The 140,477-nt window shown below is 53.0% G+C and overlaps 1 protein-coding gene and 4 long non-coding RNA genes across 5 annotated transcripts; 3 read left to right on the top strand and 2 right to left on the bottom strand.

Annotated features, from left to right (window-relative positions):
- Positions 1–42,613: 42,613 nt before the first annotated feature.
- On the top strand, positions 42,614–79,190 carry AJAP1 (adherens junctions associated protein 1). Its single transcript, XM_064678347.1, has 6 exons — positions 42,614–42,701; positions 58,599–59,260; positions 66,557–66,644; positions 68,194–68,436; positions 69,620–69,750; positions 74,530–79,190. Exons 1-5 carry the CDS (start codon positions 42,673–42,675, stop codon positions 69,690–69,692), a joined length of 1,095 nt encoding a protein of 364 aa, XP_064534417.1. The 5' UTR covers positions 42,614–42,672; the 3' UTR covers positions 69,693–69,750; positions 74,530–79,190.
- Positions 79,191–85,797: 6,607 nt separating this feature from the next.
- On the top strand, positions 85,798–117,415 carry LOC135425740 (uncharacterized). The gene is made up of 3 exons (XR_010435732.1): positions 85,798–97,868; positions 106,384–106,519; positions 116,813–117,415. It is a non-coding gene; the product is annotated as an uncharacterized LOC135425740 (long non-coding RNA).
- On the bottom strand, positions 109,288–115,099 carry LOC135425741 (uncharacterized). The gene is made up of 2 exons (XR_010435733.1): positions 114,898–115,099; positions 109,288–109,529 (listed from the first exon to the last, which is right to left on the bottom strand). It is a non-coding gene; the product is annotated as an uncharacterized LOC135425741 (long non-coding RNA).
- An 8,987-nt stretch (positions 117,416–126,402) lies between the features above and the next one.
- On the top strand, positions 126,403–131,712 carry LOC135425742 (uncharacterized). Its single transcript, XR_010435734.1, has 3 exons — positions 126,403–126,653; positions 130,137–130,196; positions 131,236–131,712. It is a non-coding gene; the product is annotated as an uncharacterized LOC135425742 (long non-coding RNA).
- Positions 131,713–134,419: 2,707 nt separating this feature from the next.
- On the bottom strand, positions 134,420–138,424 carry LOC135425743 (uncharacterized). The gene is made up of 2 exons (XR_010435735.1): positions 137,958–138,424; positions 134,420–135,550 (listed from the first exon to the last, which is right to left on the bottom strand). It is a non-coding gene; the product is annotated as an uncharacterized LOC135425743 (long non-coding RNA).
- Between the last annotated feature and the right edge of the window lie 2,053 nt (positions 138,425–140,477).

Raw genomic sequence — 140,477 nt, 5'->3', positions numbered from 1 at the left:
ACTGAACTTGCCTGAGGGACACTTTGTGAGCCCTTGTGCCTCTACACTGTGCCAAAAACTACTGATTTGAGGGCTGGGGATCGAGGTTGAGACCTCAGAGGGACACGAAATTTCAGATCCTGTCAAAATGAGTGGGTTCAGTTCCAATGAGCCATCAGTGTGGATCAGGGGCAGGGATGAGTTCCCAGTGGGGCTCAGTGGGCAGGAGCAGTCCTGGCTCTGGTGACACTGGTGTGCAGATTGCTGTGTGCTGGCTGAACTCACAGCAGGCAGCTCTGAGTGCTGCCAAAATGCTGAAAGCAGGGAAGGATCTCCTGAAGAACCCTCCTTGGCTGCTGTGGGAAGAGGCTCAGCTTTGGGGAGGAGCAGAGGATTCTCACATCCTGAGCTCCAGCCCTGTTTGGTCATGACAGGCAAAGCAAAGGCTCTTCCCAGAACCGAACTCACAACTGCAGTGGCTGGTTTGAAGAAAACGGGAATTTCTTTGCCCAGAGGAGGGAGGAAAGACAATAGATACAGTTGGGTTAAACAGTAATCACAGGTTGAGGGAAAGAGCTGAGAAATTTAAAGCTAATTAAAAGTATCTGAGGTTTTTTTAAACCACTTCTAAAGCAGATAAATGGAAATAACCCACCGGGTGCTGATGAGCTTTGAATTTTGTTAGGAATCACAGAAGAATAAATTTAGCAAATCACCAGGAAAGGCTAATGCAGCCCTGGCGTTCCAGCACACAGCCTGCACTGGTAATTCTCCAAATTCCTGACAATTATCCATTTCAGGAGACACTTGTACTTATCTTACCTCACCTCAGAACCTTCCTATTGAACTCTGCCTGTGATTAATCCTCGGTCGTGCTCACCTTTCTCTGTTCTCCATTATCACTTTCCTGTGCAGTGACTTCCATCCTCACCTGCCTGCCCCTCTTCCTGCAGCTGCTCCATTTCAGAGGGATTAAGCTTTTAATTGCAGGGAGTTTTTTGCCTCATCACTGCATCATCACAGAGCTTCCTGGCAGCCATGTGAGGCTGCTGGGGCAGCTCAGAGTCCTTCCAGAAAGATGGATGGGATGCTCCTGATGGCAGCTCCCTTCTGGGAGAGCAGGATTTGGTCCAGACCCCAACCAGACACTGGTGAGGGTGGCAGCTTTGGGCTCTGGGAGCAGGCACATGATTGCTGCAACCTTTTTCTTAAGGAAGATAGAAGTGGGAATTTTCTAGAACTGAGTTGTTTTTTTTAAAGAAGGACAAATGCAAGATGGAAAATATCGAGGGAAGGAGGATGGCAGCCTTGAGACATCCCCAGCTATGGCACACAGGGAGGAGAACAATGTTGGATGGCAGAGTAAGGAAGAGGAGATGATAATAAAAGGAGAAATTAAATAAACACAAGAAAAATCCAAGCTGCATCTCAATAAACTGTAGAGTTCAATGAGCAGTTGGGACAAAAAAACCTGCAAACACAGTGGTTCCTGAATAATAGAGGTGGGAGAGCAGGTGATGATAAGGCAACTGAAGGAAGGAAGGAGGGAAAAAATAGAAAGGAGAAATTACTGGAGGGAGAAACCTGCAGGTGATGTGCTATTTTGCTATGCTAATAAAGAGATGAAAGCAACTGGAACAGGAGCAGAGACTGGCAAAAGTCTTACTTTTGTTGGAAAGAATAAGAGGATAAACGTTTTTAACATTTATGAAGTAGCAAAATAAAGCAAAGAAAGGCTCAGAACATCAGCTCGTAGATGAGGAAATTAAAGCACATAAAATATTTATTCATTTGTGCTTAGTGGCTGTCAGCCATGCATGCATTGGAGAAATGGGATGTTTCTAGGCACAGTTTTATCCTTGCTCCTATTTTTTCCTCCTCTCCCAGAGATGAACAGGAACAATTTGGTAAATAGTAGCTGAACGCTCAGCTCATTTTCTACATTCCATTAATGTTTCATTTCTTAATACCCTCGGAACAAAAATGGGAAGTTGGTGTAAAACATCATTCTCCTTTCAAATCACGGTGGAGAGGAGTGTGGTTCCAGGCCAGGCAGCAAGACTACAAACTGGCATCTGTGTTAAAATGGGAATGCAGCACTGGTGTCGGTGCCAGGCTGGAAGAGGCCCTTTAATGAGCCACAGAAAGAGGGATGTAACACAGGTTTTTCCATGTCACCAGCTGTCTCCAGCCTGGCCCAAGAGGACCACTTCTGAAGGATGCTCTTGGCTCCTCGTCTCTGAATATTTCACCTGCCATCCTCACCAACACAGGGAGCAGATTCATCGCTCCAGGCGACTTCTCGGTTACTGTGCTGGCAAGGACAGTGACTCCCTAATTACAGATGTGGGTCTCGGTGGCACTGGAGCTCTGTGTGATCCCCAGTTCTTCAGGAGATGCTTCACACAGTGATGCTGCAGGGATGGTGCCACCAGCACTTGGCATATGCTCCCACACGTGGGCACCAGGGAGAGGGGCTGTGAGGAAGCTTTGGAGAAGCCCTGTCCCTCCTTTCTTCTGCCTTTCTGGAAGAAATCCAGCTGTGCCTGGTGGGCAGGAGCAAGGCACAGATCACTGTTGGAGCTTTGTGCCCGGGCAGGGAGGGCTGGGCAGGGGCTGCCCCTGCCTGGGACCCCCCTGGAGCCCCCAGCTCTGGGCAGTGCCGTGGAGTGAGCGGTGCCAGGGGCTCAGCAGCTCTGCACCGGGGATGGCTCTGGGTCCTCATCGCCCGCGGGGCAGTGCTGGCCCCAGGCAGTGCCATGTCAGCCTCTGGCCTAGTGCTCACTTTAATTGGCTGGGCTGGGAATCCCAGGTGCTCCAGAGCCTTGGCTGGCACCGCCTGCTGCCTGTCAGATGCATTTACTGTCCAACAGCAGCACCAGAATTGACCAGCCCTGAGCTGAGTGGCTGCTCCTCTCCTTCAGGAAGCAGTTCCTTCCCATTCCAGGCTGTCCTGATTCCCCTGGGCAGGTGTGGGCACTGTTTGGTCAGTGAAAGCTTCCTGGGATGGGTGGGCAGAGGTGCCTGGAGGATGCAGAGGGATGAGCCCAGGGGTGGACCTGGGGCTCTGTCTCCCTGCTGGGCCTGGCTGGGTGCCAGGGGTGGCCGGAGCACCAGGACCTCTGGCTGCAGGAGGAGGAGGCAGGTCTGGAGCTGCACCTTCCCAGGCATTGCTGTGTGTGGGAGCTGCCTTGTCCTTCCAGCCAAGGTCAGGTCAGCACTTGTTTTTGCAGAATTACAAGTGCTAATGTTACATTACATGTTTTCCTGGGTCTCTTGGGATTAATGGCAAAGCTGCTGGTTAGCCCAAGGGATTTTCTAAATCCTCCCTTTCCAGGAGTGCAATGGCAGGAGAGCTGTGTGTGAGCCTTGGGCAGGGTGGGAAGTGCAGGAGAGCCTGTGCTGCTGCCTTTGCAGCCTTCTGTAAGGCACAGAGGTGTCAATATTAATTTTATTAAATGAGCTCAAAACCTCCCTTTTGGCTTTATCAGAAATGATAAATTCTTAGAGAATTTCTTAGGCTGGATACTCCTGTTTCCAGTGAGATACTTGGATAATGGAAGCTAAAATAAATCCATTGATTTCAATTGGAATCTGCCAACTTGTATCAGCTGAAAAGATGCTCTTTTTTTTGTCTTTTGGTGACAATTTTATCGAAGCAGAGCTGACCTCACCTGAGTAAAGGAGAAGCTGATAACCACGACAAGCAGTTCACTGCTCACCCAGATGATGCAACTTCCATCTCTGATGCCAGATCAGAATTTTCTCAAGGAGAGAGAAAAACAGAGGCAGCAATTTCTCAGGGTCATGGTTGAGAAAGCACTTTAACAGTTTCTAATGACACTTGTGGAAGGTGCACAGGAGCTCCCACACCACAGTGATTACAGTGTTTGTGAGCTGCAGGTGCTGCATGTCCCAGTCGTGCCCAGCTGGAAGTCAAGTGCCACAGAGAGCTGTTGAGCATCCTCTGCAGAAACATGCACTGGATCCTTGCCAGCCATGGCACTCTAGGAAAACCTACAGGGTTCCTCTTCCTAGGGGGATGGAGCTTGTAAATGCAAGGGCAGGGTGATTGAACTGCATAGGGATGTGGCTGTAGGGAGGAAACCAGCAGCAGGGTGAGGGATGTGTCCTCTGCCTGGGCTGTGCCATTCCTGCTGGTCCTGCTCTCCTCTGAAGAGCATCCTGGGCTCCTCTGTGTGCACCTCTCCTCTGCACTGGGCTCCCAAACCCTTCCTATTCCCTCAGGCCTTCAGCATTCTGCATATAGACTCTCTTGCAAGCCCTGGTGCTTGATTCAATCCCTGCTTAATCTAACCCTCTAATTTAATCAATACTTCATGGACTGGGTCTTTGTTTAAAAACCCAAACAAACACAAAACCTTCCAGTCGCCTCTGTGATTGCTTTGTGCAGGTGTTATTAGGTTAATGCAATCAGCAGTGATAAACCTGCTCTCCATGTAATGAGGGATCAGCCCTGTTGTGGGTGCTGGGGAAGGGAGGGAAGCCGGGAGAGGGAAACCACCACGTGCTGCCCAGGTTGAGATGTTACTGCTGACATCACCAGACTGAGGGGTGACCCTTTCTGTTGCAGAAATAACGGGAGACACGGGCAAGGACTCCACCTCCTCTCCGGGTGCTCCAGTAAGAAGCGGGATGTGCTGCGGTCTCAGGAGGCCGGGAAGGATGGACACAGGTAGGAGGATGGAGGGAGTGGTGTGCTGAGGGATGCAGTGGGGACGGGTTGAGTGGTTGGCCGAGGCCCTGCAGCTCTCATGGTGGTTGGGAGCACCGTCTCCAGTTGCTGCTTTTCCTCTCTGGAGCTCCAGCTGTGCCGAGGCGCTGGAGCACAGCTCTGGTCACAGACTGTGCCAGGAGCACTGGGGGAGCACGTGCTCAGCACTGGCTCTTGGCTTAATGAGACGATGCCCCGGCTCTTGATAAGCAGGAATCCTTCAGCAGTTGTTCGTCTTTAATCAAATTTGTAGAGCCTCGGGCCATTCATGGGGAAAAAGTGTTTTGCGTCTGTAATAAGAGGAAAGTTGGGCTGTCAAGGGGTGTGAATCCAGATAATGAAGTTATCCTTTCTCGTTGCATTCTGCTATGAATTTCTTGAGTATGCTCTCAACAAAGTAATGATGCACGGAGGAGAGGTTTTCAAGCTCTGTGAGAGGGATGGCAAACAGTGGCAGCAGCTTCCACCTGCAGGGCTTGGGAATGCCTTAGTGTGTCTCCAGCTCTGCAAATCATGCTGGAAGCACAAGGTGGATGGGCTTGGTTTAAAGGGATGAAGTGCAGAGGTGGCCTCTATTGGAGGTACAAACCAGTGAGGCATGGAGCAGAGATTGGGATCTCTGTGGAAGAAGACCCATGGTGTCTGCTTAGCGTTTTTCCATTCTAGATTGTGTGGATGGTGCTGGTAGATTGTTCTTTCCGTTTCTGTCTTCACCTGTTTGGGAAATTTCCCCTATTTTGCCTGAGAGCTTTGTGCTTGTATTGGGCTTTGTTTGCATTGCACCTATACTGAAGCAAATCAACCACAGGAAAGCCAGGAAAGGGAAAAAAAAAAAAGGCAAAACAAAGGAGCTACAATAAGTTTGTGGAGGGGGATAAAAAACCAACAGAAACATCTCTATGTTCTTGTTTTTTTGGGGAAGGTTAATTGACTCCCTGTCACCTTGCAGCCCCCAACAAAATCAATGATACTTCATCTTTAATTTGATTTTTCCCTTCAGTAAGGGTGTCGAGCATTAATGTCACAGTAATTTTGCAGAGTGCCATTAGATAACAGGGGAATATCAAACATGAAGATTATGTGTGGTATCAGTGGCAAAATATTATACTCAGCAGTGATTTAGAAGAACATTAATGTCTCAGGCATGCTGTGAGGGATGTCAAGAATTGGACAATAAAATGTCTCATTCCTCAAACAATCACTCGGGGCTGACGTCTGGCTGCTCGGGAGGCAGATGGGCGCCCCTGGAGCCGAGCAGCTCCTCCGCAGCCGCTGCCCTGCCCGTGTTCCTCCGAGGGCAGGCACCTCCCCCGTGCAGAGGAGTGATGGATGCTGCCCATTTCCAGCAGGTCGATAACAGGATTGGTGTAGACCACCGTTATTTTTGTGTTTAATTCACTGAATAAAATGAAACAGGTAAATCACTCCGAGGAGATGGGAGCGGATGTTAATGGGCACATTTGCAGCACTGTCTAAAAATGAGCTCTGCAATTACTGACTCATGGCACTGCTCGTGCTGGGAGCCAGTGCTCACCCTCCCCGCCAGGCCTGGGGAGCAGCCTCTGGGTTCCTCAGGAACCCAGGGACTGCACTTCACAGGGGCTTTGCAGGGGTGATGCCCAGACCTTGGCAGTGACCCACAGGGGTACAGAACTTGGGGTTTTTTGGCTTCACGAGCCTGAGGCTGAGCCAGAAGGAGCAGAGTGTGTAGCTCTTCATAGAGTCACAGAATGGCTTGGGTTGGAAGGGACCCTAAAGATCAGGTGCCAAGATCTTTGGCCAGTGTCACCCCAGAGGACACGGTGCATTTCTCTAGAAGTGCAGAAGCTGAGTGGTGGGGTGTGTTTTCACTCTCTCTGTGGCTGGGGTGGGAGTGGAACCTCCTGAGCATCCTCAGCTCTGCAGCTTCCCGACCCCCGTGCCAGGCTGGAGCAGGCGTTAGACAGGCACCGCACAGCACTGTGCCAGCTTCCCAAAATAGCATCCTGCGCGGGGCTGGATTAGTCCCTCTGGAGCCTCGCTGCCGGAGCAGCCCATGGACGGGCTCTGGGAAGCGCTCCCACCAGCTTGCAGCGTTCCCTCGTCTGCGGGAAAGGGAAAGGGTGGGGGACCTGGGTGCCACAGCCATCGACCCGTTTATTGTGGAGGAGCAGACTTAATCGCTCCGATCAGCAGAGTCATTGTGGTTTACAGAAAACAAAACAAAGGCAATTATTATTCCGAACTTGTCGGGGGGCCGTGGCTAATCCCATTAAGTTTGGAGCAGCAAAGCACCAGGGAAATCTCACGGTGCCGATAAAGCGCTCGGCAGCTGCACAAAGCAATTACAGAGAGACCTTGGGGCTGTGGAGGGGCTCGTCCCCTCCCTGGGGCCAGGCAGGGTTGTCACCAGCTGAGCGTCCCCTCCCTGCCCTGTGTGCCCTCACAGGGAGCAAGGCGGGTGCTTTTCCTCACCTCCAGGTGCCTTCTCCCATGCCAATGTCTCTGTCAGTGCACAGCTCTGCCAAAAACTCTCTCAGAAGCAAAGCAGCTTTTGGCCTGTGCGACTGACCCCCATTCCCACACACCCCCTGAGTGCGACCATCATCCTGGCAGTCCCATGCCAGAGGCACTGGCATGTCACCCTCTCAGCACTGCCTGACACAATTCTTGTCCCAGAAGGTGTCCCAGCTGCTCTGGGCGCTGTGCAGGCTGGGATCGAAGGGAATGGAGCAGTGCTTGGTGGTTTTTATAACTCTTAGATCATTCCCCAGCTCTCGCTGCTGCTTTAAATTGTAACTTGGCTTTTAAAAAGTTTATCGTGCACTAATTCATTCAGCCCGTTCATTTCCATTCTGCTGACAGGGGACAAAATTGCTTCTTTTTTCATCCCAGAGAATTCTAACTTTGTCAATTTATGGTGCCTTTTTGATTTAATCAGGGTATTTCCTAAACTTCCGTGGCAATAACAAGGCATTTTTCAAGCAGCACCTTATAGCTGGCCAGGCATTATTTATAGCCCCAGTGCATGCAGTATTTCAGAAGGACTTCCCAAGAATCCCTAGTGGTTGGAAGCTGCGGGTTGGCCCCAGCACCACTTGGCTGTGCTCCTGAGGAGGACCTGGAAAACCCCTTTTTTGCCTTTGTTTTGCCATTGTCTGAAAAGACCATGTGTCATCCTTCCCTCCCCCTTCCCAGCCTGAAGGAGCTCAGCCCCCTGGGGTGACCTGGGCACCTTGGCCACTGCCACCATCAGCACATCACTCGCATGCCGTGGATGGAGGCACCTTGGTGCTGCCCTGCAGAGCCAGTATCACACTGTTCTGTGCTGAAACACTGTTATTTCACTCTTCCAAACACTGTCAGAGCGAGTCACGGGAGGGATTATTTTTGGCTCTGCTCAGTGTAGTTACCTAGCAATTTGCAGGAGGCTTGGTGATACTGGGGAGCTGCTCGAGCTGCTCTGCGGCGAGCGGTTCAGTTGTTGCATTTGGTTCCTTCTGCTGCTCACAAATAGTCCAGGTGCCAGCTTGGAATCTTGCGGATTTGTTCTCGGTTGGACAGATTTTCAGCCCCGTTGCTTGTGTGTGAACTATTTCCTCTGATCGTCGCTTTTGAGCGCTCGCCGCCTGTGATTCCCCCGTCACGCCTGGGCTGGGGCGCCGGCGTGCTGCCGTGCCTTCCTCTGCCTCGTGAAAGGAAGGGAAAACCATGGCATGTGCTGATATGGATATCCTGCAGGACAGTGCTGGGAAATCTCTTCTGATGTTTTACTTTCGCGTTTCTCACGCTGAAAAGAAATAATGTGCGAACACCTTCCCCTTCTGCCGTGTGCTCCCCCGCCGCCGCTCTAACCAGCCGTAAATACTGTTTGCGTTTGGCTTATTATCTCCGAGGTAATTTATGCTTTTCTGCTCATCCAGGGCGTTTACAGGCCTTATGTTCCCTGCAGAACTCAAAGTGTTGTGATGAAGAACTGTTATTGTTCAGTTAAGAGGCAATATTGATTGCCGAAAACCAAACAGAGTCAGTGTCTTCCACCCTCCCAGTGTCAAGCTGGAGGGGGAAAAAAAACCCTGGGAAAAAGCCCAAGTGGGGCAAGACAGGGGCAATGGCATCCAGGTGGCAAAGAGCCATGGCACTATGGTAAATTTTCAAGAGTCTTAATTAGGAACAAATTAAAGATACTCTAATTCCACATGTAACATCACCCATATTATTGTATTATTGCTCAAACAGAAGAGCAAAATCCTGCTCTAACCTTCTTCCTCCCACAGGGATCTCTGACATCCCTCCCCTGCACCACTGCCTGGCTTTGTGCCCTTCCTGGTGGGCAGTTTCATATCCCAAGGAAACATTTGATGGGGGCAATAGCTTGGATCTCATTGATTGCCGTGGCTGAAGGACCCTTGTTGAATCTCATCAGGTTGTGGCTGTGCGTGTTCTGTGGTGGACGATGGTTCTGCAGAGATGGACGATGCTCTTCAGGGGAAACACATTCAGGAAACTTCTTCCCTGGCACATCCATGTTGGTTGGATCTATTATCCAACCATTTTGTTCTCCAAAGCATTGCAGGGAAGGCAAAATGAGAGCCATGGTCCTTCTGGAGCTCCAGCGGGTGCTGGATGTTTGCTTTAAATAGAATTAACCATGCAAATTGAATCATGTGAGTGTAAATTAGCACTCCTTCCACCAGTGCTCTCAGTGTCGCTTAACCTACCATTTACCCCAAGACATCTGCTAAGTGCCATTCTTTCGAGTACTTAAACAGCACCTCTCGCTAGCAGAGAGCCCCAGCCCCACGCACCAGCAGAGCTGCCGCAAGCCTGTAATTATCGTTAAAGGGCTATTGTGCTCCTAGCGCTGATGAAGGCGGCGGGTGAGTCTTTCCAGGCTGGCTCCCTGCTTGCCAAGAGGAGGATGAGTGGGGCTGGGGCTGAAGCTGCCTGCTCCCTTCCCGTGCCTGCTCTGGCAGCTGGGAAGGTCCTGGCACACCACTGCACCCATGTCACCCAAATATCGGCGTTGGTGGCTGGCACAAGGAATTAGAAATGGGCTGGGCTGGGGCTGAGCTCCCCAGCCAGGGTTTCTGCCCAGCGAGGAGATCTCGGTCTGAGGTGGGATTTCAGCCCCCGCTGTCTCTCGCTGGCATCGTTTATGGAGGCAGAGGGCCCAGAGCTGCAGCACCGTGTGGCTCCTCCAACCCTTCTGCAGCAGGATCTATTATTTGCACGGTGATTGAAGCCTTTGATGTCATAGCTGGGAGGATTAATGCGTTAACCTCGTGGAGTAGGTGGTGTGCAGGCAGGCTGGAGGCGCTGGCACTCCGCCCCGCGGTGCAGGTTTGATGCTGTGTCACATCACAGCTGGAGGCATGATGGGAGCATGGATGGGCAGAGGATGACGGCATTGCTGCTGCCCCAGCAGCTCGAAGAGGTCTCCTGGATCCTCAGTGCACTCTTTGGCTGGGCCCATCATGGGAAATGTGGCTGTGATGCTCGTTGGCTTCTTGTTTTTTTCCAGCCCCCTCTTGCAGTGTGAGAAAATCCATTGTGGCTGGTATGAATGGGGTTGGACACAATTCCTCCACAGTGGTTATGCAAATTCCCGACCATAATGACACATTGTCTCGTGTGATGCTGTGAACAGATGGCCTGAAGACAGGCTCAAGATCTGAATTAGTCCTGGGCTCCTGCAACGTTGCTGGGAGCATATGGACCTCATCGATTCCTGCTTTAGCCTTAATAGCAAAGGGAACAGTTACAGATGAATAAAAGCCAAAGGAGAGGAGAAAAAACAAGATGGTGATTCAGTGGTACTCAGGCTCTTCTGAAAAGCTGAAATGGTCCCTCCTCAAACTCGAGCATCCTTCCAGCGACAGACGGAGCTTTGCTGTGCAGGATCCCTGAAGAGTCGAGCAGCTCCTCTCTGCAGCAGCACAGAACCTTTTGCATGGACCCAGCTCGGAGCCCTTCATCCCTGTTATTTATGCTGTGGCTTCCCAGTGGCCTGAAAGCACCAGCGATGGTTTAGAATTCCATTTGGCACTTTGTTTTATTGCGAGGCTCCGGGAACTGCTGTGATAGATGGCTGCTCCCCTCCTGTTTGTCACATCCCTGCTCTATGAGTTATCAGTTGCTGCTTTCTGACTCGGAGCTGGTGAGAGGGGCTTTGGAAAATGGGGCATCACGTGTTCATTGCTTATAGCTTTGTAAATCCACAAAGGACTGGGGTTCTTCTGCCTTTTATTTCAACCTAATGATGTTTTAAGGCAGCTCGTTGATGCTGCTTGGGATTTCTCCAAGGACCAAATAGGAAACTGATACATACCGTGGAAGTGCTGAGCAGCAAAGATTGATTCTGTCAGTTAAACATCACACAAGTATCAGCAGTGTGTGCTGCTCTGCCTGCTCCCCTCTGACACCAGCAGAACCAAACCCTCCTGTCAGCAGACGAACTGTCACTTCAAGCCCTGAATGCCGCGTCTGGATGAAAAGGGACTTCTTTTTTAAGCTCTACTATTCCTAATCAGCTGGGTGTCTGGGTCCTAATTTTTTGCCTAGAGCGAGTTCTTTCAATAATCTGAGTAAGTGATCCCTGAGGATCATCACTGCAAAAGCACATGGAAGGGATCTCAGTGCTTGTGCTGCTGAAATTAATTGATCCTGATATTTTCTTGAGGAGGGATGAAAAGCAGAGAATAATGTGGTTTCAGATCAACACAGTTGAAATCTCAGTGAAGGTGGTATTTAAGGGGTGTTCTCAGCTCCTTTGTCAGACTTCAGGGCAGCTCCTCCTAATCCTGAGGAGACTCAGAACCAATGGCCATGAAAACACCCCAGGGTCTCTGTCCCATTTGCAAGTGCCTGGCAAACCCCCACTGGTCAGGTCTTTAAGCCCCCCTCAGCCTCGAGGGCAGTGTGCCCCCCCTGTGCCCACAGATCTCCCTTGGGGCAGGCCCCACGCTGCCCCCCAGCCTGGCGCTGCTGGCATCTCCAGTTGCCATGGAAACTGCAGGATGCCGGGCATGGAGCTGGGTACCGGTGCACACCACAGCATTACCAGCTTCGTCTGGTCCCTTCAGGAAGAGGGTGGGAGCCCCCAGGACCCCGGGTGCAGGACATGGTGCCCGGCCTGAGGCAGCTGGGGGGGGGTTATTTCATGGGGAAAGTGCAGAAACCCCGTGTGGGAAGGGAACGTTCCCACCCTGCAGAGAAGCACATGTGGATATTTTTAGCAGGGCAGCAAGACAAATGAGCCCAGCTCTTCCAACCATCCATCTGCCTCTTGTGCTCTGGGCCCCACAACCTTTCCAAGCAAATTGAGTCCTGTGCTGGGCACTGTTTGCCCTCCCAAGCTGCTGTGCTGTGAGGTTGGGTTAGGAAATGGCCCGTCTCTGGTTTCTCTTGCACAGGGCAGGTATGTGCTGTGATTCCTGGGAACTCAGCTTTCTCTGATGCTGTCCTTTAGGTGAGAACTTAGGATTTTATCCTTTGCCTTAACCAGAGGAATGCTCAGGGCAGACTGTGGCTCCGTGGTGTCTGTGGCTGCCCGCGGTCCCCGAGCAGTGCCAGCAGCATTGTGACTCCCACTCCTCATCCCAGGCCTGCCAGGATGCTGCAGGTGGAGTGAACACACGAGGGGATGCAACTGATAAAACACAGTCCCAGGGCTGTTCCAAGAGCTGTCTTCCAGTGTATGAGGCTCCTTTTTGTTTTACAATCACTCTTCAGTGACACTGAGAGAAAAACCTGAGCTGAGCAGCTGTTGCTCCAAAGGTGCTCCCTGCTCCCATGGCAGGTGATACCTGGCTGTGCCAATGGGATTTATTGATGCTTGAGCTGAAGGACAGGGAGAGGCAGGTTACACCTTTTCTGCCGGTCCTGGGGGTCTGCAAATGCCTGATGCTTGTCCATTATCTTAATTTTCATGGATTTTTCACCCAGGGGGGAAGGAGCATGAAGCACAGAGACCAGGGAGATTTGGGATGCACAAAGCACAGACCAGGGAGATTTGGGACCATCCTGGCCTCAGTGAAGTTGCTGGTGGAGCTGCCAGGCAGCGCAGAGCTCGGTCTCCCTGGCAATGGTTGCCATGCGATCGCTGCTGTGGCGCCGCGGCCGCCTGACTTCAGTCAAACACTGCTCTGCCCAGGGGAACGTGCTTGTGTTGGAGTCCCCAGGGAGGCACAGGCAGCAGGGAGCCCTGTGGACAGAATGGATGGGCTCATGTTGATGGGGAGAGGGGAAGAAGAGGGAGCAGCCCGGGTGTCTGCAGCCGGAGGTGGAGCTGCCCCAGACCTGCAGCAGGAGTGTGGAGCAGACGTTGTGCAGGAGTGAACCACAGAAGCAGATGTTGTGCAGGAGTGAACCACAGAAGCAGATGTTGTGCAGGAGTGAACCACACGCTGCCCAAACCCTGCCCGGACCCTGCTCTGCCAGAGTCCTTCCCAGAATCCCATCCCACCGAGGAGCAGGACCATCAGACACAGCCTGGCAGCAGGTGCAGTTTTCCAGACATAAAGTGGCCTGGAAGATATCTATAACCAATTTTTTGGTGGTTATTGAACCGTCCCAGGTCAATGCCCAGCCTGCAGTCTGTTGCTGTGGTCTCTGCTCTCCGAGTTGATGGAGTGACAATTTCACAGAAGTGCCTTCTGTCCCTCAGCAAACAAGCAGAGTTACTCTGTGAGATAACTCTGCTGCTTTGAACAACAAATCCCCTACAGGAATGCAAGTTCCTCATTTTAAATCCAAATGTGAGAGAAAAAGCCCATTATCACAAGAAGGTAGTGGGAAAGCAGTGGCTTGGTAGAGCATTTGATCGTGCACGGAAAATAATCAAGTCAACATTAGAAATGGATTGAGAAATATGTGCTGGTTGCTCAGAGTCAGCACCTGTCACTGCCAGGTCCTGCAGAGCCCACACTGAGTTATCCAGAGCTGTCCCGGTGTTCCACAGATTCCTTGCATGTGACTTCTATATCCGCTTTTCCACATGAACAATAACGCTGAAGAGAACGTCAGTCATCAGACAGGCATAATTGGATTTGGAAAATGTGATATTGTGAATTAAGTTGACTGATGGGGAAGTGTCAGTTTTATTAACAATCTTCCTTCAGATGATAATTTTATATCTATAAGGATGAATTACAAGAGTACTTGAAGGCATCAGTCCCAAACGATGAAGTCATTTTAATAAAGGCTGACTTTCATATACTTGTTTTTAAATATTTTATCTCCTTATGGGAAACTGTGTCCAATTCAGAGCCAAAAGCAATGTAAAAAATGCCATTTTCCCTTTCACACATGGAAACACCTTTGCCCTCAGGCGAGCTCCCAGCTGGGTGCAGCCTGGCCCATCACCTGTTCTTGGGGTTTCAATGCAAATCTGAACATTGAACAAATTTTCTTCCTTTCACGGTATTTTTCCAGAAGAAAGAGGTTGGAAATGCAGTAAGAGAAGGAGTAAGACAGAAAAACTGACACTTGGAAAAGTCCCCAACTCCCTTCAGCTGAAGGAAACTTGTCATCAGCTTTGTCCACATCTTTCACAGCAAGGGGCTGCTTTTCTGCTCATCATTCCAGTTGTGGTGCTGCTGGAATTGAAGGGTTTGGGGTTTGTACGTCAGCACTATGGGGTGGTTTAGGGCCCTCTTCCAAAGATGCAGGTCCTTTCCCTGCTTCATTTCCCTTTTCTGCTTCAGCTTACTCTAATTAAGAGCACCTTAATAAGCGTTTGCTGTGCCTGCAGCCGCAGGGGAGGCTGAGCCCGTGTCCCTCCCAGACACAGCCCCCTCTGACCGCGCCTTTGTCAGCGCGGCGGCGGCTTCATCACCTCCCTATTGATCACTTAAACACTTCGTGCCTTATTTATCCCGCTGCCAGGAAGGAGCAAAGAGCAATTGGCTTGGACTAAAAACCTAAGGAAGAAAAATGAGCTGATAAAAGCTGTGCCGCACCTGGCTTCCCCCTCGGAGGGGCTTTGAGGGATTTGGAGTGGTTTTTTTTCCATGAAAAACCTCTTTGGTGAAAGTTTCAGTGTTTGCATATGTGTGAACAGTGTCCCAGGTGAGGGAAGGAAGGCAGGCCTGTGCTTCGAGGGTAGCAGAGCCCAGGGCACAGCAGGGCTTTGGAGAGCTCTGGGCTTTTGTCCCCAGCCAGCCAGTGAACCACTCACACCCAGGACCTGGGGATCGACCAACAGCCAGATCCCAGCCCTGGGTTGAGGTGGCCACAGGCTGGGCTGGGGGGCAGCATGGGCAGCAAGTGTGGTGCCAGTGCTGCCCCAGTGAGCCCAGTCACTGGCACAGAACCCCACTGCCACCAGTCCCATGGGACCGGTGACCCATTAATTTGTACTTGAGAGATGAATGGAGGGAGGCAGCTGCTGAGTTGCCCAGTATTGAGATGAGGGACACCTGCACAACACCTGGGGAGCCCGTGCCGTGCAGGAGGGCTGGAACTGCTGCCACCTCTGGGGCTGCTGTGACTGTGGGGATACAAACCCCCGCCGAGGGGAGACCCCTCCTGACCCGCCGCTGGAAAGGGAAAGGTGCCTGGAAAGGGAAAGGTGCCGTGTCAGAGGATGGGCTTAGACACGCCCACCACTCCCCCCTCGCAAAAGGAATCCTCAGTTTTAAAATCAGATTAGAATTCTGGCTACTCTTTGGCAAAGATCTGAATCTGCCCCAGCAGTTTTGTGCTGTGATGGTTTGAAGTCAGATGCTTTAGCGGCACAGAGAGCGCGGGGCCGGATTTGCATGTGAAATGAATCATGCCCAATGTGATTAGAAATGCCATAAAGGATGAATTTAAGATTTTTTTTTTTTATTACTTACTATTAAAGTTTTTCAGTAATTTTCCACCCCCTCAGCTGAGCATCATTCAGATGAACTGGAGAGAAACTTTCTCTGCGATTCATTACTGAGGGGTCTGAGGGGAATTCTTTGCGTTTCAGTGAAAAAGCAAAGCTAAAAATGAAGGTTTTTCCATCAGAGAAGTATTTGTGTAGAAGCTGAGGTTGTGGGGAGCACAGGGGCAGTGTTCTGTCTTGTAAAGGATCGGTGGGGACTAACCAGGAAAGGGAGAAGGAGTGAGCAGGTCGTGGTGTGATGGGCGTGGGGAGGGCCCGGTGTCCCTCTGTGTGTAGGGAGGCACCGTGAGCCATGGCTGGGGGGCAGCTTTGCATCAGCAATGACACTGATACAGTGTGAGCTGGAAAACCCAGTGCAGAGTGGTGGAGAAAGGGCAGTATCCCAGCCCCAGGATGGTTCCCTGTGCAGCTCAGCACTGACCAGTGGCACTGCTGGGCTCTGCCACCAGCCAGAGCCTCACACGCTTTGTTTACCCGTTTGGCCCATGAAGGCAAAGTCCTGTTTCCGTGGGATTGTGGAGATTTTAGTGATCACTGTGGACTGTGGAGATGTGTTGTTGAGGGTAAGGTCCGGTAGGCTGGGACCTGCCTTCACAGTCTGCTGAATTTGGGGACCATGGGCGAGCAGAGGTCGTGGTGCTCTGCAGCACGGGGGCTGTGTGGGGTCTGGGCAGAGCAGCTGCAGGCACTGTGAGCAAACAGGAGGCTGTGCTGGATTTGTTTTGCTCCGTGTCACTATTCCAGCAGTTGAGCTTTGCCAGTGTGACCATGTGGAAAGCCACCACTGTGCTCAGCCTGGGGATGAGGAGCTGCCACGGACTCCCACCCAGCTCTGGCACCGGTAGCACGGGGCTGTTGCCAGCCCTGGAGCCGAATGCAAACACCCGAAGTTTGCACGGCACCAGTCCAGCCCTGCATAACTGGCTGGCACAGATGTGCCTGGAGGGCCAGGAGCAGCTGCTGCCTGTATCCCCATCCCACTTGCATCCCCATCCCACCCATATCCCCATTCCACCTGCATCTCCATCCCACCCACACCTCCATCCCACCCACATCCCGGTGCCCACGGATGCAGCTGTTAATCCCTGAGGAAAGATTATTTGCATGATTAGAAAAAAGGGGGAGGAACACTGCAGGCAGCAAACCACGCTCCTTATCCATGCTCTTATGAAACAGATGTGTGTCAGCAGATGTCTTAATGTGAGCATCTAAACCAGCGAGAGCAGAATCGGTGCATGGCTGGGGGAAGAAAGGAGATCCCTCTCCATCTCTAGATGTGGAGCTGGAATCATATTTGTATGTAAATGTGGTTTCTGTGAATGCACACTAACTCACCAGTAGCTCCAGGAGCCGTTGTGTATTCATGGCATGAGGGCTTTTAACCAGAACAGGAGTTTTTGAGGGTACTTTGCATGAATTTTTCCTTTTTCTCCGGGTGTCAGAGTTTGACTAACATGTCGAAAATTAAAAAATAATTGAAATGGATCATATGCAGCTCAGCAGGGGCATTATTTTCCGGTGAGTGGCAAGGGAATAGAGGAGCAGTAACGCACAGCTTTTGTAGCCTTGTCACTTTGATGAATTCTTTAGGAACATCAGCGGCAGCACAGGGAGGCTCGGGCTCAGCCAGAGCAGCAGCACAGGCTGGATCAGGGAGCTTCATCTCGGAGAAGAGTCTGTGTGTTTTCCCTTAATCTGCAATCTCCTGTCTCCTTGTTAACACAGACTGGAGATGGGAAACACGGATAGGAGTGCTGGCTCACAGCTGAGCTGCTCCCCAGGAGTGAGCCCTTTGGCCCTGGCATAGCAAAGGTCCCTCAGGTGTTCCCTTACCTGGTGCTGATGGTGCCCAGCCTGATGATGGTCTGTGGGGTGAGCACATCTCAGTAGTGTTGGTTCATTGCCGTGCATGGACAACTGCAGACCTCCCACGGCATCTGGCTGTGCCAGCTGCCAAACCAAACCCCAACCCTCCAAAGACACAGAGCAAACAAGCCGGGGGGTACAAGGGGTAGTCCTGGAGCCCCCATATGTGCTCCCAGCACTGCCAGGGAACGGCTTCCCAGGGAAAATCAAACCAAATCACGGCTTGGAGTCGTATCTGCCTGCAAACATTTCCATGCCACATCTGCTGCTTTGAATTAGGACCTGAATATTCATCTCCAAAATGTATAATTTATACTTACAGCAGACAATTCATAATTTAAGTGTTATTGCTCTAAATTAAGTATAACATTTAAGCTGGCTGCGGACCAGACAACTAAAACCAAGACACCGTGAAGAGGAACCCACACTCTGGTGGCTCACGCCGCGGGGTCCTGGCTGGATTTCGGCAGCCGAGTGTGCCCGGTGGGCAGATGCCCCATCCAGAGCAGGGCAGGGCCTGGCTGCTGCCATGCCCCCACCAGCCCCTCTCCCTCCTCCAGCAGCAGTTGTGAGAGAAAGAAATGAAAAAAGTCCGGAATGAAAAACGAAAATTAAACATGAAAATTTAATTAAATCACCCTTTGATCGCTCTCTGCGGAATGGACTTGGTTCGGAAGATTATTTGTTGGAGAGCAATAACAGCTTCTAATTAGGAGAGGATTCAATGTGAAACAAGGGGGTTATTTTATTTTTTAAATCAACCCGGTTTCCCCTACACCAATCAACAAGACTCCCTGCACATCACCAGCTAAATATTATTAAAGTTGTATTTTACAGCCTGGTTACTTGCCAGTGTTTATGAGTGTGAAATATCTAGTTTAAAGCTGACACAGAAACATCATCAAAGTGGTTGATGGAGAAACAGTTCGTGCCTTAATTGCAAAAAGTGGGTGCTGGGTGCAGCTGTCTCACGTGGAAGGCGAGGTGGAAGAAGGCTGGTTTTCCCCATGGAGTCACCCGTGCTCTCCGTGGGCTCTGCGGTGCCGGTGAGCGCAGTCCCAGCCCCACTGTCCCTGGGACAGCCTGCCCAGCTGGGATGAAGAGCTGGGGACAGCAGAGTGTGCAGGAAGAGGCCTGGTGAAGAGTGGGGACCTTGGGCATCAGTCATCCAGGCTGTGGCTCCCGTTCAGTAAATCCCCTGGAAGAGCGGCGTGGCTGCCTTGGCTTTGTGAATGAGGCCCTTAAAGATTTGCATATATCATAATCCATGTGAGTCATAACCAGCCAGTGCTTCAAATGCTCTCTGAAAGAAAGAACCAAATATCCCCATTAGAGCTTTTATCCCCTGCTATTTCATATCACAATAAAATGTCAAAAGGAAAAGAGAAGCAGATTTCTGATATTATTACTTTGAACTTTTCTTGGCTGTACTCCCCTGAAGCATGACATTTACTGAGGAGAGGGAGAAAAGAAGAGGCTGGAATATCTCCTTAATCATCTTTATTTCAGTGCTGTGGCATTGAGTGGCTGGACTGTGTTTCCTGCCTGGATGGGAGAGGTGATGGGTGGCACCAGGGCCCTGGACCCTGCCTGTCCCAGGCACCAAGGACCTGCCACCTCCGTGATGCTCTGCCTGGGCACAGCCAGAGGGAAGCAATGGGCAGCATTTGTATCATCATCACCACTATCAATACCCACATTAATATAAACATGGCAGCACATGTAGCAGAGCACAGTGCAGTTTGGTGATATCATAATAACAACATTTAGCACTTCTGAGGGCATCTGATGGCTGATCCCATGCACTCCAGGGAGGAGCAGCCCAAAGAGCAGTCCCTGGACACACTGGAGAGACCCAATGGGTCTGTCCCAGCCACGTCACTGAGGTCTGGCTTTGCCACCAGATTTACACTGTGACATAAAGGTGTCTCCAGGGAATTACAAATGAGTTGGTTTGTAAAAAGATTCCAACTCATTAAAAGTTCATAGTGAAAGGAAAAGTGGGAATAGATGTCATAAAAAAGTTAGAAGGATAAAGTGGTTCTTCCATCAAAAGCTTTTACAAGCCCATTTAGGAAATCCATTTTAACTGTATTTTAATTTCTTTTATGGACCTAATAAAGCCAAATAGTGTCAGGGAAATTCACAAAGGTGGGGCATTAGCACCATGCACAACTCACATTTCTGAAAAATCCCACTTTTTGCCGTGGACTGAGCTTCCAAGGGGAATTTTGATGCATGGAAGTGAATCCAATTTAGCAGCTTCATCTCTCATGTTTAATTTTCATGTGAACATGGCAGGGTTATATCCTACCCCAGCAAAGATCTAGGGACAGGACAGGGAATTTCCAACAGGCAGTAGCAGGCAGCACCTGGAGAAGGATGATCTTGGAGCAATGCTTTTCCTCTGGGAATGGGTCAGTTTTTGGGGTGATTATAAAAAGTAATCAAAGCTACCAGAACTGAAGAGTTTCCTCCCGTGGGGACTCTGTGATCAGGGTGGACCTGGCTGAAGCCTGTCGACCTGCTCCTCCTGAGAGCAGCCAAGGCCATGCTGGGGATCAGCTCGTGCCAGCCATGCCAGAGGCAGCTGGAATCCTCCAAAGCTCAGAGCCAGAGTGGAACACCAATGGCCACGTCAAACCCCAGCATTTGTGGAGCTGCAGCAGTGCCAGGGGTCCTGCCCACACCAGGGGTCCTGCCCACACTCAGGCAGATGCAGTTTGCTGGGAGGGGAGCGTTGCCACGCTCAGGATGGAGAGCTGTTGTTATGGGAACAAATGACTCGTATCCTCCGAAGGAAGCACAATTTTGGCTTAATAGGGGGAAAAACGCAGGGAAGAAGAAAAGGATAATATTTCAAAAAAAATTTAATGAGACATGAATTGTACACGCTCGTCCTCAGGAGTGTGTAATGGTTCAAGAGGGACGATGAATGGTGTTTACAACCAGTCTCATGTGCTGAGTGGGGCTGTGTCCGCACAGAAGCCAAAATTCGAGGTGCCCACTCGGCTCCTCCAGCACCAGCCAGAACACCCAGGGAGATTCTGCTGACTCTAAAGCCTCATCCCCTTCCAAAACATGCTGCTTGTCCAACAGCACCATGGGAAAGCCAGAGCCAAGGCACCCTACATAGGAAAGCCTGGCAAAGGGGAGACCCCAGCAAAGCTGTGGAACAGCTTCCCCGGGGAGGATGATGCCCATGGTGTGGAGGCAGAGCTGCCCTCACCCTGCCTGCCCACTCACTGCAGTCCCCTGGTCCGGGGGCATCCCTCCAGCCTGGCACAGCCATGCCAGTACCTGTGCCTGTGCAGCCAACACCATCCTGGGCTGCCATGTCTTCTCTCACAGAGCTCCACACCGGCTCCTCCTCTCCCCAGCAGCGCTGCTTTGCTGAGGAAAAGTGGTGCTTTGATAAGGAACACAATAATTAGGAATGTGCCAGAAACCAGGTATTAATAGAAGCACTATTAGAGGATTTATGGATGATTTAAGATGCAGCCCATTCCGCCCGTGAATGCCTCGTCTGTTTAAGAGCAGTAATTGCCTATTATCCAGCAGCTTCTAATGTGCTTGGCTCGTGCTGGCGTGACATGCGAAGATGCAGCACATCTTTAAAGAGCCAATGCCAATTCCAAGGACCTGCTTGTAATTTTAAACACAAGAATCCAATAAAATTCAGATGGTGGCTGAGAGGTGAAGGAGCCAACGGCACAGGGTGGGCAGGAAAGCAATAACTGTGCTGCTGGGCAGGGAAGCACCCGCAGCACCGAGGTGGGCACAGCTCTCGGCAGCAGCTGAGCTGCAGGGGACAGCTCTGCTTATCCCTCACACAGGTGTGTTCTACCCCTCCTCCCTCTGTGCAACTTGTTTTGGGCCATGCAGGCACGGACAGTTTCGTGGATCAAACAGAAACAGGTAATGGCCAAAGGAACGTGAGAAATGCCATGGCACCAAGTGCACCATGAGCCTCCTGCGTGCGTATCTGCCCGTGTGTCCCTTGCAATACACTGATTTAATTTTTTTCACATTATTTTAGAACATTTTTGTTCTCTGAAGTGCACTAATCCACCAGAGAAACCTTAATTTCCGAATCAGGGGCGGGATTCCTCTCTCCTCCACTCCTGCTGTGTGCAGAAGGCCCTGGGGATGTGATGCCTGGGGGAACATCAACCACCTGGGTCCTGCTCCAGAGCTCCCCAGCAGAGCTGACCTGTGCACGCTGTTTATTGCAAGGAGGATGGGCTGAAATCAGGAGAAGGAGAGCCATCCCCATGCTCACCCCCCACAGCCAGCCCTTGGCCTCCTGCTGCAGACAGGAACCCTCCTCCACCGCAGCCTGAGACCTCCACAGCAGAGGTTTTTCATATCTGCTGAAAGGAATCTTCTGGTGGCAAAAAGCCTTCTTGGCAGCAGAGACAAGATCCTGCTGTTCATCTCACAGGCTCTCGCTCGCTCCACGAGGAAGAAAAGCCTTTTGAACATCAGCCATGGCAGCCAGGCAGCGCCTTCCACTGTCTCCTTGGCGGCTTTTAATTTATAGTGCCTGCACTTTGACGTGTTGATCTTCCTGATTGCACAAGGAATTGAATTGGATTCAGATTTATTTGTTCTAATTTGTGCCTCCTGTTACTTATCACCGCAGCATCACCGGCTGAAGACGGGCTTTGCTCAGCCATCCCAATTAAAGCCTGCAAAGTGCAAATACACACAAGAGCAGCTGGAAATGTGATGAGCAAAGAGCAAACAGGCAAACAAGCCAGAGCCCGCGGTGACTGCAAACCGAGTCATTTTGGTGGGAGTTTCTCCAAGAGGAATTGCAGCTCCATTCATTTTCCAGGAGTCTCTCCTCCCGCCGCTCCACCAGTGAGGAATCACTGCCCTGCTGCCCTGGACACTGTCCTGCTTGGGTTGTGATACCCTGTCCCTGCCAGCCCAGTTATTTAGAGCCTCATTTTCAGAGGGCTGAGCGCTGGCTTCAACCTACTGGTCTGCAAAAAAGGGGACAATGAGAATGACCTGCTTCATCCAGTCCTTGGAGATCTGCTGATGCACAGCTGCATCCAGGAGGTCAGGATTAGGAATGAGGAGTCTGAGTACATATAAAAGAGCTCTGGGCTTTCCAGTGGCCGATCCTTTCTGGCTCTAAGCAGCACATAGAGCCTCTTGGTCCGACCTGTGCCTTCCCTGCCCCTTGAATGAGCCCTCCCTCCCTGCCTCAGTGCCGGGGGAGCTGAAAGGATCCTCCTTGGGCTGGGACTGTCCAGCATTTCTTTCAACATCATTAATAGCCCATGCTGCTATTGGAAGAAATGGCCTTCCAAATGAACCAGGGAGTCCCATCCTCTGGGTCTCTTCATGCCACACCATACCTGGCAGCCCTGCAGGGCTCTCCCTTCCATGCCAAGGGGCCAAACATCCCTCCCGACTCTTCTAATAAGCTCAACAGACTGAGCTCCTTAATTCCTTTGGGGGAGAGATTTTTCCAGCCCTCAGCTCAGCTTCACCTGCCTCCTTCCTGCAGAGCATTTGCTCTGTTTCCATTGCCATCAGGTGGGATTGTCCTCTCTCGTTTTTAACTCCCCCGTGTTCTCCTTGCAGGTGGCCATAGAGCAATCCATACACAAATAGCAGTAAATGACAAATGGCTCTGGCCAGGCACACTGTCATTCCTGGCTCTGCAGAGCTCAGAGTTGTTTGGGGTTCTCTCCCCGCGTGAGGCAGCTCCGTGGAGCGTCACAGCTCCGCCTGACCCGGGCACACCCGCCCGCCCGGGGACGCGGAGCTCCTGCCGACAATGTCATCTCACTCCTCCGGCCTCCCGTTGTGCCCAGGAGTGACAATGACACGGCAATCAATGGCAATGATCTCCCGAGTAGCCCGGCTGATAAACACGCTCTCGAGGCTGCTGCGAGCGTGTCTGAGCTGCTTGCTCTGAATAAATTGGGGTTGATGTACACACTGTGAGCTGTGTGTATTTCAAATTTATCCCTTCGGTTCCTGTTGCTCCCAAGCCCGGGCTGCTACGGGGATAATGGGAGTGCTGATGAGCTCCCTAGGGAGCTGCCAGGGCACGCTGGTGGGACGAGAGGGGCTCAGCCAACCAATCACCTCTGCAGTTGCCCATCACTGTGGCTTATGAGGTTGTGCCTCTGCTCCCTACAGATCAGGGCTGAAGGATTGGTACCAGATGTGCTCAGCACCTTCCCTGGGCTGCTTACCAAGCCAGCTGTGCAGATGGCAAAGCTCTGATCCCAGGGGATCCATGGGCTGGAACAGCAGCTGCTGCTGGTGCAAGGGGCTTTGGAACAGGAGCTGGAGTTGGTCTGTGACCCAGTGGTGATGGTCAGGGCTGGGCATTGCACCACAGCAGCCCTTCCAGGAGGGATGTTTTGCCACGTTGGCTTCATGTGTGTGTGCAGTTGGTGTGTGCCCTCCTTGTCCCCTCTGTCCATTTGGTGTGTGGCCCTCTGGCCCCTCTGTCCTCGTCCTGTGCGTGACCTGCTGCCAGCAGCTTTACATAAAAACGTGGTGTTTGCACAAGCAAACCCCAGACTCCCTGCCCCCCATCCCTCGGGCCCTTCTGTGCAGGTATCCATCATTGCCTTTGTTTGGTTGCCTTAATTGAGATTGCTATTTATAGCTGATTATTGGAACCAGGTCGAACTCATCTCAATGTGGTTTCCATAAGGAGACCGGCAGTGAGGAACTCCTGAGTTCCTTTGCCCGTCCCCAGCACTGTGCCTGTGCTCAGTGATGGAAAATGGGGGGATGCACACGGGGGGATGCACAGGGGGATGCACACAGGGGGATGCACACGGGGGGATGCACACTGGGGGGATGCACACACATGCTGGACCCTGCTGCTCCTCTGTTCAGCTCCGCCGCTGCCTTGCACCCGCCGACACCTCGTGAGCCCGAGGTCAGCCTCGCACGCACAGTTTCATTCTGCAGAAAATATACATTCAGCTTTTGATCCCCAGAGGGGCTGTTGAGAGGGATTGCTGTGAAGTCTTCAGGATGCGAATCCTGAGCTGCGTAATTGTGCTCCTGGTAACATAACAAATGGCCACAGCCAGCAGTTCTGGCTGGGTCTCCGTGTACTTCAGCTGCCGTTTAACACAATCATTTTCTTTACTGGCTATAAATATGTTGAAATTCTCTGACCTCGTGAGCCAGCATTATTCTTGGAGGCAGAATTATTTCTTGCTCGTGGCTCGTCGGTGAGCACTGGCCTTGAGGCTGCCCAGCCCTGACAAGTGTGTAAAGCCCGATTTACAAAGCAAACGAGACACTGGCAGCAGACCTTGGGAGAGGCAGGGCAGCAGAGCAGAGAGCCCTTCCCATGCCAGCCCTGGCTGGCCGTGCTCTCCAGCTGATGATCCCGGTGCCCACAGCCCCTGACACTACGTGGACACTGCACGTCCCTGTGTCCCCACAGGGGCCAGAGCATCTCTTCCCTCTCTGGGGCATCCAGGGCAGGTGATAACCCTGCCTGCTCCTGCCTGCTCCTGCCCACATCAGCACCGCGCTCTCCCTTCATCCGCAGCTATTTGCTTACATGAATAATTAAGGCTATAGTCTCCCATGACTTGCTCCTCATATTCACTGCTAATCCCAGCATTTTGTCAAAAACCTGTTTCTTATTAATGGCCTGTTTTACAGTCGCTCTCGGCTGTACGGTCACTGACTAGCAAACCTGTTCCTGTTCCACTGTTCTGCTGATAGTGACCTTGGCTCTTCACCCCTCTCTGCTGCTCTTCCCCATGAAATCCCTGTGCCAGAGCAGTGCTAGAGTGGAAAGAATTTACTGCTTAAATAATTTATCTAGATTCAGTACAGAAAGTCTTTTGAGGAGATTCATCAGCTAATAAAGAAAATTGATTCTGGAAGCCAAAGTCAATATGGGGTTAGAGAAATGCCACTGGTCGCCATGGGCTCCCTTCCAGAAGCCTCTGCTGCCACATCTGGCTCAGTCTGCCACGTCTGGCTCTTGCTCCACACGCCTCCCCAGCACCATCACCTCTCCCACTTCAGATCAGATCTGCCTCCCCACCCACCAACCCTCGGGAAGCCTTTTTTCAAAACCCTGCAAAACCTGGCAGACAAATACAACAAAATTTAAGAAATGGAAGCATCCAGAAAGTGACTCAGCCTGGCCCGTGGAAAGCGGGGTGGGAGGTGGTGCTGTGCCTGGGATGTGCAGGAAGGGGACCCGGCACCTTTGGAGCAGCCAATGGAAGATGAGGAAGAGGCAAAGGAAGGCGCGAGGGAAGCGCGTTTGGCAGCAGCGTGTGCCCAGATGGCAGCCCCGCTCCTCGGCTGTGTCTCCCCATATGCTGCACGTACGTGTGTTTGCTCGCCCCCGTGCACTTTGCACGCCAGCCTCAGCCACAGCAAAATCCTCTGGTAACAGACTGAGGAGCTTTAGGAACGCTCCCCTTCCCTCGGCTGCTTCTCAAAGCCGTTTATCCAAACCCCCGTGAACGCTGGAGAAAATTCCAGCTGTCTTTTCCCTGCCATGACTTGTGCCCTCCCTGAGCTCTCCCTAGGAGCCGTGAAGCCCGGGCTGTGCAGAGCAGCAGCACTGGGGGCACTTGGCCAGTGGATTTGCCGCAAGGCGAATTTGCAGGCGAGGTTTGCTGGAAAGGAGCTGCCCTCGCTGCCCTCGGTGCCTTGGCTGGAGCCATGTTCCAATCAATAATTCAGGTGCCCTCTCAGCGGCCACCAGCAGACCCCTCCCTGTCTGCTTAATGGGAAAGCACGTTCCAGTGCCGAGCCAGGAGCTGTAACCCAGGGAGATTCCTGGCATCCTCCTGCAGCCAAGCAAGCCCACACTGCTCTGCCCCTGCAGCCAGGGACCAGCCAGGGAGCTCGGGGTCTGCCATCCTCTGACACCAGCGAGATCAGACCTAAGGGTGAAGCTGACTGCAAAACAGGGAACGTAAAGGGGAAAACTCCCAAGGCATTGCAATCATTGCAGCCAAACAGGCCCCCCCAGGTTCCAAGCCCACCCTCTGAGCACGATTTAAGCTGAAAATTCAGACCCATTTCCTGGTACAAATCATTTGAGCAGGGCAGTACAGTCAATGGTATCATCTGCAACTTGCCTCTGTGGCCAAAAACATCTCATCTGTGAATATAAACTCATCAAGACCATGATTAATGGGGTCTGAAGGCAGGAGCCAGGACAGGGAAGCTCTCTGTGAGCACTCTAACCAGCACAAGGGGTGCCCAGCAGTGCAGTCCCCCCTCCCAAAGCCCAGCATCAAGCCTCATCAGCTGCCTCAACAGTGATGGGATGCCTTTGTTTCCCTACAGTGTTTTCTTCCCCTGATGGAGGGAAGAAATTCTGCAGTCGCTGGAGCCAAGGAGAACATTTAGACCCCTCCCTCAGCAAGAAAAGTGAACCCAGGCTGTTTAAGGCAGAGACAATGATTAAAGCCTGTCTAGAGGAGCAGGAGCAACTGTGGGAGGACACAAGGAGAGGAGAAATGTCCACAGTGACCAGGTGGCAGATACAGAGCTCTGCCCAGAGCCAACATCCCCACAGGGCCCGAGTGGGAGCCGGAGATTTCCCTCTATCAGGAAGTCTGTCCTCCACCTCCTGCCCAGGGAGGTGGACGTGGCAGTGCTGAGCCACAGGAGCAGCCAGCAGTGCAAGGATGGGCAAGGTCAGGCAGGATTAGGGAAGCAAAAAGCCATGAAGGTTTTAGGAATATGGTTCAAAGAGTGAAGGAATTAATCTGGTAGGTGCCATGAAAATGATGGCTCATAAAGTTAATGAGATATTGCTGAAGAAAGGGTAAACAATTAGGACTATTAGCTGCAGAGATAAACCAGGACCTATTGCCCTCAGAAACACTGAAACTAATTAAATTGAAAATTACAACATGGGAGTACAAAAACAAAAGCAAATAAATTGAGAGAAAGAATTAACTGGCTTAATATCATGATGATAATATTATTAGCAATAGGAAGTGGGGATTGTATGATTAAAGCTGTTTGTTCTCAGGCTCTTTCTCTGGAAGCAGGCAGTGAGGGATGGACACAGGCAGGAGGGACCCGTTGCTCTGAGGGTGCTCAGGGTCCCAGCCCAGCTGTGGCTCCTCGTGGAGGGGGTTTGCTCTTCCCAGTGCCATGCTGGTGTCATCCCGCTGTGCTGGGCAGGAGGTTGGGGTTATCTGCCCACAGACTTTCCCATGCCCTTGCAAGCCCGGCCAGGAGAGCCCTCCAGGAGAGTCGTTAGCACTCCAATTACTGGTTCGTTTAAAGAGATTAGAGCCAAATTAACGTTGCAGGTTACCACCCAGAAATAATCCTGATTTGAGTGGGCAGATTCTTCTGTAGTGTCCAAGGAGATGATGAATGGGATGAATGGGTGAGGTGCTCCTTGAGTGGATTCCCAGCAGCCAAGAGGTTCCTGGCCCCTCCTTGAGGCACCTCTGGCATGAGCAAAAATCTCCTGGGAGCTGGTGAGGTGGGGACTGATGTGGTTGCAATGGTTACAGCAGCATCCCAGCAGGGGTGACAGGTTGAGGAAGAAAAGCCAGGCTGGGAACAATAGAAGGATGCTTTGGGCAGGACTTGTGCACTGTGGAGGGAAAGGAGAAAAAGGCAGGCAGGTTTTGCAGAGTGCTGGCTCCCACAGCCAGCCTGGTCCCAGCTCATGTCGCTGCAAGGCTCCAGCTGATAAAACAGCCCTTGTCAGCCTTCTGTGCTTTTGCCTGTTCTGGTAAAGTGATGTCCTGCTGCACTGCAAACCTGAGGCTCAGGTATGTGTGGCTTCTCTACAAAAGGATGTTCCTCCCTTTCCAGGTTTGAGAGACTCAGCACAGAGTTTAGAGGCACGGACAGGGATGCTGAGCCCCTCACACACTTCCCAAGAGCGGAAGTAAAGCCAAGCAAAAGGCAGCCAAAACACTGGAGCCCTGGAGCCACCACGGTGTGGGCAGAGCTGTCACTGCCCTGCTGGGCTGGGTGTCCCAGGGGCCAAGTCTGCAATGTTTGGGATCCACGGAGGGAGAGCGAGGCCTCTTTTTATGGTCGTTTCATTATGATGCTTAATCTCTTCTGCTGAAGCAATTACCTTGTCTGGGTGGAGAGCAGGATGGCAGATGTGTGGCTGTCCCTGCCTTCCCCCAGCTGTGCCTGCCAGCACTCCTGCTGGAATTGCAGTCTCTGGAGCCAGCAGCTCGGGCTGTGCCTGCACAGATAAGGGACTTGCAGAGGGAAAGATAACCCCATCCACTGGCCAAATATTTACCTGAGTGGGGTTGCATATCGCACCCAAAGGAGGCCAAACAGTCCAGGAAAAAACAGAAGTGATAACATGTACTGTGCCTTCGTGGTCTGTGTTCATCACCACGCTACCTCATTATTCAGGCAAGAGCAGCATCCTATGTGGTTTGGGCTCTGTTCGTTATTTCTTACACCATCTTCACCTAATATGAGGAATTAACACCAATACATGTAGTTTTCTATTTTTATAAGCTAAAGGAAAGTTACTTCTTCATCCAGTTAAATGAATCTGGGAGGAAATACAATATTTTTTCCTAGCCAGGCCCAATCTGCATGGGTGTTGGAGGGGTCTTAATATGAATCATGGATCTGAACTGGCCTGGTGTTATACAGCCATCAAAAAGGGAGTTGTTGGCATTGTCTCCTGAGGGCTGAAGGGAATTAAGTGTGGCAATCAACAGTGGTAGCTCCATCAAGCACCACACAGGGCACAGGCTGGACAGGATGGGGACACTGCAAACAGCAGGATGGCCTCAAAGCTGGTGTGTCACAGCAGCTCTTTGGAGTGTCATGACATTGGCAGAGCCCAGCGCTGTCGGGAGCCCTGGAGGTCTCTGAGGACACAGGGTGTGATATATGCTGCCCATCAAGAGGCAGCCGGGGCTGAGCTCCCTTGCCATCCAGTTGTCTGCTTTTAATGGATATAAATGGTTACCTTTAGCACTGAAAAAGCTGAATAGATACAAATATTACTGATAGCGTGAGGGTGCGCTGGGCCTCATTATCCTTGGGTAATCGAGGTTATGTGGAGCTCTTCTCCTGTATCTGTCACTGTCTCTCTTGGCAGTGTGCTGAAGCAGAGAAACCTCGAGGACAGATTGTCCAGGGAGCTGGGGAAGGGCTGGGGCCCGGATCCTGGCAGGGCAGGGGGAGCACTGGCCTCCTGATGTGCTGCAGCACAGCACCAGGCTCAGGGGGGGCACAGAGGAGCCCCCCAGCCAGCCCCTGCACACGTGGCTTCCATCAAACCCCTGCAAGCAGTTACACATTTGGTGAATTTTGTTTCTCTTGGTCTTCATGAGTCGCCAGTGAAAAGCCAGTGGTGTTATCAGACGGACACACAGTTTTCCCTGAATTCTGTGGGAAGCATCATGATCCATGCTGCGTGCACAGGGTTGGTGGTGCCCAGGAGAGCAGCTTCTCCTCCCCCAGAACTGAGAGCTGCCCATCCTTGTGTGCAAATGCCCTTCTGCAGGACTGCAGGACCATCCCTTCAGCAAACAAACCCAGTCCTTCTGAGGCTGCCCCCAGCAGGGAGTTTCGGGGGGTTTCTCAGCTTGGCAAAACCAGCTGTGCTGGGGAATCCCACAAGCCACACGTGGCTCTTCCTGCTCTTGCTGGGAGTTATCTCACAGCACACGTTGTGTGTTTTACAACAGAATCTGTAATACAACATTTGCAAGTGCTGAACACCGAGCACTCACGCTGAGAGGTGCCTTTCTGCAGGTACTCTTGCTAATGAAGCTGAGGCCGTAAAATATTCCCAGAAAGTGCTTACAAAAGGCTTTCAGATATGTCAAATGATGTTTTTCATGTTATCTCAAATCTGCTTTCCTTTTCTAAGGCATACTCTTACTTTCAGCTCCTCCCCTCCTTTCCCCTAGTTGGGAGGAGGAGGAGGGGGGTGTGCTGTGTGCATAATCACAGAGCTCCTCACCCAAACCTCTTGGAAAATATTCAGCTGCGTTTTGGCACTGAAGCATTCAAACAGACTCACAAAGCTCTGACTCTATTTACTTCTTCATTAAAAGAAGGGGGGAAAGCTGAGTTTCAAATAGTTTGCCTGCCATTGGCACCTTGGCTGAGCAGAGGAACAGCCCACAGAGGCCAAACCCCATCCCCATGCAGCCTGTGCTATCCCAGGCAGGACCCAGCAATGCCATCCATGTGTGCCCAGGCCCATCACTGCCTCTTCTCCCATCACTCCTGCTCTGTGCCAATGATCACCAAAAACAGCTTCTCCATAGAAAAGCTGTGCCATTGCAGAGCTGATCCAAGCCTGTCTCCTCAGCTCCCTTTTTTATTATAGGCAGGAAACCCATTAATATGATGAAAATGACCTCAAATTGCTATTGCTGGTTTATTTAATCTGGCTGGGCTCCTTTCAACGTGCAGCCACCGTCAGCGAAGACAAATTGCCTGTCTGGTGTTTAAAGGTTTTGGGATATAGGACAGCATTGATTTTGTGTTCTGAAAAGGTGATGTTCCCCGGGCTGGCAGTGAGGGGGGTTTGGTGATGAAGCACCCGCCGACGCCGTGTGTCGCTGCCACAGGGAGCGCCGTGGACAACCCAGGGAACGGGCGGGGGAAGAGGTGGGAAGCAGGAAAGCATCAGGTCCCTGGGCTCTCTGGTTTTGCCCTCCTCACTGCCCACCCTGTGGCTCTGCCTGGGGCTGGTGGGACCCGGCGTGGCACCACGGGGCACCTCCGTGCCCACCGCTCCTCCAGGCAGCCGACGAGCTGCCTCTGGCTCCTTCCCCTGGCTCCTTCCCGACACACGGAGCAGATGGAGCGCTTTGCCTCTCGCTGGGAAGCGTTACTGCCAGCCCTTGACTCAACGGGGATAAGCATTCCAATTCCAGGCATTTATTGAGCCTGGAGGGCAGCCGGGCCCCGCGGTGCTGGGCTCGAACTGTGGCCACCTCCCACTCTCCCGGTGCCGGGGCACTTCTCACCTGGACCCCACCTCCACAGAAACAGGTGGGAAGGTCTCTGTCTCCCCCAGCGAGTCACTGGGGCTGCCAAGCCCAAGGACAGCTAAAACTGTCCCCCAGGACAGCCTGTTCTCTCCAAGAGCCCCCGGGCGGGGGGTGCAGGGCTGCACACCCCGGCTGTGTGCCTCTAAACCAGGGCAGGTACACACCTGATCTAGTTTACATGCAAAATAAAACTGATTCCCTGCTCCTGCTTCCTTCCACAAATTCCCAGGAACAGCCTGCAAAGGGGAAGCTGCAAGGGAAGGAGCGATTAATTCTCGGTGGCACATTTAAACACCGTTTTTATTACAATTCAGCCTTTCACGCACTTTGCCCTTTTCCGATTCATTCTTGCTCTTTTGAGGTGGAACAAGGCTGATGTTTTGCAGCTCCTGTTTTCAAGGGGAGTTTTTAACTCCTGTTTTGCTTTGTGGCTGTGTTGGGGAAGGAGAGTCTTTCCCACGGGATGCAACTGGGATGCTCCTGGGGAGCAGCCGGGTGCTCTGCTCTCCCAGCACGGCTGGGATGGGGGGCAGTGGGGCTCAGTGGGGAGCAGTGGGGCTCAGTGGGGTGCAGTGGGGCTCAGTGGGGTGCAGTGGGGCACAGCCCAGTCTCCAGCCCCCCCAGCTCTACCACGCAGTGCTCGTGCTGTGGTGTTTTACAACACACAGCAACAAAACCTGAAATGTACTGGAAATAATTCTACTATCAAATGCATTCAGCTCTGTTTGTTTGCTTTTAAATTAACATTGGGGATGAAATGATTCACTGAACTACAAAGAGATCCCTCGACTTGACAAGAATTGCAGGCAGGATTCCTTCCACTTTCAGTTATCACAGGAAAAAACATTTCAACATCTTGTCTGCTCAGTGCAAGAAAAATAGTTCTGTGCTCTGTGCCTGGGAAACAAGGAGCTTATCAAAACCATCTCCAGCTTCAGAGGGATGAGATGGCAGAGCTGCTGGTGAGGCACCTTTTGTCTCAGTGTGTGTAACCGGGAGCTGCTGCAGGGAAGGACAGGTCTCTGAGCAGGTCAGGGCCACTTTCATGGCCTGTGTCCGTGACGGAGGGGATGGATCCCGCAGGAGGCAAACCAGGAGGAGCGGCCACTCTAACAAGATGCTCAGGGCCAGCACTGCAGCCTGGACCCAAACAAATGGGGAAGAGGGAACGTTTCTCAGTGATTTTCCTGCAGAGAGAGCAGGGGAAGTGTCCTGGAGATGCAGGGAGAGGAGCAAGCAGCAGGTTCTGTGCCCCATCGCACCCTGCTCTGTGTGCAGATCCTTCGGAGGCCACTCACCCCTCTGCACTGTGCACCATCCCCTCAGCCTGAGCAAGAATGGATGGACTTGATGATCCTAGAGGTCTTTTCCAGCTTAAGTGACTCTCTGTTTCTAAGAAAAGCTGCTCCCTGCCTCCTTCCTGGATGAGGTTCCTGCCCTCAGCCCTCAGCAGGGCATCCCAGGCTGCTCCAGCCAGGCACAAGGCACAGGGACAGAGGGAACGATTAGGAGCCACTTTAGGTAAGGATTAGGAGTCATGGCAGAGCAAGCACGAGTGGATAAGCCAGACTAGTCAAAGAACACATAAGCCTGGAGTCATAATTAGATATGTCTAATGGGGACAGGGGCATGGGGGGACAGGAACCATGACTTTGGAGATATTAGGGAAGAGGAGCGATAATGAGGAGGCAGGAGGGCTGGGTGCTGTTTTACCTGTTCTGAAAAGTCATTAAACTGCCCTGTACAGCTTCACTGCCAAGGTTTGGAGGACATGCTGACAAGCTCTAGCCGAGCTGAGTGAGGAGAGCGGTGGGTTGGTATCAAGGCCATGCTCTCCACGGAACTAAACATTTCTCTCCATGGGTTGCCCTTTAGGAAGGAAACTCCAGTGTCCTGGACAGGGGCTGTGCAGGGGCTTTCAGGAGTGCCCTGGCTTGCCAAGGCATTTCTCACACAACACCAACATGTCCTCTGTGGGTGGGCTTTGGTGGAAAGCCAGTGTTTGGAGAGTTGCCAACATGGGCAAGATGCTGAAGGACGAGGAAGTGCTGGCTTAGGTTGGGGTTTATTTCTTTTTAATCAAGCTGGTTTGCTCATTCCAGTTTGAAATCTTCTGACTGTTCCACAGTCAACAAGGTCACCCGACGCTCAAGCTCCCCCGTTCCATCAGCTCTCTTCCACCCACTTAATGAAAACAAATGCCACCAGGACAGGGGCCATCCTTCTTCTCTGTCTTCTGGGGCCCCCAGATAGGGCTTGCTTTAGGCTTCTCTTTATAGATGTTATTTTAACAAATGAACTGAGTGATATCCTGGCTGCTCCCAGGTGTGTCCAATTCCCAAACCATAATGGAGCTGTTCCTGGTCCCCAGTCACTGATGCTGTTGGTGTCAGCCCCTGCTGGTCCCACACACGTGAAATCCACGTTACTCTGAGAGGGTGCAAAGGAAAAGCTCTCAGAAGCTGTTTCCCACAGCAGGTTTCCGAGGGGCAGGAGCAGGGCTCAGTGGCCAATTAACACTGTCTAATTGCCTCTCACCTGCCCCTTGCCCAGGTCTGTGCCCTTGGAAGGAGGGAGCTGATATTGCCTGCTAGTGGCAGAGTAGCTGGAGGGGAGGGTTAATCCCCTTTTATGAAGTTTGTGACCCCAGCTTTGCAATAAACCCAGCATTTGGGGTGGTGAAATGCCTCCACCTTTTAAAAGCAGGGTTAAAGCCTTCTAGACAGGCCATGGCAGGTCCTGACCCAGAGAAAAGCCCAGAGAAGCCAGAGAGCGGGAGGGGGAGATGTTTGTGCCCTAAGCCAGTCCTGAAGCCATGCAGGGAAGCAAACACAAGCTGATGGGGATCACTTGGTTTGCAGCAGCTCCTATTTCCAGCAGTATCAAGCTTCCCTCACTCCTATAGACCTCCAGCCTGTAGGACCATTTTTTCCCCTCAGTATTCAAGTGCTGGCACAGTCCAGCTGCCAGCCCTGCGGGTACTGGGGGATAAATGAGGGCAGTTGGAACAAAAGGGAAATAGCAGCTTACTTTTATTGCGAGATAAAGAAACAGAGACAAGGCAGGAGTGCAGGAGGGTTTAAATAAAATTCTGCTACCTTGGGCTGGAGGCAACAGAAAGCAGCAGAGCCAGGAGCTGCCATGGGCATCTCTAGGCTGGCACAGAGATCCTGCACCCGCTCGTCTGTATTTCTGTCTGTCTGCAGCCTCATGCACTAATGGCTTTAGTGGTACTTCACAAATCCAACCCTCCATACCTGGGGAACATCTGCCGTGCGCCGAGCAGGGGCTGCCAGAGTGTGGCCACAGTGGCTGGCACCTCATGGCCACTGGCACTGCCTCCAGGTCCAAGCACCCATCCCTTAGGAGGCAAGCACTGGGACACCCTTGCTGGCACAGTGAGCTGCTGGGGGGCTCTGGTGTGAGGGTTTTACCCTTGAGCTCTTGTTTTGCTGTTGTTCTCTGGAGCAAGACACCTGCTCTTCCCACAAACAAAGCCATAAATCCTGGTGCAAGCAGGCTTCGTGGGGAGAAAAAGTGGAGCTGGGATGACAGCGCCAGGGAGTTGTGTGAGGAGGTGAATTACTTGAAATATTGCTGAAAACTTCCCTGCCGTAAATATAGTTCTGATCCCGGCTAATCAATCATGGCAATTATTCTATAAATAAGGGAACGGTTGCCTGTGTGGTGCCTGACTTTTTTCCATAGGCCTCTGGAGCAAATTTGTTAGCATCTTAAAATAAGCTATTTGCTCTAGGTAGTTTGCTTGTCCTCTCAAGGCTGCATTGTCTTCTCCTTCATTTTTCACTGTCTTTGGTTTGGTCGTTGGGAATCCTTTAGTGCTTTTTTTCCAAAGGGATTCTGGGGGGAGCAGGTTTAAAAACCAACCATGCAAAACACATCCAGGTGGGTCCCAGCCCAGAGTTCTCCTCCCCGGCTCCTCAGAGCACTCCAAGCCTCTGTTTAATGTCTTTTCCACAGAGCTATAAAGTCACAACAGGCCATTTTTTCCCTTTTATAGATCAGCATTACTAATTTATTGGCAGTTTACTATTTGGAAATGTTCTCATATAAATTAATGGGAAGGTGATATTACACCTCAGTCCCTGGGGGAGGAGAAAGCCAAACAAACCCACAGTTGTGGTGCTCAAAGAATGGCAGCACGTTAAATCACCCCTTTGCTCTGCAGAGGCTGTTGCTTCAAGGGCAGAACTTGGGCTCCATCTCTGCTGGGATTCCCATGGATCCCATCCCAGGGAGCCAGGGCTCCCATGCTCAGGGCTCTCCACACAATTTGCTCCTCTCCAGCTCCCAGGACCACCCAATCTGCCTTCCCAACTGTACTTTCCATAGTGGTTTCCAGGTGTGCAGACATCTCCAGTCATTTCAGGAAGGATTTAATGGAGGAAGCACCTGGCTCAGGTATCTCCAGTCTGCTCTGTGAAGCACCAGTGCCCCGTGTGAATCTGTGTGTTTGGGTCAGTGAAATGGCACAAAACTGGCTGACCCCAGACAAATCTGTACTGGGGAGGGGATGAGGAGCCGTGGTATGCACAGGAAGGAGGGACTTTTTCAGAGGCACCAGCCATTATTAAAGCCTGATCCTTCATCTCGTGCACTTCAGGAGCCAAAATGGATTTTTTCTGCCCTATAAAGGCATCTCCCAGTCCCAAGTGCATCCCAGTGAAAGCTGGGAGCTGAGAGGGGCTGAGTCCCTCAGCTGCTGGGGGGTCCTGCAGTGCCCCCCACTCAGGGCAGGGCCTGAAGCCACCCAGCTGAAGGGGAATGTCGTGTTCATTCACACTCCTCCTTTATTTTATCAAACTATTGCTATTTATGAGGGAAGCTTATTGAGTTAAATCACTTCTCCCGCAGTAATATAAAAATGCTGTGGCTCAGGAATGCTGACAGGCAGGAGAGCCAGGCTCACTTTTCTTGCTGAGCAGACGAGGAACAGGAATGATTATTTCGTATCGCTTTACAAAAGAGACCTTCCTGTAATATACCTGCTGTGCATTGATAAATAGCACCAGCAGATAATAAGGGCCTTGGGCAAGGAGCAAGGAAGAAAAAAGGCTTTCCAGCATGTGAACACAAATGCTTTAAATGTGAACTAAATTGGCCTGATCATTCCTCAGATTTGCAGAATTAAACCGTGGCCAATTGTCAACATCACTGAGATTGATGAGACAAATACAGCCAAAGCAAAGGGAATCTATAACAGCCCTGCTAGAGATGCTCGCAGGGTTTAAGAGGCACACACTGTTCATGAAACCCAGCTCTGTAATTTCATTCCACTCTGAACCACCTTCCAGCAATGGAGAGCTGGGGAAGTTCATCAGCCAGGGATGCAGGATGAGGATCCCAGCACTGGAGCTGGAGGTGAGCTGGGTTCAGCATCAGTGCTTTGTTCTTACAAAAGCCTCTTCACATGGGACCAGCAGGGCTCGACCTGTGCATCCTGTGCACCCCCATCGAAGGTGAAACCCCAAAATTCCATGTGGATACAGGTCCTAGGAATCACGATGGCTTTGTTTACCTCCTGCTCCGTAGCACCCAGGACAGGATTAGCTTTTCTTTCCCATGAGGAACCTGTGATGGCCCCTCTCCTTGGCAGGGCAGAGGAGACCTTTGCTTTAGCTTCTCATCTCCAGGTTGTTAACGTCTCCCAGCCGACAGCCCCCACGAAGGAGAGCCACCTTGCTTCAGCCACCTTGCTTCAGCCACCTTGCTTCAGCCACCTTGCTCCACCTTGCAGCAGCTTGATGGAAACCCCAGGGAAACCATGGCAATGCTGAGGGCAGTGTCACCCCTCTAATGATGCCGAGGATTTCTCAGCAGAGGTAACAGAGGCAGGCACCTCTCCAGGTGGTGAAAGTTCCATTCCCAGGCCCTGCAAGTGCTGTTTCTGAGGCTGCTGCTTTTGACCCCAGCTGGTGCCCCTGGGCTCTCCAGTCCCAGCCTGACCCCCTGGCTCTGCAGCCCGTGTGCCAGAGATCAGTCCAAGAGCTGCCTGTGCCTCTATCGAAACAAAAGGTACCTGAGGATGATGAGCAGGTGAATTCTTGCTGCCTGTGCTGAAGGCAATTAAGCTGCTCAGAGACTCATCTGTCCTCGGGGTCCTGCTTCAGTCTGGGCTTTGCAGCCTGGCCAGGGAAGCCAGTGAGTGACAGATGATTGATCTGAGCTCATTCCTATCAGCCCTCATTCCTATCAGTCATACTGGAAGAGAGGCAAAGCCAGAGGAGCTTCATCAACGTGGTCCTGAATCTGCCTTCAGGATCCTTGTGCCTGGAGGAATCTTGCACAAGGAACTTGTCCCCATCCCACTCCACGGGAGAGGCAACCTACCCTAAACTCAGCCAGGGGCTCATAAATTTCTTAAGACAGCTTGAAATAAGAGTTGTAAGAGAACCTCAGGACTGTTGCTGAATACCAAGAAGAGGGAGCACTGAGCTTCCTGCTCAGCTCCAAGGACAGAGTGCTCCCCAGCTCCATCCCCACCCAGCACTCAGCCAAAGCACTGGTAGTCTGTGAGTGGCTCCAAAGGGACCTGCAGGCAAGAGGGAGGAGAAGTGGAGCCTGGGCAAGCTCTGGGGCTGTGGGGACTGAGGGTCCGGGGCTTTGGCATGCCGTGGGGCTGGATGAGGGGGATGGAGGGGACAGGCATGTTCCCTGCTTTCACTGAGCTTCGAGGCTTTAGCACAGTTCTGCTGCTGCACTGCTAAGTCAGGGCTTCACGCTTTCTAATTTTTTCTTTTGTCTTGCATACACACACAAGACAGATTTTGCTTCCACCAGGGATATTTATAGGACATATGTTGGAGCTTGAAGAAGCTGATTAGCGATGTTTAGCTTAAAAAAGGAAGAAACTGCATGAGAGCAGCCTGGCCAGACAAATACTACACAAGATGCGAGCTTTGGGGAGCAGCTCTGTGAGAGAGACTGAAATGTTAAAGGTTGTTGACTCCAACAACATGCCATTTGCAAAGCATTAGGGTGCTTTGCAGGTTTGCACCCCCCAAACGCGGGGGAGGACGAGCGTTTTAGGTGTGTGGTGGCAAAACCTCTGATTTGCATCAGAACAGCCCAGATGCAGAGGGGGTGATCACCAGAGGGTGGATCGACCAGATGAGCTTTGTTCAGCAACAAACTGGGTTTTGAGCCAGATAGGGGGAAAGAGGCAGATCCTGCAAGGTGGGATAATGCTTTATCTTTTCCCTGGGAAAGCAAGCTGTGGCTGGAAAGCTGGCTGACATCCCCAGGCACGCAGCCCCCACAGCAGGGAGGTGCCGGGGGCTTGCGTGACTCTTCTGGGCTTGCAGAATGGGCCCGTGAAATCCCATCCAGCTCTTCCCCGTCTTCTCAGCCCTCCCCTCCCCTTCCTCTGCCTCATGACTCCTTCCCGAGGTCCAGGGTGCCAGGCTGGAGCTGTGCCTTGCTAGACAATCCCGTCAAGACCATTAGAGGAGTTTGAGGCAGTGGGGGATGCTTTCTGAAGGGAATGAAGGTCTCAGAGTCCCCTAAGAGCTGCTGAGGGTATAAAATCCTCAGGGTGCTTTCCAGAATCCTATTCCCTGTCAGCATTGGTCTGAAAAACGAAAGGACAATGCTAAAGGAGGCAGAAATTGCATTATACTCCTCTCTGCTTCACAAGCTCTAAGTAACACTTCTGCTTTTCCCATATGAAAGGAAAATGGGTAATGACAACCTACTTCTACTGAAGAGACAATTTTCACTCCTCCTTGGCAAGTGTAGCCAGGGCAGCATCTTTCTTTTCAGTCAGAGGCAAATCAACCGATTTTGCCTCAGAACACAGTGGGTGAAGTGCAGCACAGCTGGCACTGTTCCCCGCCGCGGGTGGCAGCGTTCTGGGGGTGCCCACACCTGGTCCAGCTCGCAGTGGGTGGGTGATAACACAGGTGCTGTTATGGAGAACCTGGGAAGCACAGACCGGATGGATGGATGGGAAAACCCCTCTGTTCTCCCCGAACGCGGCTCTGAGTGAGCATCTGTGCAGCTTTGCACCAGTCAGGAACTTTACTCTCTTGGAGCGATGACTCTGAGAAGAACAAGTTAGACAAATGAATTCTCTAATGACTTCCTTCCCTCCTACTTCACTGGTGGGATAATTCGCGGTTCCTGCTCCCGCAGCCGCTGCTCCATCACCTGCCCGTGGCTGCTGAGGAGATGAGCCAGACAAAGGGGGCCAAGATTGCCAAGATTGCCAAGTGCCACCACCCGCCTTTCAAACAGCCCTGAAAAAAGCTGTGCTGTTCTGGGGAGGCGCAGAGCGAGGGCCACACGTGCCGCCTGGCCGGCGGTGGGCAGGGCTCTCTGGAGGGCAGGGAGGACACCCACACTCCGGCCAGGTATTTCCCTCCCCGGGAGGTTTCCACTCCAAGCATCCCAAACCAGCCCTGAACCCAAATAATGGGCTGTGTATAAAAGCTTTGCCTGCACACCTGCTTTGGTACTGTTGAAAACCTCAGCTGTCCTTTGATCTCTTTTTTGGTTTTCTGGAAGCTTCTGGATGGTGACATTGCAATGCAGAGCTGAGGCCAGAAGCTCGAGAAGAGGCTCAGGGCCAGAGGAAAGCTGATGGTGAGGGTGTGGGACCTTTCCATGCCTGTGGTCACTTGCCTGACCAATGTGTATAGACTATAACAGATGTTTATAGCCAAAAACCCAGAAGTTCAACCTTCACTGCCAGGCTCCAGATCCCCCAACAGTGTCCTCCCTGCAATTCCATGTGCTTGGCACAAATGGGGAAATAATATTTTTTTAAGTGGGGCTGAGTTAAGAGGATTTGTTTGAGATACAAGATAGCTCTCATTAACGTTTGCTCGTTTGGGTTTATTTAAGCCTTAATTGATTGTCTTCTACTTAACTCTCCAGTATCTCTCAGGCTCCAGAACAGCCTCTTAAGAGACTGACAATTGCACGCTCTTCCCTTCTTCTCTGTAAAGATCTTTCATGTTAGTGAGCTGGGTTTAATGGCTGATAAAGTCCGTGAGCCTGCAGTAAAGCTGAGCTTTCTCTTTCAAGTCCCTGCACATGCAGCCTCCAGGGAGGCTGCACCCAGGTGAGTGCTGGGCTTTGATACTGGTCTGTGCTGAACAGCTGTGAACACAGTGTGCACAATCATAGGATTGTATGTAATGAACACCCCAGGGCTCAGGGCTCCCTCCTCTCTCTCAGACTGGAGAGAGCCATGGCCACTTTGTCACTGGCCTCCCTCTGGAAGATGGGGAGGGGCCAGCATTGGCCTTATGGCACTGCCAAAGGTCTGCCAGGTGGGTCTGAGAGAACTGAACCCAAACCACCCCTACAGGCCAGGATCACGCTTAGGGAGAACCAAACACAGCCTGGCCATTTTACGGGTTTTCCCTGGGCTGGGACAGGAGACGTCTGTCTCCCCTGGCACCTGCCACCTCCAAGAGTAAGCTGATCCTTAGGCCAACCCCTTGCCAAAAAGAGGTTCCTTCCCATCAGGAATCCAGCTCCAAGGAAAGTGGGGATTTGGATTCTGAACTACAGCACTTCTAGTGGCAGATGGAGCCGATCCAGCAGGAGCACACGTGAGGAGCAGGGACTGGCAAGGCAGCCGAGGGACAATGCTGACCTTCCATCCAGCTGCCCTGTGAGCAGGAGGCTCCTTCTCTTTGGAGAATAAGTTTCTCTGGAGGCAGAAAAGAAATCCAGTGAGTCAGAAAGGCAGTGGAGAGACTCGTCTCTACACAAGCCTTGCTTTCTGCTGTGACTGATCAGAGCCAAGCGCTCCGTGGTCATTGATGTGCCCCTTCCTTGCGGGTGGTTTGTCCCTGTGAGGGGACACCCCGGCAGCACTGGCTCTGCACACCGCGGTCCTGCTCCTCTTTCATAGCCGGGAGCAGCTTCAAAGACTCTCTCCTCAGATTCATACAAAAACTTCTTTTATTGCAGCAGCTGAACAGAAACCACTCAAAGCAGCTTGGCTTTTGAGAGACACACTTTTCTTTCAGTACACCAGGAATAATGTTGCTCCTTACTGGCAGCACCCCCGGAAAGAGAGAAAACGCATCAGGCTCTGATGAAACACCTCCCAAAATAACCAGCGCCTCTCCCCGCACGCTCCCCTTTGTGCTCGGCTGTCTTTGGGCGAGCACAGAGCACGAAAGGCGCTTTCAGCCGGGGGGAATTCGGTGGCGGCTGCACATCCCTCGGTGCGGGGGCCGGAGGCGGCGGTGGCGGATCCGCGCTCCCGCTGGCCCGACATTGTCCCTGCGGGGCAGCTGTGCAGGATAAGGATGGAAACTCTCCCGGGGTTGGCTCGGGAGCAGGATGCCCGCTCGGCCGGCTGGTGGAGCCCGCTGCAGCGGCAGCCGGGCCCGCTCCGCGGGGCAGCGGGCCGGGGCTCCCCGGAGCTGCCGAACTGCAGGGGATCCCTCGCCCTGCCCGCAAAGCACGGATCGAACCCGCACCTCCCTGCCGCCCGCCCGTGCGGGCACCGGGGCTCCGCGCGGTGACACCGCGGTCCCGGGGCGCGGAGCTGCCGGGCCGGTGCCCGCCGGGCGGAGCGGAGGGTTCGCTCCCCGGGGTCGCCGGCGAGCGGCTGTTCGTGGGGTCCGGGGGAAGGAGCGCTTCACGGGGGGAAGCGGCGGCCGGAGGCGGCGTCCCGGGGAGGGACGGGCCGTTCTCGTCGGGATCCCGGCGCTGCCCGGCGACCCCCACGGAGACGGAGTCGGAGCCGGGTCCCGGTGCGGGTGCCGGTCCGGGTCCACCCCCGCTCGGCCGCGGCGCGGAGGGGCCGCGCTCCGCCCCCGCCTCCGCCCCGCGCAACTTCCCCGCGCCGCGGCCCCCCGCCCCCGCCCCGCGGGTGCGCGCACAGACGCGCGCGCGCCCAACCCCGCCGCGCCGAGCCGAGCCGAGCCGAGCTGAGCTGAGCTGAGCCCCGGTGAACTGCGCCGAGCCGAGCCGAGCCGAGCCGAGCCCCGGTGAACTGCACCGAGCCGCGAGCCACACCAAGCCGCGCATGGGGCGCGCATCCTCCGCGGGCGCGCAGCTGCCCCGCCGGCGCTGAGGGGCCGGGGCACCGGAGCAGCGACCCCCGTCCTCGCCGCCGCCGCCGGGCATGCCCGCCCCGCCGGCCGCCGCCTGCCCCGCCGCTGAGCGCCGCCGCGGGCGCGGGGCGGCGCGCCCGGATGGAGCGCTGAGGCGCTGAGCCCCGCCGGGCCGGGCCGGGCCGAGACGTGACGATGTGGATGCGACGGCTCCCGGGAAGCAGGTAGGGCCGGGGAGCGGCGGCCCCGCGGGGCAGCGCCGGGCGCATCCCGCCGCCGGGCGCGCTCGGGGAGCGGCGGAGTTAAATCGTGAACTTGGAGCGGGGAGAGGGATGGGGAGCGCGATGGGGAGCGGGATGGGGAGCCGTGTGCGGAGCGGAGCGGCGAGCACGCGGTGTAGCGGAGGCTGCCGGCGCGTCCGGGGAGCGCGGCCGGTTCTCGCTCCGCGCGGTGCCGGGGCTCCCCCCGCCTGGCTCCCCCGCCCCGTTCGCCCGCCCTGCCCGGGAGATGGATCCGCGCTCCCTGTCCCCTCGCCGGCTGCTCGCTCCCCTCTGGCCGCCCCGGCGGGGCCGCTCGGGGGAAGGGGCCGGGGGGGCGGCCGGGATGCGGGCGGATGGATGGATGGATGAATGGATGGACGGATGGATGGATGTGTTTGGGAGATTAATCGAGAATTGCAAAGCAGAGGAGACGGAGGCAAACTGTTACGTAACACATTTTCATTACCGCTGCGAAGTCATCTGAGCCGAAATCTTATTATTTCCATGGTGCTGTGGCTGGAGAGCCCCGGCCCCTGCCTGTGCGCGGCCCCGGAGCCACAGCAGTACCTGGGGTTTGGTGGTTTAAGCCCATCTCGGTGGAATCGAGTGAAAGCAGCAGCGGGTTAAACAAGTGAGACCCTAAGGAAAAGTGAGATCCACGATCCGTTCCGCTCCCCCCAACCCGGTTTTGTGTTTAGAAAGTCCGGGATTTGAGCGGTTGTGTGAGGCGGGGGCTAAACCCCAAACCTCCCTCTGCCGAACGGGACGGTGGTTCTGGCGCGTCACCTGCTCCTGCGAGAGGGGTCCCAAGGCGAGGGGTCCCGAGCAGCCACCCCACTACCGCAGGTCGTGCCAGGCCCTGCGGCTGCTCCCCAAAAAGAGCAGGACTGGGTGCCCAGGGGGGCTGCGGGGTGAGCAGATGGATGGATGGGTGGATGGAGCCCCGCCACCACCCCTACCCCACGCAGCACCTCGGGGAGCCCACGAGCCCGCGCTGCCCCCCACGCCCCTGCGCTCCAGCAGATCGTGGCTGTGGCTCGGGGGCACGGAGGGAGGCGGGCAGGGCCCCCCGAGCGCCGCGGGCAGCGAGCGGTGATGCGAGAGGCTTTTGTCCGTCACCCCTGGCGAGTCACTGGAGGCTTTGTCCGTCTGCCCGAGCTGTGGACGGAATCCTGGAGGGTGAAACCTGAACTGAGGTTTTGTCTGTGCCGAGGAGTTGGGGGAGGCCCTCGGCCTCTCTGTTACCCTCGCGTGTGCCGTGCCGTGTATTCCAGCGGCACGTGGCGAGCCGGCTCCCGTTCCCCGAGCTTTGTCCCGTGCCCTTGGCTGGTGCACCCTGATGGCCCGGGCACGTGAGCACCTTCACGCTGCCGCCAGAGATGTCTGTCTGTCTGTCCGCCAAGGATGTGTTACTGTGTGTGGGAAGGACAGAGTCCGTGGTGATGTAGTGACCTTAGGAATTCCTCCTGGGGAAAGCACCTGAACGTTTTCTTAGGGTGCCTCGTGGCTGGATTTATCCTTGGCAGGTGAAAAGCCCATTTCCCAGGGCTGGAGCGACAGAAGGCTGTAATGCTGGGAACAGAGGATGCCCTCTGCTTTGTTATTTTTGAGCAGAGTTTAGCAAATGGAAACGGGAGCCCTCTGCTTGCTTCCCTCCTCGATTCATTCGCCTTGTAAATTTCTGTGCTGTTCATCCTGGATCCCCAGCGCCAGGCTGTCCTCTCCACCACCTCATCAGCTTCCAGTCCCTCCCTGTTTTATTTTTAATAAGAGATAACTTTACTGCTAACCTTGCCTGCTGCTCTCCCTTCTCTATAACTCTAATTGCTTCTGGCTTTATTTCTGACATTTCCCATGTCATTTCTCCTCATTTTCTTGAAGAGTACTAGAAAAATAGCTCCAGGAGAAGCAGTGAAGCTTTGCAGTGCCTGTTTCACCCTGCACAGCCTCTGCCTGGAGCGGCTGCCTGCGGCAGGGAGATGGTACCCTGCTGCTCCTTTCAAGTCGGATCCCTTTCGCCCCGGGGCAGTAGCAGTGCCTGACCTCTCGTTGAGCTGCGGTCCTCTGCTGGGGAGGGCAAGACCTGTGCAACTGCATCGCTCAGAATTATTCGGTTCGTGTGAAGGGGAGCTGCTGCTCTCCATTTTGGAGCGGGGCTGGGTGAGCAGCGTTGCCCCGAAAGCCCCTGCGAGGTCCTAGGGATGCTCCAGCCCTGCACCGCCCTCGGCAGGTGTGGGTGCTGCGGGGCAAAGTCTGTTCTTTGTGGGGACGGCGGTGGCCCTGTCGCTCCCCGCGTGTGCGGGGACATACGTGTGCGTGCACACGCCTGCGTCAGTGCCTGCGCGCCTGCGAGGCCACGGCACCTTCTGCGGCGTGCCGGCTGCCAGCGCCGCCGAGGACTTCCCCTCCATAGCTGCGAATATAATGTTTCAAACAATATGCCACGGTTCTTACAGCACTGAGCTCCGGAGTGATTTGCAGTAGGAGTAAAACCACCGCTTGCAATTTCTCGGCGATTGTATAAAACAACTCGTTAAAAGGCATACATCCCTGCCCATTGGCTCCGAGGAAACTTTATGGGCCTTGTAGTTACTGCCAAAGCAAACATTTTCCATGAATTTCACTCATCAGGTTCATGCTGTCAAATGTAGATTCAGCCGCTTGTCAAAGATGCAAGCCTTGCAGTCTGGGAAGTAATGAGAGCAGTAAGCAGTGGGAGTTAATGGCCTCCACTGAGGAGTCCTTACTCATCCCGCATCCACACAGGGGCTGAGCTGGCTGCTCCCAGGTGGATTGATTGCCACAGAAATTCATCTGGTGTCACCGGCTATGATACTTAACAGCCACAATAATGCTTGAATAAACTGCGCTTTTATGCAGCCGTTCGTACCTCGCGCCGGCAGCAATTTCCCTCCTGAGCGAGGGGAGCGGCGCGGGGCTCCGGCAGCACTTCCCAGAGCATGAACAATTGTTGTAATAACGCTGGAGCCACCACGTTGCCTTTGTGGTGCCTCCGGTGGGGTGACGGGTGGGAGCTGTCGTGGTGCTGACGCTTGCCTGGGATGCTGGAGGCTGCCCCGTGTCACAGCCACCCTGCCAGCCCTTGGCGTGCGGGACACAGGACGGGCGAGCTGTTGGTCCGGCTGCTCCCGGCACTGGGGCACCGCGGCTTGGCTCTGCCTTATGTAATGGTCATCTGCTGGAAAGGAGGAGTTGCTGATGTTCCTTCAGAGCCCAGCCTGGAGCAGGGAATGGCAGCAAGGCACAGGCCAGCTCTCCAGCCTGGTTCCCATCTTCCCTCACCCAACCTGATCTGCGAGCTCTCTCAGTATCTGTAGGGTGCACACGTATACAGGGCAGTGGTGAGCACTGCCAGTGGCTCCCAAGGACAGCTTTTTAGGGGGTGAATAATCCATGGGACTTCCAACAGGTCTGAGGTTCATTATGGAAATGTATGCGTGCCTAAGTCTTTAAATATAGCTAATGGGAGAAGGACTGGGAGGAAAGATTACGGGAATCAGTGTGCTGAGCCAGAGGAGCAGGAGCTGCTCTGCTCTGGGTTGTGGTGCCTGTTGTTCTCCTTGACAGCTGGTGGTCACCAAGTAGGTGACAGCAGTTCAAGCCTAACAGAGTTTGGTTTTGACAGCAAAACTCTTCTAACAGGATAATTCCTGGAGGCTGAGTGTGTTGGGTGGGATCAGTGGATGGAGCTGCCTCATTGGTGCTTTCACCCCCTCCTTTAAAAGAAAAGGGTTTTCCTTCTGTCTTTCTTTCCATCTTTCCTTCCATCCTCCTTCCCTCACTGTGCTGGGTGGCACCGCTGGGAGGGGGTTTCTGGCCAAACCCCGTGTCCCAGCAGCCACTGCAGGTTTTCCAGGGGATGCTCCCAAAGCTGCTGCTTGGCCCTTCCTTGCCTTGGCTCACTGTTTTCATCAGAGTGACTTTTTTCACTGAAATAATGTTAAACTCTGGACCTGAACTACGTCCTTAAAAATGGAATTCAAGTTGATATGAATATTTCTTGTGGCTCTTCTTACCAGGACCTGCACCTACAGACTTTGATAGCTTATATAATTTCCTGTGATGGAGATGTACTTCATCTAATTTCACTTGGAAATGCATTGATTAAATCAGAACTGCTGAGAGATTTAAACTGAGTCTCAGTGGCCTGAACTTAACCGTGGGAGGTTTACCTGCCTTCATCCTTCAACATTAATTTGGTTTTATGAGGATTCCTTGTGAAATGAGGTTTTGTCTGCTGCTGAATCTCTCCTGCTCTCTGGGTTTCTCAGTTGCTTTCTCTGGCTCTGCGAGGCGACGCCACACTAAAGCCTCCTTTCAGCACCTTCTGTGGGGACACAGCAGGAACCGATGGGCATTTTGGCTCCATCTGCCCCCACTGTCTCACACGGCTGCCCAGGCTGGAGGCAAAGCGCCCGTGCTGCCCGTGGCATGGTGGCAGGGCTGGGTGCTGTGCAGAGGCACGTTCACCTGGGACCAGGGCTGCTAGACGGGGTGCTCTGGGAGCAGGGTGGGGACATACCTCAAGTGCAGCTGGATGTGTCTTCCAGCAGTGCTGAGGGATTTGGCATTTCTGGTCCCAAGCAGCAGTGAGAAAAGGAGGAGAGACACAGCTTGGCTGGAGGTGGATGAGCAGCTCCATGGAGACGGGCAGGGACAGGGTCTGCAGGCACTGTGTGTCCGGGGCTGGAGGCCAAAGCACCCACTGGGACTTGCCTGAGGACTTAAAAAAATAAATAAAGCCAGTCATTCACAAAGTGCTCATTTCCAACTCTGATCTGCAAAATGTCTCCTTGTGACTTGGAGATGATGCGTAGGCAGGAGATATGCTTTGACATGCGATGATTTTTGTTGAAGTTTGCTCTGAAGGTCTTTCTTGGCAGCTCTGCTTTCCTGGCAGTGTTGGAGCATCCCGGCGGCACTGTGTCCCTTCTGCCAGTGGCTGCTGTGTCCCCATGAGCCAAAACCTTTGGGAGCAGAAGCCGTTCCCTGGCGCAGCATCTCTGTGGGTATGGAAAGGACTCTTCATCTCCTACTGCAGAAGCTGGCAGGGAGGAAAAGCGGAGCTTTGGCTGCAGGGCTGCTCCGGACCCCGGCTGAAGCATCCATGGGATGAGGCTTAGCTGTGGCAGGGTGGGAGCAGTGAAGTTCCTTGGCCTGTCTGTGGTGCCAGAGCTGCCAACTCCACTGACTTCCAAATAAAGGCTGAGGAGAAGTTGCTTCAAAAACAACATGTCTGGGAGTGGCGAGGTGCTTCCTGCAAGAGAGAGACAAGTTTGGATCCTCGAGGTGGAAAAACAGGAGCTCACTGGAGGGCATGTGCCCTAGCACAAGAGAAGCGAGGGGATGGGGCTGTGCTGGCACAGAGACCCACAGTGAGGGGTGACTGTGTGCTGTGGGACTCCAGCAGCACAGCACACACCGTGTGAGGGACTGCATGTGCCAGGCGGGAGAGCGGATTTGTGGGGCTCAGTTAAGGCTTGTTGGGGATCGACGGCTCCTGTCCACGAGGGTATTGGCTGTGCCTCTTCTGCAGCATCCTGGGATGGTCAGGAGAAACTCCAACCTATAAGTTGGGAATGTGGCTGTGTATTGCTGGCTTAGGAGCTGTGCAGAGCTGCTGTGCTCGGTGTGGGAGGGCCGGGGACTCACTGCTCAGCGGCGTTCGAGGCGCCGGTGAGAGCAAACGGCACTAATTGATGTTGCCACTTGACTGCACGTCATTCAGGTTGAAGATGTGACAAGGTTGGGGGGAGCCCGGGTTATTCCCCCTGGGATTTGCCTGCCTGGTGAGCCGAGCTTCCTGCAAGCACAACTTCCTCAGGGACACGTTCCATAATTGCCGGAGTCCCGTGCGTGACCTCAGCCCTGCTCCCAGAGCCTGCGATAGCATCTCTGCTCCTCTGCAGCACTCGAGTAATGAAGCGTCAGTTAATTGACATGGATGAGGACATCCACTTAAGGACCCACCGGAACATGGGTGATTAATGCCGTGCATCCCGCTGGGAGCGTGGTCAGCTCTGCCTCTGCTCGGCCAGAGCCAAAGCACGGCTGAGTCTGCAGCGGTGGGATGTTATGTAGGGAAAGTCCGGATGTGTTATTTTAGGAAGAGCTCCCAGAGAGAATCAGCCCTTTTTCTACAAGTATCTGCCATTCATGGGTTTTCCAGTTTTCCGTGGGAAGGACAAGGATGAGTTACTCATCTTCTTGTTTCTGGGCTTTGTAAGAGGCTCTGCTCCTCCAACATAATGTACTCAGGACTTACTCTGGGTTCCTGTCAAAGTGTTATATTCTCTGGCAAAATCAATTTTGCTAATTTTGGTGGATGAGGAGTGGAAGTGAGGCTGCTGGCTCGGGGGCCTTTGAAGGAAGCTGAGATACTGAGGGATGCAGGAGGTCATCCTTTGCTGCTGACCCATCAGAGATGATGCTCTGAAAGTTTAATCTCTCCCACAAAGGGGATTATTGTTTTTTTAATGAGATGCAGAGCACAGTGATTCCTGACTTGTGGGACTTGCCCCCAGTGGCACAGTGTTCTTGAGGTGCTGGAGGCTTCTCCTCACCATCACCTTGATCCACCAGGATTTTGCCATGGGTGGAATGGGAGAGCCTGTGAGCTGGCTGGATGCTGTATATGCAGTGAGGTGGCCATGGCAGGGAGAAAGGCTCTTCTTTGTGGAAAAGAAATTGCTTGGTGCTAAAAGGGGATTTAAAACTCTCTGTGACAGGATCAAGAGTCTTTGCCCCAGAGTTCATTTCCGCTGCCTTTGCTTTCTATTTTGGCTTGGCTTTTTCAACATCTTTTTGGGCTGTTCACATTTCTCTGTGCTGTGTGTCACACTGAGCCTTCTCTGGCAGTGGGATGTCCCCAGGAGGGGCTGGGCAGAGCTGGTGCTGTCTCGGGAGCAGGGGACTGGGAGCTCCCCAGCACTGTGCTGCAGCTGGAGCCTCAGCCAGGCAACACAACCCTGTGCTGAGCTCCCAGCTCCCAGCTCAAGGCCTTGGCTTTCTCCTGGCTTCCCTGCTGACATTTCACACCTTCAAAGAGAGCTCTGCTGCTCCATTTTTTCCCATTGTATTTCTTGTTCCATAAAAGCCATCTGTGCCTCTCTCTGCTTTCAGAGGCTTCATTCCTCTCACCTCCATTTCTGTAAGAGTTTCAGGAGCTTTTGAAACTCTTGACATGTTTCCTGTGTTCATTCCTGGGGATGGCTGCCGAGGTTTCCCGGCAGCCTATGCATCCCTGGGCTGCCAGGGACTTCTTGGGAGAAAGACAGGTCTGGATCTCACTCACTCCACTGCAAATTGAGAGCAGCTCCACCAGGAGACCATGGTGCTGGAGTGAAGACCTGAGTTAGTCAGATTTCCCTATGCAGACATCCAACCTTTGCCATGGGAAGGGGTCAGCTGGGCCCTGTGCTGGTCTTCCAGACACTTCCAGCGGGTCAGTGTTTACCTTTGCTCCTGGGAAAGCAGGGCTCTTTGGGAGCTCATCATAAAAAATCCCATTAGGAGATATATTCTCCTGATTGTGTTCCATGGTTGGTGGTATTTCCCGTTGATACAGTGCTTTACAGTGGGCTCCAATGCACAGCTCCTGCAAAGACACATTGTGTTACAACAATGCCACAGACCTCTTTTAATTATTTTGTTTTAAAGCTCATTAAGCTGCTGCTTTAGATGTACTGAGCCAACTTACCTTATTTCTTTAGATCAGAGCATTTCCTGCATTCATTGTAATGATGCTCTTGGGCACATTCATTTAGAAAATAAGATTATTTACCCAGGAAGTGGCAGGGTTAAAGGGTGGTGTAACCTGTAGCTTGTGCCACGGTTTTCCTCTCTGTAGGTCCTTCAGAGCTGAGGGCTGGGTTGAATTAGTCGCTGTCTCTCAGAATCACTTTGTGGATATGCATTCAGAGGAGGGAAACCCCTCATAAGGCTCCAGCTCTAGTCTGAGATCGAGCAGGATTATTGCAATCCTGGTGGGGAGAGCCTCACTTCTTCCATCCGATCCCATCACATCCCACAGCATTTGGGCATTGCATCCTGCTTGGACACCCCAATGCGGTGGTCCCTTTGTCCAAGGAGGAGGCCTGATGATCCTGAAGGATGGCAGACATGTGGCAAAGGAAGAAAATTCACAAGCAAAGAAGGGAAAGCAGAAATTCCTTGGCTGGTGGCTGCAGGGAAATGCACCATCCTGCCCAGCCACTGGCCTTATTTATTGTGGGCAGCATTAGGGACGATCTCCAAGCCCTGGGTTTAACGTGCTCATTGCAGTTGCATTTCCTCAGCAGACCGGTTTTTCCATGGTTTTGGTACATGGAGGAGTGTTTTCTGCTCCCGTGATGGGGATGGGAGAGGGCAGCACCATCCTGTGTGCTGGGACCTCCCAGGTTGGTGTCAGCATGTAAAGCCTGGGCAGTGATTTTGTGGTGCCCGTGAGGAGGTGGAATACACGAGGAGGTTTAAGAGGAAGCTAAAATAAGAGGGGAAACCCTGATTTCCTTAGGTTTATGAATTGTTTTTAGTACCAGCAATAGCAGAGCTTGAAGCTGTGGCTTTTCAACAAGATTTTGGTGGGTGTGGAAATCTGAAACTTCCCAGCAAGTTGTGTCTGAGCTGGAGCTCTTATTGCTGCCTGGTCCCCAGCACTGGCACAGAGCTCAGGGGGGGACAAGTGGAGTAACTTGGCGACAGGTGCAGGTTTGGGCTGGAAAGCCAGTGCTCACAAACCCCCTTTATCCGGGCGGGACAAAAGCTGAGTGTTATTGCCGCCGGGTTGATGAAATGCCCCACTGTCCAGCCCTGCCACGCTAAATGCACCCAGTGTTTGCCGGCCGGGCGGCGGCGGGGGAAGCAGCGGCTGCGCCGCTGAGGGGGATGCTCCAGCAGCACCCACACCGTGCCCACTGAGGGGGATGCTCCAGCAGCACCCACACCATGCCCACTGAGGGGGATGCTCCAGCAGCACCCACACCGTGCTCACTGAGGGGGATGCTCCAGCAGCACCCACACCGTGCTCACTGAGGGGGATGCTCCAGCAGCACCCACACCGTGCCCACTGAGGGGGATGCTCCAGCAGCACCCACACCGTGCCCACTGAGGGGGATGCTCCAGCAGCACCCACACCGTGCCCACTGAGGGGGATGCTCCAGCAGCACCCACACCGTGCCCACTGAGGGGGATGCTCCAGCAGCACCCACACCGTGCCCACTGAGGGGGATGCTCCAGCAGCACCCACACCGTGCCCACTGAGGGGGATGCTCCAGCAGCACCCACACCGTGCCCACTGAGGGGGATGCTCCAGCAGCACCCACACCGTGCCCACTGAGGGGGATGCTCCAGCAGCACCCACACCGTGCCCACTGAGGGGGATGCTCCAGCAGCACCCACACTGTGCCCACCGTGGGCACATTCTACAGCAGATGTCATGCCCTTTCTAGAGCAAGGTGAGCTGGGCTGGCCATCATGGGTGGCGTTGGCCAGCTCACTGTGTAAGCTCAGCTCTCATACTCATCCCCAGGCTGGCCGCAGGCACTGGACCCTGTGTCCTGTCAGTGTCCTTTACAGTCTTTGAAATGGGAACTGGACTTGAAACCTAGGGTTAAAGGTTGGCTTGGCTTTGGCAGCAAGTGGGAATGTAGAGCCAACCAGCTCTTGCCTTCGCAGCAATGCCACGTGCATCCACTGCTGTCCACTCCATTTTTCTCTCCCCCACATTGCTCTGCCAGACGCTGAGTCTTCCCACGGTGCAGGGGTGGGATGTGCCAGAGGGGTCCCATGCCGGTGGGCTCCAGCACCAGCCCCAGGCACCTGCACTGGGGCTTTGCCCTTCCTGTGCCTCCAGCAAAGGACGGGCCCCGAGGCGAGAGCAGCCGAGGCCGCTGCAGCGCCAGAGCTGAGCGCTGACGGCGTTGGCAGGGCTGCACCTCCCGCATCAGCACATTGGCTGATGGTACCGCTGGGTATTAATTATGCCTTCCGCACTCGCGGCTATTCAAATGGTAAAATTGTTTATTTGCAGCTGGGTGAGCTCAAGGCAGAGGCAGAAGAGCGAGCAGCTCCCCTCCACCGCGGCTGCCCTCCTGCCCCCCTCTCACGGCTCCCCAGGCACAGCCAGGGATGGATCCAGCCACCTCCATCCTGGCATTTCCATCCTGGGGGCACCGCTGACTTCCCAGCCCCAGCTGACCCCTTTCCGCCCCCTTTTCCCAAGGCAGTGGGTGTTTGCTGTCTGCCAGGCTGTGGCAGCGTGGCAATGAGGATTCTACCTATTTCACCCTCTGCTGATTTCCCTCCGTGATAAATCCCATCCCCTCCGCTGCGGGAAGCAGCGTCAGTTTAATTACTTGTGGGGAGAAGGGGGCAGCGGAGGAACTTAGGACTTGTTTTAAATATCACTTTTATTAGCAGGTAATCCTGAAGCTCAGGTCTGTAATATAGATAGGTAGTGATGTGGCACATTTAATTTACTTAGGTGCTACTATGTGTCAGCCTTTGTGCCTTAAGTCCCAGTCCTGGCTTTAAAGAGCTTGGCAACCATATTTTCACAAATTTGTAATTATCTTGGAAGAAGTTGGGGCTACAGACGGCACAGTAAATAGTATGTTCCCAGTTCTCACTGGGTCTGGGATCAGAGAGACTCATCCCGGAGCAGAACATGGCTCAGAAAGGTCCCAGTGGTGCCACTGACACTGGTGGTGTGGTGTAGGACATGCTGGGTGCCCCACTGGGGTGGTCCACAAGGTCTCCTGCTGATCGCCTGGTGTAACTTGTCACGTGCCTTTTGGCACCCAGCCATGCTGCCCTTGGATGGGAACGTGCATCTTCCCCCCTCCCAGCCCTGGGGAGGGTCCCAGTCCAGCCTGGAATGCAGGATAGCAATGCTCTATTTCCCTGGCAGTGGTTGGTAGTGCGACAGCAAAGGACAGTTGCTGCACTGCAGGGATTGTTGCACAGGACAGCGGGATGGAGAGGAGAGCGGCTGCGGTTGGGGCTGCAGTCCCCACCTCAGCGAGGACAAACAATTGCAGGCCAAGTATCTGCCACTGAAGTTTTCCCCTCTTCCTCCTGCTCCAGCGTGAAAGTCACCCGTGGGATGCAGCGGCCTCATTCTATTCCGTATGCAGCGAGTTCCTGCACGTACTCTCATAACGTGCCGTGCTCCGAACGCCTTTGTAGGACACACAGCCACACTGCCAAGGATGCTTTTCCTAGAGCATGGCAGAGCGTGGCACCCAGTTCCCTGCCGTGTCATGCCTGGCTCGAGCAAACATCACCCCATCTCTTTGACCACAGCTCCTGCTCCTGCTCCAGGCATTCACAGGAATATTTCTGTCTCTGCCTCGCTCAGTGTTTGGAGATATGAAATGCTCAGAGTTCGTAAATCAGCCCAACAAGGACATAACCTTGATTCCCTGAGCAATACCGATAGATTAGCTAACGGGAGGCATGAAATGGAAGAATGGCTCCACTTGTATAATTCTGCATTAAAAATCAGCCTATTCTGCAGTTAATGCTCCTGTGAAGTGTCTCCACAGGCAGGGGAGAAAGGGGCTGGTGCTGGAGAGCAAACAAGGACCTTATGAAAGGGACTGCACTCGAGTGAGCCTTTGAGGCTTCGGGGAAGTGTGTTAGTGCTGACGGGTGGTGTTTCAGTGTTTGTCAAAGCCATGATCCCAGTTAATTCTCAGCCACGTTACCAGAGCTGGGGGTTTCTGGGAGCACAGTGGGTGCGCTGGATTAACCTGTGTCCTGTCTGCAGTATCAGGGCTCCCCAAGGTGCCACCATCCCCTGAAGGTCCCTGGCACTGGGGTGGGCACTCTTCTGTCCCACTTCATGCTGGATACTCCTGCTTTCCCTCCCTGCACGTGGAGGTTGGCACCACGTGTGCAGTGGCGGCAGCAGCTGAGTTCCACGGCAGCCTCTTCCCGACTGCCGAAGGCAGCGGCGAGCTTATGTCCTCCAGCATCCTTGAAATTAATCTCCCTCTCAAGTGCCAACTGTCCTCCTCTTCAAAGCACATGGCTGCAGCTGGAAGGATTCAGGAAGGGGTTTCATACAGAGGAGGGCTCTGAAAGGTGTCGTGTTGGGTGTGGAGGCTGCAGTGGCTCCAGCCTCTGCAGTGGCACCTTTGACACCCACTGCTCCGTCACCTTTGGAACAGATGGACTCAGCAGAGTCCCAGAGTGCCTGGTGTGCCCAATCCATGTCAGTGGTTTCCTTGAAATCTGCTCTTGTGCTTCTGGCAGGTAAATATCTGTAGAAGTTCCCCTTCCTGGGTGGGAGTGTGGCTGCCTCGCTATCCACGGAGCCACGGGAGTGAATTTGTAGTTGGTGGGAGCAAAGGCCTCGGATGAGGAGAGCAAGGAAGGGAGTTCATCTCAAATATCTCTGCTATGCATTTCTTTTTCCAACCCAGTTTCAGAGTTTTACTGAATTTTTCCTTGAGTTTGAGAAGTATTTTGGGATAACATTCCCATGTACCTCCAAGATGGGAAAAGAAGTAATGTGAAAATTGCCCACGCTCCCCAAATCTCTTTGCAAGAAAGCTTGTATGTGTTTATGGGGGTGTCAGGAATAACCAAATCCCTGATTCCTGAGTGAGCAGCATAACCAAGGCCTTTCCCAATGTATCTCTCTGGCCCACACGTGCTCCCAGCCGGGGCTGGCTCTGTGCCCCCAAACCAAGGCAGATGGGTGCTATGTGTGTGTCTGGACAATGCGCTCCCTTCCCTATGCCAGAGCCTCTCTTTGGGTGCAGTTAGGGAGTGATCCCTTGTGGTGGGAGCAGTGGAGGATCCTCTGGCTCTGCTCTGCCTCCAGTGAGGGGCAGCTTGTGCCACTGGAGAGGTGTTTGAGCTGTTTGATGTCTCGGAGAGGCTGGAACGCCCTCCCAGGCTCTGAGCAGTGGTGACTTAGTGCTCACGCTCCCAGGAGGCTCCCGATGCTCTCCTGCCTGTTTGGGCGGCAGGGAGGTGGAGAGGCGGGGGCTCCCCGGGCGCTGTGCTGTGCCGTGCTGTGCCGTGCCGAGCCGTGCCGTGCTGTGCCGTGCCGTGCCGTGCTGTGCCGTGCCGTGCCGTGCCGTGCCGAGCCGTGCCGAGCCGTGCCGTGCTGTGCCGTGCCGTGCCAGTTGCAGCAGGCTCTCGTGGAACAGCCCAGGTTTTCTGGGGCAAGGACACGGTGGCAGGAGCTCCAGGCGGGATATGTCCCCGCTCCCAGGGTACCTTTGGGACGTGTCTCTCTCACTGCCCTGCCTCGGCAGGGTGCTGGTTCAGGGTGGGGGTCTGAGGGTCGGCAGGGGAGGGCCGGGTGGTCCTGCCGCTGGCCGTGCCACGCGCTGCCGCATCCATCCCCGCCGCCGCGCCGGGCACATCACGCTGCGTTGCCAAGACAACAGCAACTCCTACACGCTGCTATTTATTCTGAAGGACACTTGCTCTTATCTGTTGTTGCAAAGCCCTCAGAAGATCGCATGCCACGCAAAATTCCTCCGAGGTAACCAGACTCACTGCTTCCGTCCCTGAATCCATCTCCTGGGGCTGTGGCAGCCAGCAGAGTGGCCAGGAGGGTGCTCCTGGGGTGACAGCCCCTTGTCTGGCATCCCTGGAAGGGACACAGGTGGGAGGGTGACCCACACTGCCCCAAGGGCAGGGTGGGGTCTGCCCCGTCTGGGTGTCCCCCACCATGTCCTTCCCGGTCACAGAGCCTCTGGCCAGGGGAGCAGTGGCAGGAGCGAGGGACACTTGCTGTTTGGGCATCGCTGACGCTGCCTGGCCACACTGGGACATGAGTTTCCAGCATGACCCAGGGGAAAACGAGGGTTGTACATTGCCTCTTCCCACACATCCTCCTGATGCTGCCATGAACAATGCAGTGATGCTGGGGCAGGTCCCGCAGGAGCAAACCCCTGCAAGCTGCAGACTGGAATGTCAGGAGGAGATGGAAACAGGGAATATCTGTTTTTCCTGTGAGCTGCCAATCCCAAGCACCAAGAACCCACATTTTGTCTTTCAGAAGCTTCCAGGCAGTTGCTGGGGTGCAGTAAGCACCAGGTTTGGCTGGGCACATCTTCCTTCGCCTCGTTCATTAGCTGTTCATAAAAGCTCTGAGTTTGGGCAACACAGAGAGCTGGGAAGGGGACAAGATCTGGAGGTGGTCACAGGTGGTTAGAGGTGGCACCTGGGTGTGAGTAACGTGCCAGAAGGTGCCCAGCACCTCTCCTTCCTTGCAAGGAAACATTTCAGGTGATGCTGGGGAGTTGGACAGAGGCTGAAATTGAGCCTGACGTGCTGCTGGAGCGAACACGAGTGTTGCAAAGGTGAGTCCGTGCTTGATGCTCTGGCTGGAGCCTGAGCTCCTGACTTCTTGCCGGTGGAGACACAGCATTCCCTAGAGCACATGGGGGACACTCTTCGTGCTGACACCGCTCTGCCAGCCTCTAAAAAAACCCACCCCCACCACGATTTGGGTGGTTTGTGGTTTTTGAAAGCCTTGAAATCCTTCCTCCCCCAGCCTGAACTATTTTGGTTTCTGTTGTCTGTTTCTGGCTCTTCCCTTTCTCCTTCTGCACTCTTTCCCTGCGTTGCCTTCTCCCTCCCCAAAATAAATGCTGTTACGCTTTGAAAAAATACCCAATTAGGAAAAAAGCAGAGATCCTCTGAGCAGAAAAAGCCTGTGCTTGGGAGTATCCAGGTCAGCTCCTTTAGCTTCGCTTGCTCACGCACGGAGGGAGTGTACAAATGCTTCTGTCAACCAGATGCACATTCTGTCGTGCTCCCAAGGACTGTGCGGGCACCGCTGCGGAGGATTAGCCCGTTTAGCCATGTAAAGCTCTCATTAACTCCTGCTGAGTTCAACAAAAGTCTTTCTCGTGTAAAAGCTGAGTAAAATGGAGTAAAGATTTTTTTGGGCTTTAGCCTAATGATTTTTTTTTTTCCAGGAAAAAAACCAAAACAAACAACAACAAAAATTTGCTTATCAGGCATTTTCTTGCTGCTGTACGTGGGGCAGCATCTTAGAGGAGAGGGGAGCAGAGCCTCGTGCGGTGCGGTGCTGTTGGGGAAGGGAGAGGGCTGTGACGTGATGTGACGTGTTGGTGACAGGTTACATCAAACCAAAATGGTAACTGCTGAGCCTGCTGGCAGCTCAGGGTGTTTCCAGCTGCTCTGTAACAGAGAGGGCAGTGAGAGGGGCTGCTCGTCCTGCCCTCCCTGTGCCACAGGGTTGTGTTCGGCACTGGGTGCCACGTGCCACAGCAGGGATGTGCCGTGCTCCGTGGGAGGATGCTCCTGCTGCGGTGTGGGCGACTGCCACAGTAGGAGAAGGGTTACATGTGCAAATGCAAGAGCCCACGGACTCGTCTGCTCCAGCTCTTTGAGGGATTTATAGTGCTGCCTGTGGGGTGGCTCCTTATGCCTGGCTTGGGAAGCAGGGGACAGGCTCCCCAATACCCTTGTGCTCTGCTCTGCCAACTGCTTTGGGTAATTCACCCAAAAGGGCTGTTTGGCTTCCTCTGTGCGTTTCCTGGTAAAACCCATCCTCAGGTGGTTCCCAGCTTTCCCAGACCAATTGAAAAGTCATGGTTGTGGATGGGGATCCTCAGTCTGCCATGCTTGTGGTGGTGGGTTTTGCAGTGGGAGGGGGCTCAGGGTGCCCTGAGATGTCATTCTGGGGGACTCTGGCTGGAGTGCCAGGGAGGGTGATGCCACCTGTGCGGGCTGGGGGCTGCTTTGGGTGACTGGGCTTGGAGAGCCAGGGTGTGATGTGCTGGGAGGGAGTGCGGGGTTGCTGCCCTTCCCTTCCCTTCTAACATGATCCCTGTCTGTCCACAGGTCAGGTTACCCGCTCGGAAGCCATGCTTGGATTTTAATAGCCATGTTCCACCTTGCCATGGACCTTGCCAGCTGCCAGCCCCCAGCCACCGGTGCCGGGGGGAGGCTCTCGCCGCGGCCGGCGCTCCGGCACAGACTGTCCCGCGGCTCGCTGTGGGGCGCGGGGAGTGGGGAGGAGCTGCGGCGCCCCGGGCCCCCCTGGACCTGCGCCCCCGCGCCCCCCCTGCAGAGACCCCGCTCCCGCCGGCCGCCCCTCACTGCCCCGCTGCCCGCCGGCCACCCCCTGCGCCGGCCGCGCTCCCGGAGGGGCCGGCGGCACCTGCGCGGCCGCGGCTTCGCCCCACGGGACGGGCGGCCCACGGTGCTGCCCGAGGTCATCGTCTGGGGCCCCACGGGCGAGGAGGACTCCCTGGAGAGCAGCACTCTGCCCGGCGCCTTCGCCACCGCCGCCGCCACCACCACCACCGCCGCCACGACCACCACCGCCGCCGCCGCCACCGCTGCCACGCCGCCCCGCGCGTCCCCCAGCACCCCGGCACCCGCGCCCGGCGGGGACGTGCCCCGCAGCAGCCCCGGCCGCACCAGCACCGCCGAACCGGCCGCCGGCCACAGCAGTGGAGGCAAAGACGCTCGGCCACCCCGCGGGCTGGGAGACAGCACAGGTAGGACCTGCCGGGGGCCGGGGCGATGGCGGCGTCATCGGGAGGGTTGGGGGGTCCTGGAGCGGAGGGGTCACCGTGAGACCAGTGTCCCAGTGCCAGCGCTGCCTGGGACAGGAGTTAGTGTGACATTAAAGAAACGCTTGGAGGTGAACAGCAGTGCTGATTATCGCCTTTACCCGAGGTGTTTTCCAGCCGCTCGCTGTGTTTCCCCATTACAGTCTCCATCCACAGCCGTCTCCCGTAATAGCGCTGAGGCGCAGCGATGCCTTCCCCCAGCGCTGGCTGCTGCGTGGACATGGATGGGAAAGCTGCTTCACATTTATTGCAAATTATATTTGTTATTGCTGATATTAAACCGTGGGATATCAGTGGATAGTTTACAGAATTTACTCACTGTGCATCGACTGCTCTGAGCCCACTGTGATTTTCTAGTCAAAATGAAAAGGAATTTTATGGCCTAATCTTAATCCCAATTAATTTATCCAGCATGCCCTGCTTGGCAGAAAGAAACGATGCAACCAGGATGTTTTTCCTGACTTAAAGGAGTTATTTATAGAGGCAAAATAACTCCCAACCTACACACCTTTTACAAACACTGGAATTGGCTGGATAGATTAGCGAGGGAGTATTGATAAGGGCTGCGACTTGAGTCGCTCGCTGTGTGGTGAGACTGTCAGTCAGGTCTCCCCAGACCTGCCATGGGCAGTGCCTTCAGCCTGGGTGGCATCATCTGATCCAGGAGTGTGGGGTCCCGTGGGCTCTTTTCCCTCAGCCAGCTGCGGCAGCCCCTCTGCCTGCCCCAGCTGTGGGAGGATAACTCCTGGCATGTGCTGGGGCTCTGGGACTTACTGGAGTGAGCTGCCTTGTTTAGGCGGGGACGAGCCGGTGGTGCTGCCACCCACCCGCTGGTGCCACCCGCCAGTGCCACCACTGCTGTCCCGCCTGGCCACAGAACAACGGGAGCTGCAGCCCTGACAGCTCCCAGGGGGCCCAGCTGCTTTAATCTGCTGGCTTTAGCTCTCATTAGGGGCTTTTTCCAGGATCGGAGTTTTTGCTAATTAACTTCTCTTTGAGCTGTGAATGTGATAAACTCCTTTACAGGGCTAAAGGCCCTGTTTGATCCCAGCCCGTCCACCCTCAGCTGAAAAGCTCCTGAGCTCTAGATCTGCTTTTTGTTCCAGTGCTGGGGTGAGAGCCCAGGAGGGCTCCCCACACTCTCCCTGCAGGAGCACCGTGCCCCTGCCGTGCCCCTGGACGGCGTTTCGGGAGCGAGCAGCCGACGCCGTCTCCAGACAGGGTCCGTGCTCTCGCTGGCTTTGCTGGCACGGTGCCTGAGCAAGGCTGTGCAGCTCCCCAGCCCTGCTCCGCTCTGTTATATAAGCTGTAGCGGCTGGAAGTGTTTGTTCTCTGCTGGGAAAAACATATGGCTACAAATGAGGATGAGGTAACTCGCCTGTACGGTTTATTTGCCTGAGCGAGCATTGCCAGTCCCTGTCCGGTGACGGGAGCCCGGGGCGGGTGTGACGCTGCTCTTGCTGCCTGTGGTCCCTCAGCTGTCCCTGGCAGCTGCCTGGGGGGTCAGGGTGGTCCCACCTGCGTGTGGCACCCGCAGGAGCTGGGATCACCCCAGGAGCTGGCAGAGCTGTCCCAGAGCTGTCCCACAGCCGTGCAGACCCACATTCCCTCAATCCCAGCAGAGCAGGCGCTGCCGTCATGCTGATGACGGTGCTGCTGCCCCTGAGTCCCTCCTGTGCCGTGTCCTTCTGTCCCTCCCTGTGTTGCTGGAGCGGGACTCACCTCTGGGCACCTGGTGATGCTGGGGGACTGTGGGGTCCTTGGGGTGCTCACAGCGGGGGGGACACTGGAGTGGAGGCAGCAGCAGTCACTGAGATGAACAACACAGCTCTGCTCTGTGACATCTTCCTCTCGCCCCCCTCCTCCTCACTGAGAAGGAAAGAAAAAAAAAGCCAGAAACAATGTCTCTGTGAGTTGCTGGCAGCAAAAACAAGCTTAAAAATATTCCTCTGGAATAGGAATTATTCAGCTCATAGGCAGGAGAGATGGCACAGGAGTGATGGCTGGTAAGGCCTGGGATAAGAGGAGCAGCTGGCTCATGCCCTGGCTCAGTGGGTGCTGCCACAGGGGTTCAGGTGACCTGCAGCTCAGGTGTGCCTGTCCTGATGCCACCCCTGTGGCACGGCACAGCACTGCTGGCATCAGCTGGGCACACAAGATGTTCACCCAGGCGTAGGTTATGCTTGTGCTTTTCAAAAATGTGCTTCCTTTTTCGGGGCTGTCATAATCATTTTACTCTGGAGCAGGGAAAGAGAGGAATAATTAAAATTCCAGCGTGCTGCAAGCGGGAAGGGCTGTGAGGAGCCCTCACCAGGCACTCTGTGCGTGGGCTGGGCTCCTCACCAAGGCAGAGCATCCCCCAGTCCCACAGCCTCAGCCAAGGCAGAGGAGAGCGGAATGAATTGAAGCTGTCAGAGTGATGCAGGAATTGCACTCACTGGCTTGTCCGAGGCTCCTTTCAGAAGCATTAGGATAAAGCTGTCTTTAATTAGACCTTTAAGTGCTTTATAAGGCAGAAAACTCCACGTGCCGTCTGCTGCTCTCAGTGGTGTTTGATGGCCGGTGGCAGCACGTTTGGCACCACGCTCTCCGAGCTCCTGATGGAGCTGGTGCTCAGGGACACCCCCTTCCCAGGGCTGGGGTGCTCCCAGGTGGAGGCAGGGGCTGCATGGGTGTGAGTGTGAGTGCCTGCTGTGCCAGCAGTCAGGTTTCAGCCCATTTTGTCCCCAGCCCACCTGCTGCCCCCTCCCTGCCACCGGCTGGGAGCATGTTGGGAATAAATAGTAATAAAGACATGTTGGCTTCCTGCTGGGGATGACCCTGCCTCCAGAAACAGGGTGCAGTAGGGGGGTGCTGGATGCAAGGAGATAGTGGATGCAAAAGGCTTCAAAGGAATTAATTAAAGATAAAATGTGTTTAAAAGAAGACCCTGGGCGGTCGGGATGGAGCCGCCTCTTTGATCCGCTGTGCCAAGGCATGGGGAGATGCCGCAGCCAGAGAGGATGGAGAGGAGGTGAGGGGGCTGGATGGTGTCTCCTGGGCCAGCACAGCCGGTCGCCCTTCCCATGAGGTTCCCAAAGGATGCCTTGTAAGGTCGTGCAGCAGCTGTAGTTCTCCTGAAGGGTGGAGGATGATGGTGGAAGCAAGGAAGGAGCGTGGCCATCAGCTGAGCTCTCCCTGCGAGGGAGACGGGACCCTCCCTCCCCGGGATGCACAGATGGTGAGTGTGCCTCTGTACATCCTCCCACGTGCGTCTCAATGAGCCAGAAACTCTCCTCTGCTGCTCGCTGAGTATTTATTTCTCGGTGATATTTGCTGTAACACCTGAGAAGATAAGTCCCAGTGTCTTTAGCATAAGCCTGTAGGATCTTCCTTCTTGACAGGAACACTAAGCAGCAGCAGCAGCATGATATTTTCCTTCTTTCATCAGTGCAGCCCAAAATATTAGGAGGTTACCAGGAACCTTGGTGGGTTTTTTGCTGAAAAGCTGCATTTTTACCTCAGGATGACTAACACTCCCTGGGCTGGGTTTTAGAATGATCACCCTGATTTACCAGGTGTAAAGAGAGGACCCAAGGCAGTTCATGGCACAGTGAGTCAGGCAGCGGAGGAACTGGCTGTGCACTGGACCAAGGCTTTCGAAGAAGGCTCCTGCCACGTCTCCTCCCATTTATCTAGGCCTCGTGGCTTTTGTAAATTATTTTCCTTACAAGCTATTAACCAGCAGTAGGTTCATGTTGTGGCCGAGTCTGGCTGATCCCCCCTGGGTGGCCACAACACCCTCCTGATTGAATTGTTCTGTCCAAAAGCAGCTTTATCAGGGGATGAGGCTCTTGGGGCTCAGATGTGAGTTCTGATGGCTGGGGAAGCTGTAAAGCCTCTCAAGTCCAGCCAGTTTGCTCCAGACTCTCCACGACGCTCAGGAGGAGGCATCGGCATCCCGCTGCCCAGGGCACTGAGAACAGAAGGAGACTCATGTCAGGGATGAGGATGAGGGCAGAGCTCTGCTTTGGAGAGGGAGATCCACATGGCACATCTGCAGGAAGGGGCTGGGATGCTCCAGTGCAGCCCTGGCCGGGTGCAGCCAGTATCTGGCACATAGTGGTAACTCCAGATCTCTCCCTGCCAAATGAAACGGAGCTGTTTTCTCTGGTTTTAATTTTATGCAGCTTCGAGGCCTTGACGAGGGTCTTCAAAGAGTTGTGGCTCATAGCTGTTTTTATTGGGAAAATGAAAAATACAGGCTCCCTAACCAGAGCTGTTGAAATAAAGGCCTTGGGGGATAGAGGTTCTCTTTGTTTTTAATTAAGAGCTTATATCTCCTGTTCGCTGCCACTGCGTGCTCCTGCAGTAGCAAGACATTAGTCTCGAATGGATTTTCTCATGGAATTAATTCCGTTGATGCAGAGCTGTCCGGGAGCCGTTTCAAAAGGTGGCCAGAAAGGCCAAACCTCAGCGCTTTCATCTCAGCAGCAAATATATGGTCTTTAAAATAACAGATAAAAAAAGCCCTGGCAGTGGCTTGCTCTGAGAAGATTGGGGTTTTGCCCAGGGTGTGGGGAACTGGGAGCTGGGTTGTGCTGCCTGCCAGGATGCTGTGGCCCCTCTCCCCCCGCGGGGGGGGATGAGAAGCCCTGGTGAGAGTGGAGTGCGCTCGGACGTCACGGGAGTGGAAAAACCCAGCAATAATTCAGCATTTCCGAGGGTTCAGAGAGCTCCTTTGAAGAGCTTTCCCTCCTGGCAGGCGGCACACGGAATTCTGCTGCACTAGCAGAAGCACAGGGGCTTGGACACACTTTCAGTTCCATTAAATACTTCTCCTGTAATTACCCTCCAGTTAAATGGTCACTGCGTCAAATCGCCTGGTAAAAGCCTTGGCGGGGGGAGCCCTCCCCGGCCCCTCACAGGGCTGAGGTGTTTGCAGGTGCCATGGCTGGTGCCAGGTGTCCCTCCCTGTCCTCCCGTGCCCGTGTCTGCCCTCCCTGCAGCTCCCTGCTTCTGCAGTTAAGAATGTGTAATTATGTGGCCGCCGGGTTCTGTGGCCCATTGGGATCGGAGCTTTTGCCATGGAGATGAGCAAACAAAACCCTGGCACCGTAATCCCTGCTCCCAGGGTCCCTCTCTGGGGGCACAGTCTCTCACTGGGAGTTATGCCTCTGCCAGGCAGCTTCCCATGCTGGAGGAGGAGGAGGATGATAATTTTGCTCTATGAGCTATTGATTTTATCTTCCAAGTCCCCTTCGTCCATCTGATTAGGCTCCAAGGGCCATGCCTAAAATACCACTCTGCCTTTGGCAGCATCTCTGTCCATCTCACCTGCCCCTCCAGGTCCTGTGTGTCCCTTGTGGGACGTTCCCATCTCCCAGGGTACCCCATCCATTAATCCCATCCCCTGCATATTGGCTATTTCTGTCTGATCTTGCTCTGTACAGCTCTACATTCTTTGAGGGCCCAGGGGAAAGGATTGGATATATTTGCAAAGTAAGAATAAAGACCCAGTAGCCTTTATTGCAGTGAGTGTCGCTATAGGGCTTCCCAGGGAACCATCCTGATCACCTGTCGAGTCCAATCCCTCTGTCTGTCACCACTGTTGGGAGAAATATGTCCTGTCCCCTTGAAATCCCCCTGGGCACTGGTGCAGAATTAATACACGATGCAAAGGAACTTTCCTCTGTGCTGGTACATATGGCAACTTATGTATGTGATGGAGTCTAAAATTATCCAGCCCTTCTTAAAATCCATGTGTCCTGCTCCGAGGAGCTGCCATCCTTCCCAGTGCTCAGCCACCTGCAATCTGTTCTGCCTGTGCCTTTCCCATTACGTAAGTGCAAGGATTAATTGCATCGTTAGGTTCTCCCGTGGCCCTGCCGCCGCTGCCTCAGCTCCCAGTGTTTCAGAAGGTCTCGTCCCCAACGCCGCTTCTGTTTTCAAAGGAATCGGGCACTGGGCTGGTTTGATTTTATTTTTAGAGTCTTTCCTTTTATCTTTTTCAGCAGCGTCCCACTGGGAGCTGCTCCAAGATTGCCGTGCGGGACGCGGCCGGGCTGGCTGCTGCCGGGGTGGGCGTCACTCTGACCCGGCGGCGCGGTGTGAGCTGCCAGCCCTGCTCCTCGGCCGGCGGGACACGCTCCCATCGTCACCATCCTCCGGGAACTCAAAGCGTGGGGCCAGAAGTCCTTCTCCACACCTCACCTTAAGGAGGTTGGGTGCCAGTGGGAGGTGGGGAGCCCTGTGGTGGTTTCCCTGTGAATTCCCCCCAAGAGATGAAAGCCAGAGGGGGAGCAGCCGAGGAGCGAGTACTGTGGCTCTGGCTCACAGGAGTTGGCTGCTGCCTACGGGGCTGTGGGTGAATCCTTCCCATGAGCAGTGGCTGCCTCAGTGCTGCCCAGCTCTGCAGTCTGATGGCCCCCAGGCACCCCCAGCTCCAGCCAAGCCGTGGCCTTGACACCAACACCATCCTTGCCCATGGACATGCAGCCAGGAGCCCGCGTGCTCTGGTGTGGGAAGGAGCAGTGATTCCCTTGCCACGTGCACCTGTGTGAGCTGGGGCTGCTATGCATATGGCACAGAGGCATGCATACATATGTATATATAAAACTGCTTATTTTCCTGTCATTCTAAGACTTATTTATTTATTAAAACTACCATCCATCAGGAGCTGCAACATCTGTTTGTGAAAAATAGCACATCCTTGGGCTGCAGCCAGGAAAAATCATTTCATTATGAAATTGCAACTGTAAGGCTGCACAGAATCACAAACATACTGTACAGCGAGCTGCTTTTGTTTCCAAACTGCTCATTAGGAATGATCCACGAGCCAAAATGATACCCCGTAGAAGGTGAAGAGGGGGAAATGAGCCCACCCGATGCACGAAGTGAGCAGCCATCAGCGCTGTGATTATTATCCCTGGTGAATCCTGCGCCCAGTGCAAGGCTGTGCTCGTCTCCCTTTCCGTCCCGGAGGGGAGACGTCTTCACTTCTCTTCCGTTCTTCGTGCCTAATTCGGGCTGACAAGGAACATACTTGAGAGGATAGGAAATGAGGAGCCTGGCTTACAGATCATTTTGTGTAAGGCAGGAGAGAGGATTGCAGCGCCGCTGCCAGGGGCTGCGCGTGGCTGCACACCGGGAAGGGCTGGTGGGGGGCTGTGCAGGGCAGGGGGCTCTTCTGGGGTCCCCTCAGCTCCCATCCCCACTCTCTCTCGTTTCTCCTCTCCACAGGTCTGGCAGTTCATCAGATAATCACTATTACTGTGTCCCTCATCATGGTCATAGCTGCGCTGATAACAACTCTTGTCTTAAAAAATTGGTAAGGTCCCTCCTGCTCTGCTTGGCTTGGGGGGGGGTGGGGATGGGAATGCCAGCTGTGTCCAGCTGTGAGTGCCAAATCCCCTGGCACCTGCTAGGATGCCTTTGGAAAGGCATTGCAGGGAGAAATGGGGGGTTTATACCAAAACCTCAGAAGGAGGTTGGTGTACCAGGGTTCAGCCGTGCCCCTGCGGCTCCCTGACCTCTCCCCGCCTGGCTGGTGGCTTTGAGTCCAGCACATGGCTGGGATTGTGTGGTCGAGTCCCACGTAGGACACATGTCCATCACCACTGTGGGGCTGAGCTGTGGTGTGATGGCTCCTGGACAGGTCAGAGCCCTGTGTTGGGCCACAGTGGGTGTTCCCGGGACCTGCCCGGTGCTGCCAGCAGCAACTCTGCTGCCTTCCCTAAGCAGCTTTGATGCTGCTCCTTAAATCCCCAGCCTGGCTCAGCAAGAAGCAGCTGCATCTCCTGCCCTTCCCTGGGATCCCAGGGATGAAAGGGCACCTTCGGAGCCCCTCGGGTGCCGTGGTTTGAAGCATGCCCCATCCCCCAGGGCGCTCCTGTGCTGTTCCAGCTTCATTTGCTCCTGTTTATTCTCTCAGCGTGGCTGGGCGTATGGCAAAATAGGTTAGCTTTCGCTCCAGGCGCTCCTCACTTTACCTATTTTCCCAGGGAAACTGGCCTACTTTGAGGTCAGCGTTGCTGGCGTAGCGACACGGCTGCAGCGCGGGGCTGGGGAGGGCGGCCGTGCGCTCCTGCCAGTGGCTCTCTCCTCTGGCCCAGCCCAGCTCTCTGTGGGTGCTGCAGCAAATTGATTCCTGCAGCCAGGAGGAAATTAGAACACCAGGTTGATGAGGAGCCCGCTGGCTCCCCAGATGAGAGGAAAAGCTCTTAGCAGGGCTATGGAAGCATCTCCATCTCGGCAGAGCCGTAACTCAGCGCAGCAACTGGCCCAAACTGCTGAGGTTCTGGCCCCACAGCTGAGCGTGCTTTGGGGCGAGCTGGTGATGCTCCCTCCTGTATCTCAGACAGGATTTACTCCACTAAAGCTCCCTGGTCGTCGCAGTGTTTCAGTGAAGGAGCAGGGAAAATAGTTTATAAAACACTTGTGGGATTTGTCTCCAGTCGCGGCGGTGAGCAGTACGAGTCATTGATCCGGCTGACCACGGCTTGGCAGAACAGCTCAGTAACTGCTGCTGAAGCCAAAAAGGGGAAAAAATTAATCCAGTGAGCAGTGTAGAATAGAAATGGTTTATAGAAAGTGAAATTGGGAAATCACCAGAAACAATGCCCAGCAGGGAAGCGCAGGCAGCACCCAGGTGTATCCCAGGTGGAGAAGCAGCACCTGGCAGTTTGCTCAGCTCTAACCAAACTGCCTCAGCCCCTCACTCCGTGTGTTGGGTGACTCTGGGCATTGCTGGTGCAGGGAGGGCCGGTGCTCCAGGGCAGGGCTGACCCACATCGCACACCCTGGCCCCAGACGGACGGTTTTTAAGGTCCCTTCCAACCCAAAGCATTCCTTGATTCTCTGATTGTCTCCCCATCCAGCTGCGCGCAGAGCGGGCGCCCGCGGCGCAACAGCCACCAGCGCAAGCTGGACCAGCAGGAGGAGAGCTGCCAGAACCTGACTGACTTCGCCCCCGCCCGCGTGCCCAGCGCCCTCGACATCTTCACCGCCTACAACGAGACGCTGCAGTGCTCTCACGAGTGCGTCCGGACCCCCGTGTCCGTCTACGCAGAGGACACGTTGCACTCGCCCGGGGATTACAAAACCACCTTCAATGGAAACAGGTGAGCTGGGCGCCGTGGTTTCCCGGTGGGTTGGGGAGCGTTGTCCCACTCTGGTGATGAGGCTTCGGTGCCCAAGGGCAATGCCCCAGGGGCATGTGGCAGAGCCATCTACCTCTGGCTCACAGTGCTCACCTGCCCCGTAGCTCGGTGTGGGACTGGCCCCCAGGCCCCTTGTCCTGCCAGTGGGGCTGGGTAGGAGCCTCAGCAGTCCCTGGCCCCACATGGCTCGGCGAGCTCTGGCAGTGCTCAGCACCACACGGTGTGTTCAGTTCCCAGCTGCTGCTGCCAGCATGTAAAATGCCGCTGGATCCATCTTCCAGCCTGTGCTATCTCCTCAGTGGCATCAGCAGAGCTGCCGGGCTGTGAACGAGCAGGTGATTAATGGAGGAGCGGGCAGTGGGAGCCAAATGAACCCTTTGGCTGCCGTGAAATAACAGCACGTTAACAAGGGGCGTCGCGGCAGCTCCGGCACGGTGCAAGGGACACGGCCATGCTCTGCCTGCCCCTCGCCTGCCCAGAGGGAGGGGATCAGGAGTGATGGGGTTGGGCTCCCCATGCCCCAGGCTGGCACCAGAGCCCTTTCACCAGGTGCTGGTGTGGTTTTATCACGTGGTAAATGTGTGTCCCCATCAAAGGTAGAGGGAAAGCCAGGAGGAGGGTTTTAGTGAAGAAAACAAGCAAGTAGTCCTCCAAGCAGCCTGGTGGAACCATGGAGTGCATGGCATCCACAGACGGTGTCTGCCTGCCCCAAGGACAGGTCTGGAGCCAACAGCTTCACAAACATCTTCTTAACCAGCATCTTTTGCATGTGCATGGGATTGTGCTGGTCCACATTTTCCAGGGTATCCTCAGATCTCGGAAGATGGAGAACTGGCAGGGATTGTCACACCATTTTGTTGGGTGTCCACCTGCATTAGTTTGATGTGAACCCCAGCCATGTAACAGAGGATGCCTGTGTTCTGGCTGGCAGGGATCACAGCTTTTCTGCCATCCAGGGACACTCTCTGGGACCCTCTGGCCCTGAGCACTTCCCAGCAGCCTGGCAGACCCAGGCCCATTCAAAGCATCACTCTAGAGAGATGTCATTTTTCCCCTAAAAAAGCTGATTTTGCAGCAGGCCACCCCGGCTTGCTCCGTGTGTTACGTACCAGCGTGTACAAGCCCCTCTTTCTGCTCATTGCAGACCCTCTTCTTCTGACCGGCATCTTATTCCCGTGGCCTTTGTGTCTGAGAAATGGTTTGAAATCTCCTGCTGACTGGCCGAAGCCTGTTTGACTTCTGGGGGCAGGGCAGACGCCAGCGGGCTGTTTCCTGGTACGTACCGCGCTCCTTGTGTCCATCCTGCACCCATCCCACACCCACCCTGTGCCCCCCACCGTGCCCATCGTACCTTGCCTGGTGCCATCCTGCCACTTGCGCTTTCCTTCAGGGTGTCAGACCCAAGCAGGGTGGCTCACCTGGCTGGGATGCCACCTGCCATGGGTGGGGCACTGAGTGCCAAATGGCTTTTCCAGGGAGATTAATTGCAGACAGGCCACACTAGCAGGTGGAGACTGGAATGAATGAGCAAAGGGTCCCTGGGGCAGCCTTGAACTTCAGCCTGATCCCATGGTTCCAGCCCACCTCTAAAACCTCAACAAGCTGCAGTAATTTCCGTGCTGTGAAATGGCCTGATCTGTAATTAACCTCTGGTGGCGTGATGGACAGCCCGCCTCACCGGAGCCACCCGTCCACATGCACACTCCATCAGTACCTGAAAGCTCATTTGGTGCTGTTTGCTGTCATAAACACTTCCATGCTCACTGCTGGGGTCCTCTGCCTCCTCACCCTCCTCCTCTTGTCCTGCTGCCGAGCCCCCCCTGCTCTGCAAAGCCGACCCTGCGTGTGCAGCCCCAGCAGCCGCTCACACCTGGGGAGCTGCTGCAAAGGAGTGCAGGGATGTTGTTCTGGCTGCAACAGTACAGACTTAGGGGATTTTCTTGTCTTTTGTTGAGTTGGCTCGAGCCATTTCCACCTCCTTGTGTCACTTCTGAAGGTGGCACAGCCGATAGTGGTGGCAGGAAAGCAGTTAAGGGTCTGCGTGTGCCAGCTCGCCGTGGGCAGTGGTGCCCGCTCAAGCCACCCGCTCAGGTGAATTAATTGCTCTGTCCCAAGTCCCTGCTGTAATGAATCATATATTCAGTGTAAATGAAATTTCCAACCTTCCCTGGCTGCAGCTCGCTCGGAATAGCCTGTTTAACATTATGCACAGCTATTGAACACAGAAATATAATTAGATTAGAATGGAAGGGAATAAAAAGTTAATGGTCTCGGCTGTGCTGGGGCTAGCAGTGTCTGGGCAGGGCGGGTGAGGTGTGTGCTGGCGCAGCGGGGTAGCGAGCAGGGGTTTGGCTGGCACTGCCCTGCTGCCCCCCTGGAACCTCTCAGACAAAGTGGCTTCACTAGGGAAGGTTAAAGGCTCTCACTCCCCACCTGTTGATGTGCTTGTTTTATTTCTCTGACTCTTTTGTCGTGGCTGCTGTCTCATGGGGCAGAGGGCGAAGGAACCCAGGTGGGAGCTGATGCCAGGAGCAAGGGCAGCAGGAGGATGAGCAGGGAGGTTCTGCAGGGAACACCAGTCTCAGAAAGAAAGGCAATAACTCCCTGTGCCTGCTCCTGGGCTGCAGCCCGGGGCTCTCACTCTGGCAGTGACTGGGGCTCTCCAAAGCAAGTGCAGATGGAGAGAGCAGGGAATTCTGACTGGGAAAGCTGGGAATGCTGGCTGGGAGAGCCAGTGCTGCTGCAGTGGGAGCGAGGGCAGGGTGCAGTTCATTCCTACAGATCCTGGCATTTACCACGTTCAGGTTCACCAAATTGGGGTGTGCCTTTTCCACCCTCAGCCTTGTAGTTTGGAATGTCTCTCCATCAGCTTAAAGTGTATTAAGAAAAAGAAATAACACACAAAACAAGCCAGCTGCACTCAGCGCATCCACAGCTCTCACGCCTCAAGTCCAGGGAAGGAGAAGGAGCAGCTCAGAGTGCTGCCGCTCCCACCCAAGGTCCTGTGAAACCTCAGGCCAAAGACCGTGCCCTGGCCATCTCCATATGTTTCTTTAAATAGCCTGAAGCCATTCCATTACGCCTTATTAAATCCTTGAAATTCTCATTGACGTGTTTTCATGGAATCCATAAAACGCGCATTGACGCGCTCTGGAAAAATCTATCCGTCTTTTACCTGGAGCATTAGCTCTGTAATAGCGTTTCAATTACACATACAGTTCTGGAAGCTGCTGCTTGGTTTCGTTAAGGATAACAAAACAAGATTAATCCAAAACCTGTTTTCTGCACGTGTATCTGTGTGTAGGTGTGTTTGCACTAGGGTGCTTCTGGAATACATTTGCATAAGTGGTACGTCCTGGTCCAAGCCAGGTGCCCGTGGGAAATCCCTCAGGTGAAATGAACGCTCCCAAGTTTCACATGTCACTGTGTAAAGTGCAGATGGCGTTCAGATGAGCTCCCTGCTAGGCTGTCCCTGCCACCGTGGTTGCCTTGTGCTCTCACCGGCTGCCAAGTGCCAGAGGAGCAGTGTGATGGAGGGAAGTGCTGGAGGAGTGGAGGGATGGAGGATGCCTTTCCAGCTCTTGAGGAGAGGCTGGTGGACAAGGAGATGCAGCTGCTTGGGCTGCGCTGCTGCCGGAGGAATGATTGTTTCCTGGCTGGTGTTCACAGCCACAGCAAGGTCGCCTGAAGGGGACAGTTGCCATTGACCCACTGCACCTCAGCAGAGATGGAGGATGCTCTGGAGCATGTGCAGCTTCCTGGCTGGAGGGGCTACATGCGGCTTCCTCCTGCCAGTCCCTTTCTTCTGGTGTTTTACAAGCTTTAATTGACAGCACTTCGCATCTCTGAGCTGTCTGATAGGCAGATTAGCGCTCCCAAAGGTGTGGACCTGGAGCTGGAAGCACAAGGCAGGCAGCATGGACAGGGACAGGGATGGATGGACAGAGGTGCTGCAGATGTTTCATCCAGATGAGCACTGGGAGCCCAGTTGGAGTTTAATGTGAACTTCCCTGACAGTCCCTCAGCCTGGCGTGAGGGCTGACCTCTGTGCTGTCTGACTGGCAGCCTGGCCTTGGAGGATGCTGATGGCCCTGTCAGGCTGGGCTGAGCAGTTGAGGCAGCAAATGTCAGGGATGGCACCGCGGAGCGTCTCCATCCCAGAGAGCTGCAGGCAGCATGGGGCTGTCAGGAAACGTGGTGAATCTCATATAATTACACAGTGAGCAGATGTTGAAGCTATTTCCAGGGTCAGATTCCTCCTGTGCCAGCAGGAGTGACTGGGAGGGTTCCTGTGCCACTGGCACAGGCCCTGCCGGGACGCCGGCACTCCCGCACGGGCACTGCCGCCCGCAGCAAGCAGCTGGTGGAGCTTCATGGCAGATTGCCTGTGCCAGCAGCCGGGCCCCAGCTCCTTGGTGGATGTCACACCTGGGTGGATGTCACACCTGGGCAGCTATTCCTGCAGGCACAGGGGCCGGCCCATCCGCAGCAGCCCGGGGGAGCTGCAGCTGTAGTGTCGTCCCAGGCTGCGTAGGTGAGGAGTGAAGCAGTCAGTGAAAGCACTGAGGAATTACCTGCAGGGAGGTATGAGAAGGAGAACTCCCTGTGCCCTGGTGCCAGCAGTACTGGAGGACACACAGCACCCAGGCAGAGGCAGGAGCAGACGATGTTCTGCAGAACGACAGGTGACGTTTGCTGAAGACTTGAGTGGCTTTGGCCAGGCACCACAGCGCAGGGTGGCTGGTTTGGCTTGATTTCATCCTGGCTTTGGGGCTTTCTGAAATGAAGTTTGAGATTCCGCATTATTCTTGTCCTTAATCCCACTCTCTTTGACTGAAAAACCCCATGGAATGAGATTATACAAAAATCTGTAAGGTTGATCAAGTGCTGACCTACTTTGCACAAAGAGGCTATTTGGGATACAATACCAATTGTACCTCCTGCCATCACACGTTAACCAGTGCTCACCCAGAGCCACAGGACGTTTGGCACTGATGGCAGGGAGGGGTTGATTTGGGACCTGGCAGCTGTGCTGATTTGGTGACATCGGCCTGACCCTGCCCTGGCACGAGGTGGTGAGAGCTGACAGCATTGTGTGGTAATGCCAGGCTTGAACACGGCAGCAGCTGCCGTGATGGCCCCGTTCTGCCTAACAACAGCAAATGGTTTGTGTTAACATTAACAGATAATGAGTCATCATAAAAAATCCCAGCTTGTCTTCGGAGGAATAACAGCAGTCCCAGCACAGCCCCGGCGCAGGAGATTAAGGACTCTGGAAAATCTGTCTCGCTAATTAAGACTCCGGGGTTGTTCTTGGAGATGGTGTATGTTGGGCATCTTGCTTAAAAATAGTGTTGGAGAAAGAGCCCTGGGACAAAAAGCACCCTGCATTCTGAGTGCTGATCCCAGCCAGGCAGAGGGCACAGTGTGGATTAGGGATGTGTGTACTGAGCACTGCTGTACGGGGTGTATGTACCTGCTGGCAGCTGTCTCAGGCACACCCAGCAGAGCTACAGCACATTTCACTGCATGGAACAGCATGACACAGAGAGCAAGTGGCTGCACACTAATGATGGGGGGTGATTGTCTTTGTACTGAGGGTCCGAGATTGCACACGGAGACATCTTCCAGTAGACAGTAAATAAATAGCTTAAGGACTTCAGCAGGATCTCTGATTTGGTGCTTAACCAATTCCCTATTGATTCTTTAGATTTAACTTTAGCAAATTTTGTTAGTGCTTGTCATCATCTTCTCGTCTGCCAGAGCACTCACTGCTCGTGGCCTGAGTATGAGAAGCTGCAGAACACAGGGATCACTGAGAGTAAATCTTTTCCTGGAGAAGGCCCCAAGGAGATAGAAGTAGTGCTCCCAGGTCCCCAGCACAGACTGGCAGCTGGTGAGGAGGAGGAGGAGGGTGTCACTGGTACCCCACTCCTTCTGTTCCCCACTCCCCCAGGATACCACCACCGCCAGGGCGAAAGAGGGAAAAGCCCCCAATTGCAGTGCAATGCCCTGTCATGACTTAATCTTTCTTTTTCTTCTCGTCCTCAACAGGATTCCATTGGTGAACCTGTAAAAAATATAAAAAAATAATGGGTTACCTGTACCTACCATTTCTGTTTACCAGTAGGAGACTCAAAGAGCAGCGTTCTATGGGCCAAATATATTTTTATAAAAATGAACATGCCTATAGGTAACTGCATTGTCAAGGAGCACGGTTTTGGGAGGAGAGAAAGGAAGGTGTGTGAGCAAAGAATCCCGTGGAGGAGGAACTGGCGAGGGACAAAGAGGGAAGGACTGAGCGCCTGGAGCCCGGCCGTGGACGGTGACTCTGAACCTGTGCCAATAATACCATTATGTGCCATGAACCGATGCAAAGACTTTGTGAGGAGCCGTGTCAGCAACGCCTGGAAGCGTCGTGGAGGATGAGTGGGGCGTCTCTTCTGGTGGGGTCATCCATTCCGGTCCATACGCGTACATACATATGGTATATGTAGAGAGAAAATATATATATACACACACAAACACTTTTTGTACTGTAGCAATTTTTGAAGATCTTAAATACTCATTTTTAAAGAAGATGTCATGGGCTAAAAGTCTCATTTCTTTAACACGCATCATGCAAACCGGGCAATCTGACGTTTTCTACTTTGGCAGCTTGTCTGTCAGCCTATATGTGTATATATAGGTAGACATATATACATATATATACGTGTGTGTGTATGTATAGACATATATATGTATGTATACATATATATATATCGTTTTGGTTCTTTTTGGAAATGCTTTTCCAGCGTGGTGACGTGACTGTGGTGGGGGACGGCCGGGGCTGCACTGCTGGCAGGGAGCAGGGGAGGAGCTCCCCAAAGACCATCTGGAACACAGCTCAAGGCAGTGGTGAAGGTATTTCCAGGCTTCTGTATCCAGATACATCATCAAGGCCAATAGGAAGAAGCTGGAGAGCCTGTGCCTGCCCCATGTCCAGAGCTGAGATCCCCACCATGAAAGGGGGCTGGGCAAGGTGGGTTTTAGGGGTGGACTTCCAAAAGATGGGCCTCTCTTGGCACAGGAGACAAATTTTGGCAGTGGGATGTGGGAGTCTTTTCGGAAAATGGCTTCTAAATAGGCCACAGCACCAAAGTTTGCTCAGCCCTGTTTGAGAAACAAGAGGAAGGAGCTTGTTGCCTCCTGCCCCAGCCCAGAGCTGTGGGATTAAGGGAGCTTCTTCCCTTGCTCTTCTGGTCTTGGCTGGCTCTGCTGTGGCAAGAGAAGACACAGTCTGCTGTCCACAGTCCTGGGTGGTGTTTAATGGGATTTTTTGCCAGGGAAGCACAGTTCTGCGGGTTCCGATTTGGTGTGTTGCTCTAGAAAGACACCCATGGCCCAGCCAGCTCCTGCTGGGGTGGGTGGTGGTGGTGGATGCTGACGAGGATGCCAGCTGACCCTAAGCCCTCTCTCCAAGTCTTTCCATGGAGTTGGGTGCTACCGTGTTGTGCTGCACATCAGACACCAGGATGGGGCTCGCTCGGGTCCCTTCGGTGTTAGGTGGGTGAGAACGACAGCAGAGATCAGACCAAAGTCCTCCAGTTCTTTTTGTAAACTGCCCTTGGTAAATACTAGTGTTTTTTTAGAATTGTCCAGATCCACATTTCTACTCCCCTACTAATTACTCAGCTCCTTTTCTTTATGATAATGAACGTGCATTTAAAAAAAAAAGTAGAACCCTGTGGTGTTGCGCAAAGCCACGCGTGCGGTCTCTTGTTCCCGTGTCCTTTTCTGTCCTTTTCCCATGGAATTGCACAGTCTGGATTATTTTTCCTGAATTTTTGGATGCTGCCTCGGACAGAAGTCTTCCTTGCCAGCCCTGACAATTACCTGCAGACTTGAGCCAACCATCCCCTGGGCAGAGTGGGGTCTCCTGGGTGGCTCGTATCCAGCTCTCCAAAGCCACTGGATGCCTCCAGGCAGGAGGGGAGACAGTGTCTTGCTAGAGCAGTGACCCCCCAAAGCTTTAGCTTGCCCTGGGAAAACATGAGGAGTGTCTGCCCTTGGAAAGTGTGGAGTCTGAGCGACTGCTCCAGGGTCATCTCAGTGTCCTGGGGCTTTCCTGTGGCACTGGTGTCAGTGGTGCAGGCCCTGCGAGCTGCCCTCACTGGCACAGGTGTTGGGTTCTCCTCCTTTTTGTGACTTCATGGTAATCCATCTGCTCCAGCTTGGAGCCACGTCCCTTGTGCTTCTCCCATTGATCTTCCTATTTATTTCATTCCCGTGGGTATTCGGTGTAATCATGATAGCAGTATGACATGAAATATATCTCAGCTCCCTCGTTCCAGGGCGTTCGAAGCAGTGCTCTGCTTCTGCATGGATGGAACCTGCTGCCTGCAGGGAAGTTGTCAGGCAGAGCCAGGGCATGGCAGGGTGTTGCGGGCAGCACCAGTGCCAGCGGTGGTGGGGATGGGGATGGAGAGGCACCCGGCTCATGGGGAATTCCCTATGGAGCTGGGGAAGAGGAGAGGAAGGAGTGTGTATGTGTGTGTGTGTGTGAGAGAGAGAGAAGGAAGGTGAATAATTGTGACCCCAAGGACAGGAGCAGGTTTCAGAGAGCAGGATTTTCCCGAGCTTCCCCCACAGTCTGCAGCAGGACACATCCTGGTCACCCAGAGCTGAGCGGTGAACCAGGGAACAAAAGTAGATGCACAATCTTCCCTTATTTATAAGGACCAACAGCACTTGCACTTTATCAGAGGAAGCCTCCCCCCATGCATGCCAGGCACACGGGGCCGCTGCTGGGAGGAGGGAGAGGAGGAGCAGAAAGGACAGGGCTGGAGCTGCTGATGTGGTGATGTACAAGGCAGGGCCCAGGCATCCCAAGGTCTTGCACAGTGAAGAGAAATGAACTGTGGTGGTTTCATTCCCTCCTATTGATGAAGGCCAAAAAACAAGAAAGAAATGAAAACAGAAAGTTGCATTTCCATGGCATAGTCTGTTGAGCAGATCTTCCCACCGTGGAAAAGCAGGGAAGCGTGATGTTCTCGGACATGCTCCCTCAGGAGCTGTGTCATATTTTGGGCACATCATCTCACCCTGGGGTCCTGGAAGCTTGCAAAAAGAAAAGTTTTGCTCCTTGCTTTGCTGTAAGCCCCCAGCCCACTGCTGCTTGTTTCTTTTTGGTTCATTTTCCAGATTCCTTTGCCCCTGAGTCGTCCCTGAGAAACACACCATGGCAACCAAGAGGCTGCCACGTCCCCCAGAGGTGTCATGGAGTGTCTGTGTGTCACATGTGGCTCTGTCTTAGAGAGGCAGTGGTGTGGGATGAGCCACCCACAGCAAGGAGAGCTTGGCTCTCCTTGTGCTCTGCAGCAAACCCAGGACTCTCCTCCCTCCAAATCCCTTGCAAACACTGAGCAGGAGCCTCAGGACATGGTGTGATGGCAGGGGCAAGGGCTGCGGGCAGAGCCGTGGGCACCACTGGCACCAGTGGGCTCTGTCCTGCACCAGCTGAGCTGGTTTGGGACTACAGGTCCGAGCTCCCATGTCATGGCACCTCCGGGCAGGGTGGGCAGGGTTTGATCCTCAGTCCCTTGATCTTTGTAAGCCGGGGTCTCCCCAGGGCAGCATCACCCCACGGCACCCCAGGCAGGGCCAGTCCTGGGCGGCCGCCTGTCTCTCCAGATCCGATCGTTTACCTTCACTCTGTCTTCCCAGCTGGAGAGAGGGCGGCCGGTGGCGGTGGCGTGGAGGGGCTGTGTGGGTGCTCCGTGGGGTCATCGGCACCGAGCCCACCGCGAGGTCACCACAGCGACACAGAGCCGGCGTGGGGGCGGATTTCAGGTTACCTCTTCTCCACTGGCAGCTTGTTGCAAAGGAAGGTTAGTTCAGCTCAAATGGTAGTTAAATAGTAGATATTCTACACATATTATATATTTTATAAAAAAAAAAAATTAAAAAATAAAATAGAACAAAAATATATCTATCCTATCTCAGCCCGCCCATTTCAGGATGAATGTGGTTGGAATTTTCGTTCAACCAGGTATAAAATCTGTAAGTGATTTTTTCAAAACCAGCAAGAAATCCCTCGCCATTTCCAAGTCCATGGGTTTGGTCTCCCGAGCTCATCTAACGCTTCTCACACATTTTTAAGGATTACTCTCAGCATTTGTAGGTACATTTTTAATAGTGTCAAGAGTGGAGAAAATATTTACTTTGAATAAAGTATATGTTGCACAAAAATGTACACTAAGGGCACAGATTTCTGACCCAGATTTCTTCTATTTTAGGTTCCGAGGGGTTTATTTTTTTGTTTGATAGGACATGTACAGCGAAGTTTACACTTTATTTTTATTTCGCCAAAAACCCGTTTTCTAACATGAGGACAGTTTTACTTTGTAACCGGTTTTACATCACCCAGTACTTCTTTTCTTTTCCTGGGAAAACCCCGCGCCGGGAGGGGCAGCCGGCACGTCCGGGTGCGGTGCCGGGCCAGCCCAGCGCCGGTGGAAGCGCTGCCGCCTTTCGGCATCGCGGCCGCTCCGCGTGCCCGCAGCATGAGCTGGGGCGATGCCAAAAGGACCTTTTTTCTTCCCGAGTGGTTTTTAATTTGTCTCTGTCCGTGGAAGCCGTGTATTTGGAAGCACTGTAAATGCCCCCCTGTCCCCTTGCCCTGTGTATATTTAGTACTCTGATGTTGCTATTAAAACTGATATGAGAACCGCGCAGCCGGTGGTGACTGGGTTCGTCCGCGCGCGGCTGCGGTTCCTGGGGAGGGGACGGAGTTGGTTTGGGGTCCAGGGGGACTGACCCATCAGCAAGGATGGGTGCTTCCCTGGGGAAATCCCCCTGTCCCCAGCTGTGCAACCCTTGGGTGAGAGGCTGAGAAATGGCCCTGCCTTCATCCTGGGAACAGGGTCTCGTACATCCCCTCGGGTCCCCTTGAAGGCCCCACCTCTGCACCCTGCAGCACTGGCAGGAGGGTGATGGGTCCCGAGGCTTACCCAGCACCCCTAGGGCTCGGGGGGAATTAATTAAGTGTCACTAATGGTGTTTTAAACAAACAGCTCTGCTATGGAATCACTTCACCCAGTTACCTCTTTTACCTGAGGAGTCCTGGCCATGAGCAGGTACCTGTTAAGTGATGTCTCTGGTTTGCACATTGGGTGTGACACAGGTGATGATGGTTCACAATTGAGCTGGCCCTGCAGCTGTGCAGCCAGAAGCTGCTCGATGGACAGATGGACAGACGTGGGCACTGGGCAGCATGAGGAGGGCTCATGCCAGGCAGTAGGGACAGCTCCCATAGCCCCTTGTGCTCTCACAGTGTCCCCCTTCCCCAGACCACCATGGGACAGCACAGCTGCCATTCCTCACAACGCCATCTGACCTGAAAAAGGGGGAAAAGCCTTTCTCAGTGTCCATGTTGGCTTTAAAGAGGGATGACCTGGGAAGACAGAGCTCAGCACAGCCACCTGCCACTCGCGTTCCCAGGCTGCGTCAGGAGCTTTCCCGCAGTGCTGGGATCCTCTGCAGCTCTCTCTGCCAGACCAGCACAAAACCAGGACCAGGGATGCTGCCCAGCCCCAGCCCAGCCAAATCTCAAAAAGCTCCCTTCTGCAGGAAAATATATAGGAAAATGGGGAGGGACAAAGTGAGATGCTCTTCATTTAGGGCCAAATTGCCAGCTTAAATCACCGTGACAATGTGTACAAGCGAACAGGATGCGAATGGCCTCAGAGCTGCATATATCAGCTGGAGAACTCTCTTCATTTCCAGATGCAAGTGGGATTTCAGGGCATGAAATACAGTGTTGGGATCTCATTCCTTTCCCTGATATTTATCACAGCCGGAAACGTATTCACCAGCCCGAGCTGTTCCAAGTGTCACTGCTGGGAGCACAGAGGAGAAATATTGTGCTGAGCCGTGGGAGAGAGACTGGGGGGGACGACAAGGCGAGCGGCCAAAGAGGAGAACCAGCATCCCTGCTCCCTCCAGCACCCAGCACCCCAGCGTGGAGCCAGGAGCATCCCCTCCTACTGCCCACCCCACCATGCACCGAGGGCCAGGGCATGGCCACCACACACTGTGCCCTGGGTTAAACGGTGCCACAAGTGGTTCCCGGGGCTGGAGGTGCCATGACAGGGTGACTGTCCCCTTGTCAGCTGGAGGCTGCCAGCTCGTGTCCCTTCAGCACTGCTCAACAGGGTGAGGCTGGAAAATGAGGCTGGAAACAAAACACCACACACTGGTGCCGCAGCGCACAGTTCTGATAAAAAGTAGGACTAAGCATTATCCAAGTTTAATTATTATAATTATACCGGGGCGAAGTAATTGCTGGGGATATTTTAAGCATCAATCAACACGCTATTTTGAAAACTGAAGCCCTGATTTACCCAGGGCGAGGTGCTAACCATCAACAGGCAAGAGTGCTGCCGGCAGCAGGAGGAGCCCACCGGGAGGGTTTGTGAGCTGGCTGGAGCTTCTTAGCTGCAAATAGGGATTTGGGGAGGGAGGGTGTAAGATAAGCAGCAGGAAGATGGAAAGGGATCCCCTACATCCTTACGAGGAGCCTGGATCCAGCACTGGGATGGGCTGCAGGAGCAGCATTGGCTTCAGGAAGAGGAGCCGTGCACAACGGGCGACCCCAGCTCGGCAGTGGCTCTGAGGAAGACTGGCTGGGACTGGATGATGTAGCGATGCTGAAATCATTTAAGCTTGTTATGGTGGTTTCTATGGCTCTCTGGCTGGATGTAACAAATTGTCTGCATCATTTTCCAGATGGATCATTCTTAAATCATCTAGGACAGGCTTCAGGGCTCTGCATTGAAGCGGTGGAAGGCACTTCAGTTCAATAAATGCTGGAACTGTGCTATATCAAATGCTATTTCTTATTAAAAGTGTAAGTACATCATCCAAGCTGATGGGTCTCACAGCCAAGATCTCCACACTCTGCACCTCTCTGAGTGCCCTTAGCTCCCTGAGGGGTTGGGGGACAGGGATGGGGCCACACTTGGGTGCCTGTGGTGGCAGGCAGGGTGACTCTGCAGCAGAGCAGAGGGAACATTGGTGGATAGGACTGGCCATCGGCTCATCCCTACCCCCTGCTTTCCTCTCCCCAGGTGGGTACCAGACCCTGGTGTGTGTCCAGCTCCTGGCAGATGGCATGGCCCAAGTGTGTCTGAACAAAACAATTTATTAGAATTGGAAATAATTGATTCATCAGTAAGTTCTGCTGGGAGGGTTTATCACTGTTGTCATTGCTGAAGCAGCCCGTGGGTCACCTGCCCCCCCAGCCCCGCAGTGTCCTGCAGCAGGACCAGCTCTGGGCTCCACCTCCACACTTGGCCATGGCCACACACGCCCCACGAACGGGGGCTGAGAGAGCAGTTTGTTACTGCCAGGCAATTTGTGCTAATGAGCAGTTCGAGGCAGCGAAGCCTCTCAGCAGAGATAACTTATGGCAGGAGGGGCTGGCAAGGAAAAGCCCCAAGGATGCTGCAGTGGAGGAGACCTGCCTGGCACACACTGGCACAGCCCATGGTGCGCTCAGTCCACGGTGGGATCAGCCCATGGATCTCCTCTGCCTCCCCCCTGGGATGGTGAGTGCAGCAGCTGCCTGTGGCTTGTACTGGGACCAACTTCCCAATGGGACTCAACATCTTCTGAGGACTCGGAAAGCACATGTGGATGCAATTCCCAGGCTTCAAATGCCAGGCTGGTGTTGGATCTGATCTCAGGCATTTCTGGTGCTGATGGGACCTGAGCCCCAGGACTGCGGGACCTGTTCAGCTCTGCCAGCAGTGACATGTCTGTATGTGTTTAATAAACATACCAGAAAGAAATCCTCGCTGTTCCTGCTTATCCTTCGAGCATGATATTAACTGAAAACTGACATTTATCTTAGTTCTCTGTCAGGCCAAAACAGGGACAGACTTTCTCGAGGGTATTATTATCTTTCTCTTGCAAATTTTCAAGCATGAATAAGTGCTGTGACTGGCACAGAGGACGGAGGCGGGAGCTGGTGGTGGGTGCCCTGGCAGCCCACTCCTTGTCTCTGTCGCAGCAGGACCAGCACAGGAGGGGGGGAGCAAAAGCCCTGATGGCACTCGGGGGCAAGGTGAAATCCTGGTGTGAAGCCCACCTGACACCGAGGTCAGCAGTGCCAGGGCACAGAGCTCAGGGCCCCTTCCCAAGCAGGGCATCACTCGAGCAGCGATGCCAGGGAAACACGTCCACCTCCGCGGGCGAGCGTGTCCTCTCAGGTGTTTTATTGACCTGTCAGAGGGCTTGGACGTGGCTGACGGTGCTTTTCCCCTGCAGCAATTGATTCCAGTCGGCTTACATCAGGGAACAGTTGATTTCTTTGCCTGATACTTGCTCTGGCCTTCGATAACACCGTGTTTAGGAATACATCACGGGATTCACTGGCGGGAGCACATTGGCTGATGTGTCTAATGGACAGCACTAACAGGTATGGCCATGTATGGTCTTGGGGCTTTAGTTTCCCAGAAAAAGCCACAGTTGAGCAAAGCAAATTCAGCCTCTGGCTGCCAGCGAGTGATTCCGAGTTCTCTGCTAACCCAGAGGAGTGCTCTGCTTGGGATGGTGACATGGGGCCAACCCTGACTGAAAAGTGGGATCCAGCTCAGTCCTTTCCTGTCAGTCTCCTCTCTGCAACCTCACCGGCTCCATGACCTGAGCGGATCAGAACCAGTCCCTGCCCAGGCTGCACTGCAAGGGACACAGCACCTTTGGTCTCAGGCAAGCCCAATCAGACAGTGGTCCTGAACGCCTGCTGGTACAGGAGCCAGGCTGCTGTTCTCCCCCAGGCACCTTTCCAGTTACCAGCACATCTTTCTCTACTTAAAGCCCGGCCAACACTCTGCCCTCATGCTATAAACAGCACAGGTTGACATTTGTTTTTCCCTGTCTATTTCTCATCCATGTTTTCCTTCTCTCTTCACCAACATCCCGACCACCAGCTCGGCACAGAGCAGTGGATTGCAGCCAGTGCCATTTGTGAAATGGGTCTGTGAAGCCATGGGAAGAGCCATATCCATGTAACAGTCCATAAACCTGTCCATTGGAGCAGTTAGCCATGCAGAGCCCCTGGGAGAGAAAAGCCCCACATTCACCAATTCGCTTTCAATCTGGGAACCATTCTGCATCCATGGATGCAGCTTTGGGCTGCTATATTTGCCCTGGCACTCTCCCGGGGATTTAGGGGGTAGGAGCCCTCAAAACCTGGCCCCCATGGGCAGACACAGGCATGCTGGGGCTTTGCTGCAGCCCTGTGTCCCAGGCAGGATCTGGCTCAGTGTCCCTTGTCCCACCAGTGCTTTTCCAAGTCTGGCAGAGAACGTAGCTGAAAACCAGGTGCCAGGGTTAATATTTAAAATGCCAATAAAACTTCTTCCCCGAGGGTTGGCAGGTTTTAGTGCTGTCTGGCTTCAAACAATTGTCTCCCAAAGGCGATGAGGCCGCCTCTTGCTGGGCAGAGAGGAGGGCAGAGCAGTGCCTGCTGTGCTGGGCTGTGTACACACCCCAGAGCCGGCTCTGCCCAAGGAACAACTCTGCAGGGTGGGAGAAGCAGCAGCCAAGAGCCCAAAAAAACCCTCTCCCAAGACTACAGCTCTGTTTGGTGCTGAGGGGACTGGGCGAGCGAGCCCCTGTCCGGGGAGACAGCATGCTGGCAGGGACAGAGCCTGGTGACAGCTGAGTGACACTGGGCAGCAGCTGCCAAAGCCCGGGAGCATCCTATCTCCAGGGGGCTGGGAAGAGACCGGACAGCGCAGCCTCGCTGGTGGCAGCCGGCCAAGAGCACCGGGCACATGGACTGAGCAGACAAAGCAGAGGGACGAGAGCCCCCGGAGCTGCTGGAGCCCACTGAGCATGGCTGGGACCCACTGAATGGATTTGGAGCGGGTTGGTGGCCAAGCACCTCCCTCAGTCCCACTGGATCCATACGGAGTGTCAGCTCCAGCTCAGTCTGTGAAGAGAGGAAAGAAAAGGGAAAGGGAAGGTTTACAAGCTCTGTGAAATTCCTTCCCGGGGTCCAGCAGCAGCCCCCTGTGGGGAAGCCGAGAGGGGGAGTGCAGCATCCCTGGCAGCAGCAGGGTCAGCACCGCGATTCCCAGGGGTGTGAGGACAGAGAGGCTCTTTTCAAGGAGAAAAGGATGAGAAAAGGGAAAGGAGTAGGAGAAAGAAAGGAGACAAGGCATCAGTAGGATGCAGCAGGAACGGTACCAAATGGGCACTTCTCAACTTAGGGGAAGTTTGAAAGAGCCATTAAAGCCGGAGATCAGTGAAGGGGGAAATTGAAATGTTAGGGGCTGGAACGAAAAATTAGGCACAGATAATGGCCCCAGGGTTTAAAGCACCCACTGATAATCTGTTGTGACGAGCTGTAACACGCTCCCATTTGGGATGTCTCTGTATCCAGAGCAAAATCCCCGGAGCGGCGGCTTGATGGGCACGGCTGCCCCGGGGTCCCAAGGTCCTGCTGCGCTCCCTGGCATCACTGATCAGCGCTGGGGATAGCAGGACAAAACCTGGAGAGGAAGGAGGAGCTGGAGAAGTTCGGGCAAAGCAGCAGCAGCGAGACCCAAAGGAGAGGATTTCCACTGCCCTTTCCAAAGAGCCACAGGAGCTGTCTGAGCCGCCCGGGGCTCTCTGGACTCAGCCCCTCTTGCCGTGGTTCTGCCAAGGGGCCGGAACTGGTGGCACCCTTGGGTGGGCATCACTCAGCACCCTGGTGGCAGCAGGATTAGGGCTCTGCGTGGGAAGCCGAGCCATTGGGCTGGGGAGGCAGGAAAGCTCTTTGAAATTAGGAGAGTCAAATGCCTTTGATTTAAAGTGGATTTGGGGTGGTGTTGGATGCGCTTGTCCCCTCGAGTGTTTGCAGCCAAGGAGTGCTAATCGTGGCTGGCCTCCCTCTCCCACCATGCTTACATCCCCACACCAGGGCTGTTCCAGCAGGAGCCTTGGAGAAAAAGGAGTAACCTGGACTAGCAGAAGGTGTCCCTGCCCATGGCAGGGGGCTGGAACAAGATAAGCTTTCAGGTCCTTCCCAACCCAAACCAATCTGTGATTTCGTGATTCTAAATCCCTCCTTGCAGCCTAATGGGGCTGACCCCGCTGTCAGCACTCCCACATCAAACACAGGCACACGTGGAGCATGGACACAAGCACAGAGAGCTGCTGCAGACCCTCCCCCTGCTCACAAGCTGTGGGAAGCCAAGGGAATTGTGAACATAGCACATGTGGCTGTGCCAGAGGCTGAGCATCACTGCCAGAGCTGGACAGAGCAACCGTGTGTGGTCGGGTGAAACCTGCAGCAGGATGGACAAGAACCTGTCTGTCACACCTGCTAGGAAAGGCTTTCCATGGCTGCTGGGACCTGACACACCACTTGGTCCATGGAGAAAGACAATCCTTGCCTGGAAAACTGGCAGCCAAACACAGCTACAGCCAGATGTGGCTCACCCAAAGCAGAGCTTTGAAAATCAGCCCCTTTCACAAGCAGGTGTGTAGGAAGGCAGCTGCCCATGGGGTGGGAGCCTCCCAGCCTTGATTGGCCTGGGGGAGAGGTTATTTAAGAGCCAGGCAAGAAAGCAGTGCTGCCTGTGGCTCAGCTCTTGTTCATCTCTCCTGGGACCCTGGTGGCAGCTCATCCCTGCCAGGTATGTGGCATCTGAGGGAAATTGCTTCTGTTTTCTGACTGGCATCACACACATTCCCCTCCAGCCCTCCCGCTCATGATGATAAGCCTGGCTTAGGGAGATGTGCTAATCTGGCAGTTGCTATGAGACCAACTTGATGTCTGATGCAGTGTGGAGGCAGGTGAGTCATTTAGAGGAATATGGGTTTTTCTGGTGTGGTTTGAGGAGCTGCAAAAGTTTCCTGACGGTCAGTGGGATGCAAACACTGTAGTCCCAGCACCCGGGGCAGCCCAGGGAAAACGGGAGCCTTGGCTTCTCCCTGCTGTGGTCTCTCTTCTCTTTGTGGTTTTCTAATCTGTCAATCTCCAGCTGCTGCTGGCTCCTTCTAGGAGAATGTTTCCCAGGGTGAATTCTGAGGAGGAGCGACCTGAAGATGTGCTTTGCTCTAATGGTGGCCCCGTCTCTGGCAGCTGAGCCTGCTCCTGGGCTGCAGCCCGGGGCTCCCACTCTGGCAGTGCTTGGGGCTCTCCAAAGCAAGTGCAGATGGAGAGAGCAGGGAATGCTGACTGGGAAAGCTGGGAATGCTGGCTGGGAGAGCCAGTGCTGCTGCCGTGGGGGCAAGGGCAGGGTGTGACTCGTTCCTCCAGGTCCTGGCATTACCACAGTCGGGATCACCAAACTGGGGTCTCAGCTGTGGGGCTGCTCCTGTGCAGTAACTTATGTAAGGAGGAAGGAACTAGCACAGCAGAAATTTTTAATTATCTATTTGACTCTAATAGTCTTGGTTTGGGTTCATGCAATGTTGGTTAGTTACCTCACATAATTAGAAATTTTACAGTTGGATAAAAAGTTTATAAAGCACTGAAAAGGGCGGGGTATTCAGGATGGAGACGTTCACTCCCTCTGCTTGTTCTGGAGAAAGGAAAGGCTTTGGGCTCCTCAAGGAGCCCCAGTTCCCACTGGCACCCAGAGATGGTCCTGCTGGCCCCACTCCCTCCATGCATGGGCTCAGAGCTCCAGGGACAGAGGGTTCAGTGTGAGCCAGTGGCCCAACCCAGGCATTCCCCCAGGGGAATGTTCAATTAAGCACAAACCAGTTATTGATGGGCCCCCAGGGTGAGGATGGGTGCTGCCCTGGCAGCAGGGATTTAGGGGTTGTCCAAGGCCAGAAGTTGGTTGGTTTGGTGGGCTCTTGGTACAGGTCCCCCAGTTCTTGTCCACAGACCCCAAAGTACTAATCCAGGTTTTGTTAACGAGGATTTTTCCTCCCTGGCATCCCTCTATTGAAGTCTGATAGAGCAGAGGTTTGGGGAGGATGTTAATGATCACCTTGATGTTATGAGTGTCTCAGAGAGGCAGGTGTTTGCTCCCTTGGTGAAAGCCCTGGAGATGCTGAGCCCACTGCACTGGTGGGGGGTTCCATGGCAGTAATGTGGCAGCCTGCAATGTTGTGGTCCTCAGGGAAAGAGGGATTCAAGGAGGGAAGCATTAAAATAACACCTGCTGTAAAGGAGTGGAACAGCACAGCCGTTATTCACCTTCACAGTAACAGCTCAGCCAGGCTGAGGGCTCAGGGTGGCACACGGGGGTAAAACTCAGGGATGCACATTTCCCTGACATGCAGGGCTCGTGATGGAGGGAGGGTGCTCCTGTGAGCAGGCACTGGGAGACTGCTGGGGCTGGAAACCTGGGGGGAAACAGCCCTGAGCCATCAGCTGAGGTCTTGGCCACATTTGACCCCGGCATCTCCTGGCACGTGGCCGGGCCACTGTCACTGCGGGTCCCCTCTGGCTCCTCGCACGTGCCCATCACTCCTGCTCCCAGCCTGCATGGGAAGCAGCTCTTTTTTCCGAGCAAACCTGCCAGGATCCCTCCCTAGAAAAAAAATCATACAGTTTAAATTCTTCTTTAAAGCCTGTGGGATGACCAGGTTTGGTGCCATTATACAGGAAGGGTTACTGCAGGTGAAGGGTTAAGTGGCTGGTGGCTCATGCAGGTGTGAAGTCTCCTTGCAAACATGCAGCCTTGCAAATGGAATAGAAGTGTTTTTTAAAGCCTTTGAAATCAGTTTTGTTTATGTAATCTGACAAGTTATTATGCAAAGTCCTTATCTGACTTCATGATTTATGGGAAAGATCCTCAAATCTATATTTAAAATTACTATTAAACACAGTTTTTTTGCCTCTTCAGCTGAGATAGAAGCACCATTAGCAGTTGTTGCCCTGGAGCTCAAGTACTTCATTAGTTTAGGAAAATTAATTTTTTTCCATTAAATCTTCCTAGGATCCTGATGCTATATTTGCTTGTAAAGGTTCAATAATAATAATTTTTTAAAAAACGTTCTGCTAGTTGTGATCTTTGGTTTCCTCCCCTCTAAGCTCTCAGGTGTGTGTAGCCATAGGTTGAGGCCAGGAGGTGCTGGCACAGGCAGTGCAGGTGTGTGGGGCAGACTCAGACCTGGTAGTGGATGGGGGAAGGAAAGGCCTGCCTGGTTTGGAGAAGCTCATCTCGTGCTGTTTCTTGTTCAGGTTCTTGTAATGATCTTTCAGAGTGTCAGTGGGAAAGCTGGGATAGTTCTGTCACTCGGCTCCTGCTTCAGCTCCTGCTCCTGCCCGGGGCACTGTGATGCTGGGGGGTGGGAGCTGCTCTGGAAGTCGTGGTGCTCCTGTTCTCCATCCATCTGCTGCTCCCATCCTGCAGAGAAGTGGCTTTTCAAGTGCAGATGAATCTGAATTCATTTGGCTTTCTCTTCGTGAGCCCAGAGAAATGCCAAAGCCTCTTCTCATGTCTCAGCTACTTCTGGCAGGTTTGAGCTTGGTTGGGAGATGTTTGTTTTCATGCTCCTCCAGCTTTTGAACAAAGGAGCTGATGGCAGTCGTGCATATGTACACGTGTATTGCTCCCAGCCTGCAATATCAACTTATACTGAATTCAATCACATTTCCTTGCATCTTTCTAGTTTAACTTTTTTCCCCTACTTGGACAGTATTCCTACAGTTAGGTTCTAAAGTTGCTAGAGTTGGTTGGTGGTTGCTTCCAGAGCTTTATCTTTCTGAGGATGTTGTCCTGTCCACAACCACATAGAGGCTGTGGAGGGAAGGATCCCGACTCTGAGCTAGGCAGGGAGGCAGTGGTTGTGTTCCAGACAGCCAACCTGTGCAGTGGGATTTATGGAGAGATTCAGTGTTTTATGGACAGCACAGTAAATTTCTCTTTAATAGAGCCTTAAATATTCCCTGGCAATATTTACATAAGCATTGTAACAGCTGTGAAAGAGTCATTAAGGACTACTCACAGAGATAATCTCGATTTTAAAATTCCTTTAATGTGCGTTTCCAGAGAGATTATAGGCACAGCTATCTGGTCAATAAAAAGCTCATCCTCCTCCACAAGGTTTGTAGGCAGATCAGGAGGACAATCAGAAATAACTGGGCAAAAGTATCTGGATTGAGCTAGGATTTTTTCTGGCTCCTGTTCCCTTTGTTGGCAGCTGAGTGCCATTCCAAAGGAATATCGTGTGTCAGTTTGACACCAAGCCTGGACAATCAACCACACCCAATCAAATAATCAATGCTCCTGATGAAAGTTTTCCTCATCCAGTGCAGTTGCTGGAGTTATCTGTGTTTCTGAAGAAATGGAATAGGGATTCCCCTCTTCCTCAGCTCCTGCAGAAGGCATTTCCAGGGACTGCTGCTGTGACCAGTTACTGATCTCTGAGGTGTTTGTGGGGCTGGTGTGTTACTGTAGGTTGGTTGGGTTGGTTGCTTTGCAGTTTTATAACCATCCTCAGCATCTCCTGCTGAAACCCTGCACTCAGAACCTTTGGCTCGCTGCAGTGGCTGCTGCTTCTTCTCTGTCTTGTGTTCAAAGTTTAATCTCCTCAGAGCCTTGCCTGAGACCCCTGTGCTAGAGGTTTGCTCCATGGCTTCTCCAGGAAGAGCTTGTTTCCCATCTAAGAGAAGATGGAGACACCCAATTTCCAGACTCTTTCTCACCTATTTGGGGTTCGCATGGTGTGTAACAGAAGTTGAACAAACTCTAAAGGCTGGAAGATCCTGACTCCTTCTCCTTCAGCAGCTCAGCTGGTCGAGTGTGGGAAGATGCTAATTTGAGCTGGCAGCAATTCATGTTCACTTTGGAGGACAACAAGGCATCGGAGAATAGGCAGGAGCGGAGCTCGGCTGGAGAGCGGCTGCGAGGTGCAGGGAGGGCTGGGGGAGCTGCTCAGTGTGTTCCCAGGGAGAAGGACAGATTAGGCTGCTGGGCTCTACCTAACAGCTCAAAAGGCTTTCTCCAAGGCTTTGTGAGGTGCTGGTTTGTGTTTTCCTGGAGGGGAAAGAGTGGGAGATGAGGGGCAGGAGCAGGAGGCAAATGTTGGCAAGGGCAGTGTCTCCTGCAGTCTCTTGCTTGCACAGGTGGCCGAGCAGGGTGGTGAGCAGGGCAGTCTGCAGACCCGTGTGCAATCTGCTGGCAGAGCTGGCAGCAGCAGCACGAGCCTCTTCTCCCTTCCCTTAATCTCACAAAATGGGGATATTTCACTTGGAATCATCCAGAGATAATAAATATGGATCGTGTTGTTTTACGAGTTTCCCGCACGGAACTGCACTTTAAATTAAGCACCGTAAAGCTCAGCTGAACGTGGCAGGAGAACAAGGTTTGAGCTGAATGCACAAACACCTTTTCCTTCCCCTTTGGTCCTTTCCTTCCCCCACAGTCCCATTAAAGCTGTCACACCAGGAGCTGCAGGTCACAGCTGGGAGCTTCCCCCCATCCCACACGATGCTCTGGGCTGAGCTCTGCCAGATCTTGGCCCCAGCTGCTCACCTGGAATGTCTGCTTGGGGTTGTTGTACAGGGCAGCTAAACCCCAAACCTGCCCAGTGAGAGTGGTTTCAGTAACTGCTCTGCATCTGTGAAGTTTACAGAATAAACCTGTTTGGTACTGGAGCTTGTTTGGAATGGCTCTGAGGGAATAGCCCTGCTTCCCTGAGCCAGGAACTTTGCTTTGAAATCTCTCCAGTCCCATGAACTTCTCCTGCTTCCCAGGCTGGGGTGTGGGCCTGGCAAGCAGCTCTGCACCCAGGGACTTGCTCTGGAACAAGCCCAGATGCAGGGAAAATGTGTTTCCTACCCAGGTAAGCCTGGGTTTCCTTCTGCTTCACTCCATGCCCTGGGCAAGCCCCAGTTCCAGCAGCAACGTCCCAGAGCTGCTCATTGGCAGCTCCCTGGCCTGTGGAGAGAAGGTTTTGATGTGGAAGTTGCTGTCTGGAGCTGCTTCTGGGGATGTAGAAGGAAACCAGATGGGTTTTTTACGGCCAGTGCCATGGGGATTCTGTGTGGTGCAGGAGATGCTGGGAATTCTGGTGTTGTGCACAGGGGCAGGCGTGCAGGTGGACATTCAGGACTTGGCTCCATTCACCAGCTCTGGGAGTGGTTTGGTTGCTGTATTCCTGCTCTGAGGCTCACTGCAAGCAGTGGGGACATCTTTTCCCACATCCCACTGCTGCAACTCTCTCATTTTTAAGACCCAGCTTTCCTGTGCCTGCTTTACTCCGAAACAGATCTTCATCCCTGGCTCCATAGAAACTGCAGTTTTCCTGGGCTGTCAAATATTGTTTTACCTGTACTCCCAGAGGAGAAAAATGAAAAATTTCAAAGTAAGCACTTGCCAATAGGTGTAGGGGAGAGCAGCCGGGACCCTCCGGATATTTTCCCTCTCTGCCAAGACTATACACGCTCCTTTTAATTTCCAGAGGTATTTATAGCTCCTTCCTTCCTTTCCAATTATCACCATGAGAAGGTGGTGGAGGGGGAAGAGAAAGCAAGAGGGAGGGAACCGGCTCTGTAGTCTCTTGATGGGGTGTTTCCTCCCTTCCTTGTCCACTGTGGACCCTCCCAAAAGGGAACCTCAGTCTGAGGCTGGAGCACGAGCCACAGCCCAGCCAGGGCTGGAGAGGCATCCCAGTGCTCAAGAGGCATCCCAGTGCTCAAGAGGCATCCCAGTGCTCGGGAAGACCCAAGAGGTGCTGACTCAGGTGCTGCCTTCTCCCCTGCAAGAGAAGGGAGCTGGGGAGGGGGAGCAAAGAGCAGAAAACAAGCTGCAATTTCAACTTGTGATCATATTGGATTTGTAACAGCCAAAGCAATAATTGTGTTTGTGGCGCTGGAAAGGGAAAGGAGACAAATGGTTTAATTTGGATCAATATTAATTTTATGCAATTTAACTTTTTATCACGGCAAATACAATTATCGTCCTTGGGATCAATCAAGAAAGAAAAAAGACCGTTTAGCTCAGAAAATGCTTGACTGACCAGGAAAGGTGTTTGTGGGCGAGGGAATCGTTTATTGCCTCAGGTTTGATCAGCCCTGAGTTTCTGTGTGGAAGGAGCCGGTGCCGGCAGGAGGAGCAGCGGCAGCTCAACCGGGACAGGAGGCAGGGATCACAGCCGGGATCACAGCCGGGATCACAGCCGGGATCACAGCTGGGATCGCTGCAGAGAGGGAGGCTCAGCAAGGCACCTGAACCTGCTCTCTGCTGCCTGCCTTCCCCTGGCACCTCAGGCTCCTGTAATCAGAGAAATGTCTGAAAATTTAGACTCCTGGCATTTGCTTAGAAAGAAGCAGCAAGAATCCATACCCCTTGTCCTCTTTCTGAGGAGACATCCAGGCAATGAGTAATTAAACTGCTGTGGGCTAATGAGAAGCCTTGTTGGCATCTCTCCTCCTCTGCTGGGGCATCGTGACCCGCCGGCTCAGAGCCAGCATCGATGGTCCTGTGCAGCCTCGGCTCCTGGTTTGAGCAGGCAGGGCTGTGGGCAGGGACAGGCAGGAGATGCTGAAGGAGTTTCTGGTTGTACCCATACGAACAATGTCTGTGAATTGAACAAACCACTGTGGTTCCACAGCGAGCTTCACATCCCCCACTGACCTTTGGCAAACTCTGAGAGGCTCCTGCAGACAAACCCGATCTTTCCCTCACAAACCTGAGTGATGTGCTGCCTGTTTTGCTGAGTATAAAGTCATGAGAAGGTTATCAAAACCGTAGGTGCTCGGTTTCAGCAATGCCCCAGCACTGTGCTGGTCCCAGTGCAGCTCCTTCAGTGGGATGGGTGGGCTGGACAGCACGTGCTTGGCACATCTTTGGGAATGTGCTGTCTTGATTTGGCAAGCCCAGTTCCCAGGCACCCCTCTGCGTCTGTCCTGGGGAGACATGGGTGACAAACCCAGAGTGTTGGCATCCTCTAAAGCCATCACTGTGAACCCCTGTGAAGTGAGTCCTCTCAGGTGCCTGGTTTAGGTCTTTCTCTCCCCAAACTGTGGGGCCACATCACCAGTGCAAAGGCATTAATTGGGAACCATTGGCACCACCTCACGCACACCGAGGACACGAAGTGTTAAACACAGCATTTACCTCTCTGAAAATTGGTACAGGCTTTGAACATTGATTTTTACCTTAGGGCCAACGTGTTACTTTGGGGAAAAGGCTGTAGAAAAAAGGACATTCTGATCTGTTTTGCTTTAACCTTTTTAAATCCGTCTCAAGCACAAATGCTGGCTGCTCGTTTGTTGCCCATTTTTGATCGCCTGCAACACTGAGGGGGAAGAGTGGAGGGAGATCAGAAGGACAGAGGGGTTATTGCTGCTGCCAGCAGCTCAGGCTGCAGGCTATGGCACAGCATGTGCCTGCTCGCCTCAGGCCTGTGCCACGGGGATGGCACTGGGCAGCTGCTCAGCCTGTGCCCGGAGGGAGCAGTTGTGGCACAGCGTGGCAGGCTGGGCACAGCTCCTTGTGCTGCCTCGGGGTTCATCTCCTCTGCCTTCAGGGGGCAGGAGCTCAGTGCATTGCTGGGGCTCTGCACACTCAGCACTCCCTGCCAGAAGAGAAGTGCCTGTAGGGACCCAGGGCTGTTTGCCATGGGTCTGTTGAGATCTGGTTATTAAAGTTACTAGAAATGCCTCTGCCATTTGCACCTCTGAATTAAGGTGCAAACGAGACCATATGTTGAAGTCAATAGTATGGATTTTATTTAACAGTAAATGTGAGGCAGAGAGAAAGAGACAGAAAGAAGTAGGAAAAAGGAGGGGTGGGGAAGAAAGAGAGTGAAAAAGATTAAATAGAAAATGTATAACCACTCCATGGAACCCATCAGTGTTCCATGGGTCTTCTTCTGGTCTTCTCGGTGCTGAGGGTCCTGCCAAGCACAGAATCCAATGGGTTAATATATGTTTGGAAGGTGTCAGGCACCTCCCCTGGAGGGGGAAGCTTTGCAGTCTCTTGCCACAGGCTCTGGATTTGTTGCCTCACATGGATCACGTGCAGTTCTCTGGTGGTGGAAGGCCTCAGGAATGAATTGAGGGGGGTGCTTTGGAGGTCTCTGATGGTTTAGGACCCTTCTCAGCTGCCTCTCACATCAATGTCCCCTGTGTATGTGGTCTTCCTGGAGGGGAGGTGTTTTATGTGGAGAGATTTCCCCATCACAGACCCAAAACCCTTCTCTTCCTCCACCCACAGAGACCAGCTGGGGCTGATTCTTAACACAGATACAGTCTTCTTCCCTGAACATTGTTTACTTCTCTTCAGACCTGAGATAATTGGACAACAGTCTTATCTCAGCTTCTGGTCACAGTCCAATTTCCAGTCAGGAGGCATATTTGGGAGGTGGGGTGCTTTGGTGCTCCCACACAGGCAGTTGCTTCTTTGCAGTTTGACAAAAAGTCTTTCTATGATTTTGACAATGTTTAAGACATGAACACTGTTTCAGTCTCTCACAAGGTCTCAGGTGAGCTGGGTGTGAGCACAGGGGCACCTGCTGCCATCGCTGGCCTCCCACCTGGTGCTGTGACCATGTCCCAGAGCCTCGTGCGGGGCAGAGCCCGGGGATGGGGCAAGTCCCGAGTCCACAAAGTCGTGAGAAAAACCTGCCAGGCCCTAGCAGAGGGCACCTCTCCCTGTGCTGACACAGAGATGCTCAGGCATCGCTGCAGCCAAAGATTTTTGGCAGGAGCAGCAGGACAGCCAGAATAGCTCCTGCTTTCTGCACAGGCCTGGGGGAGCTCTGTGTCTGTTACTTCTTTCTGAAAACCACAGAGAAACCCATCAGAGACAGATGTCCAAATTTTAAGGTCATTTGTTCCCCTTCTATATGGTAATGTGTTAGCTGAGCAGAGCAATCCTTGGTAAGTTCCTTAGGACAGCAGAGCTGTTTTGGGGAATTGGCTGTGAGATACTATCTCTCCTTTAAAGTGCAATAAATAAATGTACTTTCCTCTTCAAAATAAATAGGGAAGCTATGCCATGAATCTTCCAGAAAGTTAGAAGGCCTTTGAAGTGTTTGATTTGAGACGTAATCACTCATGTTACGCATTTAAAAACAAGCAAACTGGGAAACCAAACTGCAAACCTCTCCTTAATGTGCAAAAGTTTGGGAAGGTTTCATTTCTCAGGGTGAGTGATGGTGTAGCAGGCCCAGCCTGGTGCCCAGATCTGCATAAGGATCACGTTAGGGTGTGATCTTATGAGTTTGTAACATCTTTCACACGCTCTACTAAATTTCTTGTGTTTTATGTCACCTTCTCTCAGTGCTGGGTTGGTTGGGTTGTGTAACAGAGGCTCCAGAGTGCTCATGGATGGAGTGGATGAGCCCCTGGTGCTTTGGGAGTGACATTTGGCTCCTATGGCTCTGTCCTCACCCTATAGCCAGGGAGGCTCCAGCTGCTGCACTGGCGTGGGAATCCCCAGGGAGCCAAATCCCCGGCTGGAGGGGCAGGAGCAGGCACGGGGTGGAGACTCCAACACCACCAAATGCCACGACAGAGGCAGCATTGCTGGCTCTGAATGCTCAGGCTTCAGCTGGATCCGATTTTCACGGATGCCATTTCCCTAGCAGGAGGTCCCAGTGTTCTTGCTGTCAGCAGTGGCAGCGTCCAGCTCCCCAGCCAGCTTGGCCCCACTGTGTGCCAAGGTTGTGCCAGAGAGGCCTGGGGCTCGCCCTCCAGCACAGCCATGGCTCAATGACCCTATTCATCAGCAAACACAAAAGCAGGGAGTGGAACCAAGCAGGAGTTTTTCAGGACGAAGCAAGCGGGCATAAAAGACTATTTGGAAATAAAACATATTTGGGATTCGTTGTTCCCTTGCAGCAAATCTCACTTTTAAGGTGGAAAAGCCTTTTGCCTAAGTGCAAAAGCTTGTACTGCGTTCTCCTGGAAAGGAAAATGTGTGACTTGCATTGCTTTTAGTGCAGAGCCCTCCCAAACCTGCAGGGCAGGGCTGCAGATGGACTCTGTGGAGATGCTGCAGGCAGCTGTGCCTGGGGATGCAGCACAACGTGGTGGGTGCAGCACTGGACCAAAGAGTCCCAAAAATGCTGCTTGGGAGCCTGGGAAACCCTGCTTCAGGTCTCAGCAGCTGCCGAGACTGGGATCACACAGAGCACTTCCCTCCATCTCTCCTGCCCCTCCTTGGTCATTCCACGTGCCTGCCCACCCCACTTTCACTTCAAACACAGCGGAGGTCAGGAATTTCAGAGCAAACAGCCTAGCATCTCCTTCCCATGAAATCTCCCAAAAAGGAGGCAAAGCAGCCAAGTATTTTGGATATCTCAGTGAGGTTCCCACGATGCGTGTGGTCTGTCCTTGGCCACTGCTGTGCCTTTGTCCCTGCTCTGTCCTGTCGGGAGGTGCTGCTCCCCGTCGGTGCTCAGGGGGATGAGGGTGTTTGGAGCCTGAAACAGTGATGAACCACAACATGTTGTCTTAACAGCTCTCGATCTCTCTGGCATTTGCTGTCCCAAGGCAGCAAAGTGCACAAAAACTCTGTGGGTGAAATGGAACAAGGTGAAACAACCCCTTTTTGGGGCTTCACTTCCCAGCAAGTTTTGCTGATTTCAATAATGGAAAAACACTTCAGTGTATTCCTGACATTTTCACATCAAAACATAATTATGTTTCACTATTCAAATATTTAGAAGACAGTCCTTAACCGATCCTTGCTCCATTAATTATTCCTATTAATTATGTATAGATTTATAAATAGCAATATAATTAATATTTAACAGAATTTTTATGAAAGAATTTCAAAAGCTTATTGAAAATCTGCATATCTGAAGCCCTACCTTTTAAGTGGAAGGACAGTTTGCTGCTTCATCTTCTTCCTTGCTCTCTGTCTTATCAGCTGAAACACTGGCCACGCTTCTCCCAGGGGAGGTATTTTCAGTTTGGGTTTTTTGCTTTTTCATCCTCATTTGTAGCGGGATGTATAATTGGGTGCTGCTAATTCCAGCTGATCCGGTGCAGGCGTTATTCCCGGGTGGGAGGCCAGGTGAGGGCTGTGCCTCTGTCCTGGGGGAGCGCTGCACCTGTGACTGTTGCCAGGTAATTCACCACTGCAAAGCTGCTCCACTTCCTCCTGGGAGGGCTCGGAGCAGCCCAGCAGTGCCCTGCAGCTGGCTGGAGGCTGGGATGGCCACGAGGTTGAGATGCACCTTCGGTCCCTGCCGGCACAGGGGCTGCCCACGTGCTCCACTCATCCCATGCAGCAGAAGGGCCCCTCGCTCTGTAACCAGTGCTGAGCTGCCGTGGAAGCCCAGCAGCTCCACGGGGGGCTGTGCCCTTCAAAGCCCAGTGTGGAAAACAGGGGATGTCAAGAAGAGGCGACCCAATCCCAGCAAACCCAGGGAGCAAACGCTGGATGTTGGGATGCCAAGTGCACAGCTCAGCGCTCTGGATCCTCCTGCTGTGCCAGGTACGTGTATTTTCTCTGTTACCTTAACACAACCCACCTGCCTGCGGTGCCCACGTTGTGATTGAATTGTGATGCCTTTTTCTCTCCCAATGGCATCCTCCTCACCCGAGCGTGGTGTTCCTTTCCCCCGAACATCGGCAGGAATGTCTGTCTGCCCGGTCTTGCTTGACTCGCTGCTCCCTCACTGTTTTCTGAAGTGAAATTCTAGATTTTCTTGCTGATTTTATGCAGAGCATAAGGTTACCCCAGTGCTGCTACCCCCATGGCATCCCTGGCTGTTGTGTTCGAAGCCTGTGTCATCCCAGCAGGGTTATCCCAGTGCCGTTATCCCAGCGGTGGTCCCAGGGCCTGGGAATGATCCATAGCTGCGCTTATGCCTCACATCTTGAGTCGTTCCCAGTCTTCCCTCACTTTGCTGAAATCTGTGTATGGTGATGGCACTCGGGTCATCAAGATTAATAACTGTAGGGTTCTGCCGGCGTTTAGTCGGGGAAAAACACCTGGAGCTGCTCTTTTATGACTGATTAATGAGAGGGAGAAAAAAACGCTGTGGTTCTAATTGGCATTTGAGTTCTTTCTGAGTTTTAACATTCATGCTATGCAAATATATCAATTCTTAACAATGTCTAACAAGATCATTTGAAAATGAGCCTCCCTGGGGGATTGCAATCATGGCTTCGGGAAAGGCCTGAGCCCATTCGCCTTCCATGTGCTTACAGAAAAACTGGTACCTCCTGTTGGGTGGCCAACACACACTGTTGGTCATGGCCCCAGGGTGGGGGCCATGCCCAGCCCCACCTTGGCAGTTGCTCACCCTGGAGTGTTGGGAGAAGACGCTCTTCATCCAACACTGTGTTCAGTGCCTAACTCTCAGAGCAGCAATGGGCTCCTGGCCATTTCTGACCTTCATCTTTATGCCACCCCTTTGCTTCCTGGCTGTGTCCATTTGCTTCCCCACAGCCTGCCAATGGGAGCCAGTGATGCTGCCCCGGCAGCCTGAAAGAAAGACTCCAGCCCCCTCCTCTCTGTCCAACACCAGATGTGTTGGCAGAGGGAACAGAATTGCCCATGATTAATTTATCCTCATGAAAAATCCATGCCTGACTCCAACTAAGGGCTGGTGTTCAGGGTGTTGCATAACTTGGTTCTGGGAGGGAGAGGAGGGACCCACTGGTGCTGCCTCAGCAATGTCAGGTGTTTCTGGGGGTCTTGTTTACACTGGAGTGGTAAAATGAGTCCTTGACACACTTTAATGTGCTAATTGGGGGTTATTACGGCCCTTTTTATTTACGATTAGATTACGAATGTAATACTCCGTCTCATTTTGCTCTGCACTAAGAGCTGTGAAAGGATGGTAATTACCTCTCGTGTAAACCTATACTTAGATAGAAAAAATGACGTGTGGAATGAAAGGCCTGAAGAAATGGCATAATCTGTGTTTGCCTTGCGCAGACGTGCGGGAGCCGCGCCCGCTCCGCTCCTGGAAGTGTGTGCTGTGTCCACTGGAGCTGCCCAGGGACAGCACGAGGGGGCCCACGGCCCTGCCACCTCCCTCCTGTGTCCTTAATATTAAGGCGGCCCCTTTGCGTGGAAGTGTTGGCTGGGAGTAGAAAAATATTAATCCCAGGCACACAGAGCAGACGGATTTTGCCTCTTTTTCCTGCCTGGTTGAAATTCTGTGTGCCCAGGGCATCACCACCCACCCCAGAGCGTTCAGAGGAGAGCTGAGGTGTCTGGAGAGTGGTGCCTCCCTCCCCTGTTCCCCCAGGGTTAGGGCTCTGATGCTTTTGGCTCTGGAGGGTTTGCTGGCAAGGGCTTGTGCTGCCCCACGCTCCAGATCACCTTTGTGTTTGTCCATCTTGTTACACGGAGCAGATCGTGCCACAGCAGGAAAATGAGCCATGGATTTGTTTTTAAGAAAAAAAGTCCAAGCCAAAGGCTATAAAAGTCACAAGTTGGCAGGGAGTGAAGGAGGGGATCAAACACCCAGGTAGGCTGTGGCTCCTGTCCTTGGCTGTGCCTCGCTTCCTGTGCCTACAGGAATCCAGCATCAGGGCCCAGCGCTGGTGAGGGAATCACTGCTCCAGATCTTCCCTCTTGCTGCCTTTGCTGTTCCTTTTCCACTTTTTTTATCTCCAAGGCCTCAGGGCAATAATTATTTTTTGACTGGAACAATAAGCCGGAGCTCAGCCCTGGCAGGGATAGTTGGGGTTGTTGTTTATTTTAACTGACGGAGCTGATCTGTGGGATGCTCGTCTCTCAGCTGGCTGTGGAGGGCACAGCTCCACTAGTCCTCATGCTCTGCTGCTCTGTGGGAAAGGTCAGTGTTTCCTTGGGCAGAAAGTTTCTCTGAGCCTTGTGAGCTGTGGCAGATGCTGCTTCCAGCTGGGATGTGCAAAGGTAATTTAATAGGGACTCTGGCCCCACCACTGTCACCACACTCCGAGGTCCTTGTGAGGGTCTGTAAAGCCTTGAGGAACAGGGATGATCCTGGAGAGAAGCAACCCTGTGTTTGGGTCTTCTGATAGCAACTCTGTCTTCCTCTGGGAGTGATGAGGGCAATGCAGAGGGATGAGGCAGGCACTGCTGGGTCCCCTCCAGCCCCAGTGCCATGTGAGCATCCTGTGGGGAGAAAGGCCAGACCCCCAGCACCCAGAGACCTTCTCTGTTCAGCAATGCCAAGGCAAGGGCGTGTCTTCCCCGGGTTCCATCAAGAATGAAATTCCAGCTAAATCTGAAGATTTTTTTTCCTTCTGTTTTGAAGTTTGCAAGAGACTCACTGAGGCAGCTGATGTGGAGCTTTAAGCCTTTGCAGAGCAAAGCCAGCTGACCCAGTTAAGTCACCTGTCCCCAGTGTAAGGGGATATCCACTAAACCCCTCGGTGCCACCAGGAACTGCTGCAAATCCACCCCAACAGCACACCAGGGAAGGGACAACGGGGAGAGCATCCCACCCGCTCTGTGCACAGCCACATCCCACCCTGCCAGGTTCAGTTTGGTCCTGGGAAGGACAGGATCCCACCAGCACGTGTGTTCCAGTGCTTTGCATCCTGCTGGCAGGAGAGGAAGACTCTGCCAATCCAGGAGTGGACGTGTTGCACATGCAACCAGGCAGGGAAACATCTCCAGTAGGAGCTGCCACCATCCTCCCAAATATTTGCATTGCAACAGATGTTCATTTCTACATTCCCTTTCCCTTAAGCCTGTGGTTATTACGGAGAGGCGGAGGTGCCAGGTGGGACTGTAACTACCAAAATCAGGGCTCGTTCAGTGCTTTGATGACATCAATTAGCTCCAGGGTGCAAGTGCCAAGATTTCTGCAATTACAGCAGGTAAATCTCTGCATCTGTAAGCACATGAAGTGCTTCAAATGGGCTCAGTTTCTGTTTCTTGGGAGACCAACATCCATATACACCTAGAGGTGTAGAGTAGAAACTATTTCCTGTGCTGTGGCTTCTGCCTACACAGTCTGTGTTTACATATAGAATAGTATTTTGGGGAAAAGAGTCTCTTTTCTGCTGCCATCTGCATGAGGATTGAGGCTTTGGTGGAGGTCAGCCCAGGGTGGTTTCAGCAAGGAAAGAAATGCCTTCCTGGAGCAAGATGGGACCTTCCAGGTGGCTACTGGGAACTTGTTTCTGGATCAGGGTGGAAAAAACCCTATAGGATTATAAGTAAAACAGAAGAAAGCACCAAACCAGTCAATTTTCAAGATGTGGAAGATGAATTTTGAGCTGTCTGGGGAGCCTGTTCCCTGGAGGACTCTGTAGGTGGATGAATAGTAACACAGTTTTCTAGAACTTGCTCAAGGAGGGAGGAGCTTTGTGCTGCTCACCAGGGTCCCCAGTCGCTGAATGGTGTTGGGATGATTGATGGGCTCCCAAGGAGATGCACCTGCACTGGGCAGATTCCTCTTGAGCCCTTCAGCCTGAGCAGGAGAAGGAAATTTCAGAGATCAGCTGTACAGAGGGAATATATCGTGGGCATTCTTGGTCTGGAAAGTGCCTGATTTCCATGTGGCTGAGAGCTGGGGCCCTGGTGCTGCAGCACCAGCAGGGCTGGGCACAGAGCAGGGAGCAGTCTTGCTGTCTTTGGTGCAGCTCTGCAATGGATAAACAGCCCCATTCAATCCTCAGGGCCTCCGCTCAGGCACCTTTCATCAGGACTGTATTTGCTTATTTTCTTTTTTTAATGAGGGAATTTTAAATCTGAGAGGATTTGCAGCAGAAGTGAGCCACATATCCCAGTTTCTGCACCCAGGAAATCAACTACTGAGTCCAATCTCTGTCAGAAAGAGTTACCCAAAAAAAAAAAAAAGGCAACAAAAAAAAAAGAAGAAGAAACTCAAAATCTGCACAGAAGAAGAAACCCAGAGTCTTTGGTGTGAAGGGAAGAGGCGTATCTCCCTGGTGAATATGATAATTTATAATGAAACATTATCTACAGCCCCATATGTTACATTTTCTATTTATGGCTAATTTGCTTAAGCATTTCTAATGTGCCCCCCAAGGGAGGCCAGTTTGTCTTTGGGCAGCTGGTTAGCGCCGAGGGAAGAGACGAGGCGCCGTTTCATCCGCGCGCGCCGGCAGCCAGGAAGCAAACAGGACCCACTGGAAAGGTGCTCGGAGATTCCTTTGGGCAGCTGCTCCTGCTCGGCTGGCTCCAGCACAGCCAGGGTGCTGCCAAGGCAGAGGAGCCCCGGGGTGGGAGCTGGGGAGAGCCAGCCATCCTCAAGATCCCATGGTCCTCTGGCCCCCGGGCTGAGCCACATTCCCGGGCTCCAGAATTTAACCTCCTGTACTTAAAACTTCTGGTGTAAAAACCACAGGGATCTGCTTTTCCTGAGCCACAGCATATTCCTGGCCTTTCCCACAAGCATCTCACCCCTCCTGGCCGGACATGCTGGATGGGAAGCCAGTGAAGGGCTGTGCACCATCCTCCCGGAGCAGCTGGGTCGGATCCAGGAGCGGTGCTGGGTGAGGGAGCCCTTCCACAGCGCAGAGCACGAGTATGAAAATGATGGATGCTCCTCTCAGCTTTGCTGCGAGGCTGAGGAGATCCTGGGATATAAACATGACAGTCTGCGTGCCGGCGTGACTGCTCAGCTCTTCCCGGGTGATATTCAGCCACAAACATTTCAATCGCACCCTCAGCGAGGGGGGATAACCCGGATGACTCTGAATCACTCTCTGCATCACTAAAATATTCTCAGATCTGATCCTGGATGTCTCAACAAGATGTTCACAAATCAGCCCAGGAAGACGTGTCCCTGCCTCTGATGTTCAAATTTTGCCCTTGAGCTCTCGGAGAGGAAAAAAAAAGAGGTTTTGAGCTTTCCTCCTGCTATTTGACCCAGATGGCTCCTCGTGAGCACACAGGGCTCATCCAGAGCCCAGGGCACTGGCCTTGCGCTCCCGGCAGGCACGGCCCCACCGCAGGAGAGAACTCCATTTGGCAGAAGTGAGGTTTGTCAGCGTGGCCTCGGGCTGCTCGTGGCCGTGACGTGACCTGGCTTCAGGGTGAGGCCACGGATCCTTCCGTGAAATTGGGGTTAAGGTGCTTCCCACCTGCAGGGCTGCAGAAGCAATTCCCTCCCAACCCCGTGAGTCTGTCTGGACTTGTGGCTGCTCACGTGAGGGGGAGCGAGATCGTTAATTGATCAGCAGTGTCAGAATGAGTTTAGTTTCAGGGAACAGGTGCCAGTCCTGGATGTCGACACTGAAGAGCCTGCGTGGACATGCACAATTAGCTGGAATGCTGATCTGCAGTGAAGGGAGCTGGTGCTGGTGGGAGTCTGTGTGTTGGGCAGGGACATGCACTTGGGAATGAATAACCTGGCATCGCCTCCTGCCTTTCCCTGCCCGATTACATCCTTGTCCAGCTAATCAGCAGTGGAGGAGCAGCTCACCTCCCTGGATGCTCAGATGACAATTTTATGGATACTGCACACCCTTGCAATATCAATCCAGCTCCTGGCTTTGCCCAGGTTATTGATTAAAAGCATATTAACAATCGATAGCTGGACTAATTGCATGGCTGCTCTAATGGGCACCTCTCTCAGCTCTTTGCTCTCACCACAGCCATGATGCTCCAAAGCAGCAGCAGCAGCCTCGCCATCGCCTCTCCCTCACCCCAGAAGCTGTACAGCTGCCTTATGTGTGACCAGGGATCTAACATCTCCTGATACAGTATCAGCCTCCCGGAGTGGATTTCAATAGTGGAAATCAAAGGACACTATTAAAACTCATTACCATTTTTATCTCCAGTGCTGCAGATTTGCTACAATGTTATTTGAATCTGAACTCAGGCGGTATTTGCACACGGAAGAATACCCTCTCCTCTCCCCCTCATTCTCGTTCTAAGGAATGCTCAGTCGTACCGTCAGTGGCAGAGCAGGCACTGCTCTCATCCCTTTCCCAGCCCGGCTCTGGACAGACGAGCAGGTTTGAAGTACAGAGCAGGGTGGGCGGCAGCGCCGCTGGGAAGTTGGATCGGGAAGAACAAAGTTGCACAATGCGGGCAAACGGTTCAGCACGTTGGAGTGTTTTAAACCAGTCAGTGGGTGAACTCGTCAGTGCCTTTCCTGTTGTCTCTGAGCTGCACAAGGATGAACAGGAAAGATGAGCTTCGTTAAGCATTGCTGGGCTCTGGGAGCTCCCACGTTCCCCAACCCGGGCATCTTCTTGAGCAGATGCTGGAGATGCTTCCTTTTGCCAAAATCAGAGTTTAGCATCTGTTTTCACTGTAAACCCTCACACTGTTTCACCAGCCCCTTCCACAGCCTTGGCTTGGGTGTGTTCCTGTGGGAGCTTCCTGGTACCTTGCCAAGAAGTCAAGAGGGAGGATGCAGGCGCCCAGGAGCTGCCTTGGTCCCTCTGTGCCCCTTGAAACAGAAGTCCTGAACCCCATTGCACTCAGGCTGCTTCCCCAGCCCTTGGCACAGCCTCGGGCACAGGGTGCTGATGCTTAAGAACAACGTCAAGAAACTCAACACATCCTACTGGGCTGTTGAGAGCAGCTGCTGGGAAGAAGAAGATCCAACTCCCTCCTGGGTGCAGGGCTGCCAGCCGGCAGCATGCTGGAAGGAGAAGCCTTGGCAAACCTCATCGTGCCGGGGTCCTGCTGGGGGCCACAGCGGCCACCTGGGTCCTGCTGCCCCTCACCCACCCAGGCAGACTCATTTTCACGCTGCCCCCTCACCGGGAGGAGCCACACGGCTCCCCTCGCATCATGTGCAAACTGTGTTTCACTGCAGCCCACGAGCTGCTTAAAGTTAGAAACAGTTCAACACGATGCTGGCACCGAGACGTGGCTCTGAGCAGCAGGGAGCAGCACGGGGGGCGAGCTGGGATGAGCACCCCAAACTTGTGGGGCTGCCATGCAGCCAGCAGCAGGAGCATCCCACGAAACGCTGGAGTGCAGGGTCATGTCCAGTCCCAGGGTTCCTGGGGTGGCAACAGCACCACGTTTCCCACGCTGCTAAAAATGACCATCAAGTGGCAGATTAACACCCAGCCATGAAGGTGAAGAACTTGGATCTTCCTGCAGGGCAGGGCTTTGCTGTTTGGCTTGAAAACACAAGAAGAAAGTGCCAGAAAGGGGGAGCCACATGCTATGAGGAAAATAACTTGTAGAAGACTTTTGGGCCCTTTTCCTGCCAAAGGCACCCCCGGAGGGGAATTCCTGAGGTCACTGCTGCCTGAACTGTGGGACATGCAGAGCCTGATGTGTCCTCACAGCTCATGCTCAGGTGGGTTTCTGCCAAAAAAATAAGGACAGTTGTGTCAGATGGTGATTGACAGCCATTCCTCATGAAGGTACCTAAACCCAGCCTGCTGCTCCACATACAGGAGCAGATGCAGGCTTTCCCAAAACTCCATCCTATCTGGTGAACTTCTTACCCCCTCCCCAAGTTTTAGCAAGGGAATCTAATCTTTTGCAATGAGCAGAGGTTCTTTTTTGACAGCGAAATTAATATTCATTAGTCATCAGGGAAGAAAACGCTGAGCTGTTTATCATTGCTTCATTAGATTTAGCCAAATACCAGCTAAACGTAATTACTTGCATAAACTCCTGTGTCAGAGCTTAAAATTTGTAACCAAAAAAGAAGATGTAAGGAAGGACAGTGGAGATCGACCTTGGGGTCTGAGCTTACCACTGCTCTGGGAGCAGACAAAAACAGACGCAACTTCAGAAAGTATCTCCCAGCCTTTGTCATCTTCTTTTCTGCTTGTTTATGACCAGCAAGAAAACACACCAGGTGGCCCCAGAAATGAAGTGGAAGGAGAAAACGTCCTCACTCGCTCCCTTTAGCTGCTGTTTTATTTTGTGCATCCATGGGGGATCATGGGGAGGCTGGACCTCCCTTCAGTCCTGGGTGTGGGCCAGAGCAGGGCCAGCAGCTCCCCAGATGCTGTGTTGGGTTTTGTGGGTGGGGAATTGCAATCTGTTTCCACATGCTTAATTAAACTAATCAAGCCTTCCCCCTCCCCTTCTGCTTCCCTGCCAATAAAAGCAGTGGCACAGGGCTCTACAAACCCCAGCAGTGACGTCCAGCAGCAGCTCTGATCCATCCCAGCCTGCCAAGGGATGCCTTGAGATGTTCTGCAGTGCACGGTTATCACCATGGGATGCTCTCCAGCATGAGGAAGGTAAGTCACTGCCGTGGGATGCTCTCCAGTGTGAGGAAGGCAGGTCACATCTCCTCCTGTGTCCTGACCAACGTTAAACACCTCTGACAGACACCTGAGGGGAAGCAAAGGCTCTTCTCTGCCTTTCAGATCCACTCCCTAATTACAAATAGCGTTCATTTTAGCACCCTGCTATCCCATAATTGATGTTGGGTACCTCTCACAATGAGCCTGATTTAAATGTATACATGTTTCTCCTTCTCCTGAAACCCTGCTGGCTGTGAGACACCTAATTAACAGCAGAGCTTTCAAAGTCTCCCTAACAAATGCATCCCCGTGTTTCTGAGCACAAGGACTCTCATTAGCGAAGCTGCGCTTTGTGATTATTTATACCCCTTCTATAATTAAAAATTCTGAAAGCTAATTACAATTATCTATCAGTTTTTCAACATACCAGGACTAGAACCTTCACCTTTTTTTACTGCTGCTTTTCTCTTCTACCTGCCATCCACGAGGCACAGGCATCCACGAGTCCCATCCCAGGCCACGGGTGCTCCCCATTCCTCCTCTTTCCTGCAGCTCCTTTCCGTCCCTCAGCCACTTTTATGATGTGATTGGCTCCGTTGTTGCCAGTATCTGTGTTTGCTTGGTCAGGCAGGAGTGGAAGCAAAAGGCAGCAACTGCTCCTGGCTCCAGGAGTCCAGGGAGAGTGGAGATGCTCACATATGTGTGTGCAAGGAGTGGTGGTGCCAAGAAATGGCACATGGCAGTGGTTAGGGATCCCTCTCTCAGGACCAGGTGCCCCCTCACATGCACCATCTCTTGAGGTTCTGGACAGGTATTCCATGGCAATGGACAAGCTGAACTGGGTGCTGTCACCCACTCCCTCCTTGTGCCACGACCCCTCATGGCAGCTTTTGGGAGTTCAGGGGAAGGACTGAAAAAGGACTGTGAAAAATGACTTTGGAATCGAGTGAGTTCCCTGCTCAGGCTGAGTCTGGGAAGTCATAATCTTAATATGAACATCTTTAAATATCCTCACTAATGGGCTCATTCTTTAATTTCCTGAAGCAATGACAGTCTCAACAGACCCTATATCATGGCTAAGATGGGATCTGTCACTGAAAGGCTGAATTATATTTCATCCTTTATTTTTATCAGCTCTGCTGACTTATTTATGACATTCAGAGTCTCGGCTGGCTTTTGTGTGGCCTGTACTTTGCTGCTGCTCAGAGAGGAAAAAGCAATAGTTTATAAAGCCATTTTCACAGCATCCCCATAATTTGAGGCTGTATCTGAGGCTTCATTTTCAACAAAACCCTGTAGATAAACTGTTATTCATGGCAATGCCTGCGAAGTCCTCGGCAGTCCCCAGAGAACGCTGCCTGCTCAGAACGGGCTTTCCCTCGGATTTATTTGTGAAGAACAAAGGGCAGTTTTCCCATTCTGGCAGCAGCAGCCCACATGGCACGTGCCATTCAGGGGGTGATCTTCCAGCACTTTTACTGACAGTGTAATCAAATGCCAGGCTGCGTGTGGCCAGGGAGTGAGCCCTGGGCAGCTCTTCCCCCGTGGCTGGGTTTGCCATGGGCAGCCACTCCGTGGACAGTGCCAGCTCCGGTTCTCCCCCGGGCAGGTGGTGGAGGAGCCCTGGCATTTCCCTGCCAGGCATCCCTGGGTGGGGGTGTCCTGCACTGCAGCTCCACTGCCCGGCAGCCGGCCGGTTCGTCCCGCACGGGGACAAGAAGGCGTTTTCCCACTCGCCTCGTCCCTCGCCTGGCTCCTCCCAGAGCCTCCCGGCAGCTTAGCCCGCAGTGAGTCCCGGCCAGGCTTTGAGCATCTGGGTGTTCCTGAGCCAAAAGAGCAGTTGGTCGTGTTGTCCTGGACACATTCCCGTGCTCCCTGCTCTGCTCGTGAGTTGGCTCTGGGGTCATGCGAGCCCCTGGGAGCGATGAGCATCTCCCAGCCCAGGGGTTGCCGGGCTGGCTCAGCTGCTCTGCGGCACGGGATGGCTCAGTGCCATCTGCCAGCCTCGCCGGGCGGGCACGGGCGGCTCCCGGTGGGGCACAGACGAGCTGCCGGCAAATGTCGGTGACCTCCAGCCAGCTGTAGTTTGGGGACAGAGAATTTTCCAAGCAGAAGGGGAGAGCAGAAAGGAACCAGGGGAGCAGAGGCGAAGCAGACGAGCAGCTCCAAGAGCTCCTCCCGAGACCCGGCAAGTGCCAAAGTTAATACATTTAATATATTTTGTACGGCTCTGCCAGCCATTAGGAATGTGCTTGTTCTGTCATTGCTCTGAGGCATCACGGGAAGTGTCTGTCCTCTGAGTGCACAGGGGAAAATTAGAGTGCCCCGAGCTGGAGTGGTCAGCCAAAAATAACGCACGGCTTTATCCTTGGAAGGAAATTGGGCACTGATTGGAGGGCAGGCGTTGGGCACAATACTTAAAGCAATGTGATATTTCCATGTGTTAGGGATGTGTGCTCTCCAGTGGGTGGTCCCTTAGCAATGTCTTAGCTCCTAATGCTGGGCTGGTGCTACTGCCAGCATGGGCTGCTGAGCCCCGAGTGACTGGTACAGCAACACTGGGCTGGGATGCTCCCTCGGGGAGCAGCAGCCATGGGGGGAAGCTTCCCAGCCCATTTGGACCATTTCCCTGTCACAGCTCCAAACCATGAGAAGTTTCTCTCAGCTGTATGAATATTTAAAGTAACTTGCCGGATTTCAAGGGCTCCCCACCTACCCTTCTTAGGGGTGGTAATGAGCTCTGAATAGGAAATTAAGAATAATTATAACCCATTCATCCCTTTAATAATGAGTCAAATAATTCCAGTGCTGTAGGCAGAACTTCTTTGGAGGTTCTCCATCCTGAGTGATGTGAAGTGCCAGCTGAGTTAGTGGCTCCTCTCTCTGCAGCACCTCACGGACTTCAAGTGCTTTTGGTTCAGAGCAAACTTTCCAATTCCAGCGGTAACTTGAGGAATTCCCAGGCACGTCCGAGGACAGAAAGCCAAATGCTCCATTCCCAAAGCTAATATAGAGAGAGACAACAAGAGAAAAAAGGAGCTTATGACTAAACACTTCGGGAGCTGACGAGCACAGCGGTATTTTAAGCTCCTGCCTGCTATCTTTGGACTGTGACTCTCTGATGACTAACAAAATATTTGCTTTTTTCCCCTTTATGGGCCTGTGATTTCACTGTCTGAATCTTGTCCTATTGACCTAAAGAGCCTCAATCTCAAAGCTATTAAAACCTAATTTTCTATACCAGGCTCCTGAGACAGGCACTAACTTCCATAGAATAATTCATTTCTTCCCTCTGAAAAAAAAAAGAGAAGAAAAAAGGGAAAAGCAGAGGACATTGGAGTGGTTGTTCAAAGGGAAGCCCGGGCCAGCAGCTGCCTGTGTTCACTGCTGATACTTCCCTCCGCAGTGTCCTTCCAGGAGCAGGAACGCTCCTCGGATCAGCGCCCATGGAGCAGCAGCTCTGTTTGCACGGGAGAGCTGCGGTTCCCTGATAACACCCAAAGCCCACGTGCCATCCTGCTGCGGGTAGCGCTGGCAGCCAAGGTCTGTTCTTTTGGGACAAAGTAAACTTCCAGCCTCCTCCACCTCCAAAGCCTTTGGGTTTGCTGTACCCCGGGCGCTCGGGGCTGGTCCGTGGCTGAGCCTCGCGTGCTGTGGCCGGTGGGAAAACAGGGGTGTTTGGGTGGGTTGGGCTGCACTGGGGCTGTGGAGCCGCCCTGGCTCTCCCCTCCACCACCCACCCCACAGAGTGCCCACTGGGATGCCAGCAATCCCCAGAGCTGGTGCTGCTCCACCGAGCCGCCCTTTCATATTTTCCGCCGTGATAACGCTTTGTTGGATAAGTGCTTTTTAAACCCTACAGATAGTTAGAGTATCTGGAGTGGCATTTTAAAAGAGAAAATTGAGACAAGATTCATTACAGGCACCAGTAAATGTCAAACATTTTATCAACTGTGTAAAGTGCCATGTTAAGCTGTCTTTTCCCCCCAAAGCTTGATTAAAACTATAAATGCCTTTTTAATATTAATATTATTCTCTTCTCCGTGCAGCTTGTTTGGTTATTTGCGACGGCAGGAACGAGCCGGTGGTTGGTGGAGGAGGCAGTGTGGGCAGGACAGACCAGGGTGTCAGCAGCAGGAGCCCCAAGGCTCTGCTTGGCCCTGGCAATGCAGGTGCCCAGCCTGGGGCTCCCCCAGGAGGGTGGCAGCCCCCCACCTCCACCCTGTCCCGCTGTGGGACCCCCGTCCCAGTGCCTTGTGCCCTGCCAGACTCAGTCCTGCTCCAAAATCCTCCTGCACGCATCCCTCTCAGACAAGGCACGATATCTCTAACAGGTCCTTCTCACTAAGCTGTGTTTAATTAAAAGCTGGCTCTCTGTTCCGGGTGCTAATTAGCACTCTTTGCTTGGAGGCGCAGACTCCATCAATATCTAAATCCATGGTTGAAACCCAGTGCAATAATAAATACTGTGCCAGCTGTTTCACCAGGATCCCAAAGTTGCCTCTTGTGAATCCGCGTGGATCCAGCTCCAGCAGCACTGAGTGGGTTACCCAAGCCAGCCCCCAGGCTGGAAAGGGCTCGTGCTCTTCCCCAAAGACTCCTGGAATCTGCAGGAAACGCATGCTTCCACATGGACTTTCCTCCAGGAATTGCTGGTGTTCACAGCCAGGAGAGCAGCCCCCCCTTGGGCAGAGCCATGGGGCAAACCTGACCCCTGGGCAGGTCCCTGCAGCATCATTCCAGGGAGCCAAGTTGTGTTTCCTTCACTGAGATGTTCAGAATCAGCTTTTCAAGCAAATTATTCACTATAAAAATTATTTCTTTTCCAGATGCATCTGATCTTCTTAAAGGGTACAGTTCCCCAGAGCAGAACAAACTCATGAAAAATACATGACCTGGAGTGTCTCTGGAATATTTATCTACCCAGTAAGTCTCACTGAGGGTGTTATGGCACTGTCAGGGGTGTGCCACACTGTCGGGTGCTGGCACCAGTGACCGCCAGCTCCATAACCACCAGCTCTCACCCTGCCAGTGTTCCTGTGTGCCACCCACAGGTACCTCACTGGGGCACTTAGGGTTGTGTCTTGGCCACAGGATAAGCCAGGGTGTGCAAAGACTGTCCAGGGTATCCAGTGTGGGACCTACCAGTGTGGTTTTGGGGCAGGCACGAAGCCGTGGTGGGCAGCAGCAGCTCCTGCTCGGTCACCCAGGCTCTGGGGACTGTGGTTCCTCCGGTAGCTGGATGAGGCTGAGCTTGTGTTTTTCCTGATATTTTCAATGCAAGTTGCCTTCAGTCAGGAGCTGCTCTGGCAGCTTCACCTGCCTTCCTTTCCCTAATTGTGTGAATAATGCCACCCTGCTGTCGGCCGGCTGTGCTGGCCCCGGGGAGTTAGGCTGGGCAGTGGCAGAGCAATAAGGCTATCCATTAATTTTGTAGCACTTGATAGGTAAACTAAAAGATGGTAAACAGATTAACTCTGTGTGAGGATTGAGGCTGCCCATGCACAAATGCAAAGGCTCTTGTGTGCCAGTGCCTTTTGCTCGCCCAGCCCTGGTGAGGTGAGGGGTGCAGTGCCGGGAGGTGTCCGGCTGCTTGTGGGAAGGAAAGGTTCCTCAGGAACCCGGCTGAGCTCCCAGCATGGGGCCATTGCTGGAAAATTGTAAGGGAATTTCAGACTTGCGTTGCTGTGCTAAATCTCCAAACGTGTCCTTAAAGATCAGCACTTCACCAAAAATGCCACCACTCACTGCTAGAGACGTTAATGATGCTGCCCATGTGCCATCCCCTGCACTGGAGCACAGCCTCGGCTGTGCAGGAGCTGACGGGCAGAGTCACTTAAAAAGACGTGTAAATCCAGAGAAAAAAGGGATGCAGAGAGTGTGAGGGGAGTGTGGAGGTTGCTCTGCTGTGATAAAGCAGAGATTTAATGGTGCTGGGCAAGCCCTCTCTGTGTGTGCTGTGGGCAGCACAGCTTCAGACCCAGTGCCTTTGCCTCCAAGTGCTTGTCTTTCATAGATGAGGGAGCTGGTAACAGCTTAGTCATCCCTGAACAGCCTCAATGGCTTTGGGACATAGTAGTCTCCTGCCTGGAGCCAGGGGAGTGCCTAAAAATCTCCCCTTGCAGCTGTCCTCAGAGGAGAGGTGCAGAATGGGAAACATTTCTCAGGGATAACTTCATCCCTGCATCACCTCTGATACAGACCCATGCATTAAACTGGAATATCAGACTGAAATCCCACAGCAAGAGTACCCCCACAGGGGGTTAGACCTTTAACTGCCAAAGCAAGGAGGTTATTTGTTTTTCAGGTGTGGTCTGGGAGCAGGAGGTTCACACAAGCCCAGAGAGAGCGGATGGTTGGCAGCTCCAGTCTGTGCAGTCCTGCAGATCACCCCTGATTCCCAGTTACATAAAGCTCCTTATGCAGCAAACAATCATGTTATTAAAGGCAGAAGGACAAGGTCCGATGTAATCCAGTGACTGTGACTAACTGGATTTGTGGGCTCACTCCCACTGCTCGGTGCAGAAGCAGAAAGATCCCTCAGATCTTAGAGGAACTAATTTTGGCAAAGATCCTCGGCAGCGATTGTTCCCCTGGAGAAGGGACAAGGGCATAGAAAGAGGTTGGCACGGTTGAGATTTTCTCCATTGGCTTTTCCGGTGCTGTGGTTTGAGCAGCCCACATGGGTATGGATGTGGGTTCTGCCTGCAGACGTGGGTTGAATCCTTGCTCCAGTTGTCCCCCAGAGCCACGCCGGGGAAAGCCCAGCTCATGTGGGGGCATCCATGGACCTCCCTGTGCCCTTCCCCTTCGATCCTCACGCTATTTTGGGGACAGTGGTAGGTTGGCTCTGGAGGCAATGCTTCCCACCCACGCTCGGCTGGCTGCTGTGGGTGCTCCAGGCTTTGCTCCGGTGTCGATGCACTCCCACTGCCACCCAGCCTCCATGAGTTTCACTGGCTCAGCATTGGAATGAAAAGCTCTTTTTCCTTTGATCCAAGCAGGGATTGCAGGGTGACCATCACCCCCTGGTTGCTTTCACAGAGGTAAATGTATTCACGTGGTCTCTGGCACTTCGTGTCCTCCCTGTGTGTGGAGCTTGTCCAGCTGTCTGTCTCCAGGTCTGGCATAATTAGTTGGGTGTTTGCATTCCTCCAATGGTTTTGTTTCTGCTGTTTGTCGCCCATGGGAAGGGAACAGTATGATTTGGTGTGCAGTCTGGAGGGAGGAGTGGGCTTGGGGAGGGCTGTTGAGCAGGAGGCTTTGGGAACAGTCAATATTTATAGAATATGACAGCAGTGGCATTTGCACATAATTTTGGATATTAAGGGAAAATAGCAACATTTGCTTTCCCGTCTATGCAAGGTATTTGTGCTGACAGCCTTCCCTGTCCTTCCTGATCCAGTGTAGGCTCCACTCCCAGCAGTGACTCCTGAAACTGCTCACAACTTTAGTCATTGTCAGAGACAGCACCAGAGGGTTTCATCCTTCCCGAGGCTCCACCGGCCGCAGCGCTGCCTTCGGTGCCTGCCCTGGGCACTGGCACAGCCTCTGCCATGAGGGTCTCAGTGATGAGCCCCCAGCTCTGCCCTCAGCCCCAGCACCCCCCTCCCTCACTGCTGTGCTCGGGCTGTGCTGCGCGTCAGAGGAACAGAGAGCGAGTGGAAACAATTGGACTGACTCCAGCACCTGCCAGCCCTCCGCCTTTGCTTGAGTGGAAGAGAATTTTATAATTACGAGAGTGTGCTTTAATTATATATTTGCAGAGCTAGAAGTTCAGCTTTGGTGTTGATGAGGAGGCGCCTGTTAATTACCTCATTTGATCCCCCAGCACCAGTGTCCCGCGGTGTCGCCGGGGCGGCACTGGCAGCGCACACCCGCCGGTCCCAGCACCCGCAGGGATGGGAGGCAGCCGGAGCATCCCGGTGGGACCAGGGCGGGTGCTCTCCCCAGAGAATGCTGCTTGGCTCTGTTTTCCCTGGCCTTACCTGTGTTGATTAAAATGCCATATGCCGGGGTGCCATATGTCATCATTTCCTGCAGCCTTTTGAAAGTGCGAAGAAAGAGACAACTGTGAGACTGGCACCGCCGCGCTTGGCACCGCAGCATATGCTTTTGGGGAATACACTCAGCCCAGTATAATGCCAGCAACAGGTAATGGGACACATTGCCTGGCTGATCTGGAGGCTTCAAAGTACAAACCGTGTCCTCCGAGCCAGCCCTTCCCGGCGTGGTTTGGGACTGGGTCCCACCAGCGTGGCACCGATGCCCCGCGGCTGCACCGCCCCTCACGCCACAGCTGTTGGGGCTGCCCCTGAACTGCTGCCACCACAACCCAGGACACCACGGACCCAAAACGCAGCTCGACTCACCCACACCCACCATCCTTCCAGGTCATGTGGTGGTGATTGCTCCTCAGGCCACAACTGTGTGAGATCCAGGGCTGGCTGTGGGCTCCCTAATTCCCCCATTTCCCATTTCTCTCTCTCCTTTCTGGAGAATCCTGCGGAAGGTTCCCTGGGCTCGGAGCGCCGCAGCATCCCGGCCAGCTGCCTTATGTAAGTGAGGGAGGGACCTCGCAGAACTCCCTCCATTCCGAGGCTGATTTAATTAAAAGCCAGTTTTATGGTGCCTGAGCTAATTATAACTTTTTAGCCTGGGGGGTCAAAATGAACTTGTTGCTTATAATTCTGTAATTCAAATCTACTGTGATGAGTTTGGATGCTCAGAATTTTGCAAATAATAATTCATCTCTATAAATGTGCTTTGCTGATAGGGGTTTTTTCTCACTTGAACTTTTTTTGTGCGCTTATATGCAAAGGCAACTGCCTGGGGATGTGTTCCTTGTGAAAAGTAGGGATGCTGATCCTTGAAACTATTATACTGGTGAACAGTAATAATTATCCATGTATTTTAATACTGCAGTGTAAGAAATCCAGGCAACTGAGCACTGCAGAAGGGAAGACGCCCCAGGGAAACACCAAGTGCTTTTCTCTGGTGAGAACGGTGGCAGATTCCCACTGGGACAAGCTGTTGAGAGCCACACACAGGCCCCAGCATAAGCACCAACCTGCCCCACACGGGGCAGAGGAGCCACTCATGGCCTCTGTATCACCTACTTTGTGGCACACTGGGAAAATTGAAAGGGAATAAAAAAAGACTAGTCTGCATTCAGAGCGGGAAAGGACAAGGCAGGATGGATTCTGGAGCAGAGCTGGGTCTCCTGGGCACAAGCAGCAGCTGCTTTTTCTGAACGCGCAGTGAAAAATTGTGGCAAACTCTCCCAGGGGTTTTTAATTCTCTATCCAGTGATGTCAGAGCTGTTCCCATCCTGCCTCATGGCTCTTTTTCCTGAGGGGTAAGGTGAGAGAGCAGCTTACCCATTGCTTCAGCTCCCTGCTCAGCACCAGCATTCCTGGAGCCCTGGCCGGGGATGTGGGGCTGGGATGTGGCAGCCCCAGGACTGACCAGCAGGCTCAGCCTTGGGGACTGAGCTCGAGCTGGGTCCTGCCAATGGAGCAGAGCAGAGGTTTGGATCATGTGGCTCAACCCCCTCCTTAGACAAGCCCTTTATTCCTGAGCATGAGGAGCTGGTGTACAAAGGGGGAATACCCAGCAAAGCTTGTTGAAAAGGTTGCAATCTGTTAATGAGCAAATTGCTCATTTAATTACATTAATGATGCTTTCACTGAGCTACTGCTATTGCCAATACAAAGGGAGAAAAAGGAGAAAAGACAAAAAATCTCCTGGATTAGCAAAGCCTTGATTATGGACAAGTGAGGGACGTGATCCTCTGTGAAGGTCTGTTACTGCCTGTTGCACTGGATCCCTCCAGATTCTCCCGCGTGTGATGATCTCTGGGGAAGACACAACTCTTGGTGTCTGGGACTTCTTGGGATAAAAATAAATTCCAGGTTTTTGAGGTGCGCAGATGTCAGTGTTGGATCAGCACAAGGTGACCCAGGAGGGCACGTCCCCATCAGCCCTTGCCAAGCCCATGGGAACGCTGCCATGGAGCAGTGGTGTCTCTAAGTGTATGCTTAAGCATGCCACTAATTAGGGCTGGCGAGAACGCGTGCAGTAATTACATTTTTGTGCTGTTAAAACGGCAGCTACAATTGTTGGATAAATAGATGGAGCAAAAGCAAATATGTTTGTTTCTTCCCTTACCTTGTGCGTTACAGGAAGAAGCACCAGCTGCCTCACAAAACATGTTTGTTATTCACTCAGAACACACTTTAAAAAACTGGAAATAAACAGCGAAGTCAAAATATTTTGTTTCCACAGCAAGCCGAGGCTGCCGAAGGACTTGTCACGGCGTGGAAGCTGAGGAGCAGCAACCCACCAATTCGTGGCGTAAAAACAAAGGAGGAATATTTTGAGATCAAAAGGTTCTTGTTCAGCTCGGGCTGCTTTGACATGGAGCTGTCGCAGTGCCAAGTCACGTCATTCCAAGGGCATGGATCCGCACCCCATGAAGGAGCCAGCCACCTCCACCCCTCCTGAGGGAACAAAGCTTTGCTGAAACCCTCCTGTTTGCTGACTCTGTACCCAGAACACTCTGACACCCCCTTCGGTGGCTCACTGTGGCAGCACGTGGATAAATGATGTTGGGGCTGAGCAGCTGAGCTTCGCTGCAGGACACTCCTCCAAGGCAAAGGGGACGAGCCCTCCCAGTCCCATACAGGCCATATTTATGGTGATGGCACAACCCACCAGACAAGGTTGCTCCAAGCCCCGTCCAGCCTGGCCTGGAACACTTCCAGGGACGGGACATCAACAGCTTGTCAGGCCAAACTTTCAGGCATTTTGGAGACCCATTAGCTGGGGCAGGAGGTCTGGAGCAACTGATGGGCACCACTGACAGCCGAGCATGTGCTGTGCCCACCACCCACCCGAATAATCCAGTTTTTCCCATTCCCAGACAGAACAAGCTTGACATAAATATTCATCTGTTCAAGTGAAAGCAGGAGCCCTTGTTTCTTTGAGTGGAACTAACTGAAAAGAGATGATAGTTTTCTGAAAAATGCGAGATTATGTACACAGAAGCCATTATATATAAACTTATTAATTATTTAACAGCTTGTTAATGAGTGAGTTTCGGTCTCGTAGCTCAGCCGACCCACCCGTTTGCCGCCGTGGGCAGCCGGGCAGGGGAGCCCAGGGCCCCAGATGCTTTTCACGTGTTAAGTGATGAGATTGGGAGGCCAAGCTCCAGGAGGGGATGGGAGAGGCCGGCTGAGGGCCAGGATCCAGCGGCACAGCAGACCTCCTCGCCTCCAGCTCCAGATGCCTGCACACAGCCTGGGAGCATTAGCTGCATTATACGCTTTTGAAATTCTCATTAAACATGCATAAATGGAAATTGTTTTATTTTCTAATGCAAGTGAAAAATTTGCATTGATAGAAAACGCCTGTTCCTGGAGCGGTGCTGGTGTGCGGCACAGCCAGCGCCTCCGGACCCGAGCCTCCTGCAAATGGAGTTTCTCACTTTTGCTGGAATTCCCAAACATCCCAAGCGCTGCATGTGCTGTCTGAGTGAAATGTTTCACGCCGTCAGGTGCGGGAGGGCCCAGGTCAGGTCCTGCTGTGTCCTAGAGGTGTCACTGTGGGATGACAGCAGTGATAACAGGCCTCTCAGTGTCTGTGCGGTGCTGCTTTCAGAGATGTTTTTCACATCATTCTGACCTGTGCCACGATCAAGATACACACTTGTAAATAGGTGTGAGTTGAACCCAGTGAGGTGTTTTCATTGATCTTGGTGGAAGATTTGTGCATAACAAAAGTAAAAAGCACCAAATGCTGGGAAATGCCAACAAGAGGAGGTTCGTTACTGCTGGTGAGCAGGTTGTGTACATCACCTACACACAGGTCACTTACTCGTGGGTTAGTGGGCATGGCATCCAAAACATTCCATGGAATTGTACATGTGGGTCCCTTTACACATATTAAAACCCCTGCCCAGCTCCAGCCTCCATTGTGCAGCAGTGGGAGGGTGATTATTGCCAGCTGTGGGGAGGATCAGCAGGACCCAGGTGGTGGGTGCAGCAGTTGAACTCAGCTGCAGAGGAAGCTGCTTGGATGGCAGAGGGTGGGGCTATAAATGCCCTCGGCAGAAGCCAAGCTCCCTTTTGGTGCTTGTGTGCTCTTTCTTTCTCTCTGTGTTGTTCCAGCATGGAAAAGCCTTCTTTTTCCCCAACAGAGTGAAATCTCCAAGCCCAGGGAAAGCTGTTTCCCTTTGAGTCTGCAACGAATTGGCAGTAGAGAAGAAAGCAGGGACATCTCCCTGAGTGAGCAGTGATGGGATGGACTCCAGGCACACCCCATCCCTGCTCTGCTGTAGGGAGCACCAGCCTTTCCCCTTGCACCTGCCCCTCGAGGATGTCACAGACCACCTGGGCTGGGCTGCTCCTGCAGTTTGGGAAAAAGCAGGAGTGGGTCAGGAGCAGGCAGAACCGGTGAGCAAAGTGGCAGTGGGGTGGGGGTCAGGCAGCAGGCACTCATGTCTCTGCCAGGTCTGATGATGCCCCTTGCCAGGCACTGATCAATGAGTTTGCACTTAATTCACTTTCCTCTTCAAACATGGGAACGATTTAAATTGCAATGTCACCTAGATTATTCAAATTTGATGTAATCTGCTTCCACATGTCAGACATGTTTTGACGATAATGTTTTCCCCTCATGGGTCACTTTGCTCCTTTCTAAAGGAAGCGATGTGAGGTCTCATTAGTGGGACTCTGTAGAGGCTGTGTTGGGATTTGGGCAAACAGGATTTATCACTGGGGCTGGTGACTCCTCCCCAACCTTCTCTGCTGAAAAGCTCTTTCAGAGCCACTGGCAGAAGAGTTGGCAGCAGGGATTTCAGTGTCTCTGTGGAAAGGCTTCCTGCAGAAGATGTGTAGGTTTAGGGGGGAAAAGGAGTCCTATCACGTTTTTGCATTCATGTGGCTGCTGAGGAGTTCCATTGCATTATTCATCCTGGGAACTGGGTAAACCAGGAAAGTTAAAAAGAGGGAAATTGCTGCTGTAAGCCATGGTGTTTTAACATGCAAATGATGGTTTTTATTCCTAACAATAGAACTGTTGGATTTTTAATTTTGCACCCTGTGTGCTCAGCTCACTGTGCAGACACAGGAGTCCTACAGCTCTGACTGGCATCTTCCCTGTTTCCATCGCTGTTGAGTAGCTCCCAAAACCACAATGATTTCATGGACCTGCCCTATTCTGCTGCATCTGTTGGAGCAGGGAAAAGGATCCAGACACCCAGGGAGTCACTTCTGGGCCTGAGATATCATCTCTGATAAAAAATCAGAGAATAACAACTTCTCCACCTGGAAGTGTAATCAGGGGGTTTTAAATTACAGATTTTTTTCACAGACCTCTGTGAAGTGTTCAGGGTAAAGGTGGTGGGGATCTCTGGGATGGACAGTGCCCAGTCATGTCTGAGCTGCCCTCTCTGTGCTCTGGGGGAGGTGGCAGCCAGGTCTCGTGGCCACACTCACCAGAGGTGTCTGTTGGTACGTTTGGCAGCTGCTGGAAACCGAGGTGCTTGTGCAAGGGCAGAGGCACTTGGGAAGTTTAAAGGTACACGTTGACCCTGCCGCTTTGTCAGTGTGATGCTCCAGGGCTCTAAAAATAGAACATCTCTGACCAAGGAGAGATATTTTTGGAAAAGCTCGTTACTGCAGCCCCTGCTCCAGCCTTCCCCTCATCTCCTGCACATAAATTTTGTCAAGTGCCAAGACAGAGCTGGTGTGTGCCCTTGCAGAGCAGCACCCCAGGCAAAGAGGCCCCCCCCCCCCCCCCCACTCCCAGAGGGTTGTGTCCCACTTGGCAGAGCTGGGTTGGGAGGTCCATGTCCCACCCGATGGGATTTACAGCCCATTTGTCAGCCTCACCCAGCCCCTGGACCCTTAGGTTGGCTGAGGGAGCAAACTAACAAGGTGCTCACAACCAGGTAGTGGGGCTGGGAGCAGGGGAGCACCAGGAGACACAATCAGTCATTGCTGCAGTGCAGGGAATCCTGATTTGAACCATTAGAAATGGGGTCTCAGTGGTCCTGCACATGCTGAACTGAAGGGAATACACCCAGCAGGTTATTTACCAAAATCATTGCTCCAAACAGGCTTTGAGAGGGACTCCAGCTATGAGGGAGTGGGAGAAGTGATGAACTCCAGCTGGAAATCCGCTTGGCAAGAGCAGGCATGTGAGGTATATTTTTCTTTTTGTAAATGAAAAAAAAAATCTACTCTCTTTGCTCTTGGCTGCCAGCAGACAGCTCCATGATCATGATGGAAACTGCCTCAGATGGCTCTTACAAGCTCTGAAATTAATACCCTTCCTCATTGGAAGTGGCACATCCAACTACTTCCTGAAAGGTGAACATTAATATTCTGATTTTCAGTCGTTAGGTGTGTGCTTTGGCCTCAGAGCAGCAGACATGGAGGACTGGGGAGGAAAACGCAGTTCTGAAGTTGGGTACCTTGGCTCCATCCTCAGAACATCAATGGAGAAACCACCTGTGATCCTGCTGGAAAGGTTCTGCTGTGGTGTTCCCATATCACATTGTCATCTCGGAGTGTTTCCAGTGTAAGAAAAGGGGAGAGAAACCGTCCTGGGTGCAGCCTCATTATCTGTGGCATTTCAGGGTAATTTATGCCCGACATCTCGCTGCCTCTCTGGTAGGAAATTGTGGTTTTGGTTCTGTGGCTCCTGAAGCAACTGTGTCAGAAATATTGAAATAAATTGATCCAGCTCGAGGTCCCTGCACGCTTTTATTGCTGATTTATCAGTGTAGGCAAGGCATGAGCTACGCTGGCACAAGGAGGAGGGAGGTGAAGACGTGGTGGCCTGGCTGCCCACACCATCACTGAGAAGGAGTTTGGTGTCTCAGCAATCCCTGCTGCCCCTGCAAGGGATCCAGCTGAATTCTCTGTGCCTCGAGTTTTCCTTGTTTTCTGGTTTTTTTAATCCTGTCCTAATTGGGGAACCAGCAAAAATGCTTTTTAAAAAAAAAAAAAGAAAACAAACAAAATTAATGAGCAGCATCAGGGGAGGAAAAAACATTTTCTGGCTGGAGCCCTTGGCACAGGCAGGAATTTGCTGCTCCTCTTGGAGAGTGTTTAGCCTGTCGTGAGCTGCCAGCGGAGGAAGTCAAGTGAGAACCAAGTGCCTGGAAGCAGCATTTGCTGCAGCCACCCTCTGCTCAGCTCCTGGAGTGCCCCAGCCACAGGTCCACGATGTTTGTGTCCAGACTAAATGGCTTTTGGGGCTGCAACTCATCTGTCAATGAGACCAAATGAGCTGTCACTGAGACTGACAGTGTCCCAGCTGCTCCTCACGGCTGGTCGGGCTCAAGGGCATCCCCGGGACCAGCACTGCAGGGTCACCAGTGTCTCGATGCTGAAACCTTCCCTGCAGACCCACCTGGGGGTTACAGCAGGGCCAAGCATCCCTGGGCTGGCTGCTGTGCCCCAGGCTGCATTTCCAGGAATCCCTCGGAGCATCCCATGCTGTGCTGCCCGGAGCTGGTCGGTGCCAGCGTTTGCCAGCATGGAGACAAGGGCTGCTGGTGCCATGGGAGCGCTGAGCCGCAAACCTGCGGGAGGAGTTTTGCCTGTCTGGGGAGCACCGGGACCTCTATCAAACCTTGGAGCTTCCCGGATCCTCTGGGACACCAACTTCACCCCAAGCAAACGCTGGTAGGTGCTCACGTGGGGGAGGAGGCTGGGATGGGCTCCCAGTGGTAAATCTCCAGCTCCGGTTTATATAGAGCAGATACTGGTATAAATTTCCTTTGCTTCCATTTCCCCCTGAACACTCTGGGGCTCCATTTTGTTACCCTTGTGTTTGACTCTTTTTGCCCAGTGACTATTTTGGGGTTGAATTTTTGGCTTGTTCTCACTTTGGGGTGTTTTAGCTGGTTGACATCTCTTGCTGAGGGATAATCTGTCCATCTGAATGCCTTGCCTGGGAGCATCCCCAGTGCTCCTGGTGCACCTGTGTTCTTCTCTCCCTCCATGGGTCATCCCAGCTCTCTAGAGACATCAGCCAGTCGTTCCTAGTTCACAAGGAAGCAATGTTATTGCTTGTTTAGCAAGGCTGCTTTTCAGTACAACTTTCAGAATTCAGCCCAAAGTTTTGAGCAGGAAGAACATAGTTTTGTTGCTTCAGCATGAAGTGAGGAACCCACATGGAGCCATTTAATGCCTCACAGGGATTATTAGATACAAAATGCATTGGAAAGAAAGCGTACCATAAATCCCAGCCTTTCCATAAGCTCTAAATCTGTTACATGTTAGACCGTAGTCTTCTAAAACAAAAGTGACTGCACCAAATAGAGACTGTTATTGTTTAAATATTCCTGCAGGGAAATGCTGCCTGAAGAGCAGACACAATAGCTGCCCTGATGCAGGATTTATTGGAGCAAGTTGGCACCAGCCTGTTTGTAGGGAGTGGAATATGCTTGTAGAGATTATACCAGATTTACAGTGATTAATAATGGATTGGACATGGCAGACTTCAAAGGGTTCTGCTCTCGCACAGTTTGGTGTGGGTTGAGCTGCAGTAACGTTGCAGATTCATTCCAGTGGTTCAAACACTGCTTTCCCTTGGAGAGCAGGGATTTGGGCTGGACAGCATCTGCCAAGCCCCACTTGTCGTCCCCACAGCTCTGCCCGAGCAGCACAACCAAGGTGGTGGCACGCCAGTGTTGCCACCTGGTGTGGCTGTGTGTGGAGACCAGCCCAGCTCCAGGGAGTCCAGGATGTGCCTCACTCGGGGGACAGCACGAGACCCCTGCCCCCCTCACTGCTGGGGACGGCAGAGCCCTCAGTTACAGAAAGGTTCTTATCCGGGTGGGAGCGGGGAGCTCACCTGCCAGGAGGATGAGCAGGGATTTTGTCATCAGGCAGAGGGATTAAGCGAGCTGGGGAATGTAGGACATCCCTCTCGCTCGCAGTGTGCACATGCAGACCTCGAGCTATTTTTAAAGACCTTCCAGCCCACACCGTGGCCATAACTTTTAGTATGAAACACTTGAAATCTGCTCCTTGCAGCAGGAGCTCCCTTCTCCCACTTTGTCCAGAGACTCCCAGCTGTGCTGAGGATGGCACTGCAAAGAGCAAGGCTCTGAGAACTAATCACAGAGGTGTTAATTGTGTGTTGGTATGAACAAGCTCTCACCTGGTCTCTGTCAGGCAGGTCAGTGGTCCCTGTGAGCACATCCTGCCCACCCACGACACTTCTTCCCCCTCCCCTCCTGCTCGAGCCCTCGGAGCTTTGCCTGGGAGCACAGGATCCCTCAGACACTTTCCCTCAATGCTGGGAAAATGCCAGGGATCCTCAGACGGATGTATTTCATAAGTGATAAGTGCTCTGGCATTAATCAAAGGTTATTGTGTCTGAGGGTTGGGAGGCATCTCCAGCTAATGAAGATGTTTCCCCTGTATCAGCCATTATCTGGGAGGCCGGAAGAGCTGCGGAGGCTCCGTCCTGCTCCAGGCAGGGCTGATGGGATTTGCACCGGTCCCAGTTGCCATGGAGAAAGTGTTGGATGGCTTTAATACATCTCCATGAATTTCTCCCCAGAGTTTTCCTATGACAAGCTGGACTGGAGGTAGTGTATAAGGAGCTCTAATCTTCCAACTGTATGAAAAAATGATTGATGGAGCACGAGGGGCATAAACAGCTTATGGGCTCTGGCAGCACGTGGGGCAGTGCCAGGAGGGGCTGGCTGTGGTCCCAGGGCTCCCCGGTGGATGCTGCACTGCACAGCCCTGCTCTGCCCTCCAGATCCGGGGGGCATGGATCCGGGGTGGGATGGGGACAGTGGCCATCGGGCAGCCCCACACCAGACTGAGCTCAGGCTCCCTTTCCTCACTGCCAGCCCAGGGGTGTCTCCTGTTCCCGCTGCCTCTGGCCACGTGGCTGAGTGCCCACCTCTCATTAACATCCACTCACCAGAAATTAAAGGAAATTAAACCTCTCTCTGTTTCCACATCAGTGTATTCCTATTTCAAAATCCTACCTTTTACATTTGCCTATTTGCTTTTAAAGTTGCTGAAAATTTGAATGATTCAAAAAAGCAAAGGAAAAGATACCCTCCAGGTCAGCATTCCAAGCAGCCACTCACTCACCTGTCCAGGTAGTCTGAGTGTTCTTTTTGGGATTTTCACCATCCTGCCCTGCCCTTAACTAAAGGGTCGTTGGACATGGACTGTGATGGGATCAAGAAAACCTGAGTTGGAGGTTTTCAGGGAGAAAGGAGATGGCAGGAAGCTTAGGAGCAGCAGATAGAGAAGAGCTGAGTGTCAAAATCTGCTGAGATATCTGGAACCTTCAGGAGCAAGCCACGGCTGGCAGGTTTGGGAGCTGTGTTTGGAAGCTGGCAGTCCTTCTGTCAGTGCCAGCTCCTTCCTCTGCCTTTTTGCCTTTTTAGTTTATTATTTTTAACCTGGTTCTGCTTCCAGCTGCTTCAGATTCTCTAAACATTTTCTCTTCAGCAGCTCATGGGCTTTTGAAATATGAAGTCCATCCATCACCACCGATGTCTCTCTGCTGCAGTCCCTGCTCGGAGCAGCCTCTGCCACAGCCAGGCACAGCCCTGTGAGGGGCTGCATTTGGGGGGCGGCTCCTGGCAAAGCCAAAAATCGGGTTACCTGGCTCCTTGATCTCTCTTTCCTTTGCTTCCCAGGGCTGTTGGTGAAATCCCCGAGCTCTCCTCACAGAGGACATTTCCCCTGGGGTGCCGTGGAGAGGAGAGGCTGCGAGCGGAGTGTGTGCTTCAGGTGACGCACTGGGGCTAAAAAGTAATTAATTAGTGAGTTTATGGTGTTTTCCCATCTGAAATTAAAAACAAAAATTATGCAGAACATCTAAGGTAATTAGGGAGCTGCAAGCTACAACACACCTTTAAATGGGAGCCCTGGAAAACAAGATGTTCGGCAGCAGATTTTTGATGGAACAGCTGATAAGGGCTCCTGCATTCACCCGTGTTTCTGGGAGTGTTCCCCACACTTTGCCCTTCCCTTATGGATCCAGGTCGGGCCACAGCAACTCCCAGATATTCTGTTCTCTGCGATCAGGTTTCCCATTTAAAGTCTGTTGGCAAAGATGAGAATTTTGGTCCATGTTTTATGTGCTGAGTTTACTCAGAGTTTCTTCCCCTGGCATTTACAGCTGGCCCAGCACCTCGCCCAGCCCCTGATGCTTTGGCTGTGCAGGATGTTCCACCAATTTATTCGAGTGGAGAGCACAGAGCAGGTCACGCATATTAAATGTGAAGTTTTTGCTACAGTTGCTTCAATAATCTGAAAGGAAAACATTTTAATGTGGGGTTTTTTCATGTTTTTTACCGTGTACCAGCTGCTGCTTTTGGCAGGGCAGCTGCTCAGTGGGCAGCAGGCAGTGTGGATGCACCTCCCAGGGAGCAGTGCCTGGTGTGCCAAGGGCATCCCCTCCCTGCCGTGGTGGGGAACAGCTGAGGTGTGTGTGGACATCCCACTTTTCAGTGCCTCTCCCTTGGCACTGAAAGCTGGAAATTGAGGCTTTATGCTATTTTTGCTCTTAGCCAGGTCTGCAATGCCTGCAGTATTGCCCAGTGTGCTGTTTCCCCCTTTGCTACCCTTTCCCAAACCCACCTGCACAGGAGTTGGAGAACTTTTCACCTGGGTTTCGTGCCTCTGGCATGGAGCCCAAAGGCTCCTCAATTCTCCAAGGGAGGGAAAAGCTGTTTTGGGAAGCTGTGACTGAGAAAACAGCTTCCTGGACAGCTGGGTGATGGGTGAGCTCTGCCCTGTAGCCCTGGGATGACCAATGGCTATTAATTCAATCAGATTTTAAAGAGAAACTGTTCTTTTTCTCACATTTCTTAATGAGTCCCTATTTCCAACAGTTTTCCAGTGGTTGCATTGAGTGCAGAGCCTCTCACAGAACGAGGAGGGGATCAGTGAGGGAAATGGTACCAACACAAGGAGAACCACAGGGATGGCAGAGGAAAAATCATCCTTGCAGAAATGCCAATGTCAACCCCGGCAGGGAGAGGAGGAGGAAAACACACAAACCTCTGTGGGAATGGTGCCTGCGTGGGAAATAACACCCCAAAGGACCACGTTTGGGGGTGTCAGAGGTAAGAATCTCCTCTCCACTTTATCAGTGTCTCACACACATGCTTGGCAGTGCCTTGTTGTGTTAATGCTGCTGTTTCTACAGTTTTCTCTGTGTTTTCTGTATCTTTGCTTTCTCACGTGGTTTTCCCCCCTGCCCCTCTCTCCTGCTGCTGTCACCTGTCTTCTCCTTTGATTTTAGGCTGCTCCCTCCCACGGAAGGTGGTGGGGAAGCTGCTGGGGCCGGTGGGTGCTGAGTGAGCACCGGCAGCACAAGGGCCTGTGCTCTGTTAGTTGGGCTCGGTGCCTGCAATCGATACGAGCTTGCCTGGGGTAATCTTTTTGTGTCTTTGGAACAGTTTATTTGGTTTCTAAAGTGCTCGGTTTATAGAGTTATTTCTCAAGCCTTGTCCGAGCCCCTTGTCACGTTGGCACTAAGTGAGTTTTGGGGCTATTTGCTAGTCAGCTTTGTCGTTTCTATTTTATTTTTTGGTTGGCTCTATATTTACATTGAAGTGTAATTCTGTTTGGTTTTGCTGACTTGGGCATGAAGAGAAACTCATTGCCATCATCTGAAACCCCCTAAAAGGGCTTTACCTCCCTGGCAGTGCCCTGAGCTTCGTGGGGTCTGCCTTTGGACCCCGAGCTCTTCTCCCCTGATTCCCCTTTGTTGGGCTTGGCTGGGGATACTGGGGGACGTGGGGATGTGAGGGTGCAGGGATTCAGGGATGTGGGGGTGCCATGTCCCCACAGCCACACCAGCCCTGCTCTGCCCCGAGTCCCTCTAAAACAAGCAGTGAATTAAAGGACAGCCCACGAGCGCGGGGGAGGGAAGAGAAATCCTGATCTTTGCAGATGACATTTACGCCTGCAGAAGGCCAATGTATTTTATCCACTGTCACATTTAAAAGGCACTGAATTCATTATACTGTTGAATAAATCATTTTTTTAAAAAACTTATTTATCCAGAGAAGAGCCACAGTTTTCTAGTCAAGAGCTGCTCCAGCTTGGATAAACTCTTCCACCGTGGAAGCTTCCAGCTCTCTCCTCCCTGGCAGCAGGTTTTTGGGTCCCACACTGCCCTGGGCATGGGGACAAGGGTGCAGGTTTTGCTTGGGGGAGCAGTTGAGGGCTGACAAGGTGCCGATGTGCTCAACACCAGCGTCACGAAGGGTTAAGTTGCTGAGCTGGAGCTTGGTAAATCAAGCAGGAAAATAATCAGCTCCCAGGTGAAGTGAGGAGATGCTTGATGTTTTACAGCTTCTTTCATACACTTTACAGAAACTAATGGTTACACAAATAATACCTGGGGGATGATAACAGGCTATAAATAATTCAGGGTTCTCCAGCACAGAGCTGCCGTGTGCAGGTGAGAGGAGTGCACAGCACCTTGGGATGACTCAGGTTCCAGGGGATGGTGCCCTCTCACCATCCCACAGCCTTCTCAACGGTGTCCCTGTCCTTTTCCCAGCCTTCCTGGGCTGGGTCTGCTTTCTCCCCTCGCACTCATATCACCCACTCCCCTGCCTGCTGTGGGAGCTGTTGGCAATGCCCTTTGCCAGTGGTGCCAGGGGAAGCCAGAGGCTTCCCATGTGTGCTGGGACCACACAACCAACTGGCCAAGCCTGTCATCCTCCACAGAGCTGTGCATAAGCTGCTTTGCCCCAAAGCCATGGCCTGTATCTACATCCAGGCTGAGCACCTCAGAGAGCAGCTGCCTCTGGCTGGCTGTGGGTCACGCCAGGCTCTGCCCGCCTCTGCCAGCGCTTTCCACGAGTACTGGAGGCTTTCTGAGAGCTGTTCTGTGGAATTCCCAATTCGCGGATGGAGAGGTTTCAGTTTATCTCTGCCACTAAATATTTTGACAGGCTCTCGTCTTGCAGCCCAGCACAGTGTGACATGTTGTACGGTAACAGTCCCCTCGGCTCCCTGCCCAGCACACCACGTGCTCTGTGCCGGCACACCGAGCGCTCCCCGTGCCGGAACGGGCTCCAGGGAGCAGCCACAACCCTCCCGGGTGGGATCACTCCCACCTCAGACCCCGGAGATGGGAAGGGGGGCAAGGGAGGAAGGCTCTCTGCCGCCAGCTGCCTCAAAGCAGGGGATGGATGGCTGCCGAGGTGGGCTCAGCCTCCTTCCTCCCAAAGGGTTCCCCAGTGCCAGGTCCCTCCCAACTACCCTTCTGGCTGTCTTATCAGTCATGAACGTTTTGCTCTTAATGGGGACACGACCAGGAAAAGTTGGTGGCAGGACCCACAGCTCAATAAACCAGGAGAACAAAAACCTCCACTGCAATTTGGAATTGAGTTTTTCTCCAGCCCGTGTCGCGGGGAGGAATTGATTTGTCTAATCTCTTATCTGTGACTATGAAATTGTATTTCCCTCTTAATAGCCCTACAAATGTTACAGATGGATAGTTTGGGAGACAGGCTGCCAATGGCAGGAATACTAAAAAGGATGTTGGGTTTGGATTGCTTTGGGGTGCAGAAACCAGCCTGTGAAGTGCTGGGAGCCCAACCAGCCTTGGCCCCACTGCTCAGGGACCCTGACCTTTGCACCCCATTCCTGCTTAGCTCCGACTGGGGGGCTCTGAGGAGCTGTTTAATTTAGGCATCATAAAGCTGCCCTGTTCCTCCTCACCTTGTGCCTGCATTGCAAAGGAGAGGATGTGGCAGCAGACCCACTCCTTGCTCTGCTAATCCCAGTTTCCCATGTGGAAGTCTGGTTTTCCCACGCTGGGGTAGCCACCAAGTGCCTCAGGCACTTTCACTCCCCATGGAGCAGCAAGTGGCACCTTCAGGGGGCAGAGGGGGCTTTGCCCTCTGCAGCCCCCTCAGCTGGGTTTCCCCACAATTTCACTTGCGAGTTCACTGGCACTGACATCCTCCAGATGCCTCGGGGTCTGGATTGAAGAGACATGAGGTGACAATGTCCTCGTACCCTACACTCCTGCCCAGGGCCTGGTGGGCTGCCTCGCTCAGCAGCATCTCCCCTGTGGATGTGATGTGTTGATTGAGGTGCCTCTGGCTCTGGCCACCCCCTCTGCTCCCAGTCCAGGAGAGCTTCCCAGGACCAAGCATCTGAGGTGGAGGAGAATGGGAACACCACAAGCCCCTGCCATGGAGCTGTTTGATGATGAATTTGGAGTGGCCAAGGTGACTTTTTGGGAGGTGACAAGGGCTGTGCCTGTCCCCATGCATCCCTCATGCCTGCCCAGCCACTGAGCCCTTTGGCGAAGTCCCCGCTGCTGTCGGGACACTCATCAACAAACCATCACGGTATTTAAATGAGTCAGACTAATCACTTTATCATCCAAATACAGGTGGATTAATGTGGTTGCTTAATACTCTGTTTAAGCAGATGATTTTTTAAAAAAGCTCAATAATTGAGGGAATTACTGGCAAAATTAGAAAAATTAGCAGTTTATTTACTGCTTATTGCCTGAGCTGCCAGCCAAGAAAAAGTGAGATTGCTAAACTTTTATTTTACCCTCTCCCCTCAAACAGCCCCTCTGGTAACAGAAATCTGGAGCTCCTGCCCAGACCACCACGGCTGGGACTGAGCAGGTAAGTGTGGAAATACACTGTCATGGGGAGAACCGAGCTCCATCTCTGCATGTTTTAATATGGGGAATGTCATCTGCTGCTCCAGCTCCTCTCATAAACAGGGAATGTGCCTGTCAGCAAGCTGAACCCGTAAAAGTTGAATAATATTTGTTGATTAATGTAGGCAATGGATTTCATATTTCCTTTAAAATAGTTGCTCCCTATTTCTGTAAATTATTCATCCGGTTTATAAGGCAAAGCAAATATTTGTGAATAGATATGAATTATGTGATTTATAAGAATGAAATATTCATGAGTCATTTTCATTATTCACCTCATCTTGGAATTGCTACATAAATCTGATCAAGCAAATAGATTTGGTGAAGCTCAGCCCAAACTCGCAGGTATCACGGCGCTCACCGGCTCCCGCCCGGTGAACCAGAGCAGGTTTGGGCTGAGTGCCTGAGCCGCTCGCTCAGCTGGTGCCCCGTGGCTCCAAGGAGAGGCAGGGCAGGATGTGGCGGCTGAGCAGGATGTGCCCTGCAGCCCTGCTTCGTGCCAAAATCAGTTTTCACCTGAATCTCAGCAGAGACAAGGGCAGGAAGAGGAGGCTGTCGCTTCCCTCCCTGACAAGGACGCTGGCGCTGCCGGGAGGTCAGGCAGCACCGCGGGGAAGGGGGCTGGGGAGAGGTGTTCTGACTCCGAGGGATGACTGCAAACAGCAGGAGTATTGGCTATGCAAAATGAGGGAAAAGTGGATAGAAAGCCTTGCTGCTGAGTGGCTCCAATCCGAGCGCTCACAAATGCCCTTTGCCAGCCTTCAGCGAGACCAGGCTCAGTGTAGCTGTGAGAAGAACCCTCACGTCTCCCTGGCTCCCACTCACACCTCCCCACATGGCCACTCTTCCCACTCCAGGAGGGAAGGCTTTGCCCCCAGTTGCTCCCACAGACTGCTGGGGAGACCTCTCCTTCTGAGAGTTGGGCTGCTCTCCCATGTGCATCCCCCAGAATGTCATCTTTACCTCCAACCTTTTCATTAAAAGCAATTTCTTTTTCTAAGCACTCTCCAGAGAAGATGCCCAAACCACTGAACAGCGGGAGCAGCAGGAGAAGCCTCCCACAAAGGATGTGTGTGAGTGGAGGGTGTTTATCTCGGCTTCTGCTTTCCAAAAACCAGAAAGCACCTTGGTGTTGTGAAACAAGGACAAGTTTGGAAAATGCTGTTGGCAGAGCTGTGAGCCCGGGGGAAAGCCTCAGAGTGGTGGGGGACAAGAGGACCTCTGGCCTCAGCTGCCTCGAAGGGACAGGGTGAGTCTGGGAGTGAAGCTGGTGCCAGTCTTGGGGTTAAGAAGAAAGTGAAAAAAAAGCTTAATGTTAAAAACCCTGACAGATGCTTTTAGGACATGAGTAACACCTCTGACTACACTGGGACTGTGGGTCCACTCCAAGTGATGTGCGTGCTAAGCGCTGCTTGGACCGGTGCCACCCGGCACTCGCTGCTGCTGGTAATGAACTTGGCTTCTTTGGGAGCTGCAAGATGAGCACTCTAAAATTCAGCTTTGGGATCTTCCTATTTTCCAAAGTGTTCGAGTGCTTTCTTCTCAAACAGCAAGCTGCCATTTAGGAGATGCAGTTCCGCAGGGAGCGCCGGGCATCTTCTGCCACCGGCGTGTTTTGCTCAACCCTGCGCAGGGACGACACAAAATCCATGTGCTTATCCAAGTGGAATTGCTGACTCTATTACCGTGGTCAGAGAAAACAGTCTGTCTTCATCCTCCCTCTGATCCATCTCGAAGGGGACAGCAGTTCAGTGCCCTGATGTACTGCACATCCCAGATCTGCAGCTGGAGCTGGCCAAGCTGAGTGCACTGGAAGCTCTCTGGGGGTGCAGGACCCCAGGCCGTGGCTCCTCTCCATGTGCTGAAGAGGTCAGGTTGACAGGTAGAATTATTTAAATCCATGGGAGGTGTACAGGCAGCATGGACTCCCCACAGCTCTTGTGCTGAGATCGTGGCTGTCCAAGGAAGAGGCAGCAGGGCACGTTCTGCTTTAATGGCACCTGAGAAAGGAGAGGAGAGGCTTTGGATCCCAGGCAGCTCCTTCCTGGCCTCTGGCTGCTTTCCTGCAGCCCCTCTCCCGAAGGTCACATTGCTGCCTCAAGGCAAAGGCAGAGATGTTTTATTCCAGCGGAGGCAGCTCCAGAGTTGTCATACTAAACTCCAGACTTGTTCAACCGTGGGATGGCATTTTTCCCCTTGCCAGCTCTGGAATAGCCACAGAGAAGCCATTTGTCAGCCTGGTGTGTGCATCCAATCTCTGGGGTGCTCTGCTTCGCCTCCCATTATCAGCTGTGTCTGCGGTGCTTAACGAAGCAGCTATTTTGAGGCCTAATGAATTTGAAAAGTTTTTGACTCCTCTGTTGCAGTGTCTCAAGTATCAGGAACCTGGAAAATGGCCTTAATGTCTCACAGAGCATTACAAGCCTGTGCTGTTATTGAAGGTATTCTGCTCAGGTGTTTCACGGGGCTTTGGAAAAGCCGCCAGCAAACAGGAGCTGTGGGAGATTCAGCAGGGAGGGTTCTTCCTTCGGGAAAAGGCTTTTCCTTCCTTCCGTGAGGAAGTCAAGGGTGTGGTGACTTAGAGACAACCAGAGCTGTCAAGGGCAAGGCAGTAAATTGTCCCTCAGTCACAGCCCTGCTCCAGAGAGACTCAGCTTTGTTGCTGCTCTGGGGCCAGGGGTTGCTGTTTGAATTATTGCAAGTATGTCCCAATAAATCCAGGATCCAGCTCCCATCAGCACAGCATCCAGCCCCATCTCCCGTGCTTGCAGGTCAGGGAAATCCCAGCTGCTTTCCGGGTGCCGCATCCCTTCCCCTCACACCAGCAGGTCAGGGAGCACGAAGCATCTCGGGGATTCCTCTTTCCAACTTTCTTCTTTTCCCCCATCCACTTTCTCAAAGGACTTTGTTCCTCAGTCATTTATTTTTTAAAAGAAAACCAAGATAAAAATTTCTCATCCTCCAAGTGCCATTAATTGCTGCTACTTCAGAGTGCACAGGGCTGGGAGTTATTTTTTTTTTTTGCTCAGCAGCTGATGGAGTTGTAAACCTTTTCCAGGGCAGCAGGAATTCCTGTACCAAGGGCTGAGAGGGGAGAATCAAAGGCCCAAAACAACCCTTTGAGGAGCACGGCCTCTCTCCCTTCCACTCCAGAATGCTCTGGCAAATCCTTCTGGACTCCCCACATTGTTCCCTCGTGCCGGGTGTTTGTTTGTCAGCACCAGGGAACAGCAGCAGCCAAAGCCTTCGGCAGCTCACAGGGACATCAGCTCACAGGGACATCAGCCATAATTTTAAGGTCTGTTAAATATGATTTAAATATTTTTTTTTTTACTCATTAACAACAATTTAGACTGATCTCTTTTTTTTTTTTCCGGAAACTTCAAGTATGACTGTAATAGCTTTGTAATTTTGGGCTCTATCATTAAAATTAATGATATCCTAATGCTCTGTGTGCACTAGAAAAGTCTGATCAGTTTTTTCCCCTTTATATATCATTACTAATAGAACATTTTAATGGCTGTAATTTCCAGCCCTGTAGATGGAAACCTAAAAATAGGAAGAAAGCCTATTTCATCACGCCATGCCAGCCCCTAAATAATTCAATTACATAGACTGGAATATCTGAAGCTGGGTGTGTTCCCAGCTGCAGATAACCAAAAAGTACTTGATATTGCTTTCAGAGTGGGGCTGGTTATTGCAGGGTGTCATTCTCTGGCCCTGGCCAGGCCCTGCTGGGGATGCCGGGTTCAGCTCCTGGCTGCAGAGCTTCAGCAGCTTCCCCTCCTGGAGCCGGGGCTGGGGGTGGATCCAGGGCAGTAGTGGGGCTTCAGAGCCTCAGCCCAACTTGCAGTAAGTACAGCCCCTCCATCACCAGCAGCAATGCCTGCAGCCAGCATTGGTGAAGGCTTCTCTGTGGATACCTCCGGCTCTGTATTGAACCCTCAGGTCCCTCTTTCTGTGTTTTCCCTGCAAGCAAAGTCTGTCTCTCCTGGCTCTGCTCCTCCATGGGGAAAGGCAGGAGCATCACCACGACTGAAGCCTAAAGCTCCCCTAAACCTGTGCTAAGCGCCCGGTTTATTACTCCCCACGGTCTTTCTCCTGCTGTAGGTACTTCCAAAGCCTTTCATCATCCCACACACTCCCACGTGCAGCCAACACATTTCTCATCTTCACCTCACGGAGTTTATCAGACGCATTTCTGCCATTTATTGGTTTATGCTTCACCTCCACCAGCAAGAGTGCACAATTTAATTCTTACTCTGGGTTTTGTTTTCATCTCCCTTTTGTCTTTGCCTAAGGCCGAGGGATGGTTCTGGTGTGCTTGTTACAGAGCTGGTCTCTCCCTGTGGTGGCTGGACACGGCCGTGGGCGGGAGGGGAGGGATGTCGTGGCTCAGCTTCCTGCCCACGCGTTTCTCCCCTCAATAACTCACCGTTTTGCTCCAGAGCAGCAGGGTTTCGCTTGGCTCCAAGCAAACAAGACACGGCCGCATCATCTGCTGCTTGTTAAATACAAAGCTGAGATTTTCTCTTTTCTAGGTTAGCATCACCTGGGCTCTCCATCCCAGCGGAGCTGCGTGGGCAGCCCCAGCCAGGCAGGACTGCGCCAAGACCAAGGTGAGATGCTGAATATATTGACTGTTGGATGCTGATGTTGAATATTTGTTTTATAATCATGGCCTGGTCTGAGCTTTTCAGTGGTTCCCCCCAGGTGCCATACCTCGAGCATCACCTTCTCCCACTGCACAGGGAGGGACAGCCAGGCTTGGAGGGGACAGGGCAATGCTGGGACCAGCTCTCCTGGGCCAGCAGGGAGCCCTTGCCAGTGTAGGGATGGCAAAGATGAGGCACTGAACGTGGATTATTTGTAGGAGCTCAGAGCTGGCCACATATTTAGGAGAGATGCACTTTTATTCCACCTCACCTTTGGGTTCCCAGCATGGCCATGCCGTAGTGCCAGTCCATGGTTTGGTTTGCTGTTCATGTTTGGGTGCCAAAAGGAAGCAGTTATCGCCTGGAAAGCCACCTCCCCAGCAGCAAGGGGTAGAATTATACGTGAATCTCAAACAGACAAGGGCAGGCTCAGTAAAACGAGGTGCCATTCCATCAAGGTGCTGATTTACAATGCATCAGCCCTGACCCTGCCGACACCTCCAGAGAGGGAAGTGATTACCTGCTCCAGCCCTCCTCTGGAACACGATGTGTGGAGTCTGAGCCGTGATGTTCTGGAGCTCACTGGCTCTGTCCAGGGTATCGCTCCTTTCCCCTCACAGGCCATAAGTAGAGCTGTAGCTTCCCACACTCTGCAACAGACCTGAAAAACGACAATATTTAAATGTTTGGACTTGTTCCCAAACAATGTTGCATTAAAAAATAAATAATGCTCTAAGGATACAGATTTAAAGGCACAGTTACGGAAAGGCACCAGGGTGTCATTTGAATGCCACAGAACCAGGATGCCCTGCTTCCCCTCAGGTGCTGCCCATGCATCTCACCCAGGCTGTGGTGCCTGGGCTGCCCCTCAGCCCATCCCTGTGCTGTCCTGCCATGGCCAGCAGCCACTGGGAGAGGATCACCCTTGGCACTTCCAGTGGCACATGGAAAACAGCTGCAGACACGTGGGCTCTCCTGAGGCTCAGAGGGGCTGAGCTGCCCATTTCTGAAGTAGGTCCTTGGGCGTTTGCACTGTTATCCCTGTGTACAAAGACCAGCATTTCCTCAGAACATAGGAATTTCTCATCCCCTCCTTTTGCAGTGGGAGGTTTTCCTACTGGCATGGAAAAGATGTGAAGGGGTGCTGTGGCCCTGCTGAGCTCTGCGGGTTCTGGGACAGGCACAAGATGCTTGAGCTGGGAATATAACACTTCTCCACAGCAATATATCCAGCGTCCATGCTCAGAATTGATGTGCTCTTCTATCTTAAAAATCCTAATCGTTTTTTATCAGTGGCATCACGCTTCTTGCTGTGAGAGCTGCTCCACTATCAGCTGGAGGAGTGCTACAGTGCAGTAAAAGATACTAGAACATGTTCAAAGGTATGTTTGGCTGCTCCTTTCCTCTTTGGAAGCTCCATTCCCAGTGGGTTGTTGCCTGCAGTTGTTGTCCGCAGGCACTGTGACACGGAGCCAGACAGAGATCAGGAAAAGATCTGTTCCCTTCAGAAGATTCCCAGCTCTCAGCCAAGCTCTGTAAAGGTGATTCCCAGGTGCAGGGGAAGGCACTGGCTGTGACCCTCAGCAGCCGTCCCTGTGCTCACTATAACTCTCCAAAATTTCTCTCCTCACAAAGGGAGAAAGCTCCCAGGGCGGTGATTAACGTGTGATCAATCATTATCAAATAAAAGTCATCGGAATATGGCTGTGAGGCTGATTGCCTGTAACCAGCATAATTAGACAGTGAGGATTTTCCTTCTTTTCTGCTTCTTCGAGGGAGCTAAAAGCCTCCCAAACTGGAGCTCCTGTGCCTGCAGCGAGGTGAATTCACATTTGACCTATTGTTCAAATAAAAAGCCTCCTCAAATCCAACCCAAGACCTCTCCAAAGAACACCAGAGAACCTTAATCCCTAAAATTTGTTGCCATATTTAAGTATGTGTGGTCGGGCTGATTTCAGGGTTGATGGGCAGGAGAGCAGGTCTGTGTCTCATCCACCCCAGTGTGGTGTTGGCAGTGCTGTCCCCAGCCTGGGTGACCCCAGCGTGCCATATCAAAGCTGTCTTCTTCACATCTCCATTAACTCTGTACTGATTTCCTCAGGCTGACAAAAGTCGGCTGTTTCCACATTCCCTGTCACTGCTGATCTGCCTCCTCTCGCTCTCCAAATCCTCTTTCCATTTCTATTGGCATTAATGAAGTTCTGTTCCCCAGTGCTGCTGCCCCCTCGCCCACCCAGTGCTGCCTCACGTTCCAGGCAGCTTCACCAGCTCCTCAGGCCTTGGCATCGCCCCAGAAAGCCCTTGGCATCAACAGAGGGTCCCTGGCATCGCCCACCACAGGGCCCTGCCTGTGCCGAGATCACCAGACTGCCACAGCCAGCAGCCAGCCCATCCACTGAGCTACTTTCCTAAGCACTGGGTAATTAAAAAAACCAGCAAATGGAAGTAATTCCCACTTAGGAGGAAGGACCTGCTGGAATTCGTGCTGGGAAGGAGGATTCAACAGCTGTGCATTAGCATAATGTAGAAATGGCAGGGAGTAGGATGCTATTTTCTCCCCAAGCCACTCACGGTGAGCGGAGCTGATGGAGCTGCCCCCCTCTGCCTCAGGTTTCCCAGTGAGTGGGAAAGGCAGGATAGAGCCCAGGACTGGGGAGCGGCTGGAACCCCCTCAAGCAAGCACCAGCCTTTCTCCAAGGACTCTCCAGCTGAGCATGCACTGGGAGGGGTTTCCTTTGGAAAGGTGAGCTGGGATGTGGGAGCCCTCCCCAGGGCACCCGGCCCCCCACTCCCCTGTCCCCGCCAGCTGCTGACATTTCTCCTCAGGCTCTGGCATTTATTTTAATCCATCTTGGGTTTGTACTTCTCTCTCAGGATTAATGGGCAAAGTGGCGAGATATTGCTACAGAAAGGTGAATTCACCCGAAGTGGGAGCCCCTGTGTCAGAGAGGAAACTCAGACAGCTTCGGCAACGACACGGGAGGGATGTGAAGCCCAAAGCTGCTGCAGGGCAGCTTTCCATGCCCTCTGAGTGCAGGCAGAAGTTGCCATGCCTGGCACTGGCTTACCTTGAGATGGCATCCCTGGCCTCGGGGCTGCCAGGTTCCGAACCTCTCTCCATTGCTGCCTGGCACCGCCTGGGAGACAGACAGATGGACAGACAGACAGACAGACCGCTCTGTACTGCTCTCCGGGCACCGCCTGGGAGACGAACAGATGGGCAGATAGACCATTCTGCGTGACTCTCCGGGCATCACCTGGGTGACAGATGGACGGACAGACCCCTGTGTGTCGAGGCGGCCGGACGCACAGGCAGCCGCTCGCCGTCCGGTGTCCTCCCGGCCACACATCGTTTGCCCACAGGCTCCATCTTGTGGAAGATGTTCCCTCAAGGAGCTGAAGTGGGAAATCATCCTTTGGCACGAGAGCCAGCGTTCGTGGGTCCGCTTGGCACTGCCGGCGTGGGGGTCAGCATGGAGTGGCCGTTCTGGCACCCACTGACACCCTGGTTACCCCGCTCTGCCTCCGTGGGCTCAATGCCACGTTCTGCCCTGGTTCAGCTGATAAGAGAAGTAAATGTGGTGGAATTTATTTCAACAGATGGAGGACAATTTTCTTCTCATCATTTATCTGACACATCATGACGTACCAGCTTGCAAAGCCTCGGGCTGTGATGTGGAGCCACCGGGGCTCTGCCAGCAGCGGCACCAGCAGCTCCCGTCATCCAGGAAGAGCAGCCTTTCCCCATTGTACCTCTCCTCTGTGGGATAAAACCGAGTGGTTTCCAGCCTGCTGGATGTGCTGCCTTCATTAGGTTTATTTACCATATAATGTGACACAGTGATTTCACTGTCTGTAATTTAGTGACACATTAGGAAGGAATTAATCATGGAAAGCAGCGCTTGTGCTGAGTGCTTGGCCAAGGTGCGGCAGGAGGAGCCCCGCTCCCAGCCCTCACTCCCTGGCCTGGGGTGGTGCAGACCCTCAGGAGTGAGGGTTCAGCAGGTGGAAGTGCTGCTGGCATCATCATTGCTGGTGTTCTGTCACCAGGTGGCCCTTGGCAATCGGGCTGGGCCTGCAGGCTGGGGACACGGCTGGAGGGACACGCTTGGAGACTTAAACTTTTAGGAAAACAAGATACGCAAAACTCTCAAGAGCACATCCAATTTCCACTCATTAAGCCATAATTTCCATCATTTTAATTACATAAAAGGCAGATAAATGGTGAATGTGCTCCTACTTGTGCCTTTTCTCTTAATTATTGGTCCTTTGCACGGGCCAGTTTGCAATGAATCAGCCTTTAAGCAGCGTTCACTCGGAACATGCTCGGCTTTATTTGAATTATCTTGTTGGCCGATCATTCCCCAGAACATAATAAAACAAACATTAATTACTACTTCAGCGGGTGTAATCTTCTTGAAAGCACTCGACGCTACTCGAATGCCACTGTAGCCTCACTCTCTGCACTTCGAGGCACGCGGCTCAACGAACTCATCCGGCAGGTCTGAGCGCGCCGGCAGAGCCCGACTGCGGCTTCAGGAGAGGATGTTTGGAAAATGTGCAGGTGTGCAAAGGAAAAAGCCAAACCTGCTGTCCAGAGAGGATGGAAGGTCCAGTGCCTCGCTGGGATGCAGCAGTGTCAGACCGTGCCTCACTGGACCGTGCCAGGTGCTGCAGCACTTGGAACATTTCATGTGTGTGACGTGGCAACTCCAAACCTCCTCTCCATTTCTGATGGCATTTCCAGCACTGTCACTGGAACACCCTGGGTGTCGTGGGATGGATGCTGCCCTGGAGGGTGCCAATTGACCTGCCATCAGGGTTGGCATTGCTGCTGGTGTTTGTCCGTAGGCAAGGAGAGATTTAGCCGGGTGCAACCCTGGGAGAGGGAAGAGACACAGCTGCAGCCAGGCAGCAGTATGACATTCTTCCATTTGGTTGAATGTCATTAGACATTCCTCATACATGTGTCATGTGTGGAAATGCCTGTTGAGGTCTTTTCCCGGCAGATCTCCCTCCTGCTCCTCCACCTGCACAAACCTGGCCCTGGAGCTTGCTCCTGGAGTTACCCAAAGCTTTAGAGATGAGGGCTGTTTTCCTTGCCTGTGGCCCTGCTGTCTCCATGGTGCATTTCCAAAAGCATCCCCGCGTTTCACTAAATGCAAAGCTGCTGTCAGGGAGAAGGCAGCTGCAGCCTGAATCTTAAAGTCAAAAATCAATTGCAGCTCCCCTTTCGAAGCACAGGCCCGTGACTGTGGCATACATCCAGCAATCCTGGCTCCAGAGGGCCCCTATTCAAATCCAGGTACAGCTCAAAAAGAAAACAGCTTTCTGTATCTTAAATATTTACTACTGGCACTTTTAAAGTCTGATTTTGCATTTGTGCAAGACAGAGGAATTGAAATATGCTTTAAATAAGAACATTACTTCATGTGCTTTAATTACCATCCCAGCCACCCCCGAAGGGCTGTTTCCCCAGGCTGAGTGCCCTCATCCAGGGTGAAGGGCACAGGGAGCCAGGGAGAGCTCTGGTCCAACCCCACCATCCTGGAGAGGAGGAGGAGGAGGAGATGCTCTGAGGATAAAGC

This window comes from Pseudopipra pipra, chromosome 22 (genome assembly GCF_036250125.1).
Source record: "Pseudopipra pipra isolate bDixPip1 chromosome 22, bDixPip1.hap1, whole genome shotgun sequence".
NCBI lineage: Eukaryota > Metazoa > Chordata > Aves > Passeriformes > Pipridae > Pseudopipra > Pseudopipra pipra.
This window is presented reverse-complemented; position numbering and strand designations above follow the sequence as displayed.

What these genes read in the sequence shown, in the direction of transcription:
- AJAP1 (XM_064678347.1), top strand. Translation starts at nt 42,673, where the DNA reads ATGTGGATGCGACGGCTCCCGGGAAGCAG. An exon ending in CGACGGCTCCCGGGAAGCAG is followed by an intron (nt 42,702 to 58,598) that starts GTAGGGCCGGGG and finishes GTCTGTCCACAG; the next exon opens with GTCAGGTTACCCGCTCGGAA. An exon ending in CGGGCTGGGAGACAGCACAG is followed by an intron (nt 59,261 to 66,556) that starts GTAGGACCTGCC and finishes TCCTCTCCACAG; the next exon opens with GTCTGGCAGTTCATCAGATA.